The 144,179-nt window shown below is 42.1% G+C and overlaps 1 protein-coding gene across 2 annotated transcripts; it reads left to right on the top strand.

Moving 5' to 3' along the window:
- Positions 1–56,202: 56,202 nt before the first annotated feature.
- Positions 56,203–106,852, top strand: PROX1 (prospero homeobox 1). 2 transcript variants are annotated; one of them, XM_059994862.1, is made up of 5 exons: positions 56,204–56,390; positions 63,292–65,085; positions 72,054–72,159; positions 78,074–78,268; positions 102,883–106,852. In XM_059994862.1, the coding sequence occupies exons 1-5, from the start codon at positions 56,251–56,253 to the stop codon at positions 103,066–103,068; spliced, it is 2,421 nt and encodes an 806-aa protein (XP_059850845.1). In that variant the 5' UTR covers positions 56,204–56,250; the 3' UTR covers positions 103,069–106,852. The 2 variants fall into 2 exon arrangements, 1 of the variants encoding a protein (XP_059850845.1); XR_009516609.1 differs by lacking the exons at positions 72,054–72,159; positions 78,074–78,268; positions 102,883–106,852 and adding an exon at positions 70,917–71,936 and having other exon boundaries at positions 56,203–56,390; positions 63,292–66,392.
- Positions 106,853–144,179: the final 37,327 nt, after the last annotated feature.

Below are 144,179 nucleotides of genomic sequence, written 5' to 3'. Positions count from 1 at the left end.
GGCTTGGTAAAGTGGAAATACTCAAAGGGGGATTTCAGTTAGATTCTTTGGTTGCAAGTAGCAAACTTACTCAAGCCAGAAAAAGATGATGTCTTTTGTTTTGATATGGTTTTACTCCTCCAATTTGACCTCAAGAACATGTTGATTTTGTATTTGTAAATGTAAGCATTTTAATCAGAGTAGCACCAACATCAGAAATTTTCACTGAGAAGCAATTTTCTAGAGCAAACTCTATCGGTTCTGTGTATCTCTGGTTTTTAACAGTTTCATTATGATGTACTTAATTGTAGTTTTCTTTATATTTATCCTGCTTGGAGTTTGCTGAGCCTCCTGAATCTATGCTATGGGTTGATGTCTTTCGTCAGATTTTAGAAAGTACTTGACAGTTATCTCTTCAAATATTGCTGCTTCCCCATTGTCTCTCTCCTATCCTTCTGGAACCCCAATAACACATATATTAGAACATTTGACTATGTCACATATATCTCTTGTATTTTGTTCCGTTCTTTTGATTTTCTTTTTCTTTCTATGATTCCGTTTATCTGTTTTCTTTGCACATACTAATCCTATCTTCTGCTGCATCCAGTATGCTATTAAACCTACCCAATGGGTTCTTAATATCAGATGTAATATTTTTAGGTTATAGAATATCTGGTTGATTTCTTTATATAGATTCAAATTCTCAGTTGGTCCTCTCTACCTTTTCATCTCTTTTGTTATCATTTCCTCCGTTTTCTTCAACATGTTTATAATAGTTATTTTAAAGCTTTTGAACCAACTCCAACATTTGGATCACCTATGGGCTTGTTTCTATTGCTGGCTTTTTCTCTTGATTGTTAGTCATGTTTTTCTACTTCTTTACACACCTCATAATATTTTACTGTATAGTGAACATCACGTGTAAAGAGTCTTAGAGATTTGAAGTTTTTATTATTTTCCCCAAGCACACACTTTCCTCTAAAAGGAAGATGGAGAGAGGAACTGATTACCACCATCCAGTGAGGATTTGAGCTGACTTAGAGCTAGACTGAAGATTCATTTATAAACAATCCGCCTCTGTTTTCGAATATCTCAAGGACAGTGTTTGCCGTATGCCCTTCCATCTAGAGAGTTTCCCAAGCACTTGAAGCAGTGAGACAATTCACTCTACTTTCCTAGCCTAGCCTCGCAGGCTCTTGGGTAACCCCAGCACTCAGCAAATGTCCCTTGGGAAAGCTGGCTAAATAAAACATTTAGAGCTCTTCTAGAACCCAGCTTATCAGTTTCCTCTGCAGGTTTGTCTTCCCTAGTACAGTCCCAACATCTAAGCCAAGGCTGACTGACCCTCAGCCTGTGACCATATTTGCAACTGTCCCCAGGAAAGAAAACGGCCAATAATCTCAGCTAAACTTAAATGGGAACTTCCATCTGGAATTTTAATTCGTCTAATACTTTTGGCTTCCTAGTTCTCCAATGTCTTTAAAAATATAATTTTTGTAATGTATCCCATTTTTTCTAGTTGCTACAGTAGGAGCCAATAAGCTGCCACAATATACTACTCAAAATTAATTCCACAAATAATTTTTATATAGAATAGGAAAACGTTTCCCAGTATTCTTCTATTTTGTTATTTTATTGACATGATTTTTATCTAGTTCAATTTTTTCTATGCAGATTTGCAACCAAGGTTTGATTTATTGCTCAGTATTTTTGACCATATGAAATTACATCATTCGCTGCATCTGCCATTGTGAGTTTCATCTGTGACCATGGTTTCTACCAAGTTTAATTTTGCCCATTCAAATTTTGCAGCTTTAAACTTAGTCGAGAAGGCTCCATTCTTCAGTCAAGCTTTAGGCTCTAATATATTTTACCAAGTACAGTGTTAGATATTGTAATTTTTATTTTGTATTATTTTACCAGCAGTATCCATTGTAAACTCAATAAAAGACTGATGACATGCACTTAAGTCTTATTTAATCTCTAAGAAAATTGTGTGAAATTCTCAGATATTCCAGAATTTTTCAGCATCCTGAATTGGTCTATTGCATTTCTAACAAATTTCTTCTACAAGTCTTTAATCTATATAGTGCTTGGCGTTGGCACTGCAAAGAGCAAAATGATGAAATTGAAGTGGGCTTGTGATAGCAAGGTCAGCATGTGTTGTGTCATGGTTGGAACAGGAAGACCCTGGGGACTGAAACAGCTCTTAAGGACTTGGAGTTGACTCCATCTCAACTTGCTTTGCCCTTACTTCTCTCTATGCCTCTGCTCTTGCCTCCTTTCTCTACAAAAAGCTTCCTATGATTAATCACGATTGTTCTATTGCCTTATAACTTCAGCTCTCCTGGAGTCCTTTATGGCTGACCTGGTCCCTCTTTCTGTATTATGACCTCTCTGTTTAATCCCCTCACCTTTTTTGATATGATGTCTGGGTTCAAATTCCTGAGAGAAGGAATGTGACTAGCCCAGTGTGACTAGCTACAGGGATACAAGTTCAGGGTATCTTGCTCAGGAATCTCCAGTATTTCTCAGTGTGATCTGCAGATCACCTTCAGGTCTGAGAATCACTTTCTACATTCCACAGCCCTAGGTCTTTCCGCTGGGTTATACTTCCCTCAACCATAGGGAAACCAGGCAAGAGGCTGCCCGGTCTCCCTGCAGCCTTTCCCACCCTGGACCCCAGGAAATCATCCTGGTGCAGCTGAAAAAGCTCCAATGTCAGATGAGTCTGGGTTCAAACCCCAGTTCCATTGCCTATAAACTGATCCTGGGAGAGTTCCTAAATTCTGAGTCTTAATTTCCTTATCTTTAAAGTGAGAGAATTATATCTGTTTTACAGAAAGAAAGTACATGATGTACATAAAAAAGAGCTTGGCACAGAAAAAGTGCTCAGCAAATATTTGTTCCTTCTCTTCTGAGCGCAAGTCTGTGGTGTCATCTTCGTACACAGGGAGGATGGCACAGTAATAGTGTATGGCTGCAATCAAGCAAAACACATGAGATGAACTGGGGAAATAAATGAATGGATTTGCCAGCAAGAGACATTGTTATTTTATCTCCCTGCCAAGGCTGATTTTCCCAGAGATAATGCATTTCTTTGGATAATTCAGCAACCACTCAATCCAGATATAGTCTCTCAGGCAGGCAACATGTTTACAGTCAAAATGCTCACTTCCACTTCAACTTTCCAATCCCCTGCTGCTACTTTCTGCAAACTTAATTAATTAGTTGCAGCTAACATTTGTTCAATCTCATGCAGCAATGGGAGGCTGAAGGAAACGGGCTCTCATAAATTAAAAACATTTCAAAACATTGTCTTCTCCCAAGAAAACATTTCTTTTTTTTTTTTTAAATTAACACTCCATTTGGATAACTTCAAGGTTTCAAAAGAAAACAAACAAGGGAGTTCCAATTAATGTTGAGTGTCTTTTAACTATTTCACTGCCATTGATCTATGTTACCTAAGCAATGTCATCCCCTTAATAGATATGCAACAGCTCCTATACATATCTCCTTTGTGATATTTAGGTTATTATATCACATATGGTCCTGGTGTGAAAATGCCTGCCACACACTCCATCAGCCAGCAGATTAAGAGATGTCTAAACCCTAAGTGATAATGTTGCCTTAGAAAACTAAAAGCTTCAGTGCCATATTGAAGGCAATGATGTGTAGCAAGAGGGCACGGTAATATTTTATTTTTCTTATTGATTTGGTTGTTTCGCTACCAAGACATAATAACATTGCCTAAGATTAAATTATAGGAAGAGTGGCTAGGAAATGGCCCTGCAAGCAAACGTCACCTCATTCCAACAGATTAATCCAAGGGGTTCAGATTGGGACATTCTGATCTGTTGGCTTGGTTAAGAGCTACCCGTTGAGTATGTGTAATCTGTTGGGGAAAGTTCCTTCTAACTAACTGCACAGAGGTACTCTGTGCAGTTCTACACAAACGTATATTGCTGTTTTGTTGTTACTGTTGTTGTGAATAACAGTACAAAGAGCATTGAACCTGGAGCTGTGACCTGAGTCCTAATCACAGCTCTGCTCATAAAAGGATGGGGTTACTGCCTTGGGAGGACAAAACAAAGCACAGTCAGGGTGGTGAAAATGACATGGTATGAACAGTGATGGGTAGAAGACCCAGTATTTGGGGATGCGTCTACAAACTCTCTAAGGCTGCTAGAATGGCCACGACTGTGCCGAATTATCAGCTGATTTCTTTTTAGTTTACTGTAATGTATTTTCGTCTTTTCATTTGTGCTGATGATAATTCTAACATTCAAAAATATATCACAAACACAGTTTGAGGATCATTCCTTAAATCTTGGAAGTGTAAGAGAGCAAAGGGAAAAATTTTGAATGCAGAAACTTTTGAAATGTTTTTGAAAAGTTTTTGAAAACTTTTGAATGCAGAAACTAAACCCCCCAATCACTAACTCAGTACCTTCTGCTTAGAAATGTGAGGGTATGACCATTGTCAGAGATTCCTGTCAACAGTGATGTTGACTATGGGCACTAGAAAACTAATCAGAGCTACCATAACAATAGAAAAGCCTTGGTTTAACTTTGTGCAAATAACACCAATAGTTATTTATGTAAAAATAGCTCCACTTGTTCCTAACTATAATAGGCATGGCATTGGCATCATATTTAATATATCAGATTATTTTATTGTAATTTTATTGGATTTTGCTCAGTTTTAACAATGTCTAGCTCTTGTGTGTGTGTGTTCAAATACATATATATAGAGAGAGAGATATAACAAATCTCTCTATATATACACATATATAATATATATTCATTATATATTTTTATATATTATTCAAATATAGAGAGATAAAGATGTAGAGATATAATATCATCTCTCCGTCTCTCTCCATATATATGTGTGTGGGTGAGTGTAGCTGAACAAGAATACACACACACACACACACACACACAGAAAGAAAGAGAAAGAGATAGGCAGAGACAGAGAACAAATACATGATCACCCTTGTGCTGTCAACGGCCCTTCTCTTCACAAAAATAACCCAGATTTTGTTGGGGATGGTAATATGTCCAACTGAAAAACCAATATTTGCAGTATTGCTTGCAAACAGGAGTGGCTCTGTATCTAACGCTGACCAACAAAATAGAAGCAGATGGGCTTCCGTGGTGGCGCAGTGGTTGAGAGTCCGCCTGCCGATGCAGGGGACACGGGTTCGTGCCCCGGTCCGAGAAGATCCCACATGCCGCGGAGCGGCTGGGCGCGTGAGCCATGGCCGCTGAGCCTGCGCGTCCGGAGCCTGTGCTCTGCAGTGGGAGAGGCCATAGCACTGAGAGGCCCGCGTACCGCAAAAAAATAAATAAATAAACAAATAAAAATAGAAGCAGAACTTGTGGGCTTGGAGCTTCCAGGGAAGCAGGTTAAAAGTAGGGCTGATGAGGTTGGCAAGCCCGCTCGCCCCTTGCCTTCCCTCTTCTGTCTGCAGCTCAGATACTACACTTGATAAGGATCAGCCAGCTTGTGATTCTGAAATGACAAATCCATGCTAAGGATGGGCCAGTGGAAAGGGTGAGGGAGGCTGGGTCTTTGCACTTATCAAGATGTGCCAAACCAGCTTTGGATGACCCGTCTCCATACTTCTCATATATGAGAAAAATCAAACTCCTAATTTTTTACAGCCACTGTTTAGGAGCTTATGTTTTCGTAATTAAATACAATTCTTAACTGATGCGAGAGGAACATCAATCCTTACCCTGAAGGCATTTATAGTTTTACTGACAAAACAAGATAGGGATTCATGTTTGACCTGATTAAACAAGAATATAGACACGTATATGATTGAGTGCTTTACAAATAACACAAGCTTTAAATGCTCCAAGACTTCAAAAAAGAGAAGAGTATGCACTGGAGTTTCTGAAAAACATCTTCATGTGGAAAGGTCCTGAGCTGGCCCTAACACACAGAGAAATGCTAATAATTAGAGATTTAGGGAATGGGTTCCAGGCATGGAGAATAACAAGAATTTAGACACAAAGACCAAAAAAAAAAAAAAAAAAAAAATCATAGTTTGCTGACTGACTGGACCAGGAGGAGGGGCGCAGACTATGGGGTAGTCTGAAGAAGATGAATTTGAATAGGTAGCATGGGGCTGGGTGACAGCAGCCTTGAAAATCAGGCTGTGGAATCTGGATTTACAGGCAGTGTGTAGCTGTTACTCATCAATTTTTTCCCTGGCCTTTTGGCTACACACTAGTTCCATGTTTATAATTGCTTATAAGATAGTCCCACTGGACATCCCAATTGATCCCAAATATAACCTGTCTAAAAATAGCACTCATAATTTTCCTTCGTCAAGAGATCAGTGGTGTTATCAATCAGCCAGCCATCCAGGATAGAAATTCTGGAGTTATCTTTCACTTATTTTTCTTCTCCCAACCCCTATAACCAATGCCACCTTGTCTCATCCCTCCTTCTTTCCTTCAAAATGTCTTTCGAGATCATTTTTCTCTATCCATTTCTACTATCACCATCTGGGCTTTTCTTTTAACCCTGTCTCCTGAAAGAGCCCCTAACAAATCTCTCCCTCCTGACAGCCTCTCCCTGCTGTAGTCATCCTATAAATCACTGCCAGAAAAATCTTCCTAAATTACTACTTAAATCCTATTAGCCCACCCCCACCCTATACTTCAAAGCCTAAATTCCTCTGCTGAGCTCACAAGACCGTTCAGATTACCACTAAACCAATCTACCCTATTTCCCACTACGCCGGAACCTGCGAACAGTGCTGCTGTCATCTAGACCTCCTCAAAGGACCTACCCACTCTACACTCATTCCTATTTCCCACTCACTTAGAATGCCCATTGTTTTCCTTTTGGGTTGTCTAAGTACTAGTTATTCTTAAGACTCAGCAAACTAACCTCTTCCTCAAAGGTTATTTCAATCAACATTGATCTTCCGTTTTCTAAACTCCCACCCCATTTACAGTTTATAGCACATAATGCATTATTTCTAATGGTTCATGTGTTTCAAGTTTGCCAGACTGAGTTGTAAAAGAGTGTAAGATCTCTGGAAAGTTGAAACGTTTGCCATCAACTCACAGGGTTGAGGGACCCCTGTGCAATGCGTCTTTACTGTTCCCCCTATGGTAGTCTTCAGTCTCTGCCAGAGAAAATCCAACTGTATACTTTTCAATAGAGCAGATATTCAACAAATATCTGTTTAATTAATGACTTATAGAACTTTTCTAATACTATATTTGGCCAATAAAAACTCAATAAATACTTGCTGATCATTTGATGACAATTAACTGATTGAGGTTTACAAGTGATGACACCATGAACATATGCTTTAGAGAGATTAGTCATTCTTGTTTTCCGTATCCATGAATACTGACTCTGCCATGAGGGTTTTAGATACTAAAGCCAGTATAGTTTACATTAATTATAAAAACTAAAAGAAGTTCCATTGTTATGTAGAATTTATTATGGCTTAAGGACCACTGATTATAGTTTGGTTAATCCCCATTCGTGGACAAGTTTACCTTGAATTGCTGGACAACTAACTATACCATTGTTCAAAAGGCAGTAATTATTTCTAGCTGAAAACTGAGAGGTATGGAACTGAACCAGCTGTGCCCATCCAAAATTCCTAATGAGTTCTGAAAACCTACAATGTCCTTTTGAAGGGGAAAGTGTAGTTTCCCCTCCTAATTCAAAGGAAATAATTCCATTGGCAGGCACGAAGAGAGTACCTATTTAAAAGTGATTTTGAGGGACTTCCCTGGTGGTCCAGTGGTTAAGAATCCGCCTTCCAAGGCAGGGGATGCGGGTTCGATCCCTGGTCAGGGAACTAAGATCCCACATGCCGTGGGGCAACTAAGTCCACACGCTGCAACTACTGAGTCCGTGCGCTCTGGAGCCCATGGGCCACAACTAGAGGGAAGCCCAGGCGCCACACGAAGGATCCCGTGTGCCACAATGAAGATCCCACATGCCACAGCTAAGACCTGATGCAGCCAAATATAAATAAATAAATATTTTTTTAAAAAAGTGATTTTGAGCAAGAAGAATTGTATCCTTAAAGAAACAATTTATTATAAATAATTGATACCTTTGCTAATTTCTCAAAAACAGGAAAACCAAACTTTCAATCAATATATACATATTCTTGAAAATGTATTGTTACTAAGTCAACTACATTGCTTTGTTTTAGCAAGTCATATGATACTCAGAAAAAACCCCTAGATAATGTGTTTTTAAAATTTTCCTTTCATCTTGACATCACTAAATGATTGGGAGTATTCACCACTAAGTTCTTTAATGACAATATCCTTTCTCTTACAAATGGCTTTGAAGTCTTCTACGCCTATTGCAAGTATTTGGATACTTCCCCAGCAAGGGTGGGCAGGAAGCCAACACAAGCCACCAGGTGCCAATATTACACCTGACAAATTAGCCACACGACTGGAAAAGGGTGGGTCCATCCTCCTGTTAGAGGTTCATTTCCTCTCATTTTCCCACGAACAGGAAGTCATTGGAATGGGGAAAAAAGGCTTTCCTTAAGGACCCATATGACCAAAAGTCTGAACTTGTTAACTCCTTGTTAACAAAACAATTTGGAAGCAAGTTCAGACTTATCACAAGACTTTATTTACATTGACTTGTTTAACCCCACTTACGGCTTGGGTTCTAGGATGTTGTGATTTCGTTAATGCACAGAGTGTTCACGAAGCAGGTGAGAAGTGCCCTTGGATGTCACATGGAATAATTACAACTGACAGAGGAGGCAGATCTACCACAGCCCTTGCACAAAGCTCAGGAACCCAAAGATTGAAGAGGTCTTGACAAGATTTGACCAAGACCACAGGGAGCCAGAACCCTATTAAATTGACCCAAGTCAACAAGATTGATTTGAAGAATTTATTCAGAGTTGACTGAGATTCCATAAAATACTGCACTATGTTCATATAATATTCAATTCAGTTACACCCCATGAACTAATGACTTGTAACTGCCTCCTAGAGATCAGTTATTCAGCTTGATGAGTGTTAAATAAGGCATAATAAAAGGAATGTTCTCCAGCTGAAAAGTAATACAAAGAATAGAGATGTATACTTATACTCATCTTAGTACTATTCCAAGAGACAGTAATTATACAAGATAATGGCATGCATTTGTGATGCATAAATAATTTTTAACAATTTTTAAAATATATTTACATACAAATGTTTTTTTAAAAGCATTACCAAAATGACATAGCACAATGTATGATATTCTATAACTTGCTTCCTCCACCTAACAACATATTACCAACATCCATCCTTGACAGCCTATATATTCATTCATTTTAACTGATATATCCAATCAACTCCCTTACTTTTTGCCAATCTGATACGTAGAAGATGGCAACTCACGTTCTCTTATTGTACATTTCTTTTACCACTAATGAGATTGAGCATAGTTTTCAAATATTTCTTAGCCGTTTGCACTTTCTGCTAAGAATTGCTTATTTTATATCCTTAGCCCATTTTGAGTTATTTATATTTTTCTCATTAACTTGATGGATAGCAACTCTTTTTTCAATAATGTCTAATTCAAATATTTTGTCCCATTCTGCCATTTGTCTTAACTTTATGATTTTTTTAAATAAAATCAACTCTGTTAGCTTTTCTTAATGGCCTCTGGATTTCCCATTTTATTTACAAAGACCTTCTCACCCAAGAATATTTTTTTTTAAAGATTCATGCATATTTCCTTCCAATACTTGTATAGATTTGATTTTTATGTTTAGAGCTTTATTCCATCTGGAATTTACTTTTGTGTATGTTATGAGTCCAGATGGAGAGCCAGTTGTCCCAGTACCATTTCCTGAACAGTCTACTCTTTAGCTACAGATTGGAAATGCCTCCATAATATCTGTTAAATTCCCCTATATTCTTAGGTCTGTTTCTGGACTCTAATCTTTTTGGTTATTTTATTTCTCTATCATTAAACTTGTGTATTGCTTCAAATGAATACATAGTTTGTTTTGATAACTACTAGTGTAAGTCTCCACTCCTTCTAACTCCTTGTCTTTCATGGCCACTGTCATGCACTGCTCTTCCAGATGATTTATAGAATAAGCTGCTCAAACCCCATTAAAAATCCCGTTGGAAATGGGACTGCATTTCAATTTATGAAAAAACGGAGTGAAATTTTACATTTTAAATGCATCTGATTTAAAGCTCAAAGTTTCATAAAATAAAATTGAGTACAATACTTTTAAAGATTAAACCATTACAAATAAATGAGATGTTTTGTTATTATTCTTGTTATATCACGTCAAGAGCTTCAGGGAATAAATAGAAACACTTCCTTTGGACTGGCTACTCAAAAGCATGGTGTGTATTATGAGGACATAGAGATGTATGTGGCATGGCCCCTGTCCTTGGAAACTTACAACCAAGTTAACTAGATAAGACATATATACATATACATGTCAAGGAATATTGATATACACAATATACACGTTGATATAAGGCAGCTTATATTAAGAAGCAAATGAGTTACTATAGACAGTAAGAGTTTAAAGGCAGGAGCTTCACAGTAGGGAGAGTTTAGAGGCTCTCTCTTGCTCTTGCTTTCATTTTACAGACGAGAACGTTAAGACCTAGTCCGGTTAAGTCATCGAGCTAATTGGTAACAGAAAGCGTCAGGTCTGTTGATGCCTATTCCAGTGACTTGTCCACTGCAACAGGCTGTCACCCTTTTATACATTTATTTGTAGACTATTTTAGAATGGTCTAGAAATCTGTATCTGTGAAGCAGAAGAATCCCTTGGAAAACTCACATTTATAACTATGTCAATACCCACAAACTAGTTTCCCCAAATCAGTTAAAAATGAAAAGGTTGCATTCAAACCACTCTATTACAGGGCTTTCTTTTGATCGGTATGGCATCAAATAACAGATATTAATGATGTTTCACTTTTCAACCAGTGGTTTTGACATTAGAACACATAGCCCATGTCTAGGTAACAAAATACGAGAAATTTTTTTACCCCTATAGGCAATTCACCCCCTTCTCACATTTTAAAGCCCTCAGGTAACAAACCCTAAGACCCACAGGAATCTTTACACCTGTGGAGAAGAGATTTCTAAAACTCAACATCAAATCCACTTTTGATTTTCCCTTGAGTTTGTTTCTGTCAATGTTAGGCAGGTAACACATTTCAGCTTTTAAGCCATGAAGTGATCTTTTTTTAGAAAAAAAAAAGGCATTCACAGCTTTAATCTTATATTTCCATGCGTATTGAGTTAAATGTTGTAAAACTATCAATTCTGTCAAAACCTAGCAAAGAGAAAACAGGACACCATGCAATCTTAATGTCCAAACTGACTAGTGATTATCAGAAATTAAATGTGCAGGAATTCCAAATCTTTTTTGATCTGAGATGTCTAGATAACTTTTGTTTTTCCATAATTGTATGAGGTTTCTACATAGTATTTAAGAATCAATTATATTGCAATTGATGTAATTAACTCTAATAATCCATTAAAAGTCAGTAGGAGGGCTATTCAAGTCAATAGAAAAGAAGGAGTATATTATGAAGGTGTTATTAACCTATACAGAATTTTACCAGACATTTTCTTTTCTTACATAATAAATACACAGTGGTTAGGAAGGCTGTCATTATAATTTAATGTGAACAATAGTCCATCACTTCTTTTCCTGTGCAGTCCTTAACTAATTCCATGTACCCTGCACAAGTAAAATGAAACCTTTTCTAACCAGAGTACAGTCATATCAATCATCTATTACTCAATGATGAAAGAAGCACTTCTTTCCCAGCTGGGTGGAAGAAAATTGGGGATAAGCAGAAGTTTCAGGCCCACCTCTTCTTTCAGTTGACAAGTCTCTGTTGCTGATGGCTGTCTGTATATTGCAACTAATCAAAGAGTAAACAACCATCCAGAAAGTTCTGTTTAGAATATTCTAGCAACCACTAAATTGCTTATGCAAGTGTGACTACATGTTCCCTTGAGTGTCAAGTAGACTTTGGAGCATTCTGGACATTTTCAATTAAGTGAGAGGAAAACAACCCTCCTTCACAGTGTTCTCCATGTCCAGACTCCTTCCTCAGGCATCTTGTTTGACCCTCCCTAGCTGCAAACGTTCCAGACTTCTAACACGGCCAAACTGAACAGGGCTGGCCCGGTCATCCCTAGGACTTCAGGCCACACAGCAAATTCTAGGGGCTTAATCTGCTTCCCTTTCCTTCTCTGTTCCCAGTAAAATGAAGTTAGGAGAGCACAGTTCACCTGTCAGATGGTTCTCAGGTCACCAAACACACAGACTGTCCTTCTCTGAAAGGACACCTTACCTCTCACCAGGTACCCAGCTCTGCTTTTCCAATATGACAATGAACAAAAATACTGTAATATTTGCATGAAAGGACAGGTCATTATTAGTCTTTGCCACTTATCCTTCTACAGACTCCATTAGGAGTACAGACTGTGTTGCTTCCTCTGGCTTCACATCTGTGTCATGGTAACTGTCCCCAGCTGTGTGGACAGCAAGCCGTATCAAGAATAACATCCTCCACACAAATAACAGCAATGACCGCAAAGGTATAGAACTTCAGGGGTTGTGGGATAAAGAGCACAGCACCTGGAATCAGGAGACTTAGGATGAATGCAGGCTCTGCCACAGATTGACTATGCGAGCCAAAGACTCCTGGGGCTTCCCTGGTGGCTCAGTGGTTAAGAATCTGCCTGCCAATGCAGGGGACACAGGTTCGAGCCCTGCTCCGGGAAGATCCCACATGCCGCGGAGCAACTAAGCCCATGCGCCACAACTACTGAGCCTGCACTCTGGAGCCTGAGAGCCACAACTACTGAGCCCGTGAGCCACAACTACTGAGCCCGCACGCCTAGAGCCCGAGCTCTGCAACAAGAGAAGCCACCGCAATGATAAGCCTGCACACTGCAAGGAAGAGTAACCCCCGTTCGCCGCGACTAGAGAAAGCCCGCATGCAGCAGCTAAGACACAACGCAGCCAAAAATAAATAAATTTATAAAAAAAAAAAAAAAGACTGTCACTCCTCTGTCTCCTTATCTGTAGAGTGAGTGGCAAAAGAACCCACATCATAGATCTGTTATTAACGTAGCTCCATTACATCAGGATTGAACGAGACACACATGAGAAGTAAACTTTGTACATCAGAAAGCACGACGCAAATCTGAGATCATGTTTGTGTTTATAGAATTGTTCAAAGTCACCAAGAACTCTCAAAGCCAAGGAGAAAAAGGATAAAGCAATAATTCTCAAACTTTGGTTCACATGAGATTCATCTCAGGACTTATTTCAAAGTACATAGGCTTGTTTCCCAGATGATTCTGATTCAAACTGTAGGCTGAGAGACAGTGGGATAAGGAGTTGACTGAAAACGGATTCCCATTCATCCATCAGATATTTTAAGCACTAGGAAGCCTTAGAGGATACAAATAATTACAAGATATGGCTCAATGTCGAGCAACTTCAGCTCTCCATGTAGAAAGAAGACAAACATCCAGAAATAGTTAAAATACAAGCCTGTGTATATCAAAGCAGAAAAGGCAGCCCGTACATAAGACCTCTTCTAGTTTCTCTCTGGAGCCCTGACAGACAAATCTGTATTCCCCAGAAGAAAATTCTGGTTCTGTCTTAGTCCTCAAGTGTGCACTGCATGAACCTCGCTCCTAGGCTCTGAGAGTCCCCATGAGTCACAGAGTCTCTGACAGGAGTCAAGGAGAGAGTGTGGGTCCCATCCCCTTTCCTGGAAAGCCAGGCCTCACCGTGAAGTGGCATCTCTTACTCAAAGTGTTCATCTCAGAGATGGAACAAAGAACCCTTTTCATTCTGGAGAAGTCCTGTTTTATGTGGCGCAGGTAAAGATTGAACAAACCCACCAGAGACATGGGCAGTCACAGTGACTGGAATACGAGACTTCCCCTCTGAAGGTTTCACTTTGAATCTCCTCCCTAAGGCCAGTCCCGGAGAGAGTGTTTGGACACAGCAAAGCAGTGGCTTCAAAGTCACAGTGACTTTGTATGTGCCTGGGAGGAGATGGAGAATGTCACCTTCCTTTTTTCTGAAACTCCCATCATTACTTTGTACAGGTCCCAAGAACACAGAGAAAAGAGACCTGGTCCAGGAGTCAAGAGACCTGGGTTGTCATTCTGCCCCTGTCAGTAATGAGCTAGGGAACCATCTCTCTTTGGCCCCATCCTTTTCCAAAGAGGAAAATTGAGGAGACTGCCATCTACCCTAGCTACTTCAAAGGATTAACATGAGGGCTAGATGAAAAGCTTCTTTGAAAAGTAAAAAGTGTTACTGAAATATAAGAAATTAATATGAAAACCCCAAAGTTAAAAATGTCAATTCCTGAAGTATCCAATTTGATTATGAACCTTGTCCCCTCAAGTCACTCAAGTTCTCTCTGCCACTTTGCTTTGAAGGCACAGGCTGGTCCTCTGATAAGTCACCACCATTGATTACTTTGCCGATAAAGACTTGCAGGAGTAGAATGCTGGTCCTATTGAATTCTCTCTGCCTCTTGCAGGTGTGCTTTCCTCACTCCAAGTCTACAGAAGCTTGAAATGCCCCTGCTCTCCTACCCCCAGCCTCCACCTGACCACACAGACCCCGAGGGCCCCCAAGAACATCTGACCCCTGTCGCATTCATGTGACACCTTTGTTCAGCGCTAAACTCACTTGAGAGAGGAAAAAAATACCTCAACCAGGAAATACATCTTTTACTGCTATTTCATCCTCCCCTCACGTGGCGCTGGAATATCGCTTTAAAGAACATTTTTGTGGCCTTTCCAGTGCTTTTCCTTTAGGTCTGCAAACAGGAGTAGCCCGTCCAAGGGGAAACTACTCCCCAGCAGAGCAGTTCTTCAAAGGGGACTTCTTCAGGCAGGAAAAGGGAACGTCTGATACTGTAGCTGAATAAACAGACTCATCAAGCCCAGTGCCAGACTGGAAAACCAGGCCCTCTGAGTTGCAGCCCGTCAGCCATGCGCCTCATGTGCGCCTCGCTCTGGCTCTCCCCTTCCGTCTCTCTCGTTTTCTCTTCCATTCTGTCATCTTCTTCACCAAATGCCTTAATGTCCCCGGGTAGAGAGCTATTGTTTTTATGATTATTCATTGGCTGATCTAATAGGCGCTGCAAGTTTCCAAGGCTATTTTTGACTCACGAACTGTTCCATCATCTCTACCATGCAGCTCACTTTCTCTCTCAACATTCACGTATTCCCACAGTCACCAACCTTCCTCAGAAGGGAGCTCCTTCTAAAGGCAGGACAGATGATTCACACACTCAATGTTGTAAGCCCTTGATGGGCGGCTGACAGAATGCTAGAGCTTGGTGGACCCTCCAAAGGTCATTATTTTCAGGAAAAACTACAAGTTTACAGACTCAGAAAGATAACTGTCTACTCTGGGCTTTGAAAGAGTTCAGAATCTACACACCCATTTTACAACTCAGTTCAGTGTCTCACAGTCTTTTGTACTTCCAAATATCTGGATTTATACTGTATTTAGTTTTTTTCCACTTGAATAGCTGGTCATAAGTGAAATTCCAAACCAAGGTCACAGCAGGGTTTAGGCTTTAGAAATGGGAATTTGCTTTTCCATATTGGAAAATTGAAGACTTTTTTTTTTTTTTTTGTGGTATGCGGGCCTCTCACTGCTGTGGCCTCTCCCGTTGCGGAGCACAGGCTCCGGACGCGCAGGCTCAGCGGCCATGGCTCACGGGCCCAGCCGCCCCGCGGCATGTGGGATCTTCCCGGACCGGGGTACGAACCCGTGTCCCCTGCATTGGCAGGCGGACCCTCAACCACTGCACCATCAGGGGCCAGTAAATGTTATGGTTATTTGGATAATCTGGACAACTAACTAGTTTTAGTTATTACTTTGTATATTCATACATACTCACACGGACAGAGGCAATTCTATGTGGATTTCCCACAACACATTATCAGTCCTACTAGAATTTTTTTCAACCATCCAAAAATTAGGCAGTCTCACTCTGACTGCTTTGTCTTAATGTTTAAACCCTTTCTTAAATATTTATTTGAGAAAAAAAGTCTTTGGATGATAAATGTATTTGGAAAAAGTTTATAAAACTCTGTACTACCTAATTTAAAATGAAAGGTCAACTCTTTAATTTACCTAACTTCTAATTGGCTTCTGGCTCATTTATTATCACACTTCATGGCTGTACTATATAAAATGCCTCTTTAACTGGATTTATAAACATCAAGTTCCAACAAAAACAACAAAGAGTCCAAAAAATGAGAATGATTAAGTAAGTATTTGGTCAGTAAGGAGATCTGAGACCTAAAGCATTTTTGTTCCCATTGATAAGTTCTTAAGCTCAACCACTCAATCACATTCCACTTCCTTCTCATCAACATTTATGCATAGGATGTTATCTTCTAAAAGACAGTTGAGCTTCACACTATATATTTGTCCATTCTGAATACTTGTCAGTAATTACTATGGAGTAATCACAAGAACAATCCAGTTAACCTTGATGTCATTAATCACCACCACCAACGAAAGTCCAAATGAGCCTTGACTTAGCAAACTTATTTTAGTATTTGCCTGGCACTATGTTGTATCTACCTTTGGAGAAGGAGAAAACAATTCTAATTCAGTCACCCAGATGCTGTCTGACAAGTAATACCTGGAGAGTTAGAAATAACTTATCCACAAATAGATTTTTAAAATGATTTTTGCATAGGCACCATCATCAACTGCCTATCAGACCAAGAAGAATAGAAGTCAGTGACTATTTTTAACCGGTAGGCGTCTAAAACGCACCTCCTCTCCATTTGACTTGCATAGATTAGTTTCTCAGTTACGCAACCACTGGCGCAAACACCCCCTTAGACAGGCTGAAGGGACAAGGTGGGAGACATTCATTTCAGTTACCTTTGCCCAGGCTTTATTTGTTCTGCAGATAATAAACTTTGGACTTCTTTACCCAACCAGTCATTTGCACAAACAGTAAACACCCTCAAAACTTTCTGTTCCCATGGGACCCTTGAGAAAACAAAATGAAAAAAACAAAAAACATGATTAAAATCTACTTTCTTCGGTCAACATCCTAAAGTTGAGCAATTTCTCAACATCTTAAAAGGGACTGTCCTGCGTCAGGTTGAGAATTAGTTAACTACCTATTGATCAATTAACTGAAATCAGTAATAACTGGAGTCAGAATTCTGAGGTTGCAAACACTTGTTCTGCAACTATTTCCTGTTACTCCATGTAGCACTGTGAAGACCTTATCCACATTCATTCTTTGTAAGCAATGGTTTCTAACTTTTTAGAACATATCCCTCTATCAAAAAATTTTTGAGGCATATCCAATCTATGTATTTTACTTGTAAGTTACACATGTATTTCTGTATTGTGTGCCTCGAAAAATATACACATCAAATTTCAAGATGAAATTTAAAATTAAAATAAATAGAAGATTTAATATCTTCTTTCTGCACTCCAATGGATTATTTGGGATTCTACATAGGGTATGGATATCCTACTTCTGAACCCACTGCTTTAAGAATACAGTGACATACCGTTGTCCCAAACTCAATAAATACCTTGCCCTAATCAAAAGTTGTTTTCAAGAAAATATCTGCTAGTCATTATCATTTTATATGAATAAGGACCCGATATTATATTAACACTTCCAATAGGATTTATACCCTAAGTATATGCCTCATTATGAGACAAAAGCTTTATTCCAAGTTAATGTAATATCAGGAACATAGAAATAATTCATGATGTTTTCTAGTGGCCCTGAAATCAGACAAGTTGGGATGTCCCTTATCTAGCAAACAGGCAGCAGCAGCACAAAACTTTGTATATAAAAAGGTTTTAGGGACATCAGATCAGTTAGAAAAGAGAAGAGTAGGGGTGACATGATGGTTAGGAGATTTTTCCTGAGGCCAACCTCAAGTTTCTACTTAAATTTAGGTTCATTTAGGGAGTCTGAGTGGGAGGAATATTCAGGCCTTATAAAGAAAGAGATTGAGTACTCCAAGCCATGCTTGTGACTACCTCCCAACCAATAAAACAAAACCTGATAAACTCCCACAAGGCCAACATGGAAATTCAAAGTCTTGGTAGCCTCAAGTTGAGAATTAAGACTTCAATAATTCTAGAAAAAAAATTTTTTGCCCCAAATAATCAATCACAAGTACTTGCATAGTTCAAGCATTTATGTTTGTCATGGATTTATGAAAAGAATTTTCTCAGAGGAAAAGATGAGCAATAATCTAGATTATTTTCACCTTTATGAAGTTAAGGTGCTTTAAAAATCTGAATAATCCATTATAATATGTATTGATCCAATTCATCAGGTAATTATAAAATAATCTACTTGATATTAACCAATAAAAACAAAAGGAAAGTGGAGCATAGAGCATGTCAATAAGCTGTTGAGAGATGTCTCCTGTGTATGTATGTATGTATACACATACTACCCATATAATGTGTGTATGTATGTGTATATATATATATATATATGAATAGAGAAGCCCCTGCCAGTTTACCAACTATAACTGGGCAAATTAGATGCCTATGAAAATTTATAAAGTGATATATCTATCAGCAGGCACAAAATAACAACCTACCGCAAAACACATCATATAAGTATGTTCTGGCCGAATGAAGAATAGGTTATAATTAACATCTATCATGAATTTCCAGATAAAGTAGATACAGGCATTTCAGATAGATAAATAATTTGGCATGAGAAATGGAAAGAAATTTAATTTAGCAAATGATACCCAAGGGACACAAGATTCGCTAGTGTGAGAAAAGTATGCATATCGATGAAGGATAAACTATGAAGTTAAAGTGAATGGATTGATATAGGAGAGTCACTATATGACAAGCCAAAATTTAGTTTTGCTTGAACCAGTCTTGTCATTAAGGCCAAGTACATATTATTGTTTTTGTTTTACTTAAAATATCCCCTAGGATGTCTTTTCATGCTCTGTGAGTTAACATAGTATACAGACATAACCTAAGAAGGCCCAGTATGATAATAGTTTCATGACAGGGAACTTGACAAGTGTGCACAGGAATTCTGTGTGTTCTTGGACTTTTTCAGGCTTTGACCTTTGTCTCTGAAATGTCAAGGTATCTCTTGTGTCATCATGAGCCCCCTCCCCCGGCCCCTCATAGCTGTTACACTGAATGGACACAAACTGTGCCAAAAACAATAAGATCTGAGAATTGCTGAACAGCACTGATTCTTCTGTCAACATTCCTGTCCTGAAATCTCCTTTTACTTAACAAACCTAGATCACCTTCCTTTAATGGCATGAGAGAGAAGAAAACGAAGGCAAATAGTCCATTACTTCTCCCCAAAAGATAATTCTCAGGAGGGAAACTGAAAGATCTTCCTGTCTAGTTTAGCAGGTGTTGTCTTGGGTTCCCCTCTTGCTTTGTCATTGTCACCAGTTGCCCCAGCTGCACTAGATCAGAACTGCTCAAAAGAATAGAAGCTCATCAGGAGCAAAACCTGACTTCTCAGCTTCTCTTATATTCCCTATTATGAGTTTAAAAAGCTAGTTTCACAGGGCTTCCCTGGTGGCGCAGTGGTTGAGAGTCTGCCTGCCGATGCAGGGGACACGGGTTCGTGCCCCGGTCCGGGAAGATCCCACCTGCCGCGGAGCGGCTGGGCCCGTGAGCCATGGCCGCTGAGCCTGCGCGTCCGGAGCCTGTGCTCCACAACAGGAGAGGCCACAACAGTGAGAGGCCCACGTACCGCAAAAAAAAAAAAAAAAAAAAGCTACTTTCAGCCTCCATGCCCAGCAGGAACTCAACATGTTAAGCCACAGATGAATTTCCCAGTTTTGCTCAGGCCATGTTTTTAAAACTACAAGGATGAATCAGCTCATCAAGTTGGTTATCAAGTTATAGATTAGATAACCACAAATTTCATTCAGTTGGGCTACTGAGAAAGTCAAAATGACCAGACCACAAAGGATCACAATAGCTGTTTTGCCAGTTTCATAAACAAATATACTTGATTTTGAGATTCACTGTTCAGCAATTGATTATAAAGACCATCACATCACACTAAAGTTAATTAAGCTAGATTTTCACCTCCACAAGAGCAGAAGCAGTGTCTCATTTATTCAACACTTTTCCCCAGCATCCACCATAGGGCCTGTCAGATAGCAGGCGCCTGTGGTAGCTTGACATTAAGATGACCACCATCATCTTACAAGGCACAAGTCACTCCACTACTTTGAGGTGGAATCTACCCCTCCAGGTCCTGGAGTCTGGGTTGGCTGGAAACTGCTTTGACAAGCAGAAGAGAGAAGTGATCTGCATGACTTGTAAGGCTAGGTTGGAAGACGTTTTGCAACTTCTCCTTGGACTTTCTTAGAACACTCATGCTGGAGAAAGCTGGTCACAAGGTAAGAAGGTTGATTACCAAAAGACCAACAAGCTCTGAGGATGCCCAAGCTAGTCACGTAGACAGACAGAGAGACTCCTGAAGGGCACAATGATAGGCACAGAGTGAAGGAATCTTTAGGTAGCTCTAGCCTCAGCCACCATCTGCCTACAACTGTATGAGGGACTTAAGAAAGAACTGCCCAGCTGAGCCCATCAACATCAAAAACTATGTGTGATGATACTAAATTATTGCACTAAGTCACTAGGTTTTAGGGTAGCTTATTACACAGCAGTAGATAACTGGAACAGTGTTCAGTGTTTATTGAATAAATAAATTAATTGATAAAAGAAGTCACTAAGAATAAAGCGTTCCCAAATGAACCCAGTAAAATCCATTAAATAAATTTTTAAGGTGATGTCAACAGCAGTAAAGACTATCAGAAAATTGGACAACTCTGTGGATAATTAAGGCCAAGAGGAAATCTGCTACAGAATAGAGAAAGTAATTTTTTTGAGAGTGGAATTTTCCAGATTCACTAACCATCTTGACTGTATTCATTAGATGATTGCTCAATGCCCTACTTCCCTTTACACAAAGTAAACTCATGATTGTATTTCAGCCATGATTCTAGGTGCAATGTAGGAGAAAATACATTAACCAAGAAGGAACATGGGTAACCAAGGGAGATACACATTGTGAGGCCTGATTTTTCTATGAAGACTCTGAATCTTCTCTCTATTCTTTTAATTTTGTAAAACAGATTTTGGTCCAGGTACACTGTGTAAAACAACTAAATATAGCCAGAGATCAGGGTGGGTGGGAATGGAAAAGAGAGGCTAAATGCTGGGCACTAGCAGCTGTTACATCATCACATCCCCCATAATTGTGCTATTATGCACACAGCACTCTTCAGCTGGATACAGTCACCACTTGATAATGATAAAAAGATTAATTAGTGACATGATCCATATCTTTCATTTCTTTGATGATTGAAAGTAAGTCTGAGTCATTCTACCATTATTTTTACTATAGGCACAATAGTCTTACCCTTTTTTGGTGAGGAAAATAAATATCAAGAGGATGTCTTTAATCTTCCACAGAGCTTTTTTTTTTTTCATTTTCTCTTTTTTAAAATAAATTTATTTATTTATTTTTGTCTGTGAACTCTGTGCCTTTTCAGATGAAATCACACCAGGGTCTGGTCCTCTCTTTCCTGAGTATCCTTTTCTTGTGGCTGAACAGGTTCTTCCTAACACCCAAATCCACTCCATCTCCTTTTCAATTAGAATACTCCAAACCCTGCCCCAAGGTGAACTCATAAACTCCACATTCCCAAAGAGATCCCAACTCTGCCAGAGCATGAAGGTCGTGTTTGGAAGCTTCATATTTCTATATGAATAAAATACAGAAATTCATATTTCTATATGAATAAAATATAGAAGTACTTTGACTAACTCTACATGACCAACTTGATAATGCAGTTTAAAGCAAAAAATATGTACTTAACAGTCTCCATGGATCCAATAAACCAGACTATTGTCAAATCCCCCTCCTTTTGGCTGTGCAGACGGGTCCCAGAATTCAAGCTTAAGGTCACTTGATGAGCAAACAGCTCTTCATGTTCACTCTGAGCAGGCTAGGAAGGAAAATGGCTTAAGCTGGGGCAGAATCTAGGGCAGTCATTAGGGGAAATTTTCAGATTCTATGAACAGGAGACCTTGAAATCTAACTTCAACACAGGGAGACAACTTTCTTCTTTGCTATTGATCCTGTTCTCATTCCATTCAAATCAACTGAAAACAATTTATTTTATGGTTTTGTCTGGCACTGGGGTTAGAGAATGGATTAAGATCTGCCTTCAGGGAGCTTTCAAGAGAAAATGGGTTGTGGAGTAACGAACACCTGAATATCTTATGGGAAAAACAAGGAGCACTTGTAGCAGAAATTTTTTATTGAGACTCTCTAAGTACCATCTTTGTCCTTCTAAGTGTCCCTCTGTACCAAAAGGGTGGACAGCTTGGAAACTACATTTCCCAGCCTCCCTTGCCAGTAGGGTTCTTGGTCTAACCTGGCATTGAGAGATGCAATCACCAGAAGGTAGAAGTAAAAACCCATTTTCTCTATCAGTAGCTACAAGCAGGTGTGTGGGCACTGGCAGACAGAGGACCTGGGGCTTTGTGCCGGTTCCTGAGCATCCTCCCAAGAATCACCCCTTTCAGTGCTGCAGGCAACTGAGATCATCAGCATCAACTTGGCTTCGTGGTGATTTTTTTTTATTTAATTTAATTTATTTATTTTTATACAGCAGGTTCTTATTAGTTATCTATTTTATACATATTAGTGTGTACATGTCAATCCCAATCTCCCAGTTCATCACACCACACCCCCCCCCACGCCACTTTCCCCCCTTGGTGTCCATACATTTGTTTTCTACATCTGTGTCTCTACTTCTGCCTTGCAAACTGGTTCATCTGTACCATTTTTCTAGATTCCGTATATATGCATTAATATACGATATTTATTTTTCTCTTTCTGACTTACTTCACTCTTTATGACAGTCTCTGAGTACATCCACGTCTCTACAAATGACCCAGTTTCGTTCCTTTTTATGGCTGAGTAATATTCCATTGTATATATGTACCACAACTTATTTATCCATCATCTGTCGATGGGCATTTAGGTTGCTTCCATGACCTGGTTATTGTAAATAGTGCTGCAGTGAACACTGGGGTGCATGTGTCTTTTTGAACTATGGTTTTCTCTGGGTATATGCCCAGTAGTGGGATTGCTGGGTCATATGGTAATTTTAGTTTTAGTTTTATAAGGAACCTCCATACTGTTCTCCATAGTGGCTGTATCAATTTACATTCCCACCAACAGTGTAGGGTTCCCTTTTCTCCACACCCTCTCCAGCATTTGTTGTTTGTAGATTTTCTGATGATGCCCATTCTAACCGGTGTGAGGTGATACCTCATTGTAGTTTTGATCTGCATTTCTCTAATAATTAGTGATGTTGAGCAGCTTTTCATGTGTCTCTTGGCCATCTGCATGTCTTCTTTGGAGAAATACCTATTTAGGTCTTCTGCCCATTTTTGGACTGGGTTGTTTATTTTTTTAATATTGAGCTGCATGAGCTGTTTATATATTTTGGAGATTAGTCCTTTGTCTGTTGATTGCTTTGCAAATATTTTCTCCCATTCTGAGGGCTATCTTCTCGTCTTGTTTAGAGTTTCCTTCACAGTGCAAAAGATTTTAAGTTTCATTAAGTCCCATTTGTTTATTTTTGTTTTTATTTCCATTACTCTGGGAGGTGGGTCAAAAAAGAACTTGCTGTGATTTATGTCAAAGAGTGTTCTTCCTACATTTTCCTCAAAGACTTTTATAGTGTCCGGTCTTATATGTAGTTCTTTAATCCATTTTGAGTTTATTTTTGTTTATGGTGTTAGGGAGTGTTCTAATTTCATTCTTTTACATGTAGCTGTCAAGTTTTCCCAGCACCACTTATTGAAGAGACTGCCTTTTCTCCATTGTATATCCTTGCCTCCTTTGTCATAGATTAGTTGACCATAGATAGATGTGTGGGTTTATCTCGGGGCTTTCTATCCTGTTCCATTGATCTACATTTCTGTTTTTGTGCTAGTACCATACTGTCTTAATTGCTGTAGCTTTGTAGTATAGTCTGAAGTCAGGGAGTCTGCCTCCTCCAGCCCCGTTTTTTTCCCTCAAGATTGCTTTTGTTATTCGGGATCTTTTTTGTCTCCATACAAATTTGAAGTTTTGTTCTAGTTCTGTGAAAAATGTCATTGGTAATTTGACAGGGATTGCATTGAATCTGCAAATTGCTTTGGGTAATATAGTGATTTTCACAATATTGATTCTTCCAATCCAAGAACATGGTATATATACATCTGTTTCTATCATATTTAATTTCTTTCATCAGTGTCTTATAGTTTTCTGGATACAGGTCTTTTGTCTCCCTAGGTGGGCTAATTCCTAGTTATTTTATTCTTTTTGTTGCAATGGTAAATGGGAGTGTTTCCTTAATTTCTCTTTCACATTTTTCATCAGTAGTGTATAGGAATGCAAGAGATTTCTGGGCATTAATTTTGTATCCTGCAAATTTACCAAATTCATTGATCAGCTCTAGTAGTTTTCTGGTGGCATCTTTAGGATTCTCTATGTATATTATCATGTCACCTGCAAACAGTGACAGTTTTACTTCTTCTTTTCCAATTTGGATTCCTTTTATTTCTTTTTCTTCTCTGATTGCCGTGGCTAGGACTTCCAAAACTATGTTGAATAATAGTGGTGAGAGTGGACATCCTTGTCTTGTTCCTGATCTTAGAGAAAATGCTTTCAGTTTTTCACCATTGAGAATGATGTTTGCTGTGGGTTTGTCATATATGGCCTTTATTATGTTGAGGTAGGCTCCCTCTATGCCCACTTTCTGGAGAGTTTTTAATAATAAATGGGTGCTAAATTTTGTCAAAACTTTTTCTGCATCTATTGAGATGATCATATGGTTTTTCTCCTTCAATTTGTTAATATGGTGTATCACACTGATTGATTTGCATATATCGAAGAATCCTTGCATTCCTGGGATAAATCCCAGTTGATCATGGTGTATGATCCTTTTAATGCATTGTTGGATTCTGTTTGCTAGCCTTTTGTTGAGTATTTTTGCATCTATATTCATCAGTGATATTGGCCTGTAGTTTTCTTTTTTTGGAGTATCTTTGTCTGGTTTTGGTATCAGGGTGATGGTGGCCTCATAGAATGAGTTTGGAAGTGTTCCTTCCTCTGCAATTTTTTGGAAGAGTTTGAGAAGGATAGGTGTTAGCTCTTCTCTAAATATTTGATAGAATTCACCTGTGAAGCCATCTGGTCCTGGACTTTTGTTTGTTGGAAGATTTTTAATTACCACTTCAATTTCATTACTTGTGATTGGTCTATTCATATTTTCTATTTCTTCCTGGTTCAGTCTTGGAAGGTTATACCTTTTCTAAGAATTTGTCCATTTCTTCCAGGTTGTCCATTTTATTGGCATAGAGTTGCTTGTAGTAGTCTCTTAGGATGCTTTGTATTTCTGTGGTGTCCGTTTTAACTTCTCCTTTTTCATTTCTAATTTTATTGATTTGAGTCCTCTCCCTCTTTTTTTTTTTTTTTTTTTTTGATGAGTCTGGCTAAAGGTTTATAAATTTTATCTTCTTAAAGAGCCAGCTTTTAGTGTTATTGATCTTTGCTATTGTTTTCTTTGTTTTTATTTCATTTATTTCTGCTCTGATCTTTATGATTTCTTTCCTTCTACTAACTTTGAGTTTTGTTTGTTCTTCTTTCTCTAGTTCCTTTTAGGTGTAAGGTTAGATTGTTTATTTGAGATTTTTCTTGTTTCTTGAGGTAGGATTGTATTGCCATAAATTTCCCTCTTAGAACGGCTTTTGCTGCATCCCATAGGTTTTGGATAGTCGTGTTTCGTTGTCATTTGTCTCTAGGTATTTTTTGATTTCCTCTTTGATTTCTTCAGTGATCCCTTGGTTATTTAGTAGCGTATGGTTTAGCCTCCATGTGTTTATGTTTTTTACCTTTTTTCTCTGTAATTTATTTCTAATTTCATAGAATTGTGGTTGGAAAAGATGCTTGATATCATTTCAATTTTCTCAAATTTACTGAGGCATGATTTGTGACCCAAGCTGTGATCTATCCTGGAGAATGTCCCATGTGCACTTGAGAAGTAAGTGTAATCTGCTGTTTTGGGGTGGAATGTCCTATAAACGTCAATTAAATCTATCTGGTGTACTGTGTCATTTAAAGCTTGTGTCTCCTTATTAATTTTCTGTCTGGATGATGTGTCCATTGGTCTAAGTGAGGTGTTAAAGTCCCCCACTATTATTGTGTTGCTGTCGATTTCCTCTTTTAGAGCTGTTAGCAGTTGCCTTATGTATTGACGTGCTTCTATGTTGGGTGCCTATATATTTATAATCGTTATATCTTCTTGGATTGATCCCTTGATCATTATGTAGTGTCCTTCCTTGTCTCTTGTAACATTCTCTATTTTAAAGTCTATTTTATCTGATATGAGTATTGCTACTCCAGCTTTCTTTTGATTTCCATTTGCATGGAATATCTTTTTCCATCCCCTCGCTTTCAGTCTGTATATGTTCCTAGGTCTGAAGCGGGTCTCTTGTAGACAGCATATATATGGGCCTTGTTTTTGAATCCATTCAGCAAGCCTGTGTCTTTTGGTTGGAGCACTAAATCCATTCACATTTAAGGTGATTATCAATATGTAAGTTCCCATTACCACTTTCTTAATTGTTTTGGGTTTGTTTTTGTAGGTCCTTTTCTTCTCTTGTGTTTCCCACTTAGAGAAGTTCCTTTAGCATGTGTTGTACAGCTGGTTTGGTGGTGCTGAGTTCTCTGAGCTTTTGCTTATCTGTAAAGCTTTTGATTTCTCCATCAAATCTGAATGAGATCCTTGCTAGGTAGAGTAATCTTGGTTGTAGGCTCTTCCCTTTCATCACTGTAACTATTTTGTGTCACTCTCTTTTGGCTTGTACAGTTTCTGCTGAGAAAACAGCTGTTAAGTTTATGGGAGTTCCCTTGTATGTTATTTGTCATTTTTCCCTCGTTGCTTTTCATTTTTCTTTGTCTTTTATTTTTGTCAATTTGATTACTATGTGTCTTGGAGTGTTTCTCCTTGGGTTTATCCTGCCTGGGACTCTCTGTGCTTCCTGGACTTGGGTGGTTCTTTCCTTTCCCATGTTAGGGAAGGTTTCGACTGTAATCTCTTCAACTATTTTCTCAGGTCCTTTCTCTCTCTCTTCTCCTTCTGGGACCCCTATAATGCGAATGTTGGTGCGTTTAATGTTGTCCCAGAGTTCTCTTAGGCTATGTTCATTTAGTTTCATTCTGTTTTCTTTATTCTGTTCTGCAGCAGTGAATTCCACCATTCTGTCTTCCAGGTCACTTATCCGTTCTTCTGCCTCAGTTATTCTGCTATTGATTCCTTCTAGTGTATTTTTCACTTCAGTTATTGTATTATTGTATTGTTCATCTCTGTTTGTTTGTTCTTTAATTCTTCTAGGTGTTTGTTCTTTAATTCTTCTAGGTCTTTGTTAAACATTTCTTGCATCTTCTCGATCTTTGCCTCCATTCTTTTTCCGAGGTCCTGGATCATCTTCACTACCATTATTCTGAGTTCTTTTTCTGGAAGGTTGCCCATCTCCACTTCATTTAGCTATTTTTCTGGGATTTTATCTTTTCCTTCATCTGATACATAGTCCTCTGCCTTTTCATTTTGTTTATCTTTCTGTGAATGTGGATTTTGTTCCACAGGCTGCAGTATTGTAATTCTTCTTGCTTCTGCTGTCTGCCCTCTGGTGGATGAGGCTATCTAAGAGGCTTGTGTAAGTTTCCTGATGGGAGGGATTGGTTGTGCGTAGAGCTGGGTGTTGCTCTAGGGGGCAGAGCTCAGTAAAACTTTAATCTGTTTAATCTGCTTGTCTGCTGATGGGTGGGGCTGTGTTCCCTCCCTGTTGGTTGTTTGGCCTGAGGTGACCCAAGACTGGAGCCCAAAGGCTCTTTGGTTGGGCTAATGGCGGACTCTGGGAGGGCTCACACCAAGGAGTACTTCCCATGTCTGCTGCCAGTGTCCTTGTCCCTGTTGTGAGACACAGCTCACCACCGCTGCCCCCCCCCCAACAGGAGACCCTCCACCAGTAGCAGGTAAGTCTTGTTCAGTCACCTATTGGATCACTTCTCCTTCCTCCTGGGTCCTAATGTGCCCACTATTTTGTGTGTGCCCTCCAAGAGTGGAGTCTCTCTTTCCCCCAGTCCTGTCAAAGTCTTGCAATCAAATTCCACTAGCATTCAAAGTCTGATTCTCTGGGAATTCCTCCTCCTGTTGCTGGACCCCCAGGTTTGGAAGCCTGACGTGAGGCTCAGAACCTTCACTCCAGTGGGTGGACTTCTGTGGTATAATTATTCTCCAGTGGTTATGGGATTGGATTTTATTGTGATTGCACCCCTCCTACAGTCTCATTGCAGCTTCTTCTTTGTTTTTGGATGTGGGGTATCTTTTTTGGTGTGTTCCAGTGTCTTCCTGTCAATGACTGTTCAGCAGTTAGTTGTGATTCTGGTGCTTTCACAAGAGGGAGTAAGCACACGTCCTTCTACTCCACCATCTTGAACCCAAGGCATGATTTCTTCACTTGAGGTTTTTTTTTTGAAATTTAGTAACAACCCCCTTGACCTTTATTCCCCAGCTCTCCCAATGATCCTGTAAACCTCTAACTGCTTACATTGAATACCTTCCTGATGGGAATATTTCAATTTTTAGTCAGAATGGGAAAGGTATATTTCGGTAACAACCTCCAAACTCTGAATAGTACAGCAAAGTATTCCTGGGTATACATCCAAAAAACAAAAACAGTAATTTGAAAAAATACATGCACCCCAATGTTCATAGCAGCATTATTTACATTTGTCAAGCTATGGAAGCAACCTAAGTGTCCATCAGCAGATGAATGGATAAAGAAGATGTGGTATATACACACAATGAAATACTACTCAGCCATGAAACGAATGAAATTTTGCCATTTGCAGCAACATGGATGGACTTGGAGGGCCTTATGCTAAGTGAAATAAGTCAGACAGAGAAAGGCAAATACTGTATTATATCACAAGCTCGTGAATATAACAAAAAAGAAGCGGACTCACAGATATAGAGAACAAACTAGCGGTTACCAGTGGGGAGGGGGAGGGGCATTATAGGGGTAGGGGAGAGGGAGGCACAAACTGCTGGGTATAGGATAGTCTACAAGGATGTATTGTACAGCATGGCAATATAGCTAATATTTTGTAATAACTGTAAATGGAGTATAAACTTTAAAAATTGTTTTTAAATCTTTGCTAGCCCCCCCCAAATAAAGAATAACAGCAACATTGAATTATTAAGAAAAAATATTATTTCCTTTTCGGGATGTAGGCTGAGTGGCTCCTATCTTGTAGCTACACTATCTGAACACATGACCTCCAAGTCTCCTGAGGAAGAGGAGGAGAGAGCACAGAGAAAGCACACAGGTACTCTGAACTCCCTGGACCAAAAGTGGTACAGGACTCCTGCTGACATTCCATTACAGAGAACTGGTCCTGACACCCCAATTAAATTGCAGTGGAGAGGGCAGTATGATCTTCTTCTGTGTCCAGGGAGAAGAAATGGTTTGGTGAACACATTGCCTTATATCTTCCACAAGAGGCTTCTATTTTTCTGACTAAACTTGACTGTTCTGTTTGGTACAAGATGTGGTGTCCTGTAACAAAATCCTAAAATGTGTGGCATTGACTTTGTGGTCAAGTTGCTAGAAGCAGATATATTAGGCTCGATGGCTGGAGACCCATAACGTGCAGTGGAAAAACACTCGGCAAAACTGTTGCCTTTAGTAACTTGAGAGTCTGACCACACGACTCTTGTGCTTATAGGTGAAAAACAGCATGTGCTGGTTGTTATTGGCTGCTTTTGACAACATAAAAGAAGAAAAAGAGGATATCAGAAAATGATTAACTGGTTTTTAAGCAAAGAGGAAAAGTAAAAGTGACTACTTCTGGAGCTTCCTTCTGGTATCAGTTTCTATACGAGTCAAGGTAAGAAATGTTTACTGGTATAACAGACAATCCCCCAAAGCTCAGTGGCTTAACATATGAAAGTGTATTTCTCACTCCCCAAAAGTCTAATGTGAATATTTCTGGTTGGGCAGCTGTCCTGGGCTGCTCTCCTTCAAACAGTGAGTCAGGAATCAGATTCCTTCCATGTAATGGCTCTACATCTCCTGTATATGGATGACATTAAGATTTTCCTGGCATTATCCAGCCAGAGGATGGAGAGAGACAGAGAGAAGGAGAGAGACAGAGAGAGATAGACAGAGAGAATAGAGAAACTACATATGACCTTAACTGAGAACAAAAGTGACAACTATCTCTTCAATTCAGCTCATATTGCACTGATAAGAGCTCATCACATAGTCCCACATCCATGCAAGATAGGCTGGGAAATGTAGCCTCTGGCTGAAAAATTGCTTCCCAGAAACGACTCTGCATTGTGAAAGGGGAGGATAAATCTTGATTGGTCAGCTAGCCATCTCTGTTACAATAATATAAAGTTCTTTTCTTTTTTCTTTTCCTTTCTGCTATATAATTTCTTTCCCCCATTTTAATAATATAGCTTCCTCTTATTCTTTCCAACTTTTCTTCTTTTTTCCTTTGACATGCACTTTCTCTCTCTTGCCTCTTGTTTGATCTTACTCTCCTCTCTTATTTTACTGTTCGTGATCATTGTAGCAATTTCTATGTGTGAGGTCAAGAACAAAGACGGACTGTTATCAGAACTGAGAAAAGAAGTCATCTCAGTGCCTTTTCCTTCCAACTCAACCCCATCTTATCCTTACTGTTAGAAGTCATAGGCAGCAGAAGAGAGAGGTCAGAACAAATCTAAGAGGGCACACAAAATATTTGCAAGATTGTTGATGTTTTTTACACTTCCTTGTTCCATGTTCTTCAGTTTTTTCAGGTTTCATGCTGGCTTTGGGGCAAACGTTTCAAGGGTTCAGTTGTTTTCTCTTTATTCAATTATTAATAGAGACCCATAGACATCGAGGGCAAAAGTGAGTTAGACAGTTTTCAACTGTTCAATGACACAATTATAGTGTTTAGAGGGTTTTCCTTCACTCACAGATGCAACTTCTATACATTTTCAGTTTGAGGGAAGAAATAAATACATTTTTGAAAGTGCAAAATTTGAATATTCCATAATGTATAAATGCCACCTTCCTCCCTGAGAGGTAACCAGCACAAGTAACTTTTTCTTCCTCACAACCTACCTCACTCTGTGCTTTCTTCTGGGGGGTTTAGGATAGAGGAATAGGCTTTTGCTCCTATCACAATAGTTCCTATCCTTTGGAATAATCCTCAGTGTAGTGAGGTGGGATTGGCCTGCTCAGGATGTGAGTTTTCTAACTTGAATTGAAATCCACGTTGAGCGATACTCGACACTGTCAAATCTGTGTCATGATTTGGCAAAGAGTCCAGGTCAAGTCATGGCCTTACAGCATCTTTCTATTTCTGTGCTTGCCCTCTTTTCTGGTGGGGCAGCTGACATAAAGCAAGAGCCCTGGAGCCTTGACAAGTTTCTAGAAGCACTTTTGGGTAGAAGAGCCCTACCAGCATATTTGGAGCAGCAAAAATAATGACAAGATATAGCATGCTGTATAGTCTTGCCAGACACTGTGCAAGCATTGCCTCATTGAAGCCTCTCAAAAATGTTATGGGGTAGGTACTGTTATTATCATCCTTATTTTATAGATCAAGAAACTGAGGCTTAAGGAAATTGTCACTTGTTGAGAAGATATAGCTATGAAATGTTACTTCAAGAATTTCAACTTGGTCCTGTTTGACTGCAAAGTCTGTAGTGTAACCACTCTATTACTAGCCTATTTCCATAAAATTGACCCCAAGAGTTAGCATAATGATGATGGGAGTAGGGCAGTGTCCATCAGAAAATGGGAAAAAAGTGAAAATTCCCATGGAAAGTAATCATAACAACAACACTGATCAACATTTCTTGAGCACTTATCATATGTCAGGCACGGTTCTTAATCCTTTAAGAATGGATTAACTCATGGAATCTTAACAATAAATCTTAAGAGATAAGTATTATTTTTATTAGCATCTTAATTTTTTTTTTTTTTTTTTGCAAAAACTGAAGCTCAAAGGAATTAAGTTAAGGGATCATACAACTAGTAGTTAGCAGACTGTAGAGGAGTTGAAATAAGAACATAACGAACCTATTTGTCCTCCATGGAGATAGCAATGGGAAAACTGGAAGAATAACTTTCAGAAGTTCTCCAGCACAGCTTACTTTCTATGATTTGCTCACACAGTCAGAAACATCTGTAGGTAACAAGAATTCAAAGCCCTGGCCCAAACCCCTTCCTCAGAGTGAACGTAGGAAGTTTGGGATGACGCCTGCGTATCCTCAGAACAGTCCCTTAACCATTCCTCCCTCCCCAGACCAGGAGGGTTCCAGTGCCAAGGAGCTCTTCTGTCCTATTGAAAGCAAAGAATGGTTGCCTCTGAAATAAGTACAAAGAGCAAGCAAATTTAGTCAGTTTATGCAAAACACAAAATGGCATCTACCATCTGGAAAAATACACCAAAGCCGTGAGCCATCAAGGCTCTTTCAAGACTTTGGCATGTGAAATCAACATTTTTTTAAGTCTGAAAGGTCCACGTGAAAGGTCCCAGCTTCATTAAATGTAATTCCCTCTTCTCCCATTCCCGTGGCTGGCCATCCACTCTCACATCGTATATACTTCCAAGTTAAAAAAAAAAAAAAAAAAAAATATATATATATATATATATATATATATATGATATATGAAACATGTATATATAAAAAATAAATATTTATATTTTTTCCCTTCTCAATGTTGCAAAGACCTCTGAGAATACGGATTCGACAAAGATGGTTTTTAAAATGAAAATGATTTTTTAAACCCTTCATAATTACTTCCTTTTTTACATTTAAAATGGTTTAAACGAACAAACTTGCCGTTGTATTACCTATGTCTAGTTTGTCATTGACATTCCCGAGGCCCCGAAGGCATGAGTGGGCGCTGCTGCTGTCTTCGTGATCACAGGCTCCTGATACTGCCTCTCCCTGCACTCAGTGTGAGGAGTTCAAGACGGAAGAGAACAAGGAAGGCCGCCGAGGCTTTGCCATGGTGCCAGGCTGGGTAAGCAGGCCATCCAGGGAAAAATGTGCCCATCAGACAGGAGGTGAAATGGGACGTTGGCAATGCTTATTAAGGAGTTATGGTTAAATGGACGGTAACTGAGACCTGGAAAAATCACGGATGCCGTGTGAGGGGGAAGCCGCTCAAACCAAATGGACTGAAAAGAGACAGAATCACGGCTGAGGATGAAGATATCTATAGGCTTGAACTCGAGGAGATGGGAGCACGGTCAGAAAAAGCGAATCACACAAGAACATGGGGCCAACATATATGTAACAGTATCTAAAATGCAGTAAGTGATTCCCATGGGACAGCTGCTTCACAGGCATTAGCTCATTGTCACAACAACTCTGTAAGGGAGAAATTTTACATGTGAGAAAACTGGGGGCCAGAGAGGCTGGGTGACACTGCTGATGGCAGCGTCTAGATTTAAAGATGAGTAGTCTCATTTCAGAGTCTATCCCTGTAACCAGCCTGTTTTACCGCCTAGCATATAAATGGATAGTCTAGACTAGAAAGATCTATATCATGAGACTATCCATGTCCCCCTAATGGTAGAATAATAGGGGACTTTTATTTAATGTTTGCTCTCTATTTCCATATTCTCTATTTTATAATCAAAATGTTTTGAAGGATTACTGGGGAAAGAAGCTAAAAGTTGCTTAAGGAAGGAAAGAAGCTGAAACTTGGTTAATGAAGAAAACTTGGTTTTCTCGGGTGCAGAAGACCACACAAGTTCAGAAGCTGGAGTGATAGTCTGAGTGGCAGCCAGCGTCAGTCCTGGCGCTGGTCAGACCAGAGTTCATTGCTGTCTGTGACTGACTGGGATACACCTTCCATCTGCAACTTTTCAGTTCTCCCCAGGTCAACCCCCTTCCAAGGCTGAGGATACGATTCCAAAGGTTGGACATTTGGGAGTAGGGGAGGGATTGTGGGATTGTGGGGGGCAGGGATGATGGGCTGGGGAAAGTTCACATCTTCAGGACTAATCTGAGAAGAGCATCAGATTCTCCACTTCTTTTCGTCACACAATCTACCCATGTTTGTTTGATCCCTGACTCATTCAGTCACTCCCTGTCCCTGTTTAGATGTGCCTGGTGACGGGATATTTTTCAGTTGCATTAGAATGAATATGCTTTTGATCATTTCTTTATCTTTTAGATTTAGGGAGACATGCTGAAGTTTCCTGGACATTGGTGTGATGCGTGTAGCCTGTTCTAATGGAAAGAGACATAGCTTGGAGTCTGCCAGACCTCAATTAAAATCCTAGCTCTGACACTATCAGCTACAGATAATTTATTTAATCTCTTTTGTCCTCAGTTTCCTCATCTGTAAAATGCAAGATGCTAGATAGGTTTGGGTTGGCAAAATAAATAATAATTATTATATAATTTATAATAAGTAGCACCTATAAAATCATTAGATGCTATCCACACACAAATTCCAGCAGAAGACCCATTCCTGCCACTTCTGGGAAGTTGCCAAGTTGCTACAGAAATGATGTGACAATGGACTCCAACATATTATTGAAATGACATTCTCCAACTCCAGGGGCTGAAGAGCTTGCTGCTATCACAGAACCCCCTTTAGGCCAGTCTTTTGAGTGTCACTTACACCAGTTTGGAAGTAATCTGCTTGCTTGCCCTTCCAGCAAAGGATGTCATGATCAGCTAATGGAAAGTGACAAGAAGGGATATAATGAATAAGAGGGAGTTAAAGTTTGGGATAAAAAAAAAAAAAGAGCCTTGTTCTTTTGGGGAATGCACAATGCTAAGCATACCATGTTAAATCGTGCATGTCAAATAATGGACTAATTAAGAATCTTCATCTATTTTTTTCACATCTCATTTTTGTTGCCCTTTCAAAGATGTATTTTCAAATTAGCTCTTAGCTCTTTAAATAAGTACCAAGGGGAAAGAAAAAGAAAAAAGAAACCTTGGCTATCAGAGAAGCAGAAGATAAACGTAAAAAAAAATACACAGAGAGTGGAGATGGGGACTTTGTGGGAGACATCGGGAAGTTTTAGAATTGTAGCAGCAACTTCTGGAATAATGGAATTTAATAACATATAATAAACTATGATCCAGGAGAACTCTGATTCAATCCCACTAATTGTTCGAGCCAGTGAAATGAAGGCGAAGTTTATCGTGCCAACATGCTGCTACCGCCACAGAGCACCGCAGGGGACAGACCATTGTTCCCAGCTGCCTACCTCCTCACACCCAGAGGGCACATGGTCCCTGCCCTCCAAACACCAGGCTGAATCTCCAACGTTCAATGACAGTCCTCGTTCTAGGACTTTAAAGTCACAGAAATGTAATTTTTTGCAATCAACAAACTATTGTATTAAGGAAAGAACAGAGGGGTTACTAGATACAAAGCCTTCAATTAGGCTAGAAAGAATAATAACCAATATGCTTTCATGCTAATGTCAAGAAGTACAGAAACCTATAATAAATCTAATTGAGCACATGATCATAAGCACTGTTTTTCTACCTACATAGTTCTGTTATATTAAGGTAGACTCCAAATAGAGAAACACATTTTTTTTTCATTGTTACTGAAAAGGGTGGATTTTTTTTTTTTCTTTTTAATTTGGATCATTTTACCAATGTCAAAAAATGGGAAGGTATAATTAAGGAAAAAATGATTGTCTCTGTCCTTACTCATTGATTATTTCTAAGCATAAAAAAAGGAAGGAATGAAAGCAATTATCTGGATAATTCAGGTGTCCCCCCAAAAGAGTAGAGGTTTCTAATAAAAACATATTGGTTTTGCCTAAATTATTAAGATAATAGCCTTACTTTCCATGTTATTTTATGAGTGTGGACCTGTCTATTGATGAAAACTCTTTTGTTACTATTTAAAATGTTTTTTAGGTTTTTCTGACAATTAAGTATATAATTTTTTGGTACCTAAACTTTAATGTACCTCAAAAATAGCTGGTCTAAAATTCTACAGAGCATTTTGCAAAGCAGCTATTTAAATTACTAAACCTAAAAAAAGGTTAAGTGTTACCTTCCCTTTCCCAAAAAGGTCCATGAAATCTGGAATACATTTGGGGGCAGACGGGGGAGTGAAATACTTCTGTAAACTGATAGTCTAAAAACAGCAAAATTAGTATTGTGCCACAGTCATGAGCAGCTAATAAAGAGAACATGGTCAAAAGAGATTAAGGTTCAAATTAAGGTCAGAAAAGAGACTGATTGAGGAAAACTGCCATGTTCCGTTGCATGGCAGTTTAAGTGAGACAGTTTCCCCCCTGAATCAGTCTTAGGTTGAAAAATTACACTGTTGGGGTTAATAAAGAGGCCGGGCATTTGTTTGGACTGAGACTTCAATTAAAATGTTATTTGGGGCAGCCAGAGCTAATGTCTTGCTTAGAGGTAAACTGAACTGCCTTTTAAGAGGATGGAAATACAAAAAGAAGAAGACGAAGAAGAAGAAAAAAAGACCACCTAATCTGTCAAAGACCCTGAATAACTGGCAGAAAGAATTGTGTTTGCTGGACCTGTGCCCAACTCAGCAGTGAGCATTCTTAAGGGTTTTGTGACATCATCTGAGGCAGCTGAGGTTTTCTGAGTTTTTGATTGTTACACTGGGTGAGGAATCTAGTGTTCAGCTGAGGCTTCTTTGAGACAAAGAAAAAAATCTGGTTGGTGTAATATGCCAAGTTTTTTGTTGTTGTTGTTGTTTTCTAATGCCACAAAAGGGGGGGGGACCAAGAATTCTGGGTCTTAGTCTCATGACTCTATCCCAGAGACAAATATTGATGAATACATTTAATTGAATTTCTCAGTCCATACGAATTTGCCCACAGTGAAACAAAAACCACCAAAGTTGGCTTTCATTTCACTTCTTTAGGGTGAGTGGAAATCCACCCTGAATAAGCTCCTTCCCCTCCACAGAGATTCACTGAACATGTTTACTCTGGCCAGCATCGGGCATACCTTGGCCAGCAAGGCAGACACTTTCCCAGTGTTTATGGGAAGGGAGACAGTCAATAAGTGAAAAGATAAATAAATATACAATTACAAATTGATAAGACTGAAGGAAACAGAGTGAAAATGGGGAAACATTCTATTCCTCTTCAGTCTTTTTCTTAACCGATCCCACAAGCAGCAACTATTTGAAGACCTCATTATTAGTGCCTGGGGTAGTTGAGGAAGTTGGTTAATGCTAGATAGAAAATATGTGATTTTCTGTTGGGGCGTTGGGGATCTGGTTACGGAGATAAACAGTGATGCATAGAGAGAAGGGGGTGGGACAGTCAAAATTGCATGAATTAGAACCAAAATGAACTTAGAGTATGGATTTTTTTTTTTTTTTTTTCCTGACTGTGCCTCACGGCATGCAGGATCTTACTTCTCTGACCAGGGATCTAACCCGTGCCTCCTGCAGTGGAAGTGCGGAGTCCTAACCACTGGACCGCCAGGGAATTCCCCTAGAGTATGGATTTTGATTGGCATTTCTTGTCCAAAGAGTGGTACAAACAAAGCAATGGACTTCTATGGAAGTGCAGAACCAGAAAAGGCCCCCCGGGGCAGAGAGGAGTGAAGCCAGGTGACAGCACAAAAGAAAAGATGCGCTAGGGTCCAGAGATGAGGAAAGGAACCATTCCTGTTGCTCATTTCCTTTATGCTATTCAATTTTTTAAACCAAGTCTAGAGAATGGACCCAATTTGTCTGGATCTCAATCCACATTGATCTGCAAAAGTTCTTTCATTCAAACTGAAGAAGATAATTATGAGAGCATGAATTTCTCTCTCTCCCCAACACCAAAATGAAAACAAAACAAAGCTAACAGAAGATGCTTAATCTTTAGACGACTCTATAAGAAGTTCATCTTGGTTGAAAGAAAAGTGGCAGACAGTGCCTCAAGTCCGAGCCACACAGAGGCATAATGCAAAAGGGGAAGGTTTGGTACGTTGAAAATGAAATGCCAATAATGAGATCACTGCAGTGGGAACCAGTGTACCAGCGAGCTGAGCAGTAACACAACACCATGAGTGCTTCGTCTGTCCAAGTCGTGGCAGAAATCTGCCAGGCCCAGATTGACATCACTAGTCATTTAGAAGCCCATAGATCACAGAAAAAGTTCTCCTCCTCACTGAAAAGAGTTGATTATCAGTTTAAATAGAAACTGATTAGAACACCAATTCTTCAAAGCATAAATATTTCATTCACCAACCAGTTGCAATTTATCCCAGGGCAATTAAGAAGAAGGTATGCAAAGCTACAACACAAAAGGTGTGACTACAGTCAACTTGAACAGGGAATTAGGTTTGACATTGATACTGGATATGGGGCGAAAACACAGACTACACTGTCCCAGACATACTCAGGGACCGTGGGGGGGAAACATGCATAACTATACAACCCAGTTAGCCCTCTTCACTACCCTTCACCCCTTGAGTCTGCTTGAGCCAATATGATTCTCATTCAGCAAACATTTGTCGGATACTTTCTAGATGCTGGGTGCTGCGTTGGGTATTGGAAATTCTACCCTGGACAGGACAATCACATGCCCTTCCTTCTTTTTTTTTTTTTTTTAATTTTTATTGGAGTCTAGTGATTTACAATGTTGTGTTAGTCTCTGCTGTACAGCAAAGTGAATCTGTTATACATATACATCCACTCTTTTTTAGATTCTTTTCCCATGTAGCCCATTACACAGTATTGAGTTCCCTGTGCTATACAATAGGTCCTTATTAGTTATCTTTTTATATATAGTACTGTGTATGTGACAATCCCAATCTCCCAGTTTATCCCTAACCCCCCTTACCCCCTGATAACCATGAGGTTGTTTTCTACATCTGTAACTCTATTTGTTTTGTATATAAATTCATTTGTACCCTTTCTTTTGATTCCACAGATAAGTGATATAATAGGATATTTGTTTTTCTCTGTCTGACTTAGTTCACTCAGTATGACAGTCTCTAGGTTCATCCATGTTGCTGCAAATGGCATTATTTTATGGCTCAGTAATATTCCATTGTATATACGTACCACATCTTCTTTATCTATTCCTTTCAAAAAGATACATCACCCCAATGTTCACTGCAGCACTATTTACAATAGCCAGGACATGGAAGCAGCCTAAAAGCCCTTCCTTCTTAACCATCTCCAGCTTATCTTCAGTTCTATCTGTCCCCTTACCCGGCTTCACTTTTTCCCATAGTATTCATCACTACCAAACATTGTATCATACCTATATTTGTTTCTTATTCATTGCCTCACTTATTAAAATACAAGTGCCGTGGGCAGGCACTTTGACTGCCTTACTGCATGGTATCCCCAACATCTACGCCACATTAAGGGCTCCAAGAATATGTGTTGGATAAATAAGGCTTATGTTCAAATAACTCCATTTCAATTACGATAAGCAGAATAAAAGAAAACTATAGGTGTTGTGAGCATGTATCATTAGGAAATGAGGGAGGCGTTTCCTGAGCAAAGGACTTTTAATAACTAAAATCAGTAAATTAATAAAGTAAAGAGAGGAGTTTGTCTGGAGAAGGCGTTAGGGAGGGCCTTTCAAAGAGAGGCAGCAACACGTATAAAGGCGCTCCTGGTGCTGAAATGACAGGAAAAAGGCCAGTGACGTGGAGCCAAGGGGAGAGTTTCAGGAGATCAGGTGGGAGCTGTGGACGGGAGCCAGATGATGCCAAGTCTTGCAGGACACGCTCAGGATTTTGGACTTTATTGTGCAACACAGAGCGTTTTAGGCAGTGACAGGAACACAATTCCCAATTCAGGAATCTCTCTACTAAGCACCGAAGCGAGCGTCGTAGCCTGAGCATTCTGGAATCACCTGGGTGTACGAAACGGCTGAGCTACTTCAGCATGCGGAGAAGAGGGCGGTATGAAGACCTGGCCATATTTATCAAGGATATAGTAGAGGCTCCTCATTATAACAGGCAGTACGGGGAGGGTGGGAGCAGCAAAAAGATGGGTGCCTCGGTCCCTGAAGAGAATATAACCAAGCTACAGAAAGGCAATGTGCATTCATGGAAAACTTAAAGGGAACTGAGAACCCCCAAATGAACATGTGTGCCTGGGTCCTTCCGGCTCTGAGGCCAGCGCTGCCCCATGAGGCCTCTCCTGGTCCTGCCAGGCCTCCCCTGGGTTCCGTACTCCAGCAGTAAGAGGCCACCTCAGGCTCCCCCGGCACAGATGCAATGTGTCTCCTCCATGCCTTGCACAAGTTACCCGTCATTCTACCCCTCACTCCACCCTCACGGTGCCTCCTGACAGACTGCTGGGCTCCTGCCCAGGACCCAGCACTAAGATGTGACACGTGGTAGGTACCCAATAAATATTTGTCAGATCACCTTTAGAGAGTATGCTAAAATCTGTCACTCTTTTCATACCTTTCTAGCACACGCTTATTGCATGTCTACTTTGTGGCAGGCTCAGTGATGAGGCCTTTTCATGCATTCTCATTTAATCTTCACAGTAATCTCAAAAGTCAGATATTGTTATTATCCCCAATTTGCTGACAAGGAAACTAAGGCCCAGAGAGGTACAGGAACTTGCTTAAGATTTCTCTCACCATGTACCAGAGACATGAACTCACTTCCGTTCCTCTCCTAAGGCCCTGGTCTGATTCATTACTTGCTTACGCTCACCTCCTCCCTGAAGCCTTCCTTGATAGTCCAAACTGCCCTAAAGAAAAGCTTCAGGGCTCCTGAAGTATTTTCATAACTATCCTGCCTAATGTCTTCCCAACCACTGCGAATGCCTCTGATGGGTCTTCTTTATCCTGTTCAACCAACGTTGAACACAGTGTTTGGCACATGATAGGAGTGTGAATGAATATTTGTTGAAGAATAAATGGGTGGGAAAATAAGCCCTTTTAAGAAACTCATTAAGAAAACACAATATACACAAATTCTAACAGATAACTTGAAGAACGACCATCACGTTAACAAGAATTCTACATTTCCTATTCTTTCCTCCCTCCCCACCTACCACCATTTTCCTTTACATACTGGTTTCTCTGGTAAATTGAAAATCTGGTTCATTTTCAAATGAGAAACATTGTCCTGTTACACAAAAGGAGAAAAGGGAATCATGAAGACATTACATGACTACACATGAGTCATAAACTGAGAGGATGCCCAGCGGAGGAGCAGGCAGAAAAGGGAATTATTCACTGCCACCAGATTCTCCTTCACAAGCATCAAAAAAGCTATACCTCAGGCTTCCCTGGTGGCGCAGTGGTTGAGAGTCCGCCTGTCGATGCAGGGGACACGGGTTCGTGCCCCGGTCCGGGAAGATCCCACATGCCGCGGAGCGGCTGGGCCCGTGAGCCATGGCCGCTGAGCCTGCGCATCCAGAGCCTGTGCTCCGCAACGGGAGAGGCCACGGTGGTGAGAGGCCCGCGTACCGCAAAAAAAAACCCAAAACTATACCTCATTTAAAAGGGCAGAAAGATGAGTGATAACACTTTTTCAACTTGGAATATATCCCACAGAAATATTTAACCCAGACCCACAGAAGCTGAAATATTCCAAACCAACCACAATTCAGAAGTTGGGATCTCCCTGATGCGATCACTATACGAGAAACAGCATGTTTATTGTCTCATAAGAGACATGTCACCTAACAATTCATAAGAGGGGGTCTGAGGGAAATAACTCACCCATTGTGAAGTCAATGTTCAGATCAATATGCCTTGGGGACAAAAACATTGCTCATTGATGAAGATTGATTTTTCTTTTCCTTAAGAAGTTCTCGAGGGGTAAACAACATTTTTTTTCATAGTGAATGTAAATAAACATGCCACTGTCAAGGTCTACATTTTCCCATCATCATTAGTATGATACTCAAAAATTATTAGTGTAATTATGAGTGCCTTTCGACCTACCGAAAAATAGATGTCGGTTCCATTTTTTTTAAATCTCCTTTTAATATCCAAGCAACAGGACCACCACACAGACAGCTTGATGTATGTCTTCTGCTTTACTTAACACTCTTATTAGTGAGATGATTTTGATGTTTCAAAATAATCAAAAATTAGCATAAAAACTAAGAAAACTGGATCCTAGATTTGTTTACCTACAAACTGAATAATGACTACTTTTTTTAAAACTTCTCACGGTCTCTCTCTTACATTTCCTTCTCCCAATCCCCCAAATGATTACAACAACATTGCGTCTAGCCATTTACCAGCTGCCTTCCGAAAGAGAAGTTTTAATGGGCAAAGGAAAAGAAGGCTAAATTTAATTGTTTTATATTTAACGTGTTGTTTCAGGCTGGTGAATCTTTCAGATTTCTTTACAAGGCTACGGTAGATTATATTGCCTAATGCATAGATTGTCTTCTTAGGTGACATGTGTGCCAGAAAGAAAGCTTGCCTTCTACCCTTTTGAAACTCAAAGGTTGCCTAAGAAAGGACAGATGGATGATTTGGGGGGAAAAAGAATTGTCACTCAATTAATATTTGTGGAAAAGGGTGTCACGGATCACTGGCGGAATTTCTACCCATTGGCAACTCCCCCGAGCAGCCCAAGATTAACTGAGCACCCAGGCTACCAAGTTCTATGAGGAGAGGAGAATAATTGTGCCGACGATTTCAGAGGCCGAGCCAGGGAGGCAATAGAAGTGTAGCTCGATGAACCATCTTCTGTATGCAGGAATGACCACTGACACCCTGGGAGGCAAACAGGCCATTTTTATTGTTTTTCTCCTGTGATGGAGATGGATTCATTTCAAGCCACACTCCCACACCCTATTCCTCCCATGTCTAAAAGAACACATTTTTCAAGTGGCTTGAACGGATTAAATTAGGAACCAAGTTCATTGATTGACACACAATCATGACTTACAACTTAACTTTAGGAAAAATTCACACTACACTTAATACACTGATTTTTCTCATCTAATAGATTGACTACAAGCTTATGGTAGCACACTGAATGCTGTACAGAAGAACAACAAAGTAAAGCAAAAACAAAAAATAAAAAAATTTCCATTAAAAGGAAATGTAAGACCTAAACTCACCCTTCCTAAAAGTTTGCTTCTGTAAGAAATAAAAAGACCTGGATCCACCAGAAGTACCAAAATCAAATCTGTGTTAGTCTTTTAAAGTCCTACTTCTTTAAAATTCAAGAATTATCTGCATGCTTTGGTAGGGATGTGTGGTTGCTTATTACTCACAACATGTTTCTGCTTTGATCACAAATTGAGGAGGAGCTAACATTGAGAAACAAGGAACAGAAATATCTATAGACACTGAGAATAAACTACAGACTTAGATGAGCAAGGCTGGGGAGAGAAAATACGATCCTCTAGGATGAATAATGTAGTAACAATCAGAACACAGCTGGGATTTGATTCAAACTGACCTGGAACTGAATGGACCCCCAAGCTGTTCTGTACACAACACACACACACACACACACACACACACACACACACACATATTGAGATGTCTAAAAGTGAAATTTCAGAAAGTTATCCAAAGGAGTTAAACTAAGAAAAGGTTTCACTGGCAGACACAAGAATAACTTTACCCCTTGTATGGTGACCTGTGAGTGGAGTGAACAGTGGGCTAAACAGATCTTTCTATCAAAAGGTCCCACCTAACCCTCCCACTGCAGCAGGGTTCTGAAGGTGTCAGCAGGCTTTGGTTGACTGGACCATTAATGGAGCTTCGGTTAATTATTGACTGATTAGAGATTTGCCTTATCTTCCCATCAGGAGCTGGTTCGAGACTTAACGGTAAGCAATTTAGAGCCAGGGTGAACCTACCCACATGCCTTTTTCTTCTTTTCCTTTGGGTCACTTTAGCTTGTCCTTCCCCTTAATTCACGCTCGGGTCAGAATGGCCAGTCCTTCCCGTGCTTGGGAGTCCCCAAAAGGACTGCAGATGAGAGGGGCCAGGTTCATGGTGAGGCATGTCCAGAGACAGAGGCCTAGAACAGCACTGCCTTTTGCGAAACTTTGCTTATTGGCCTGGGGTCTCCCATGAAGTCCCTGGGAGAAAATCGATGTCTTTGTGTTTCTAAAAATGCTGGTGATGCCTGTGGGTAAGAATCAGCCCCCTGCCCCCAAAAAGCAGGCAGCCTCTGCTGAAGGCCTCTTGGCAAAGCTGGGGAATCAGCACAGGCAGCTTGGGCCCAGCTGCCCCAGATAAGAGGTGGCCCGTGTTAATGTACAGGCTTCCTCTGCACCTCAGCAGGGCCTTCCTTTTCTAAACAGTCTCCCTTTAATGTTGGCGAATGTTGTTTTTCCATTGACTCAACATCTCGCCTCTGGTGGTGAGCCAGTGGGGAAAGTTGGAGCGGGGGAGGGAGGAGGAAAGTGGGAGAGAGTGATGCCAAGGCAGAGGAGAGAGGGGCAGTGAGCCACGCTTCCAAACAAGCTGGACACCTGCTTTGGAAAGACAGTGACCAAGCCTAAAATTCTTTCTTCCTCACGATTTAGATCAGCTCTTTGTTCCCTGCATGTCTGTGATCTGCCCTGGCCCCTTCCCCACAATGTTGCCTCCTTCCCTTCGCCAGGAACTAATCCAGCATGGTAACTACCATGAGGGATTCCTACCTTTTCTCTGCCAATTTAACTGTCTTATCTGAAGGAAAGAAAGAATAAGAGAGTTATTGGAGTGTATTAAAGAGGAAAAAGAAATTCTAGGAAAAAAAATGAAACCATTGATGGGAGGAAAGCAAGAGAGAAAATGAAATTAGAGAGGAAAACAGGGAAGAGGAGAAAGGGGTAAGTGAGGGAAAAAAAGGATGGAAATGAAAGGCAAAAAGGAGAGAATAAAAGGATAAAGCAAAAAAGAAAGAAAGAGAAGAAAAGAAGAAGGAGTGCAGAAAAATGAAATCTGAAATGAGAGGTTTTCCCCAGAAGCTTGGTTTTTTAAGCCACAAGACAGACCCCAGGTTGAGGATGGAGAGCAGTCAGTCCCCTTTGGGGCTTCTCTGGGCAAGACAAGGTCAAGGGGCATCTTCAAAACTAAATCTTGATTAGAGCCAGCTAAATGTTTTGACTTGAAGGAGACATGCAGGATTAAAAAGCAAAATAGAGCAGCATGGGTAAGAAAGAAACAGGAAAAGAAAGAAAATTGAAAAAAGAAACAAAACTCACAGGAGACACAAAGGGAATGATAGAAAACACTTCTGAATCAGCTAGTCATCTACTAACAAGCTGCAAAGATTTCCAATGACAAGTTGTCACATTAGTTTAGTGAAACTGAAGCAGTACTTATCCCCTTTCCTGTGCTTAATCTCTCCCTGCGTGCCACAGAAACATGCTACCACGTTTAATAGGATTAGTTTCATTCACTTTCTCCCTCCACCCCTTTTATTTTTTACAATTCTATTTTCAGCAATACAGGGATCCTTGAATTCGACTTCCTGCGGTGCACAGCAAAACCTGGCATGCATGGGTTTTACTCTTTAAAGACTTTATTTGAATCTGAAAAATGTAATTTGACTATTTTGTACCCCCTCCCCCAAATGCATTACTTTGTCCTCCTGGAAATCTCCATAACGTGGAGGGTGGGGGAGGGAGTGTTGATGGTAAAAGGGTCAAGAGAGAACCTGGGCTATGAAGAAGCTGACAGAGCCCCATCCCTGCGGAGGCCGTGTGCCCTGGGAGGAACCGTTCCGGCTCTGAAGGCAGGCAAACCTGGGTTCCGATTCTGACGGCTACTTACCGGCTTTGTGGCCTTAAGCAGGTGGTGAAACCTTCCCTGTCCCTGTTTACTCATGCATACAGTACAGCAGGGATAACTCTCATCAGGGCTGTTGGAAGAACTGCACCTAATGTACTTATTTCTTCACTGCTCAGGTTCACTTTTTCTCATATTTTATTACGTTCCTGCAATCAATATGTCCTACAATCGATTGTGCATTTAAGGTCATTATGTTTCCCTTTTCTCCCAAAGGGCACATTTAAATGGATGGTGTGTCTTAGAGTCTATGGCATTTTAGAAGAAAATGGAAGTGCTGGACATAAAGCATCTGGCGCAGTTCTGAGGTAGGAAGTGCTCAGAAGATGCTAGAATTGTCTATCACTGCTCATCACTGTGCCTAGGCCCCTCCCTCCCATATTCTCGCAGAAAGACCACTTTGAAACATGGAGAGAAGGAGGTGTTGACACTTTTGTCCCTCACCCAGATTCCTCTAGACTCCTGCTCCGAATCGAGGTTTCAGAAACCTGGCTAAATCGAACACATCATAACTGTCCCTCCGTGTTGGATAAGAACCAAAATCGTCCAGTCCACTCGCTCTCTCAACAGGGTCACCAACTGCCACGCTCAGCAGTGTCTTGCAAACAGTAATTATCTGCTGAATGATTCTATCTTCTTTGAGCCCACTTTGGGTTCCGCAGCCCCTCCTGCCCTCTCTCCCCAGGCACCAGCCCCGAAGATTAGCATTGAGACCACCGAAGATTAGATGAACTCCGCCTGCCCCGGGAGGGAAAAGCATGGGGCTTCGGGGACCTGGGGGAGTGAGGGAGCCACCCTGGGGCCTAGGATGGGGATGAGGGGAGGTGGAGCTGGGAGGAAGGAGGAAGCTGGCTGCCCGGAGCCCGTGCGGGGGCGCTGGGGGGACCCACCCCCCTTCGGAGCCGGGGCGCGGGAAGCTGCGGGTGGGGGACGCACGGCGACACCCCTCCGGATCGGGAACGCGCACCAACAGCGCCGCGCACGGTGGGAGTCCGGGCTGCCCGCCCCCGAGAGGCAGCTGCCGGGAGGGGGGGCTGCCCGAGGCCTTCCGCCAACCTGGATCAGCGGGTGACCCAGAGCATTCCAGAGCCTCGCCAGACTGGCAGGAGGCGCCCTTCCCGCGAGCCGGAGCAAGGGTCCGATTTAGCCTCCAGCCTCGCCTTCGCTCCCGCCTCCCACTCCGTCCCTCAAACCACACTTCACAACCCTTCCGGCACCCCACCCCCCAGCCTCCTCGCCCACCCCCGACCTCCTGCACCCCCCATCCCCTCCAGTTATCCGCTTTGGCCCTCGCACTCCCAGCCCCACCTCTCCCCTGAACTCCACTCCCTCAGCCCCACTGCCAGCTACCCACCCCGCCCCTTACCTTGTGCAGGACACCTAGTCCACCCACCTCCACCTATAATCTCCCCTCACCCCTACCCGGCACCCTCCCACACGCTCCCTTCCCACGCCCCTTCTCCCACCCCCCCACCCCACCCTGCTCCTCCAGACCTTCCTCTCAGCCTCTGCCCCGGCCCTCCTCCCCTACAAGAATAGGCAAAAGTACTCCTTCCACCACGACCACCACCAGGAGGGGGCTTGGGGGTAAGGAACCAGAAGCTGATACCAGTCTCCCTACAGCCTGGCTCCGGATGTGTGTTTCTCTATGGTTGTTGAGGGCCTTTGTTTTGTCCCCTAGAGTCACAGACATATCCCTCTCTCACCCCCAGTAGTCACAGAGCAGGAATCTTCCACACTGGCCCAAAGATATACACAAACGCTGGAAGGACGGGCATCTAGGGATCAAGCTTGGGCTTTCCCTCATGCAGAGAGTAAAGGGTGCCCACTCCCAGCCCCTGGGCTCATTCAGCCTAGGGGCTGGGCCCTCGGATGCCCCAAGCTGGAAATCTCTTCCTTAACCCAGGAATAGGCAGTGATTACTAATCTCAAGCCTTCTGAGGATACCAGCAAAACACCTTCCTTGGGATGTTTCATTAGCCACTCACGGCCATCTCCAGTTCTAAAATTGTCAGCCTTCTTGATCTGTTCTCTGCTGGCTATGCCTATTCCATTCCTCTGGCTTTCTTCCCCTCACCCTGCTGCAGAGTCACAGCCAGCGATGGCCCCTTCCCGCCTATCTTTCTTTCCCTTCTATCTTTCTTTCCCTTCTCACAGCTGTCTTTGGCTGGGCTCTCCCTTAATGACCTTGGGGTGTGTTCCTACTCATTGAACATAATTTTAAGAAAGGTTGTATTTTACATGACATAGATTTGGGGGAGTTGTTCATTCACACATGTAAAAACATATGGTAGACGATATACATTTTAGTTTTACCTAGGAATGTTGCCCTTTGTTTGCCTTCTTGTTGTTCCCTCCTTGAATAGAACTTTTCGTCCTGTGGCTTTGTTGGTGAGACAGGCAGCTTCTGTAGGAAAGGTTTGCCATCTATAAAGCAGGGAAGGTGAAAGAAAGAAAGAAAGAAGGAAAGGAAGAAAGAAAGGAAGGAGGAAAGGAAGGAAGGAAGGAAAAGAGAGGGAGGGAGGGAGGAAGGAAGAAAGAAAGAACAAAAGAGAGAGAGAGAGAAAGAAAAAAAAGAAAGATTGATTTCACATCGGTAAATGCCTCCTGTCTGCCAGTGGGACTGATGGACAGTTCTAAGTCCAAGAGCACAGGGCCTAACTTCCAAACATACACCAATGCTATTTTTTATGGCTTAAAAGGTGAGAGGTGAGCATATAAAGTGTCCAAAGTAGCCAGTATGCATAAGCTAAAATGTGCATACACACAAATGACAGTCCACTTAGCTTCGCCAAAATATTGGATGGGAGAGGGCTCTGTGCAGGAGGAGTACAGGTCAGCGCAAGTGTGAAGAACACACATTTGTAGACCAAACAGTTTCCATTTTTATTGAACACCAGTCATGTGCTGAACGATATTACTTATGTAAAACTCTCTACAATTAGGAGTTGGATACTATTACCATTTAACAGATAAAAAGAACTGAGGCTCAGATAAAGTGACACACCCACGGTCACAGAGGCAGCGACTGGCTGAGCAGTGACTGGAAACACAGCATGACCCCCAGATTCCCACGTCCTCCTGCTGATTGCCTAGCTGGTGTGGGCCCAGAAATCCTTATTTTTGAACATCTTCCTTGGTGATTCCTGTTGACTAGCCCCGTCTTGGGGACCCCTGCTCCACCTCAAACCAGCCCGCTATATCCCTGTCACCAGCCTTGCCTCTGAGCAGCCTTCTCCGCGTTGGATAAAGCACTTAAACATATTTAAATAGCAATTTTGAAAAACTATGCAGCATATGGATTTTCCTTTTGATCTCAAAATGATGACAAACAGACACTTAGATACTTCATAAAAGAAATATTACCAGAAAAATTATAGAAATCTGGCTTTCAACTTTGTCTTGCTCTAATTTAAACAAAATGCAACTTTCCAGAGTCACTCTCTCTCCCCCCAAATAAATCCAAACTGGGAGCTTCCTTCTCTTTTTCCTTGCGTGCGCCTGGCCTACACCTATTTATTTCTAACTCACTGGCGTCCTGAATAAAAGCCTTGTAAGATGGGCAGTAGGGATTACTTAAATCCTACCATCAAAGCCCCTGAAAAGAGCATCTCCTCCGAATTCACACCCTTGACTTAAAAGACCGAAGAAAGGGAAGCTGGGAGTAACGGCCAAATATCCTTAGACCGAAGAAATAAAGGGGGTGAGCAGAAGGGGAGGTCTCCAGCCCTCCAAAGGTCCCCGCCCCTCTCTGGGTCCCCGGCGGTGGCCCCAACCTCGCAGGTTAAGCGCGTCCACCGTCTCGCCGCCGCCTCGGCCCCGCAGCAACAGGCTGGCGGCGGGGGCAGGGGCGGCCGCGGCGCCGCGCGGGCCCGGAGGCGTCGGACTTTCCCCGCTCCGCGGCGCGCTGGGAGCAGGTAGCTGCTCTCTGCGTCCGGCGTGTGCCCAGCTCGGGTCAGCGGGGCCGTGCGGAGGCCCCCGGGAAAGGCCCGGGCCGCGGGTTTGGCGCGGGGCGACCCACACTCCAAGGGGCACGCGGGAGGGAGGGGCGCGCCCTCCGCCCTCCGCCCTCAGCGCGGCGCCACGGCCGCCTCTTCTCGAGCGCGACGTCTCCGGGCCAGAGAGGCCGCGACACCTAGCGCGGGGCCGAGGCTAGGAAGGAAGGGCCGGGCGGGAGGAGGAGACCGGGAGGAAGCTGCAGGCGAGGAAGCCCCATTGCCGCCTTGGGGCCGGAGAGGAGACTCCCAGCGTTCCCTCCCGACCCGAAACTTTTCCAACACACGCAGGCGTGTGCCGCGCGAGTTTCGGCGGCCCCGAGTCGCCAGAGGGAAGGAGGCTCGTCAAACAAACCTGTCCCCGGGCACGCACGCGGAGGTACACAGGCACACGGGGAGGGCCTGGGCCTCCGGGGAAGCGCTGAGGGCGTGCAGGCAGCGGGCGCCCACCCGGCCCGAAAGGGGCTCCCCACGCGTGGGAACCAGTGCTTAAAATCCTGCCGAAGCTCGGAAATGTAGCGGTGCCCAGAGGCTCTGCGTAACTTTGCCCACTGCGCCCCCGCGTGCAGAGGCGTCCCCTCACACTCACACCCTCACCCCACCCCATGGCCCCCGGCTGCAGCTCGAGACTGCCCTTGTATTTCAGGGACAGGGAAAGAGATGCTGATCCGCGCCAAAGAGGGAGGGGTGTAAATGGCGCGAATCCCACTGCCTAGCACCCCCAGATTCGGAGGGAGAGCGCCCCGTTCTCCCCGAAAGCGTCCCCTTCACTTCGCTGTGCCCTTGGCTTCTTCACTACTGTGGACTGAAGAAGATAAAGCACAAGCGGATCGATGTGTATTTTTTTCTGAAATCACGACCTCTCCAAATCCTAGCCCTCAAAGAGCAGGGTAGGGTTGGAGAAAGTCAACTTATTTCGGGGCGGGGGGCGGGCAACGGCACCCCTCGGAAGGCGCGCGCTCGGCCTGGCGGGCGCCTCGCCGGGCTCAGCGCGGCCAGGCGGAGTGGCTGGATTATGTAAGTAACAGCCCTCCATGTGCTCACCACCATCTGTTAATATCTTGATATTGGAAAGTTCGGTGCCTGAGGCAGAGCCAGGGTTGGCGACGCAGAGCTCCCAGCCTACTCCTTTCTACTTCGGGGCAGGGAACGTACCTCTCTTTGATTGTTTTCGCCTTCTTCCATAAAATCAAGTAGTAGTGTGCCCCTTCAGTCACTGACAACCAACCCCCTCTAACCGCGGGAGTGTGTCTGTGGGAGAAGAGGGATTTTCTTCGAGGCCACTTTATTGTAAGGAATCCTTTCAATGAATTTTTATTTTTATGACGATTCTAGGCTCCTTTAGGCGTCGTGATGGGCCCTGATTTGGGGGTGGGGGCTTTAGTAATTAAAAAATTACTTTTTTCTGCCAACCCCCCTTACCCCAAATTCTTGTAAGGGTTATATTTCAGCTTCTTTGGAGTGATTCGCTTCTGTTTACTTTGAAAGCTGTTGGTTAAACAAACATCACTCGGGAGGCTTCTAAGCAGTGGGGTTCCCAGGAGAGAAACCGTGCAGCTGCTACTTGCTACTGATCTCGTGGCATTTCACTTTCCCCCCCATTCAGAACAAATCCAGGTTGGGCTTGGCGTCACACTGGGCATAGGGATTGAGAGAGAGAGAGAGAGGGAGAATACGGCAGGCAGTCAGTCTGCCTCTAGACAGCCTGAAGAAGGCCGGCCTGCACCCTAGAGCTGTTTTTTATTTCTTTCTCTTCCTCTTTTCAGGGTGGTGGTGGTGGTGAGTGGTGGATGGTGTTGTGTGTGTGTCCATGGCTGGATCTCCAGCATCCTTCTCCTGAAATAAACATCCACGTTTGTCTCTCAACTGGTCTAGTTGAAATTCCCAGAATTGGTTTGTTTAAGATCTGCTGACGGTTGTTTGTAAGGTTTTAAATTACTTATATGCAGTCTTCTCTCCTACCCCAACCTACTGGCTTTAAGAAAGAACCGGAGGGGTAAAATACACCGAGAAAATGTCAAGGCGAAGTGTGTTTAACCCAGAACCAGAGGCATAAGTGATAAGTGCAAGAGTTTGACTAAGAACGCACAGATCACCCTTCAGATAAATAAGTAAATGTAGCTTGCAGGGATAGGGTTTGTTGGAAGACCAGTCAGAACTTGTGTTAACTTTTAAGTTATTGGGGTTGTGTTGGCATTGGGGCGGAGAAAGGGACTGACCCTAGGCTTGGCCGCTGGTTTCAGAGATGGAGCTAATATCTAGGCGACTTCTTGTCTCCGGGGCTGACTGATCGCTTCTCGCCTATCAGAAAACAAACCGGGAGTAGCCCGAGATAGAGGGCTCGGGCCTCACGCCTTGCTCCAGGGCGGTGCGAGACCCGGGAGAGCGCCGCAGCTCTGGCAAGACGGGTTGCCAGGAGCCTGGCCTGTACGTCGCCTAGACATTAGGGGACAGGACCGGGCTCCGCGTACGCAGCTCGCGGAGCTGGGCTGTGGACCGAGCTCGCGCGTCCAGCGTCGCGCGCGCTATTTCAAAAAGCCGCTCTTGTGCCCAAATGCGGGCTGCGAACCTCCGCGCAGAGCTGGCAAGCCGCGAGCCTCCGTCGCCGAGGCTGGGGGTGGGGGAGCTTTCCTGTTTGCCAAGCGGGTTACCCCGACTAAGACTGGGGCCTGCCTTCCCCCGGGAGTGATAAAGGACTTACTGGGGCTCGCAGGGAACTTTTCCCGCCGCCACTTCCCGGGCGTAGTGTGTGCTAAACTGCACCCGAGCGCTAGGTGCAAGTGACATAAACTTGTGGGCTAAAGTTCAAGCCGTTTCCTTCCAGGGTCTGAACCTTTTCTCCCTCCCAGCTTCCTTTCTTCCCCCTTCTCCCCCTCCTCCTTCCCTGCCCTCCTCCCTTTTAAATGTCAAACTGAGCAGATGGTTTTAAGGTGTGGAGGGCATGTATCCTTTACTCCTGCCAGTTTATTTGTGGGCTGGCGCTCACATGTACATACTGGGATACTTAAGGAAAATAATAGGGCGAAGAAGAAGAAAGGAAGTAGCCTTGATTCATTCACAGAACCCACATTTCCCCGCTCAGTACACCCGCTTCCCTCGAAAGGACCCAACCAACAGAAGCATTATTCCGTCCTGTATGTAATGGGCACGTTGATAGATTCTGTCCCCAGCCTAAATTGTCCCTTCTCAGTTAGAACACTTAATACAGTAGCCGATCATTGGAAGTGTGAGTAGCGTGTTTGTGAGGGTCTGTGTTGTTTCCGTAATGGGGTGGGGGGGGGGAGTGTCAGGAGGCGGCAAAAGGGGAGAAATGAAGGCTGGAGATGCTCAAGCAAGTCTTTTTTTCTTATTCCCAACACCTAACCGGGCCGGCCTGATTTTTTTTTTTTTTTTCTTCTTCTTTGCAATGTTTGAGTCCCGTGCCAAAAGTTTCCTACAGGGTATGGACTCGAATATAGTACCATCACTATTCTTATTCAAAGATTTGACTTCACAGTTTGATGAATTTGAGGCTGAGATTGTAAGTGTCCTAGGAAAAGTGTGTGCGTGCGTGTGTTGCAGAAGATGGTGGTAATGATCGGCCAGTACACTTGTAACACACTTCACAAACACTCTGTTGTCACGACGCAACACGATTCAACCTTTGATCTGATTAAATTCGAGGGACACACGAAAAATACTTGTCCCCATCCTACCAAAAAATGAGTGTCTTATCGACTAGGTATGAATGTTTCTGCTTCGCAGCCCTTGCAAGTCCTAGCTTTTATAGGATCTTTAAGTCATAAGCGCATTTGCTTTATTAAAAGCCGTTTACTGTGCCCGGTGAAAGAGACATTCTAGCTGCGGCTGGGCTCTTGCGCTTTAGCATTAGCAACTTTCAAATCCCAAGAAGCCCTTTAAGAGCCACGTTATCTAAAGAAGTCTTGCTGGTTATTTTTCGTCCAAGAAATGTCAAACCAAAGTGAATTTTCTATGGTTTGACTTAGAAGCCCGAAATTTAAGCGTTTGAAATTTCTTGCCGAGTATACTTTAAAGTTTGTTACCCAGGGCTCAAAACTGTGTAAATCCTATTTGAAACCTCTCTCTTTAATCATTCTGGGGTGAGTGAGTTACTGAGCGTCATCGCGTGGTACTGTTTGTAACATTTTTTTTCCCCGTAAAGGTTGCTGTACCTACCATCCAAATAAAGTTGTTAGCGGTAACCAAGGACAAATATTCTTCCTAACAATTTTGACGGGAGATTGACTGGGATTCAGCCAATACTAGTCTTCTTATATCAGATGCAGCGGAGCCGGTGTGAAACCTCTGACACCTACTATTTTAATCCCAAACCTACCTGTATTTTATTGTCCGCCTCTCCTTTAAAAGGAAGCAAGGGTGACATGTATTCCTGATACTAGCTATGATCATTTAAAAAGTGGAATGTTTTGAGGATTCTCACTCCCTCCTCTTAGACCACCCCACCCCTAAAACCTCCACTTTTTCTCCAGTATACTTTTCTGTGCCTTCCTCCACCCCTGTCCGAGGAGCGCTCACTCGCTCTGTCGCTCAGCGAACTCGATCAGCTGTATCTGGGAAATGAAGGGGAAAAAAAAAAAAAAAAGAGAGAGACCTGCGTCCTGGAAGAGCGAGTGTGAGCTGAGCGGCGCTCGCGCGGTCGCCGGCTTTGCACAGCGCCCGCAGATGGCTCGCTCCGGCCCGGGCGCGGCGATCCGGTCGCCCCCAAGCAGTGGCTGCGCGCGGGTGAGGGGGGGTGGGGGCGGGGATGGAGGCGGGGGAGGGGAGCGCGGGGCCCCTCTCCCCTCCTCTCCTCCCAGCCCCTCACCCCCACCCCTTTTATATTTTTTTTCCTCCCAAGTTCTCTTGCCTCGCTATCCCCCCTTGAATCCGAAGGCGCCTCGCGATTGGGTGCTGGGGCCGGGTACGTCAGTCAGACTGTGACGTGCAGTCTTCCTGTTTCCTTCAGCTGTGTCTTAAAGTAAATCTTGTTGTGGAGCGGAGCCCTCAGCTGAGGGAGCGCTCTGAAATAATACACCATTGCAGCCGGGGAAAGCAGAGCGGCGCAAAAGAGCTCTCGCCGGGTCCGCCTGCTCCCTCTCCGCTTCGCTCCTCTTCTCTCCTCTCCTCTCTCCCCTCTTCTACTCTCTTCTCTTCTCTTCTCTCTTCTCCTATTCTCCTCTCTCCTCCTCTCGCGTCTTCTCTTCCTCTCTCTCCTCTCTTCTTGTCTTCCCTCCTCTCCTCTCCCTGCCCACCCTCTCCTCTCTCTCCCCTCATTCTCCCCGTCGGCCCGCTCGCGCGCTCCCGCACGGACTCACCGTCCCTTGTCCAATTATCATATTCATCACCCGCAAGATCTCACCGTGCGTGTGCGCGCGCGTGTTTTCCTCTCTCCGCCTGCAAAAAAGGCTCGGTCCCACTGCTCTCTGCACCGAGTAAGTATCTTCTCCCCCTCGCGAGTCCCCTCCCCTTTTCCAGAATCACTTGTACCGGCTTGTTCTTGAATGAGAAGAAAAGAAAAGAGACTCCCATTACTCATACTCGTGTAAACATCTTTCCACCCTCCCCAGGAGAAAATGGTGTTCTTTAAATGAATCATAATAAAATAGTGTCTAAACAGTTTCTAAGCAGAAGCCTCAGTGGAACTCAGCGCTCCGCCTCTCCCAGTTCCTACGAGTAAGTGATCCGCTTGGCTTTTCTTTCTTTCTCTTTCCTGCTGGTGGCTGGGGGGTGGTGTTGGCGAGAGGGGGGAGGCTGATAGTGCTGGACTTGTCGCTGATCTTGTCACCTTTTGTGTACTGTTTCTGGAGGGGGAGGAGGCTTTTCCTTCCTTTCCTTCTTTCTCTTGCCCTCTCTTCCCAGGAGAGAGGACCGCGAGGGGGACCGGGTCGCTTTTTGTTCGTCTGGATCCCCGCTCTCCTCCCAGCCTCATCCTTCCCATCTCCCCCGGTGAAAACTCCTGGGCTAGTCCCCACGTCCTTGCTCTTTGTCTTGTTTATTATAGCTGCCTTTCTTCCAGGAGCTTCCAATTTGCTTGTCATTTGCATACCTTTCACTTCTCCTTTTTAACCCCAGCAGAGGGCCAGGGAGTAGGGAGGAAGGGAGAGGGAGGTGTGTGTGGGGGGGCGCTCTGTTACTTTCCTCTCAAAACGCTGTCGAAGCCGAAATGTTGAAATCAGGGTTGGAGCAATGGAGAGATGGTCCTGGGAAACGAGCACGGCGCCCCTCCCCTGTGCTCCCAGGACCCAGGGCTAGGTCAAGTTGAGTAGGGTAAGGTGGCACCGGGAGCCTCAGGGGTCCTGTGGTGGGAGGACTGGGGCTCAAGCGCGGCGGGAGGATGGAAGGATCGAGGTCCGGGTGGGGGTAGAGGATGTTCCCGGGCAGCGGATGTGCTCGCAGTCACCACTGGCAGTCGACGTGGTTGGGCTGCTTCGATCTGATCTTGGTTCGTCTGGGTGGTACCTGCAATTTTGCCCCACTCCGGAGGGCTGGAGAGGGAGGAGTGAAGAGGTGAGAGTGATTGTTACTGGGAAGAATAGTGAGGGGGCGAGAAGAGCTGCTATCTTGCCTGAACCGGCAAGGAGGGGGACGACGGGGGCAAGCTGGGGGGAGACATTACCCAAAGCCCAGGTTAGCAAATTGTTGGTTCTTCTGCTGTGCCAGCCACTTACTCCTCCTGCTAAAACTGAACGTAGGTGGAGGGTATGGATTGGAGGGGCGAGGTGAGGGGGGCGGGGGGCGGGAGGGAGGCAAAGGGGGAGTAGCTTTGGAGAGAGACTCACAGGTCTCCCGCCACTTCTCAGCTTTTTTTCGGAAGTTGAGAGTCCTCCAGGCTGGCCGACAGAAGACCTGGGAGGAGGGGTTGAGCGACAGTCTCAAATAGCCCAAGGAGGCAGGCTGGAGTGTGAAACTTCTGTTCTTGGCAATCCAGAACCCACTCCGCCTGGGGGAAGGCTGGGAACTCACCTGCTTGTTTTTATTTTTCCCAGAAGGTCTGTGTTGTCTCCTTGAGCTTATAATAACAGTGCAAGCACAGGGTGGCCTGCTCTCAAAGTCAAGGCTACAAGTCTCTTCTCTTGTTCTCCCCCCCACCCCTTCTCTCCCATCTATAACCTCCTTTACAAAAAAAAAAAAAAAAAAAATTATAATAATGTCCTTTCCTGGATTAGGTAGACAAAGGTCTGTTAGCCGAGAGCTGCGCCATGGGCAGGGCCTGACAGGTGTGTTATGTCAAGAAAGACAGGTGCAAATTTCCTCTGTGTCTGTGTGTGTCTGTACAGTTCCAGACCTCAGGGTGTGCTCCAGGGTTGCGGAGGTTTATGGGTTTATGGTTGCCTTGGTTAATAGGATTGTCCGGGCTCATGGGAACTGCGCTGTTGTTATGTTTTGAGCCCTGCCATGTGAGTTCTTTGGTTGGGGGTGGAGGACAAGTTGGTATGTGTTTGTTTATTTTTCTTAAGGATGTTGGCAGGCTGCTGCTGAGGCTGTGTCTCGGGCTCCTGTCTGCCAGGCAGCTGAAAGTACCCCCACTTCAGGCAGCAGGTGGAGGGAGATTGACTTTCCCTTCGCTTCCCTCTGGTTTACGCCTATTTCCCAGGTCTTTGGGGGCATTCGGGGGAGGGGGAGTAGTGAGAGCGTCTTGTGTGTGTGTGTGTGTGTGTGTGTGTGTGTGTGTGCGCGCGCTTTGGACATCCATGGATGGTGTGTGTACCTGCCAAGAATACCAAAGTCAGTTTGAAAGTGTTACTGTTTTTAAAGCTTATGTTCTTTAGCGCGCTTTCTCCCTGCCCAGAAGGAATAGGTATGTGCATAAACTCTTGCAGGTCGTATGTTAAATACTCTCGTAAAGTAGAATGAGCCTGTCATTGTACCAGACATGTGCCAGATGTCCTAGTTATTACTTTGATGGAGAAGGAAAATCTCAAGTATGTGAGAGGTAACTGTGCTTTTCTATTTGATGCAAGATGTAGGCAGTCAGTCCTCTGAAGTTTCTTGCAAGAACTTCTGAGCATTATCAAAATGAAATGGGCTGTGGGTGGTGAAGAAGAAAAAGGGGAGTAATTTGGTTAACCTGTCCATGTGCTACAACATGGACCTGTTTCTGCAATAGTAAAATAGATGAAAGTAAGGACTGTGGCTTCATGTGTGAGGGAAGCGATTGAGAATTCAGGGTAAGCACAGTATATGGATTCTCAAAATCGGACCTTTTAATTTTTTTTTCTTTAAACAGGCTGCTTCTTGAGTTGCATAGAAATAGATCAGATGGTGAATGGTTTTTGTTGGTTGGTTTGGTGGCTTGGGTGATCATCCTTGTTTCATGAAAATGAGACAGTATGTGTCATTTTATTCTTTTGACTTAAACATCCAAGTTCCTCCTAATACTTTCTTTGGATGCTTTTGAAGTTCTTTCATCACTAAAATGTCATCTGTGGATATGTCATTTGCTTTATTTTTAATAAGGGTTATCTGTGCTTGGCACTTATTGATATTTTTATATGTCCATTGTGCAGAATTCTATTTAGGTTAATCACCAAGACCTTGTGGGGAAAAAGTCATGCATACCTAACATGCATCTTTGTTCTCACTTTATTCATTCCCTCGCATCTTTCCTCTATAAGTAGCACTTACAATCTTAAAACATAACCTAGCTGCCAGGCGTACTCTTTATTTGTTCAAAATGAAATAGGCCTTTTTTCATGAATTTCTTAGAGGCATTGTTTTGCATTTGCAACTGTAAATATAAGGAATATTTAGGTTCAAGATTAACAAAAGATTATAAAATGTTACCGATTTTATAATATGAAGATGGATTGTGCATGATATATTATTACTGGGTTCTAATTAAGTATCTGTATAAACTGGAAAGGACATATACATAAGGAATTTCTAAAACCTTATTGCCTGGTGTATTCGAAAGCTTCAAAGGACATTTAGAGTATTTCAATTCTCTTCAGAAAAAAAATAAATGTAAGTGTTTCTTCTTGAAGTTATTTCTCACTATTTACTAATTTGGTGACTTATTACTTTTTAATATTTTAGGCATGTCTCAGAAAATACTCTGTGTTCATCTTGCAGGTGAAAAATGTATGAAATTTTTGATAGAATGGAGGAATTTAAGATAAAATGGTTCTGATTTGAGATCTCTATTATCATAGGAAAATTTAAACCTGATATAAGATTTTGACAATACAATGTTAGTTAATTTAAGTATTAACTAATGTCAAGTGGGTTCCTCACAATAAACATCAAAGACTTTCTTAGCCTGATAGTGAGCAGAAACATCTCCAAAGGAAAAGTTGCTAATTAGCAGAAATGAACTCTTAAATACAGTGAAGGGGACAGCTTGGTAAAGGGCAGGGGTGGGGGAGTACCTAAATCAAATCATCTGATTGCCCCCCTTGAATTACTGATTTCCAGATGGATTTACAAGGTTCTTTGCTAGTGTTCTTCCACTTGCAGTTTCATAAGCGGCTTGACCCAAGTAGATCAGAGGCCCACTCAAAGGTTGTTTTCTAAAAGAAGTAAAGTGTAGGCTTGAGCAATTTCTTCAAATCATTTTATCAACAAAGACAGATAGTCTAAATCATCCAAGCAGGAAACCATGCCAACCTTACCCTTCCCCTTCTCATGAAAGATTTGACTGAACTATCTGAGTAATAATCAGAGTGATCACTTCTTTGTCTAGAATCTGGACTCCAGATCGAGGCATAAAAGTTGCATCCCCTTCCCCAAATAACTTCTTTATTAAAGCAGAACACTTCAGCACTTTCTACTTCACACTGCAGTGTTCCTTTGAAATGCTTCCCTGAAAATTCTTTTCTACTAACGTTGTCATCAGCTTCCTTAGGATTCTCCATGTTAAATTATCTGACGTTCTCCAGATAATTCAGATTTTAATGAAGAATCTTTTGGAGTAGTTAAAATCTGACTTGATCCTAGTTGAACGTTCTTACCTTTTTCTGGGAGGAATCTGCTAATGTTAAGATACCCTTCGTATAGGAATTATTAAAGTGTTTATGTAGTTAGATGCCAAGTGGTACGACACAATATTTAATAATAAAAATATTCTATGTAGATTTTCATATTAATTACAGAGGAGTTTACAGGGATAGAATATGTGTATCCAATCGATAATACATTTGGGTTCAAATGCTACGTCAGTATTTTTCTGCATACTTGCTGATACTGATGTTCACCAGTGCTGATCAAAAGGTTCATATCGCTGGGTTAAACTCAAAATTAATATAAAAATTAAAACATAATAAGAATCAGTAATAATTGTAGTTGAAACATATGGCTTAGTACATATATTGAGAAATAAAGGAATTTTTAAAAATCTTAATGGACAGGATGATATCAGTGATAAATTAATTGCATAGCAGTCTCTAAATTCTGAATTGGGAAATCATGGAAGCACCTTTGAAAGTGTTTTCAAGTGATTTAATTTACATTATAGTCATTTAACAATGCATTTTCTTATGTGGTAAAATATTCATATATATATATATATGTATGTATATATATCTTGTTTGTGAAACATGATGCTAATAAAGTACTACAGTCCACCAGTTATAATTATTTAATCTTGCCTTCATGGGTTATAATCCCAATGTGTATGACTACTATACCTTTATTTCTGAGTTTAGGTCAAAGCTATACATAGAGATCTATTTATTCACGCCTACTAATATAATGCCTTGTCTTGCTGGATTATATAATTTTTCCTAGTTTTCTCATTTGTTTTGCCCTGATTGTTATGTGTCAGCTGTACATTTTACAATAAGACCCCCAAATATTTAAATGTTCTTAGTCCCAAACAGAAACAAATCATTATTTAATCCAAGAATGCTGACCAGTTGAGAGAAAATTGCAAAAATCAGTTTCGTTCGGTGAATTTGAAGGAAGTTACAGGATATTTTCTTCTTAAAAGACCCAACAAGCACGTTTAATTAACATGTATTCTCCACTGAAGATGAGAATGTGATTTCTTTCCACCTTAGGAAGAGCACAGCCTTCCCCTTGGCTCAGGCATGAGGTAGGGATGCAGCTGTTGATACCTAGGCTAGATGAGAGGAAGTGCAGTTGACGCAGAGGTAAATGGCAGCTGGGAAGGGAAGGATGGCTGGGGATGACCTTGTGCTCATCTCTTACACCAGCGTGTTGTTTCTGAGCCTCTGTTGCGGAGATGCTCTTCCTGTAGCAAGGATGGGTAGGGGGAAAACCCAGATTGGATGTTAAGAGGAACAGGGGAAGAAAATACTGCAGAAAGTTTGTTCAACATTTTGATTGGTGATCTATGTGCTTTTCAGGTGATATTAAAGAGAAAATGATTTGCACCCAAAAAGACAAGAGGTAAAATTTTTAAAGAATGGCAATAAACTCTATTTTTGAAAAGCTGATCTACACACACAAAGTCCTCCTCGCAAAGACATCCCACCTCAATATGCAAGTCTTTCTGAGCTTTAAAATAATTCATCTTTTCTCTTGTTTGTCTCCGTCTCCCCTTTTTTCTTTCTCTCACCTGACAGCTGCACCTGATTTATCAGATCTAACATGTTAGTGAAATATTTGCCATTGCATTTTTGTATTCCTGAAACCAATTTCATTTATTAATGTGTGAGGGGTCACAATCATCTTGAATTCAGTTTTGAACCCTATACATGGAAGTTATCAAGATCTGTTTCCATTCCAAGTTCAGGAAATTTTATCCTGAGGCACACAAAAAAGTATTTTACCCTCAAGCATCCAAAAAAACATACAAAAAAGCATCATGTTGCTTTCTTGACACTCTGATACAGCCTTTATTTAAATGTATTATCTTCATATAAAAACTGAGAACAAGGGCTACATGATGAAATCTTTGTCGCTTAAAAAAATACACATTGCCATCTAAGCATTGAGCATTTTCTTGATTTTTGCAGGTTATTTCATGCTGAAATTATGCCTATTTGCATGGATAGTCATTCTTTAAAACTAGCCACAGATGCAGTCCTAGGGAGCACGTAGATGTTTTTACAGGTGAACCGAAAGAGATGGGAGCTGTTCCAAACACTCTGCACGCTGCCTTTGGCAATAGACCCTGTTATTGTGAAGATGTGCTCTGTTAAGCAAACGTGAAGTTTAATATTAGATAAACCCTGTGTGAAAAAAATTTTTCATTTTCTTCATAAAACGTTCATTGTAAGCAAAAAGATGCGACATCTTAACATTTATACAAAATTTGGGGTTAGCATCGCTGGTTAACGTCACAAAAAATGTCATGCAAGTGCCTTTTTATATTGTGTTCCCAAGAAACAATGGAAGTTCATATACAGAGACGGTATTTCCCTTTCTCACATATTTAATTGATGTTATTTTCTTTCTTCTTTATATATCTTCCTTCAGTCTTTTTTTCCGCCTGTGTTTTTCTCATCCTTTAATTTGGCACAAGAAATAAGATTCACAAATGGTGTATGTTAAAGAGCTTCTTTAGGCGTTTGAAGTATTATTTTGGCAGATTATAGAAAAAAAAACTAGCACTGAAGATGTATTTATCCTTGCCTAACTCAATTTATTGTTCCACAGATTGATTTCTAAAATGTGACAATGTCCTTCTTCTGCACTGAGTCCAACTTTATAATAATTGAAGTCATCAAAAACGACATCATGAAAATTTTTAAATATTCTCATACTTACATTAAAATCCAGCAACAGATACCGTCTTCAAATGTGATTTTAGTAATAAAAAGCACATATCTGTGCTAAATAAGCAGACTTGTAGAATGAGTATTTGTGCACTTATTTCCATGCTAAATTGGCCATTTATGTTGGAAAGATGCTGGTGGGAGTGTTCTCCTCCCCATTTCACGTATGACAAAAATGTTTTAAAATTCAGTAATAAAGGGTGTGTGTGTGAAATATTTGCATTTTTAGAGTCATTTTTCCCCTTAATTGTGTTAAAGCCACAATAATTTTATCGCAGAAATGGAATTTTTCATCCAAATTTCACGCATCCTCAAAATGTAACCTTATTTCTTAAGTATAGACCACTTTTATCTTCTTTTGTAATATGAATCTCAGTGCCCAAAATTTAATCAATTGGTTGTCAGAGGCTGTGTTCTTATAATCTACTGTTTCTTCTGAAGATAAACAGTATCATTTTAGGCATTTGTGAAAGAGAATCATATTACTGGTGCTTAAGCAGTTTTTGCTTTTTTTTTTTTTTTTTTTAATCTTAATCCATCTTAAACCAGTGGAGCAGAAATATTTAAAAATGTTTCATTTCAAGCAGAGTGCATAATAAATTGCAATAATTGTAATGTGCCATAAATCCCAGAGCCTATGCATTTTGCATTTGATTCAGGATTGAGGTCAGGAAATTTGGAGAAATTTAAAGAAAATGATTCATCAGTCCTTTTGTTCTGTTGGCCAGGGTCCCAGGATTCTTGAGCTGTGCCCAGCTGACGAGCTTTTCAAGATGGCACAATAACTGTCCAGTGATGCCTGACCATGACAGCACAGCCCTCTTAAGCCGGCAAACCAAGAGGAGAAGAGTTGACATTGGAGTGAAAAGGACGGTAGGGACAGCATCTGCATTTTTTGCTAAGGCAAGAGCGACGTTTTTTAGTGCCATGAATCCCCAAGGTTCCGAGCAGGATGTTGAGTATTCAGTGGTGCAGCATGCAGATGGGGAAAAGTCAAATGTACTCCGCAAGCTGCTGAAGAGGGCGAACTCATATGAAGATGCCATGATGCCTTTTCCAGGAGCAACCATAATTTCCCAGCTGTTGAAAAATAACATGAACAAAAATGGTGGCACGGAGCCCAGTTTCCAAGCCAGCGGTCTCTCTAGTACAGGCTCCGAAGTACATCAGGAGGATATATGCAGCAACTCTTCAAGAGACAGCCCCCCAGAGTGTCTTTCCCCTTTTGGCAGGCCTACTATGAGCCAGTTTGATATGGATCGCTTATGTGACGAGCACCTGAGAGCAAAGCGCGCCCGGGTTGAGAATATAATCCGGGGTATGAGCCATTCCCCCAGTGTGGCATTACGGGGCAATGAAAATGAAAGAGATATGGCCCCGCAGTCTGTGAGTCCCCGAGAAAGTTACCGAGAAAACAAACGCAAGCAGAAGCTGCCCCAGCAGCAGCAACAGAGTTTCCAGCAGCTGGTTTCAGCCCGCAAAGAACAGAAGCGAGAGGAGCGCCGACAGCTGAAACAGCAGCTGGAGGACATGCAGAAACAGCTGCGCCAGCTGCAGGAAAAGTTCTACCAGATCTATGACAGCACTGATTCTGAAAATGATGAAGATGGTAACCTGTCTGAAGACAGCATGCGCTCGGAGATCCTGGATGCCAGGGCCCAGGACTCCGTGGGGAGGTCAGACAATGAGATGTGCGAGCTGGACCCGGGGCAGTTCATCGACCGAGCCCGGGCCCTGATCCGGGAGCAGGAAATGGCCGAAAACAAGCCGAAGCGAGAAGGCAACAACAAAGAAAGAGACCACGGGCCAAACTCCTTACAACCCGAAGGCAAACATTTGGCCGAGACCTTGAAACAAGAACTGAACACTGCCATGTCGCAAGTTGTGGACACTGTGGTCAAAGTCTTCTCCGCCAAACCCTCTCGCCAGGTTCCTCAGGTCTTTCCGCCGCTCCAGATCCCCCAGGCCAGATTTGCAGTCAACGGGGAGAACCACAATTTCCACACCGCCAACCAGCGCCTGCAGTGCTTTGGCGATGTCATCATTCCGAACCCCCTGGACACCTTTGGCAATGTGCAGATGCCCAGTTCCACAGACCAGACAGAAGCACTGCCCCTGGTGGTCCGCAAAAACTCATCTGACCAGTCTGCCTCCGGCCCCCCTGCCGGCGGTCACCACCAGCCCCTGCACCAGTCGCCTCTGTCGGCCACCGCAGGCTTTACCACGTCCACCTTCCGCCACCCCTTTCCCCTCCCCTTGATGGCCTACCCGTTTCAGAGTCCATTAGGTGCTCCCTCCGGCTCCTTCTCGGGAAAAGACAGAGCCTCTCCTGAATCCTTAGACTTAACTAGGGAGACCACGAGTCTGAGGACCAAGATGTCATCCCACCACCTGAGCCACCATCCTTGTTCACCAGCACATCCACCCAGCACCGCAGAAGGGCTCTCCTTGTCTCTCATCAAATCCGAGTGTGGCGATCTTCAAGACATGTCCGAAATCTCACCTTATTCGGGAAGTGCAATATCCTTTCATTTGCCCCCCAAGGAAAACAAGCCCAAACCAAAAAGGCTTCCCAGAAGGTCAGGTTTACACATTGTTTAGAATGATGTAGATGACTATCTTCTTAAGAATGCAGTCTTTCCTCTTCTTCCGAGTAATAGGCTTTTATCAGCAGGCGTGAGGCACTTCTGGTTGCACAAAAGCTTCACAGGAAACCAACATTTTTGTAACTTTCACAAGTTGTTAATTGCCCTAAAGTGGTAGTATTTAATTTGTGCTTTTGCAGCAGGGTTTTTTCTGCTGTTTCTTCCGGTATTATCTTCTAATCCTTTTTTTTTTCCCCCAAGAGTAGATTTAGAGGTGGAAAAAAAAAATCTCATTGTAATATTGAATTCTATCAGGTTTTATTTTAATGTAAGTTTCATAGCAGAATAAAGAGAGAAAAATCAGTTTTCAGATCCCTAAGAGTCCATAAGAAGAATTCTCCCCTTAGTTAATCTATAAGGCTCCTGGTCTGTTTAAAGAAGGCCTGATTAAATCTTATGAGGAACAGTCTACTGATGGGAGGCTGCAGTGGGAGAAAGATGATTGTGGATAGGGAGTTAGAGACTCTCCTTATTCTTCAAGTGAGGTGTGTTCTTTTGTTTGTTTGTTTGTTTTAAAGGAAATATACAGGTACTGATTTATTCAGACGGTATCCATCTCTCTCCCGTTCACCCAAGGTCTGTTCTTTGGGTCTGGTGCAGCTGCCTCTATGCATGATTAACCTCTGTTCAGCCATACACAGAAATCTTTTGTCCTAACATACACAAAGCAAATTATTTTGGAAAGCGAGAGAGCACAATTAAATATAAAACTCAGCCGTATTCGACTTTAAAAATGCCTCTTTTATGTCTCTTTTATATTTTGAACCTGACTTTTATGTAGAGATGCCAGTTACATTTTTTGATTAGACCTGTCCTGAACTCTAGCTATTTTTAACTCACGATTTTTTTCTCTGTAAATTGATCCTTTCAGTAAATTTTTTAAAATCTTGTGGTGGTTGATGTTTTGGGGGAGTAGAATAGTAGCATTGGGGGGCAACTAGAGACATTTCTTTTCTATAAATTGCCAGATGGATATGAAATTTAGCAATTAAGTTGGCTGTTGCTAAATTAAGGGTTTTGAGCAATCGTCTTGATGACTAGAGATTGACATTTTCATATCTAACCCTACTCCAGAGGCTGCCGTGTAAGTGCAAAGTCCCAGCTATGGTGGAAATGTGTTTTCCTTGATATGAAGTTCATCTCCTTCCAGCCAGCTCAGGATAACAGTGAAGATTTCTGATAAGGTGAATGGGAGCCACAAGTATGAGACACACTTGGGTAGTTAAGCACATTGTCTCTTTCCATAGAGAGGAAGAGGAGAATGACGTCTTGAGAGAAAGATTTGAGGACTTAAGATGTAAATAGAAATCGAGTGTTGGTTTGGTTGCTGATTTAACTTCTGACTTTCAGAGCTCTAAAGTTTAATCCACCAGTCATGAATCAAAGCTGTGCCAGGCACCATGCCTTACACATCATAGGCAGGCAATAAACATTGGTCCAATTGGACTATAGCTGTTGGTGATGAGAAAGGCAAAGTACATAGACACAGACCTTGAACGTTTTTTTTTTTACCCTCTGCAGGAGAGCACCTTCTGGGGTTCATACCAGGCTCATGTCCAGGGCTAGACCCCATTGCTCCTCAGAGATCCCTTACTTCATTTTGAAGCCAGTGGTAGTGATGGTGGGTTGTTTCTCTCTCTCTCACTTGTGCGCGTGTGTGCGCACACACACAGGAAAGGGACGTGCCCATTTGGATGAATATTTGAAGCCAGGTTTCAAAGTCTTATAAGGCCATACTAAACTCTTTAACTCAAGATTCCAGTTTCTGGTTTTGTTTTTTTTTTTTTTTTTAGACTTGTCACCGTATCCAGATAATTATGCCTGTGCTTTTTTTTTTTTAATAAGTTGGGTCTTCTAAGAAAAAAATCTTTAGATCGCTCTAAGTGTCGACTATGCTCACTGTCTCACCCTCTCTAAATCCCCTGAGGAATTTTGAGGATTTGAATAGAAAGAACTTCCTTTTCTTTCTATACATATCAAAGACTTTAAAGAGAATTTAGTTGCTTCTTCTTCAGAGGAATAACTTCACCTCTGTCTTACCATAGAAGATTCTGCTCAACAGCAACGGTTTGGAAACACCTGTATTCATATGAAATGTTAGTTGCTTACACCTGGAGTTGTGTATTTTGTGTAGCTAAATAATTTTGGCCTCTTGCTGCAGTGAATGATTACATTTCCCATATGCCGGCCTTCCAGCCTCTGTTTCTTTCTCTTTTCCCTTCTATGATCTCGCCCTTTTAGCCGTTTATCTCTTTGCTGTATTATTTCTCAGGAAGAAGATAGGCAAGCATCCTTTTCTAGAGTTCACACAGTTCTGAAGCCAGTGAGGATCTGAGTGTTTGCTGAGAGGTTGGGTCTGCTTTTCTCCTGTCTCCATCCTTGTATGGCGATGAGTTCTCCCCTTGACTTACCTGATGGTGTCTAGGCAAAATTCTCAAGCTTTTAGTTTAAAGAAACCTCTGGGAACCAGAGATTCTGGTTATCTTACTGAAGTAAGATAACAGCAAGTCATCTTACTTCAGTTTAGGTAGACAAGGCCATATGTGAACCTGTTCTGCGGTTACTCTTAGAAAAGATCAATAGAAATGAGGAGAAATGGGATGAAATGGTACCTTCATGACTGTCATTATTGTTTTTATTTTTAGTCCATGGCTTTCCAAACTGTAATGAATAATTGAATTCTTAAGGAACAATTCTTTCCCACCGCAAAAGACATCATCTGTTTCCCTGAACAAAGTAGCCAAGATAAGAACTATTAAGAACACCAGCTTATCGGATAAATCCATTCTGAGTTCAGCACATTAGGCATATATGTTGTACGTAATAGAGCACACTACCTTGTTACCCCTTCTAATAGAAAGGAACTAATGAATGTTTGTGCATGGTAAACTGAATGTCAGTGAACCTGCACCAGAAGGTCACATCTTGGATATAAAAACTGTGTTCAGTATCTTTGCAAATGAATCTATTTAATCAAATATTGAATTTTATTCAAATTCCAAAAGAAACAGCCAGCCAGTTGTTTTTCCTCCTGATGTTCCTTGTCATTCATCCTCTTTGCATCCCAAGAAAAATAGCCTTGTTCGGGCCTCAAACATTTGCATGCACCCAATTAGAGCACAAGAGCGGTGTTCTAAGCACTTAAGACATGCAAGGGAAGAAACTGAACCTCTTCTCCGTGACAGTCAGCTTTCCCTGTTTGACTTTTAGGGAGAAGGTTAAAAAACACGTGAAGTTCAAAAAGGAAAATGATTTAATAATTTGAAACTAAAATCCATCTAGAAAACCTGAGTTAAAAATGAATTTCTAAAATGGGAATTAATCCATAGAAGTTGATGTTTTACATCTTTGGAAGTGGTGCGGGGCCATAGGAATTCTGTTAGGTGTATTAGCTGTAGCGAAACATGTATATTAAAGATTGGAAGACTCTGGATTCCCCTTCCCCCTCCCCCCAATTATGGACTAAGTAAATTAAAAATATATATATCCATAAACTACACATCCCACCGATTATGTTAAACTCCTTTGTGGAGCAACAACTTGCTCTGTCCCTTTAATTAAATGTGAGGGTTGAGATCTTTTCTCCCCTTTTAAGGATTCTAAGGGAGGAAAACTAGAAACATAGCAAATCAGAGCCTAAGGAGCAAGCTAAAATTCTCCGGGTTTCAAAGCGCTTTAGAAATTGTAAGCAAGTGGTCCCGATCCATTTGGTTGGAACTGCAGCATGTAAAACCTCTAGTCACAATTCAGGGTTCAGTTGGAAAAAAAAGAGTTTTCTTCCTGCAGCCTTCACAACCTATTATTCTCCCATTTGCCTTTTTGCTGCCTCTGCTGCTTCTCCCGCGGCTGCTGTTTAGGTGAAGTTATATTGTGCTTGGTAAACAGACAACACTTAAATTCTCAGGTTGTTTGCACACCATTTTAGGTTCAGCTGCAGTACCCTACTTCTCTTATCTTTTATATTCCCGAGCAGATGTCTTTCATTAATTTATGGATTTATCATCGTTTTTTTTTCTTTTTCTTTTCTTTTCCTTTCTTTTTCTTTTCTTTTCTTTTTTTTTTTTTTTTTACACCTGGCAGCTGTCTCAAGTTTCAGCAGTTATTGTCTATTTTGCATTATACATAGAATTGAATGTCATCTGTCTTCACAAAGCTATGGCTAAGAGAATTGAGGCAAAGCCACATGAGCTGCCGGGACAGATCTTGTTTGCGTTCCATCCCCCCTCACCCCACCCCCCCCCTTTACCTCCTTAATATTTATTTGTGCTCATTTTCTTTCCTGGCCTTGAATGGAGCTTAGCTCGTGTTCAGTACAGCTGTATGTTTACTGAATCTATTCCATCATGAGTCATTGTGCGTGTGTAAGTATCCTGGAAACAGCTAGTGCTTTCTTGGAAGAACAGTTGCTTTTCAGCACAAGCACTTAAAAGGGAAATTAACCAATTGGTCAGTTCAGATTTATTTTGAAGAGAAAAAAAAAGGATTATCTAACTGTTGGCTTTTAAATCTTTCATTAGCTATTTTTAATAGTTTATTAGAAACATATATTTTATGGGAATTTTATCTTAATTACACGATGAGCAAGAAATAAAGATGTATTCTGTGTTTCATTTCCACTGATTGATTCCAAGTATTTCCAACAGGAAGCATTTTAAAGCAAAAAAACGTACTTGAGAAATTCAAATTAGGATGATTTTTTTCATGAAATAAAAAGCCTTTAAATCCCAACCAAAATACGATGGATACTTTGCTCTGTCTTTTTAGATAAAAAAAGACGAAAACATCTTAGCATAATTTAAAGACACTGAAAGCTTCAGGAAGTTTTGGTGGCTCAGTAACTATCTGAGAACCACAGCAAAACAATTCATTTTGTATGAGACCAAATTTGAAAAGGTTTGGAACTTTTCCCTGCTAATAATTAATTGTACTAGGTTGTTTGGACGTAGCCTTCTGAAAGAACAGATTAGAACCCAGATCTGAGGATGTTTGTCAAAGTTTGGACTTGCCTAAAACTCTTATCACGAGGCAATAGGAGACAGCTTGCAACTATTATTTCACTTATCCATTTGGACAGATGGTCCTGAAGTGTGCCGGGCTCCTTTAGTCCCCTCTCTCAGTCTAATGGAGGTTACTGGAGGGCCTTTCAGCCCTCTCCTTGGCACAAGAAGTATGTCAGTCATAAATTATCGTCTTTGTAATCATTAAGGATCTCAAACAAAAACACAAGTTCAGTTAAACTGCTTTGGCTTACAGATAAAACATCAAAATTTCTTTCTTCAGTGTTTATTTACAGTGAAAACAAAAGGCTCAATATTTAACCTTTCAATTTACAAACTAAGGTGATCTTTTTCAAATTGCGTGATATTAACGGGAATGCTAATTGATCAAATTCTCAGCAGAATATTTGGTCAAACCCCCTGTTATAAGTAGTCAAGAACTTATCAGTATTAACTCGATTATGCTTCTCTAGGAACTTTCTGGTTTCCCTGTGTTCCTAAGCTTGGTCATGCCGTACTTGATGATGGTAATTTAGAAACTTTCACCTTTCCTAAATATCTGTGTTTATTTGACCTTGCTTCATACGGTGTGAAATTTTTGTTGGGTTTGTCAGCCAAGTGTGTGTGTTTGCTTACGTGTGCGTGTGTGTGTGTGCGCACACCCACACGTACATATTTTCTTTTCTTTTTTTTCCCCTTATTTTTTCCCAGACTCTCTTTTAAGAGAAAATCCTTAGAGAAGCTTCTAGGAAGGACCCTTAATTGACCTTGTGGGGGACCACATTGATTTTCTCCACGTGCATCTTCATTTCTGATAAATTATAAAGCCATTAATTTGCTGAGGAAATGGCAGGGCCAGGCTGCGGCACAGATGTGACCAGAGCCATCCCAGCTCCGAGTCTGCTGAGGAGTGCCAAGAATCTGGGGGAGAATCAGGAAGCCTGGATGGTTATGCTTAGCCTCACATTCTCTTGGGAACTGTTTTAGTTGCTGCTGTTTACAGATCTAAAAGGTAATGATGTTTCCAGATAAATAGACCTTCTTATTTTGGGTAAGTGGCCATTTATTGATCTGCTAACCCACATTTATTGATTTGTTAGCTCCAACCACTGTGCCACTCTCAAAGGAGTTAACTATAAATCCAGGAGAGGCAAATCGTATTTGGTTTTGGATCGTTGCTCTAACAAAAGCGACCCCCCCTCCCCGTTCTCTCGGTGCCCAAACTACCCCTCCCCAGTTTTAGCTGTTATTGAAAAGGAAACAATTAAAAGGATATAATAATAAGACAGGAAGAAAGTGAGTCAAGATGCTCCGTTATATGAGCGCTGGAAGGTGAAATGTGAAGCTTGCCTGACAGTGTTCAGAATAATGCATTTTATATTTTCGTGTACATTAGTATAATAACTGGATGTCATCTGCAGAGAGCGGAGAGAACAAACAGAACTGTAATTGTGAAGAAGGAAAAAACTCTCACGATAAAGAGTTGTGCAGTACCTGTTGGGTGCATTTGTCTCCTTAGCAACAAGTGAACGTATAGATAGCGTAAGGACTTCAAATAGGGGGAATGTTTTGCCATCCTCACCACGAAGTCTCCAGGATTCCGCAACTAAATTGTGCATCTTCGCCATTATATTTGGCAAATTCTGACCGGCAGTGGTCATTGTGAGCAGGCAGCAGCAAGTTAGTGGTGGATTCCATGGCCAGCGCCATTTATCTTCCAGAATGCCTATGGCTGCTGGGTGGTGGCCCTCCAGATTCCTGGGGGGGGAGGGGGGGGGCGGGGGAAGGGAGGGATGGTAGGTGCTTGTGTTTCAAGAAATTGTTTCCTTAACCAATTGCATCCTACATGCAGGAAGGATTGTCACCCAATCACTTGAAAAAAGCAAAGCTCATGTTCTTTTACACCCGTTATCCCAGCTCCAACATGCTGAAAACCTACTTCTCTGATGTAAAGGTAAGGACATATTTCATTATTAATGTTTTCAATTTCTGTGCATGAGGTAGTGATTTGAACTCTTGGAAGTTAATGGAGATGAGTGTGGAGTTGGTTGGTGAATACACCTACGTTGTAATTGATTTAATGCATTTGTCCTTTGGTCTAAGGCTTTGCCAAGCGAAGAGGAGGCTCCTTGTGTGTTAAGACGAAAGGACTGGGCGCACAGGTTTTCATTCTAGTCCGGGAAACTTAACCTCCGTCTTTCTGTGTCTTAACTCCTGGGAAGAAATTTCAGTTGGTCCTGGAGGGATGTGCTTTAGAGAATTTTATTTTCCTCCCCTCAGCCACAGTAAACTGTTTCTGTTTTTGTTTCTGTTAGTTTCCCCATATTTGTGCTTAGGAAAGCAAACACTAGCACCTCTTTTTCCCCCTGTCGAAAGGAGCGTACATTGAAATTCTCTCTGCAGTAGCTGCTTAAAAACAAAAGTGATGATTGTCTCTTATTTACAACTTAATTTGTTGTTGATGTAGAGTACACTGAGCATAAGGAGAATGAATAAAGTGACAGATTCAGGACACATTATTCAAATGAGGATATGAAAGCTGTCGGCCTACAGCTGCAGCCTCCCTCATTCTACAGAATATGGGGACCTCCTGGTTCTGTGTGTGTGTGTGTGTGTGTGTGTGTCTGTGTGTGTGTGTGTATGCGTCTGTGTCTATGTGTGGGTTTTAAGTAATTGTTTGCAACAACTTGATGTTGTGTTAATCATCTGTAACTTTTTAAAACATAGATTGGGTTTTGATGATGATAATGACACACATGGTATCATTATCCAACGAACTCGATAAACATTACATTAGCCGAGATTAGTTTATTAAGGCTGGGTGCTCTTCCCCCCACCCTCTCCTGCCCACCCCCGTGTGTACAAGTTCTTATTTCTGCCACGGAGAACCCACAAGCTGCCAAAATGTGCTCCTTCCTCCGCGACTCCCCTCTCTCTGCAGTGGGTTTTGTGCCCAATGTCTGAGTCGTTTCATTGGCCCCTTTCGCAGGCCGACCCATTTCAGTCTTGCCTTCACTGGTGTTTTACTTGGCCTTGTAAGAAAAGTTCTGTTTTCCCTCCTGTTTGCTTTTAAATCGTGTAGCAACTTCAGCCTTTTATCTCTCTCCTTCCCTGGCTGAGCTCCTTAAGGAAGGCATGTTTCCCCCTCCTTCAGTGCCAGCAAACTGGGCAGGATGGGAAGGCAGAGAGAGGCAGTTACTTAAACAGCTGGATAAGAATCACTAAGCCCAAGAAAGGTCGAGTGCCACAGTAGACCAGGACAGGGTTGGGACCTTGTGGGGGACCATCTGAAACTGACAAACTGAAGGGCATTTGTCGATTGGTTGAGGACCAACCAGCTTCTAGAGCCTAGTTCTTCTTCCAGGGCATCCTCCCAACCCTTTAGTTCTAGGAGGGGGACATTGAGGAGAGGGAGAAAATTGTTATTGTGTGTGTGTGTGTGTGTGTGTGTGTGTGTGTGTGTGTGTGTGTGTTTAGATGTCCATGTTGCCTCCTTCATTCCTCTTGGCGCTGTGATCTGCAGTGTTGTGATATAATGATAACAACACCTTATATTATCTATAATACAATATCCTTTCATTCAGAAGGCCAAAGAGCTTTACAAACTGCATACATAGGGATCACTCATCTACCACTGACATGCAGACACCTAGAGGGTGGAAAGTAGCAGCCATTCTGAGCCAGCAACGCTATCCAACGGTAGATGTAAATATTAGAAGCATTCATGCTTTTGCACACGTGTGGCGGGGGGAAGGGCAAGGGTGGGGGAGATTGTGGATTTGTAGCTTTAGAAATACCGGGCACTGTAAACGACCAAGAAATTGTTCCCATTCCTTTAGAACACATCTAGTAATTCAGCTTTGCAAATAATCACTCACTTTATGTAAATAACAATTAAATACCTGGGTGACCATTTCATTTAAAAAAGCATTAATATTCAGATTATAGATTCCATCCATATTCTATCCATACTGGGAAAGAAGGCTGTTAGTTAGAATGTACGTGAGTCTGGTTAACTCCCAATTATCCACTCTAATGGAGGGGAAACAGTAGGGCATATAAGGCAAAGCAGAAAGTCACCGAAGGTCATTCCTCTTTTATTTTTGGAATGAATTATACATTTTTAACTTTCCTAATTGTGTTTTTTCTTTGGCTAGTAATAAATGAATTTATATTCCCTGAGCTTACACGAATGATAGTGGAAAGTCATGCATAGAAAGGGAAGGATAGTCCAGACAAGGTGTTCCAGAAACTTTCTAGGAAGCAATGGCAGAGCGTTCTTGGATTTCTTTAATATTAAGGAAAATCCAGAATTTGAATATTGACAGTGCATATACTCATGCATATGTATGTGTGTTTTATATATATATATATATATATATATATATATATATATAGTGTGTTTGTATGTGTATATATATATATATATACACACATATCTCTATCTAGATATATAAATGTGAATACTTATTTGCAAGGCTGAAATAACTATATAGATATACGATCCAAAATTTTATTTCAGTCCAGATTCAAGAAACCACAGAATTGAGAAATCCCTAGAAATTGGAGAAGAGACCTTAGGGTTTTATCAGAAATGAAACCCTGCGTCATATATCTTGAAAAGGACATATTCTTGTGACTCTGGACCAAGTAATACTTGTCGCAATGATACAAGCGTATACTTGTTTGTGGCCACATACATGAAGAGAAAATTCCTAATTCTAGCAAAATGTCGCTTTCTGAATCACAGAGTCACTTCATTTCAAATAGTGATCAGAAGTTCGTTTTGCAAGTAAAAAAACCAAGAGACTCACACGAGTGGAAAATATTTTGTTTCATGAATAAGGTGTAGCCTAGGTGTCCATCCAAGACACAGTTGGGAGGTAGCGCTAGACTGAGTTAATCTCCAACCAGCTCCTGGTAGGTGAGCCCCACCAGAGCGATCCTCCCTCCCTTGTATTTTTCCTTAGGAAGGGAGACAGTGCTTCACTCTCCACTCTGGGAAGGAAGTGAAGGTTTTTAAATTACCTTGGGAAAAAAAAAAGAGGTAGGAGGAAATCCTATACAATTCAGAGACGTTGGCTTGGTGAGAAAAATTCTTCTATGGTGATGATATACATGAAGGACGAAACCAGGGCCGTCTTAGTTGAACTCCCAGAGTAAGAATCTAAACAAAGTTCCGTGTTCTCACAGAGAGTCCAGCTTAATTCCCTCATCCCAACATTCAGCCGGACAAAAAGCTCAGCTCATGGGCCTTCAGCTCCTTTGAGAAGGGCAAGGGGGCATGTGGGAGACGGAGGCCGAGGATCCATGGGCCTCCACCGTCTTCCCGGGCACTCCTGGGTGCTGATTTTAAGGTACAAACTAATAACTCTTAGACCACTAAGTACAACAGATTCAGTGCCATTTTAGCTTTGAAGAACAGACGCTCACGGCTTTTCAAGCCGGCGGTGTTAAATGATGTATCTCATTCCCTCCACCCCTTGAGTCAACTGCTGTCCGGCCAGATTAAGGTGTCAGATTGATTTGTTTTATACATCTTTTGACCATGCTCATTGAATATTTAGGAAGTTTCTCCAGCCCATATTGAGGCTGAGATGTCCCGTGGGAAGCATTAATCAAAGTCACAGAGACTCGTACACTGTGGAAACACAGCCTCTTTATTGTAGCGATCAGTTTTTGCAGTAACACATTAACACGACAGAGCTTGCCTTGATAGAACAATTGATCCTTTTCTGGGAAGCCACTACAGAATGGGGGACATTAACTCTTTCAAGTTACACACTTTTTCTCCCCCAAGGTGACTCTCTGGAAAAGAGGGGGCCGGCCTCTGCTGGTGTGGCCAGCAGCCCAAACCGAACGAATTTCAGTAAATTTCAGTTACCTCCCCGTGGAGCAAACCCTGCTCTTCAAGCTGTTGTGCTGGTCATTTTCCTTGTCTCATGTTTGGGGAGTCTGTTGTTTTTGCCCATTCTTCCTCTCTGGTATTTCCATTCTCTAACAATAAGCTTTAAATCTCCCTTTATGTCCCATTCCTAAATAATGGCGAGTGCACTTACTTTTTTGTCCTTCCCCATTAGGTCATTCATGACCATTCTAGAAAAAAAATACCCTTCTATTTTTTTCCTCTACAGTACTCTTGTCCATATGAGACAATGTCTTGTAACAATACAGAAGCCTAATCTCCATGTCAAAGCAATTTTCATTCCCCAGTGCACAGCCTGCTATCATTTTGTAATGTTTTGTTTCTTATTCTAAAAGAATTAAAAAGGAACAGTAAGCCGTCACGGGGGCCTGTAGTCCTTATCTCAGTGTCTGGAAATTTGGACAGTGTATTTTACTGCTGAGATAAAATGGAAAGAACTCCAAGTTCAGCAAATCGTAATGGGTTTAAGTTCTATTGAAATCGGCAACCAGAAGATCAGATAACGGGGGTCCTTCAGTTGTCTTTTTAATCGGGTTCCCCGCAAGGCTGAATAGAGACAGAGCAGACACACAGAGTGAAAATATAATTCTTGGATAGGTTAAGTACATGTTTGAACTCTAGCAAGCAGAAGCGATTTGCTGATGACTTAATCATTTTCTGGTCAATTATCTGTAAGGGCCCTTGCAACTCCATGGCAATTATGATGCAAGTTGGCCTTTTGGGAGAAACACCAGTCTCCCTGCTTCTGTTTCCTTGTTACTTCCATTCTCTGCCATAAATTTTCATTCATTTATTATCTTTGCTGGTATAGAAACAACTTTCTGTGTAGTAATTACAGCCCCGATACACACTTTAGCTGTCATCTTGCTGGAGTCTGGATGTTCTCATGGCCAGTGTTTGATAAGTGGTCTTTGTTGATTTTTGATGAATGTCCATCTTTTTCTGGGGGCCCAGGGAAGGGAATGCCTGTGATGACAAAAGGCAGGGGGTTGTCTGTCAGCCTGCCTGATATAAAGCTATGGATTTATTGGTTTTGACTTGGCAAGTTGAGATGCATCTGTCCTTTTCGTGCACAGAGGACTGTCAATAAGAATGGTATCACTTGCATGAATCCAGGAAGACATCTTCATTTAAAAGGTCACTGGGAAACCTTGGTAAACAAAGTTGTAAAGCCTGATCATGTTGTTGTAACTTGGCATTTAAAACACTGTAATAAGATTCTGTCTATGCTGTCTGTGGACTGTGTCTTAAGCACACCTCCCAAACTGCATAGACTCCAGTGGGAAGGGGGCATGGGTCCTCTCCAGTGCTGGCTGTAGGAAGCGTATGAACAGGTACGGAGGTTTGACCAGACAGCACCAGCCGTGGGTACCGGGTGCACACATTAAGTGGAATCATAGCCGACAGCCACGGGGATCACCCATTACCCAAAACTAAGCGAGTGCCAGATTCCTCCCCTTTTGTGTGAAAGCCATTTGCCAGCATTGAATGAGATTGTCATGTGGTGACACAAATTCTCTTTAAAAAATAAATCACGCTCGTGGTGAAGTCACGTGACTCACCAGCTCTGGTACTTGAATATGACGACTTCCCAGGATTCTGTGGCTTGAACGAATGTCCACAAGAAGTATACAAATGCAGTTTGTTCTACCGAAAGATGAAGGACAACGTTTCAAATAAGACATTCAGCTTAAGGAAAATCAGATTTAGAACATGAGGTTTCCATTTGAGATGTGGAGGGTCGTGACGCAGTTTCCATCGTTAGTTGGTTTTATAATATCCCGTAAGTATATCATTGCTCTTGCCACCATTTTGGTGGAATTAAAAACATACCTTTCCAAGTAAGGAAGGGAGGGGAACTTTAAAAATTCTTCAAATGCTTAAAGAATGAATGAAGAAAAATGGCAATGTTCTTATCCTTTTCAACATTTAAATTTAACAGTTCAACAGATGCATTACCTCTCAGCTCATCAAGTGGTTTAGCAATTTCCGTGAGTTTTACTACATTCAGATGGAGAAGTACGCGCGTCAAGCCATCAACGATGGGGTCACCAGTACCGAAGAGCTGTCTATAACCAGAGACTGTGAGCTGTACAGGGCTCTGAACATGCACTACAATAAAGCAAATGACTTTGAGGTAGGAACTCATCTTTGTTTTTCGGTCATCTCCCTTTTTTAAAAAAAAAATTATTTTCTTTAGAAATGCCCCAAATCTGTCTTTTTTTTTTTTTTTTTTTTTTTTTTTGCTTTGGTATCTCACACAAGCATCCCCCAGTAGGGTAAGAGGTCGAGTGGCAATGAAGAGCCCCCCCATGGGTCCCGTCAGAGTCCTGGGAGCTGACCCACTTCCGTTTCCTTTCTCATCCCCTGCCTCTGCTGCTTGCTTGGAAGACCCATGTGGCCACACAAGAGGGAACTGGCGAATCCAAAGAAACGGCAGCAAGGAACACACACAGAGTGATTCCCTTTCCAGAGAAGAGGTCCCTCCCCCAATAGGCCTTTTTCACATTTAGATTCTGGCGTGTGGATTGAGTTGACATATGCTGCGTTCAGTGGTAGCTTCAAAAGTTGTTTTCTTAAAAAGTCTAGAAAGATGATGGGGAAGTGATTCCATGGTTTCAAACTTTCATGAGCATTCATTTCCTTTCTGGAAGAAACGGTGTGAGAATTTCCCAAGTACCTATGATAAGAGACCCATGGACATCTCTGTTCGCTTGTTTGCTTCTGGTTTTGTTCTTCTGGGAGGACACCCTTGTGTGTTCATTTTGCACACGTGCAGCTTCACGGGCTTGCTGCCCTTCCTTCATACGGTCTTATACATACTTGCATGTGTCTGCAACCTGCATATTCCAGGCACATATGAAGCAGTGCAGATGGTTCCCAGAAAGCCGTATCTATGCAACTATAAGAGATGTGTGGCTATGAGTAAGGCATTTCTTTACTGGCTGATGTGGTGCCTCAGCGTTTTTCATTGAACGGGATGACTTTCCATGAGACAACACCAGCGAATCTCCCAGTACCCACAAAAGCATTTCGCTGAGCCCTGCTGACTGGGGCAATGATGGCTGGAAGTGGGAATGTGGGAAGGGTTCTGCAGGCTGAACCTCTGATGATGAGAATGGACAGGCTGTGGCTTGACAAAGGTGGTCCTTCTCTTGTAGTACCTTGAGGAGGAGAATTTTTCCCCCACATCTGCTCGTGCGCGGACCTTATGTTAATATTCTTGCTTTCCTTACGCAGATAGGTACCCCCAAATGCCCGCAAAGTTCTCAGTGTCAAAGGAGAAAGGGGCGGGCTTCCCTGGTGGCGCAGTGGTTGAGAGTCCGCCTGCCCATGCAGGGGACACGGGTTCGTGCCCCGGTCCGGGAGGATCCCACGTGCCGCGGAGCGGCTGGGCCCGTGAGCCATGGCCGCTGAGCCTGCGCATCCGGAGCCTGTGCTCCGCAACAGGAGAGGCCACAACAGTGAGAGGCCCACGTACCGCAAAAAAAAAAAAAAGGAGAAAGGGGCACCTCGGTCTGGCCTTGTCAATACCGACCTGAACCCCACTGTCCCCCGCTGCTTGCCCATTCCTCTGGGGACCCTTCTCCCAGTGGTCTTAGCAGATCAGTTTTTGTGGCTTATGAAGAACTGAATGGGGAAGTTTAGCAGCGGGAAAGTCATGGTTTTTCCTTGAAAGTTGGAGTGTTTATACTGCAAGCCACCAATTTCTCTTTGCTATCCAATACCAATGTATTTTTCTTGCCAAATGGGTTATAAGCAAAGTTTTTCTTTGGCCAAACACATTAAAAGTGAGGCTCCTTCTTGTACTTACTGCTTCAGTATTTTAAAGTCTCTGTTGGAACAGAGCACTGGTTTACTGTTTCGACAGAACACTCTAAGCTGAAGATTGTGACAATGGCTAAACTTTTTTTTTTTTTTTTTTTTTTTTTGGCCACACTTTGTGGCATGTAGGATCTTAGTTCCCTGACCAGGGATCGAACCCGTTTCTCCTGCATGATGACGATGGCTAAACATTTTAAAGAAATCTTATTAAAAGCTTCACTTCTCCCCACCCCCTCTCTGATAAGTCTTTTGCTGTCAACTTTGAGCTAAGAGAATTCAGCAGTGTGCTAGTGAACTAATTGCAGTTTATTATGATAAATATTCGTTTGGCGGCGTGCGTCAAGCTTCATAAAAGAATTGCCCGAGATCCACGGGATGGTTTGTGCATTTTTGCTGAGTGACATACTCAAGAGAACAAATCCTGACAGTGCCCATTAGGATTTTTTAGGGTCGTGTAAACCTTACCTGGTTGGTTTTAATCCCCTACTCAGCGCAAGGGCCAAAATGACACAAACGGGATGGCTGGAATCAAGAGATACCCAACAAGCTGCTCCGTTTAGCATCATCTAAATCCTCCTTTAATATGATTACCATCTGATATTCCTCTCTTTGTGAATCATATCCACTTCCAGCCAGGCCACCTCTCCTTTATCTGCAGTGTCTATTTTAAGACTGCTTCAGTGCAAAGAGTATGGGGCCCAGGGAGCAATTTTGTCACTTCTCATGTGACTTCAGACAAGTTATTGGACTATTCTGGGCCCTATTCCTCCTTCGGTAAAAACTAGGCTCTTTCCGGAAATGTGCTAAGAACAAAGCAGGAGCTGGATTCTGCCCTGCCCCCTCCACTTACCCACACATATGCACATACACACCCCTACCACCACATATGATCCTAATATCATGAAGTAGTTTTTAATTTAGCCTCTCAGTTTGGGGCACTTACTAATAAAATCTTCAGATAAGATGATCCTTCTTTTCTGTGCCTTTGTGCATGGAGGTCAGTGCTTAAGTGAGATGCTTAAAAAGCCGCTGGTCCAATTGCGGTGAGCAGGGGCTACTCTTCGTTGCAGTGCGCGGGCTTCTCATAGCGGTGGTTTCTGTTGTTGCGGAGCGGGGGCTGTAGGCACGCGGACTTCAGTAGTTGTGGCTCGTGGGCTCAGTAGTTGTGGCTAAAAAAAGCCTGCGCGTAGCAACGAAGACCCAACACAGCCAAAAATAAATAAATAAATTTGTAAAAAAAAAAAAAAAAAGCCACTGGTCTTATCATTGTTGCTCTTCCAGTGTGGACCGTGGCTGTGAGCCAGAAGTAGACCCAGCACCTCTATCTGATACCTTAGCTGCTATTGCATGCACTGCTTGACTTTTGCATCTAAGTTTCTCCCCTGAAGAGCAAGTCAAGTGCATCTGCAGTCTAAAATGAGCAAGTGAAGAAGATGGCAAAGTAGAGAACTGTACACCTGGTTTATTCTTAAATTTTTAACCAGATATGGGGCCTAGTAGAGAGACGGAAGTTATGCCTACATGATGCCCAAAGATCCAGTCAATTTAAAGGAATATATTAAACCAACCATTAGCTGGCCAAATAATAAAACGTCTTCTTGATTGCATTTTAAAATTCCTCAATCAGTTAATCAGTGGTTTGTAGCAATGATAAAATAGCTCACATTTATTGACTGTTTAGTATGTTCTGGGCACTCTTCTAAGTGGTCTACCCATATTAATTAATTTAATGTGAGTCCTAATGATATGGATATTAATACCAGAAATACTTCAGCTTGCCTAAAGCTTTATACTGTTTCTAAAGCAGTTCTAAGTGGGTGGGAACAGGGGAGCCAGGGAGAGAGAGCGGGGGTGAGGCTAACGCTTTTCTGTCCTTTGCTACCTTCTCCTTCCTTCTTTCCCTCCTCCTCCTCCCCTTGCCTTTTCTCAGCTTTCTGCTCCACCTCTGCCTCTGTCATAAGCTTGCTGGCGGCACCTCTGTCACTGCTAAGCGCCACCCCCCTCCAGCCCCTGCTGCTGATGGCTCTCAAGGCTGGAGTGGCTGCTGACCCCTGGCCTGCGGGAAAATAAAGCAGATGGGGAAGGTTTATCACTAGTGCAGAGGGAGTGGCTCGCATCTCCCTGCTCTTCTAGACCCTGCGCATTTCCTGTCTTGTATGAGTCAGAACCTTCTAAGTGACAGGAGAGCCTGTTCTGCCTTTTGTATCAGTTTACACAATTGCCAAGATTCTTGGCACGGCATTCAGACTTGGGGTGGTGAGAGCTTGAGAAGTCCCAGGGGATGTGGAAGAAGACACTGAAGGGGGAGGGTAGGGGGGGGATGAACCACGCTTTCAGCTTGTGCTCAAGGGAAGAAAGTTGGCTACAGGACAGGGGTCGGGCATCTCCCTCCCAACACGAGTCCGTGAAGGTGTTCAGACAGGCACGTTCAGTGACAGGCCGCATTTTTTTTTTTTTTTTTTTTGCGGTACGTGGGCCTCTCACTGCTGTGGCCTCTCCCGTTGCAGAGCACAGGCTCCGGACGCGCAGGCTCAGTGGCCATGGCTCACGGGCCCAGCCGCTCCGCGGCATGTGGGATCTTCCCGGACCGGGGCACGAACCCGTGTCCCCTGCATCGGCAGGCAGACTCTCAACCACTGCGCCACCAGGGAAGTCCAGGCCTCATTTTTAACTCCCGCTTTTCACGTTAAATGAGATGGGTAACAATACGTTCGTCGTTCCAGGTGTTATGGTATATATTGCCATGCTTCATTCTCACTTCATTTTGAAGAGCTTCCAAAATTGATTTTTATAGGGAGGGAAATGAGGTTTGGGATTCCTTCCCAGTTTTTAAATCACACTGATACTTCTGACTTCAGGGGCATAGGAGTTGAATTTTATTACTTCTGTTTCCCTCACAACTGTGGCAGGGAAAGAAGGCAATGAGCGCTGTCAGTTTCCAAGGCAGGTTGACACGTTTTTGCAGAGAACTCGACTAAGGCAACCGATCTGTGTAAGTCACAAAGGTTAAACGCACTGCTCAGGGAGCCGGAAGACAGCCACCCTAGGTTGACTGAGGTAGGCTGGCCGCTGGGAAAGGCAGGATGACCCAGAGCTTGGGGTCTGGGATGGCCTGCATGGAGGTTGGGAAGAGAATGTCGCAGACCCCTTCTTCTGGGCTGACCCTTCTGACCGCAGGGGCATGTGCTTTGGACTGTATTGCTTTTCTGTTTCCCTCACAACTGGGGCAGGAAAGAAGGCAAGGCTTGCAATCAATTTCCAAGACTTCCCTGAGCACTCCTTCTCCTTTTCTCCATTCCCATGAGCTAGCTCTTCCCCCGCGGTGGTCAGCCAGGTGTCCCCCGTGGGCCATTAGTGGCTAGCCAATTAACTGCGGGCAGGGTCCAAACTCGCAGGAGGAGTGACTAACTTCCCTTGCCCTCAATAAAGACCCAGGGCTTTGGATGGAAGGCTTAGAAACAAATAGAAAAGAGAACTTGATTCATTGATTAGTGGGCTTGTAACTGTCATTTCCTAAGATACTAATAACTCACGGGGCAGACGCTCCATCGTGGAGCCAGTGGTTTGACTTATTTCTAGGTGTCACATGACAGGCAAGAAGGGTACTTCTGCAGGCCTCTCTCTGTGTCTTCTCACTCTCCTCTTAGAAAGAGAAAATGAAAAGGCAGCACTCCTCACATCCCCCCACGCACACACCCACCCAAACGCACGACACTTAAACACATAGAGAGCATCCACTCCCTCCACCAGGCTCACCCCCATTCCCAGCCCACTCCCGCTTTCCACACGACGCACGTTTAAGAAGATTTAATATATTTGGAAGTCCTTCATTCGCCCTGTCCCCTCTTTAAAGAAAAATGAGGACAGGTGGATTTAGGAAGCGCTTCCCTCTGCTCCAAATAGATACTTAAATATGAGTGATCATTTGGAAAACTGGCACAGGAGGGAAACCCTTTTACTGCCCTTGCAGTCTTTTGGCCTCAAAGCCGAGGTGTCATTTAAACGATCACACAACGCACTCTTGGTGGGTGGCAGGAGGAAAAGAAACCTTTGCCGTTTCCTTCCCTGCCAGTCCCCCCATTGACAAGCCAAATTGATCTTTTAAGAGACTAAATGAATGTTCTCTAAATATATGTACACACATGGCTATCTGGAAACATATTCCTCGTACAGAATGATTGCCTGAAATTTGAAGGAGGGAGCCGTAAAGACGCCAGGCTGGGTGGGGAAGGGGGGGGGGAGGTGGCAGGGGTAGGGGAGGGCACAGGGAGAACTGCGTGCCCGAAGCTTCATTTTTGCACCGCCGTCCATCTGGGATTCAAGGTGTTGATCAGTATAATGAAGCAGGCCCATTGATTTATCATCTATTTGGTAATGTCGTTGCATTTTTAGCGCCCTGTGTCTTTTTTGTCATCGGGTTACATTCAAGCACAGGAAGATCAACGTTCAAACCTCCTTACTCAACAGCTTTATTAGTTATAGCATTCCATGACCTTTCTCAACATTCTTAAAGAAAAAGATACAGTGTAATGTCGCTTTACTTTGCTTATTGTCCTTTGTTGGGGGGAACAAAGCATTTTCTACAGTGGCTATAGCACATAATTATACAACTTTCAATGGCAGTGTCTTGGTATCAAAGTTCAGAGGAGCCTTTAGAAAAAAAAAAAAAAGATGTTTTGTGGCAGCCTAGGGAGGGTCTCATCTTTCCTTCAGAAAATAGTTCAAGGCTCTTCTGTCAAGCTTCCCTACTTAGAGCTTTTTCTCCTCCTGCTTCATAAAGTTTAAAGCAGATTCAGTGGAGTTCTATGATCTATTTCCTTTGAAAGATTGTTCCTCGGCACAGAGAGGCCCTTTGACTTCAAGAGTTCACAGATTCATGTCTTTAGGTATCATATGTCTGACCTTATCAGTTACTCCATTTAATGTCAGAGAAAAAGTCTCAACTCTTTGTGTTTGTCTGTTTTGCCTCTGTGAAATGATTTGGTGAAAAGACCATCCTTTTTAACACACCACTGAGAGGCCGTTTCTGCTGCAACCTACCCTGTGGCTTTTCTCTCTTTAAAAAAAAAAAAATTGTCCTTGTGTTTTGTGTATGGATGAGTTCACAGTGAGAATAGAATTATACAAGGGCAGGCGCACACACAAAAAAATCTTTTGCTTTCCTCCCACACCTCCCCCCGCCCAGTGATCTATTGGCTCTCTTGGTGGCTGTACCCCAACAGGCAAAGCCATTTAGCAAACACAGAGGTGGCAGCCGCGTCCACTGCTGGGACAGCATTGGGTTTTTCCCTTGCTTCGACCTACCCCTAAGGCCTTCATAATTAATTGTCCTTCAGAGATGAGGAAAGTTCAGAGACAGTGTGTGGCATGATGGCCATTGTCTGACGTTCAGTTCTCCTCGCCTCGCCTCTTTCTCTGTGCCCCACAAAGGGTTATCAATAGGAGAAAGGGAGCCCGTTCTCTGCTGAGAGCCGCCGGTGGTGGTTGGAGCTTTCAGTGGGTCGGTATCATTGTGTTCGGCCCATCCTGGATTAAATGTCTGCAGGTCTAACCACCTCTTGAAAAGCAGCCTGTTTATTTCGCCTAGATTAAACAAACTCATTTAGCGAACCCCAGGCTTGTTCAAAAGTTGGTGATCCCTTTTCACGTGGCAGATAACATTTTAAATCACATTTCCTCACCCCATCCCACCCCGGCCCCGCCCCCAGGATTTTATTGCACTTTTAACTGTTGGGTTCTTTATCAGCCATAGGGCAGAAAATGAAATGATCGTTCACTCACTTCTCTTAACCACTTCAGTGTACACTTGCCAGAATGAATGTTTTTGCAAACATTCTTCTGATGAAGCGTAGGACTTTGGTTCTTGAAAGTAGATTATCCTCGTTTTAAAATATTGTTTCACCTTCAACGATTGCCTCAAGCCAGTCTTCAGTGCTATTTGGTAACAGGACGTAAAACAAATACAACCTGTTCCCCGCCCCCCCTCCCTACCCCTGCCCTTTTGGCTGAGACACCAAATAAAGATGCACTATGGAGACAGCTATTTGCAAAGTAAAGGGAAAAGAGAGCGATTAATGATGATTATACTACTGTTCCTGTTAAATAGAGTGAAGCCAAGAAAACAAATAGAATCGTTCTTCCTAGGAGCAGTTGAACCAGCACGTTAGAGAGGTTTAAGATCGCTTCCCTGTAGTGTTCACAGAGACCTCAAGGCAGAAGGAAACCGTATTTAAAGAGCATTTCTGTGTCCCTGAGAGCAGTGTCTTCTGGAGAAAGGGGCCTACAGGATGGGCAGAATCTATTCTGTCCCTGTTGTTCTTTGAAGACACTCTCACAACAGACCCTTTGCTATTGAAAGAGAACCTGGATCTGGAAGTTGACACAACTACTAGAGTCATACCAAAAAGAGGATCATAAAAAATTAAAGTTATTCTTATGAATCTTTCATTAGAAGTAATGAAAAGGGACAGTAGTGTAGTCTAAGTCCTTTGTGTTGCCAGCCCTTCTTCCGGCCTCTGGGCTATTGTTCTTTCAGCTCCTCAAACAGACTTTTCACTTTCAAACTGACAAAAGTCACTTAAAAGCCAGACAGCTGTACTAACACACCCACCTTACGAAGCTGGAGCCAGGGCAGGTGCCGAGGCCAGCTGAGAGACCTTGTTTAAAATGGGCAGGGGCAGCTCCCTCCTGCCTTCCTGTTGTTTTCGTGCTCTGCTTTGAGGTGGACCATTTATTGCTACTGTGCGATCCTCCCTCCAGGCGCCCCCAAATATTTCTTGCATTTTCTTTGCAGCAGGAAACCTTGACACTCATGCTAATGTTTGTCCCTCGGGTTGGGTTGAATGGCTAGGGTCAGGTTCGTGGAAGGTGGAGCACAGAACTTAGCAGAATCACAAGGAGTTTTACACTCTTTCCTTCCGTTTCTCCCCTTCCTCCTCTTTTTCCAGCCTTTTCCAACCAGTCTGAATCTCTCGTAAGCTTTTCAGATTTCTGTGGCCTCTTCAGGAGTAGCTGGGATTGGATAAAACACAGCCACCAGTGGTGGGGACAAGCCTCACCTTAGGATGTGAGATACAGCTAGAGAGAGGTAGGCAGGTAGTCCTGCCCGCGTCCCAGGCCTCAGGGCGCAGCCGCCATGGGCCCCGGCGAGTCCTCCCCGTGTGTGTATTACAGCCCCCCTGCTCCCCTGTCACCTTGTGTACAGTCTGGTCTGTGACACTGATGGTGATTATGTCATTATTTTGCTCTGGGGGCCCTGGCACATCTGCAGAGCCCAAGCACATCTTCTTTGTTGCGCTGGCAATCGTCCTGCACCACAAATGCTTCATTAGCCCTGCTGGCGGCCTCCTTGCCAGACGCGAGTGCCCAAATCCAGGCTTCTTTCTGCTCCGTTCTTTTGTGCAGCTGATGATCGTGTATTCATCTTCCTGGTTCTTCCCCATTTTCCTCGACTTCTGAACTCCAGATGTCCCAGTGTTCTTGCCCAGAGCCCTTGAAAGTGCACAACGCGAAACAAGGCAACTCTTTACCCCTTAACCCATCCTCACCCCTTCCCACCTTCCTACTTTTCTCCTCCCCAGACGAGTAGTGATTCTGAATATCTCCCCAACAGGAGGACTAACGTTTTCAAACTTGCAGTTTGAAAAGATACCACGGGATTGCTCCCAACTTACAGTGGCACTTACGGTTAGAATGAGGACTTATTAGGCATTTGCTTGGAGATGGGTGCCTTTCTCCTGCAGCCCCTTCCCTCTCCTCGGCTCTTTTATTTCCTCCTGCACATTGCCACGTTTTACCAATCTTCAGCAAGCAGTCTAAAATGTGAGTACAGAAAATATTCTTCATGCCTCGCTGAGCATGTTATAGTCATCTGAAGGTTCTTTTTCTCTGCATGGCATCTTCGTCTGCACTCTACCCCCTCCCAAAATCCCCTGCCCCCTCCTCCTGCTGTCATAACCTTTTTTTTTTTAATTTATTTATTTTTGGCTGCCTTTGGCTCCCCAACAATGACCTATTATTAGATATTGAAAGTGACGAACACGTGGCTGTTTTGGAAACGAGCTAAAACATTTCTCTCGAGTTTTATTCTATATGTTTAGAATACATACAGCACAGCTTTTCTTAAGGTGTGCTGATTTCTACATTAACTGCAGGAAATTTTAGAGCTTAATATCTTGGGCTGTGATGGGTACTACATAATCGGTATGTTTAATTTCCCCTTAAATGTGAGTTAATTGATCTGTGTTAGCAGCTTCTCCAATAGAGAGTTTAACCAGTTCTGTCCCCCCACCACTGCAACATAAGATGTTTCCAACGTCTCTCTGTTTGAGTAAAATGTAGATTTTAATTTGAAGGTCTACTGAAAGGAGTAAGTTCATATTTTTTATAGGAAGCATGGTCAGATCACTGTCCTGAATTCTAATTCGGAATCCGAGGACAAAGACCCTGGCAAGGATTAAAGAAAACCCCCTCTGAGGAGTGAGCTGCTGTTTTGTACTGGGTTTCTGAGCTTACCAGTCATTGACCCCTGTTCTGAATATTAGGAACAAGCTAGGTAACAGAGTGAGGACAGAGGTGGCCAGATCAGTAGGCCAGCAGCCCTGGGCAGGGAGCATGTCGGGAGAGGCGGGTACCTGTCACTGATTGCATCATTTTCGAAAGACTCAGGATGTCCCCAGAACATTGCTAACCTGCCATTTTTAGATCATTATGGTTTTATCAGCCCTGGGTTTATTAAAACCTTTTTAAAAATGTAACTCCATTCTCAGAATACACCACTTCTCAAGGTAGTCATTCTCTAAATGTCTTACCTGCTGTGAAAATAGTATCTTCTTTGTATGGCTGTTAAAGTGATTTCCCTGGAACTCCAAAGGGATATCCCTTGTTAGAATATCCTGGGATTTGTGAACAGGACTGTGGCCATATTCTCCATTTCCTCTCTGATTTTAGAGACTTTGATCATTACTCCCTCTTAATCTTCATTTCTCCAGATTAAGGAGCTCTAATCCTTTTTAAAAGTCTAATCTCATACAGTAAGTGGGTTGCGTCTGATCATTTTAGCAGCCCTTCTGTAATGCTCTTCCGGCAGGACCATGTTTTCCTGAGGGACAGTTACAATTACAGGACAACAGGGCAGAATTCCAGTGGGCAGCCACATCACGGTTTTATACCTCACATACACCTCCAGTGCGGCTTTTCTGATCGCCCCCAAAGTTCATCCTCAGAGGCTGGATTTCTTGACTAGCGTCTCAGTAGCACTTACTGGTTCAAATGATCCTATGAGACCAATTTATGAGACCCTTGGCAAGTATTCTTGCAAATCTGATTGCTCTACGGAACATATCCAGCCAAATAAAAATTGCACAGATCCACCCTGCTGTGCAGATGTTTGCAGTGTTTTTGTAGGTAACGTATTGGAGTGTTTGACATCATGAAGACACAGCCTTAACCTTGGGCTTGAGTCTACAAAAATGACAACTAAGGCAAGAAAGCTCTGATCTCTGTATTATTCTCAAGCAGGAAACAAAATGTTCACTTACAAGTAGGTATAATTTTATATAAAAACATCACCTTGAGATCTTAAAAGGGACTTCCTTTGGGGGAGTCTTTCCAATGTCAGTGGTCCTGGACTAATAATAGCGTAGAACTTAAGAGCATGGTTTCTGGAACCAGTCCCTGGGATCAAATCCCAGCGCTGACGCTTTCTAGCAGTGAAACCTTGGCAAGTGTCTTACCCTCTCTGTGCCTGCCTCAGTGTCCTCATCTGTAAAATGGGGGAAATGATAGTGCCTACCTCACAGAGCTGTTGTGAGAATTAAAGGAACGTCCATGAATATGTTAGCACGAAGTCAGCGCTATATAAGCATTTGCTTTCATTCATTTGTCAAGCCAAAGAGAAGTTCCCTTGTCGCCACTGTCAGTAACCCAACTCTTGCATCATTTCCTGCTGACCCTAAACAGGAAAACAAACAAACAGAAGAGCAAACAGGGAGTTCCCGTTAGAATTGGGACAAAGAGTCAGTGCAAAAGTGGTTTTGAAAAGAGAAAGTGATTCCTCCTGCCCCAAGGTTGGCTATAAAGATGACAGCAGCCCGGAACAGCTCCGGGCTTCTGGAGTCATGGGTTCCAGATGAGAAGGGCAGCCACGAGATGACAGGGTAGCGTGGAAGGAGCCCCAGATGGGAGGGTCTGCCCCTGGCAGCACCTGCCTCTGTGGGCTCCACTTCGTTCACCTGTAAAGTGATAAGATTCAAAACAGAGCTTTGTTCTAGCTCTGAAATTCTGCGATTCTAGAACAGAAGACATTATGCCTTCTCTACATAAGTCTCGTGCAGGATGCAAAGCCTTAAGCAGTGACTGTGGAGGCCCTGGGAATACAGATGGCAACCAGGTGGGGCCACTTCCACCCTTGGGGTGCTGCTGTGTCTTAATTATCTTAGTAAAAATCTCCAGGGTGCCCAGTTTAGTGTTCTCCCAAGGCCCTCTTTGCAGATCTTTTAACAGTGCCCTTGGAGATGTGGCAACTCCCTTGCTGGGATTATAGAGGCGAATTTTTCAAATTCATAGACAATTTATTGGCATTATATCTGCTGCTCACTTTGTTGTGGTGGCTAGGGCAGCCAAACAGTGAGGTCATTCATCCGAGAAGCCCTCATGCCTGTGGGTTTTCTAGGAGACGATATGGACCTGAACAAACTAACAGAGAGCCTGTATACCTGTCCCCACACACGTTCCACCGGGGCCACAACTCAGCCCAGACAATCGGCCTGTGTAATACGTATTAACTTCTGTAGAATATACAACATCTCCCCTCTTTCAAGACAGAATTAATTGTTTTGGATGTTATAACGACCGTCACTACTAGGTTTGGTTGGTAGTTTTTGTAAAAGCAACATCATCCTTCCCTTTAAGCATGTCTCAAATGATAGTAGTCAATCGGGAATGTCTTTTCCACTGGGATTTTGTATGTACAGCATTGTGTTTGGGAGCTATCCAATCCTCACACAGGTCACCTGGATATGTTTTTTTCTATCTTTCTTAACGGTAATTGTACCCAACCTCTGTTTTTTTTTTTTAAGGCTACCTTAACGGTGGAAAATAAAATCTGGTACTAAAAATGACTTTTAGTAAAAGGTAATATATTCCCTGAGAACAGATATGGGGGTTTGAGTAGGGGTGAAGGAAGAGGCATGATCAGAAGCAGAAGTCGGCTGTGCTCTCAAGGCCACTGTACTTCCTTTAATACAGAGAGTATTTTTCAAAGATTTATCATCTTTTTTTTTTTTTTTGGCTGTGCTGCACAGCTTGCGGGATCTTAGTTCCCCAACCGGGGATTGAACCCGTGCCCTCAGCAGCGAAAGCGTGGAGTCCTAACCACTGGACTGCCAGGGAATTCCCAGAGATTCATCATCTTAAATGACCTGAAGGTGTACCAAATAATTTGTATGTAGACTCCTGACCCTGCCTTTCAGCAGGGCCAGTCCCAGGTCTCGACAGCATCCTAAGTCTTCCCACCGCAGACATAACCTCCAGACCCATGAGGTGTCGGTAGCGTTCTAGAGGACTTCCAAAGGCTCCCGGGGCCCTTCTGGAATCTGTTTCTCTGACTTTCCGAGCTATTTACCTTTCTTGAAAAAGGAATGTCAAAGCCCTTCACAAAACTCTTAGGTTGCTTTTGAAATACGGCTCATGCTTAGTTTTGCAAAGGGTAAGCCTGGAGGAGAAACCCATAGAGTTCCCTAGGACACAAAGCAGAATTTTTCTGACTTTTTTGCCTTTCATCCCAGTCCCTTCCCAAAACAACCCAGGTATTATTGGGGCTGCATCAGCTGTTGTCAGCAGAGAGGCGGCATCTCCCGTGACCCGGCGTTCTCCGAAGCTCTGTTCATCTAGCATCCGTATCTCCCAGTGCCTTCTTTGGTGCTTACTCTGAGCAATGCTATTCTCATTGTCCTGCCTCAACCCCACTTCCTAGCAATCTCTCCCTAGGCTTCTCTCTCACATTGCTCCACCCACATGAATAAAGGGCACACGCTAGTTCTGATGTTAGCCTGGGCAAAGCGGAATTATGAAGGTAAACCTCTGCATTAAACAATCACGGAATGCATTCTCCAACGAAACAGGAGTAACTGCGGCTTATCCGTGCCCCAGCTTCCTTCGTGCAATATTGGAGAGGTGATGCCATGTTGTTTTTGAATAATCTCCCATCCAAGAAGGGCAGCAAGCTTGGCCCTATTTATCCTACTGCCTCACCCAGTAATGGTAGCAAAAGTTAAACTTCAAGCACTATGAGCCTGTCTTGAACTCAGACGCGGTTGGCACATAATTCATGGGGTTGACTTGAAGGGAAGTTAGTTAAGGCTGCAGAGTGACTGGTATACTGCTTATTTTCCCCTCGAAGCTGATTCATTACCTGTGTCACGAAGGAGGGATAGATTCCTCCATGTAGTTCGTTTGAATATTTGCTGGCAGGAAAGCTCCTAACGAAAAGCTCGCTGTCAAAGCAGGGCAAGACTGAGGTCCACCTGGTTCTTCGCATCTCTCTGTGTGGTCCATTAATTATTCCTGTAGACACGGCCAGCCTTACACGCATCTGAGGAGTGGCGTGACAATGTAGGTTGAATTCGGGTATGTTGATCCCAGCTACCCTTGCAAGAACTACTAGTGTGCTGACACAGGATTAGAGAAGAATGAAAGAGCATTAGGCCTTCAGAAAAGTGGTTAGCTCTTAAGTGTGGCTGAGAGCAGGGCTTGGCACACTCTGGCCTACAGGCCAGCTCTGGCACTGAATCTGTTTTTTATGACCCTTGTTAAGAAAGGTTTTTATATTTGTAAAGCAATGTGAAAAAGATGAATATGCAGCAGAGACCAAATGTAGTCCACAAAGCCTATGTATTTACTGTCCAGCCCTTTGTAGAAAAAGTTTGCCGACCCCTGGCAGAGGCTTTTTCTCTCTTTGGTAGAACGTGAACTCTCTGAGATCCTTTCTAGTTCTGAAGTTCCAAAACTACGCTTCTTTGATGCAGTAGTCTCGGTCCCATCTTATCCGAACAGCCTACCAGATGTGTCCTTCCAGCAGAGAGCTCACCCTTGTTTTTAAGATGGGAGAGTATCTTTATAGTCTCTTGGGGGTGGAGGGATGGGAGAAAATATGAGATTTTAGCGTTTGATGCCTTTTCTATGATTTTGTTTTTGTTTTATTTTGACTGATGCTCATTTAAACTTGGAGTCATGTGTTGAGACGTGTTTGGGAGAGAAGGAAAATTTAACTCATGACAACGAATAACATGACAACTATTGTATTTCCTAATACATACAACACCAAGACCTCCAAGCATGAGCAAGCAAACTAGCCACTTTAGGCGTATTTGGTGAACCAGATTTCAGCGGCACAAAATAATTTTGACAGCCTCATAGAGTTTATTATAAAGACATTCGTCATTCCATTCCCAGCAAGCTAGTACTTCCTTTTCTGGGGCTGTGGGAGACATGGTTATTTATCTTGGTATCTATAGGCAAAGTTGCCAGTGGGATGTTTACACAGTTTAAAATGTATACACGAATTATTAACAGGTAGCATCGATGTGAAGGCAGTCTTTTTTATTACCTAAAGTCACAGTTTTTCCAAATGCTCAATCCCAGCACATTTTATCAATGTGTATGTTATCAACATCTGAAACATATAGGAATTTTATTGTGAATTCTGTAATTTGGGAATACCCACTCTTAAAAGGTAAAAGGTTCAAATTCAGATGAGGAAACAAAGAAACTCCTCAGGGCAGCCTTGGCCCTTCCTTCGCGCTGTTGAGAGAAGTCCACGTGAGGGGTGATGGCCAAGCCCATACGGCCACACCGCAGACCAGAGTCCACTGCCTGGCATCCTTTGCCATGGCGCTCCACTGTCCAGTCAAGGTAGATCCTTAACCTCCCTCCTTGCAGTTCCCGTGTGACCCTTCGTTCTTTTTATTACATTCCCTCCAACGGACTGTTTGCACCATGTCCTAGCCGGGCGCCACTTTGCCGGCATTTATAAGAGCTGGTGTGGCATCGGGATGGCGGGCAATTTCACTTGGAAGTGTATCCCCACAAGCTCAGTGCAGGTCCCTGCTGTAGCCACAAGACAAGAGACAGGCTTTCCTTTTGCCACTTTTCCTAATTATCCCTGCAGTTCTTGCAGGCTGGCCGAGAGAAACCTTGAGGCTGTTGCATGGATCTCGCCCACTCAGGGTCCTTCCCCGGCCCTTCCCCAGGTCGGCCTCCCCGCCCCCAGCTCCTCCCTCGCATATTAATATGACACTGCATGGTGCTCACAGAAAGGAGCAGCTTCCACCAGCTGAAACCTCTGATCCCAAACCCACTAGAGAGTTTGGCTTTTGGAGTTTGGCAAGAAAGCCTGTTGCCCATCAGGTCAGCATGAATAAAGATTTCTTTCTTCCTTTCTTTTTTTAAAATCAAGCATCAACCGACACTGCCCCCAGAGCTCTTTTTCTCAAGACAATTTAACCCCTTCTCCCAAGTACATTTATTTTCTATTCTGAATGTGCGCATTATTTTGTTTTTTCTCTTTTCCTGTGAGACAACCAAGAAATCTACCCTATGTAAAATTTGAAAGCCAGATCAATTCTAAACCGTCTTATCACTTTTAAAGTATGTTTATCCAGCTTTGTAGGAAGAATGAGCAGACTGTTTGAAGGCCACATACTTTTCAAACCTTGGTTGCAACACGTTTGCCCCGTTTTGAAACTGTCTTTATCAGGCCGAGAAAACGAAAATCTATTTGACAAAGTGGCACTCTGGCCAGTTTATCTTGCAATATGGCTTTAGTTCACTGAGTCTATTGATTTCCTTAAATTAATGTTTACAGAATGCTACTGAATTTTGCTCAACAGAACATTGTTCTTTTGAAGGTTTACAAAAAATTGATACAGACTGTTACTGCCATGTGTTCCTTTGCTTAGACGGAGGAAACATGGCGGGGGGGGGTTGGTTCTTTTTTCGTTGTTTTGTTTTAAGGATAGCCTTGAACTCTAGCCACTTCCTATAAGCATTTAGCCTTCACATATTTAAGTAGCAAAACATGTAAGTAGGAGGTGAGCCCACTCATAGGCCTAAAATTGTGTGGGCATCACACTGACCTAATCCTGTAAGGTCCCTGAAAGCTGAAGCCACCTGGAGCATCGGAGTCAGAGAGACTTTAGTCTGAAGCCCGGCTGTGGCTGCAGATTCTTCCTCGGCCTCATTCGGTGTAGCGTCTGCAAGCAGTTTTGTAGCCAGCGCTCCCTGAATAATTCCAGTCCTTTGAAACAGAGGTGCGAGCATCCTATTAAATTTTAAACGCCATGTAGCCATTTGGTAGGAACTCTTAAATATAACACCTTGCTCTTTGACTGTGGTGCTCAGTGCCGAATACACAAAACCTAGTCTCTAGAGTTGATTTTAAAATTGGCCTTTCCAGGGAAGCTTATGTGGCCGTTCAGCCCCTGACAGGATTCTGGTCACACTCATGAAATGACTGAAATAAAACTTGGGAAACACAAAGCAACTTTTCTCAGTGTGTTCACTCGGCCAATAAAATCAGCCACGTGAACCTCCTCAAAGCATCTCTCAAGACACTGCTTTGCATACACTTAATAATCACAGTGAACTGGCTCCTAGGAAGTGGATGGACTCCTCCTTAAGGTTCTAACCACCACCTTACATTTGGATACTATTTGGATACATTTGGATACAAAGCCCATTCGTGCCTGTTTTCCCATCCAATCCTTCCCCATAATGAGAGGGCACTGGAACACAATCTCACCATCCCCTGCACCCTTTCTGCCCTTCTGAAGGGCCAGCTAGTCCCCGGCTGTACACGCAGGATAAATGCGTGTGTGACTGCTAAGGGAGACCCCCTAGTCGCAGCATCTTGTCACCATCTTTCATAGCTCCGCGATTCCCCTCTTCCACCTCTGGCAGGAGAATTCAGTGAGAGTGAGACAGTGGAGAGGAACAGCAATAACGTATCTGTCCTTCCCTTTTTGTCTGATAATCTCAATGAGGAGTTACTGAAGCATCTGAGTTTATCCATTTAAGTCCACTCTGTCTGCAGTCTAAGTCCCCAGTTTGTGCCACTGCCGTCAGGAGATATGTCTCTCCTTGATCAATATTTACTTAACAAACATCAGGGATGGGAGAGTTTGTTTAGAGGAATCACGTGCACACTAGGGTGAATGAATGCTCGGGAAAGTACTTCAACTTTGTCTCCTTTCCTAGGATCTTGATGTCTGTGTGTGTGCACATGCACGCAGCCGCGTACAGATGCCCTTTTTCTTTTTAACTTCTCCAAAGACACTTAGAAGTTGTCTAGAAAAATGCCTCACTGTATATGGTTATGGTTAGCACATTATCTATCCCTTAAGAGAACTCACGACGTCAATTCAGTTGCAAAAATCCTGGCCCCAAGTTTGCTTTTCCTTTTGTGCTCCAGTACAGGTTAAACATTTTGGAAACGCTCTTAGGATGAATTAGATGCACAAGCATCTTCCTCTGACCCCTTTCAGATGAGTAGAAGGGAAGAAAATGCAGATGGAAACAATAAAAGCGATTTGATAGGGCAACTCTAACTATATACTACTGATGGCATGACATCTTTTTTTAGAAAGCCCAAGGAGAAAAGTAGCTCTCGAGATTTTCAAAGCCTCTTACCCAGTTTTCGGAATCAGACGTGTTTAACTCTAATAATAAATACAAACACCACAGTGTTGAAGTTTAGAGATCGCTGTTCTTTCAACTTCACTCAAACAATTGCTTGAAGGCTCAAGTCAGTGCCTTCAATGCAGTTGACTTGGAGGCATCTGGGTCTAGTTTGAGGGGTTTTGTTTCTGTGTGGGTAGAGGCCGGGGCGGGGGACTGTGGGAGTTATTTATTTATTTGATTTTGTGAATCGGAGTTGTAAAAGCCATCTGAAATATTCATGCAGAATTGTCTGAGAAGCCCGTTTCTGTTTTATTTACTGCACAGTAGACCAGCCACAGCGGATTAGTTCTACAATACCCGTAACAAAAGCCCAACAGCTGATGCATGTGATGTTAGGAGGTGACAAAACAGTTAAAGTATGCTGCTGGCTACAGGCAAGCAGTCAGCAGATGCAGACAAAAGGGTTTGTGACAAGAATAACTCTCTCTCCAAGGCGAGCAGTGAAGAGTATCCAAAATACCAGTACCCTTTTCTCCTTGACATGGTCTTCTTACAGTCAGCATTTTATTGCCCTTTTATAGTATTTTTTTTTTAAATGGAGGAGGATGAAGAAAGAAAACCCACACGCAAACTAATTCACCAAAATACTAGCCAGGATTTTACTTTCCCATCAGTTAGCCACTTCTGCCCATATATATGTCTCCTTTTCCATTTCCCCACTGAAGTCTGAAAAAGAAAAATAGTTTAAAAGATGAACCTAAAAGATGATCTCTCTTGATAAGATCGTAATCTACTGATTGATTCGCTTGATAAGCCCTTTGAGCCATTGGTTATCGGGGAGGGGCCAGGGAGAGAGGTCAATGCCTGGTTTGTTTTCTGTCCATTTCAGCAAAGATCATTCCACTGATGAAATTCGGCCAGTGGACCAGTTTTTAAAGGGGATGGAGGATGGAAAGGTATCCACGGGGAGCTGTGAAAGGGGCAGGGTTTAGGTCCCCTGCGAGAGGCTGATGGATGAGCCTACGGATGTTTCCGAGGTGTGAAAAATCAGCTTCTCTATCTCCAGAAAATAGGAGAGGCTGTCTTCTTTTTAACCTTTGTAATTCCCCTTCTATTCTCTGTGACATTCATTCATCTGCCAAGAGCGTTTGGCAAGGTTTGGGCCAGTGAGCACACTTCCAGTGACCGCTAACCTTGGTATGTCCTGACACTTATGATGAGTGTCTGCAGGACACAGAAAGCAGGCAGCCTGCTATGTCAGGCTTTTATTATGTACTGCAGAGGCTAGGGACAGTCAGTTTAATAAAACAAATCATCCTTGAAGGTAAAGCAACTGGGAAGAGGAGGAGGAAGACGGGGGGCAAACGTGTCTTTGCCACTCATTCTGATTAAAAAAAAAAAAAAGAACAGCAAAGCAACCACTCACCCAACACACGGTGCGTGCGCGCGCGCGCCTGTGGGTGCGCGCGCCTTGCGCGCACATATGGGCAACTCGGGCACGGGCTGGGCTGACAGACTGGAAAACATCCTCCCATTTCTCCCGTTTTATCTAAGCCCACGGGGCCCTCATGTGCTCTGAGGAGACTCAAGTGCAAACAATTGTGGTGAAATGGGAGGATGCTGATAGCCAACCCCCTTGAAATATATGAGTGCATTCAAGTACCTCCCCGCAGTGATATTCTCCTCCAAATATCAGAGCAAGGAGAGGCAAGACCATTTGGGGTGAGGTTCCTATATTGGGATGCCTTTTATCAAAGCAAAGTTTCCACTCTCCTCTCCTGAAGAACACTCAGCACTCCCACAATAGCCTCAGAGTCCCAGCCAGAGACTTTGGAAGCCTTTTGTTTTTCCCCTGTGGCATGTCCAAAGGCACGGCCTTCCCTCCCCCTCCCAGCGGCCTGCATTGTCTTGCATTCCAGGGACTTGATTGACTGTTGCCACCTGATGCTGAGGAGATAACTCTAGGGTTCATTCTGCAGATTGTTGGGTTCTATTAAAAGAAACCTAGATAAGGGATTACTTGTCACTAAGGGATTTTCTGCAGATGTTTATTAGTGATTGGAAATCCATTAGGTGTGAAGAGGTACTGAAAAAATATGGGCAACACCATTCTCATAACCCTGAATTCGAAGATACCCCCCCAAAAACATCAGAAAGGACTCCCCCGCCCCTTACTCTGTTAAATGGAGTTGGGGAAACTTTTCTGGCAGAGAGGTAAGGGTCTCTTTTTCGTGGGTGATAGTTCTACCTGTGGATGGGATTCCTTGGCACTCAGCTCAGTTGCTACACATCAGTTTACCTCTCTGGAGCCACCAAAGAAAGATTAATTGCTCTAGTAGTAGAGGATCTCATTATAACTTTCTTTTACCTAGCCCAATCCATTGCATGAGTATTGCCTCAAAGTAAGCAAGAAATTAGCAAACCATTTGCAAAGAATTCATCCCTTCCCAAACATAAACCAATAACCGTAGTCTCCTCTTGGGAATCTTTTGTGTCATTTGCACTTATTTTGAAGTTACTAGCTCTTCCGTGGTTTTTCTAAACCACAGATCCACAGCTTGTCAAGGTTTTGATGCCTCTTCTAAGTAGGACATTGCATTAAAAAGGAACCGGCATGGTTTAATGGAAAGACACCTGGATAAGTTGTTTCACGTGAGTCTCTTCATCTCGTAATTTCTTCATCTCATAGAATCTGTTTCTTCATCTATAAAATGAGTTCTGAGATCTATTTCAAGTCTTTAAATTCTGTTTTCGATCCTTACTTTAAAATTCCTTTTTTGTTTCAGTATTTAGGGAGAAGGTAAGTGTGACTCTAGCGCAGTGTAGAACAAAGCAGAAGGCAGGGTCTCATTATGAACGGTTTATCAAAGATGATGCGAAAGAACTCTGTGAAGCATTGTGAGGGATACGCAGAATAGAAGCCAGGACTTCCTCTCTAAAGACATCTTATGGTACATTCATTGCATCTAGAAATAAGTAGGTGAAAAGGTAAATAACATCAAGACACAAATACAAAAGATGTTAAAGGACAGCCCAAGATTACTGCCAAAAGAAATGCATGTTTAAAACAGGATAAGACGCACTAAAATCCAGTAACCAGCATGGTGAATGATAAGGAATAACAGGGTGGAGGCTGCACGCGCCTCCAAAGAAATTACTTTGAGTTGCTCTCAGGCAAACCCTAGAACTACGCTTCTTCCCTCCTCCAGGGCTGATGCCGTTCTGGACGCACCTCCCTCCTCTGACTGTCTTAAACATCAGCCCTGCTCCCTTGGTCCCTGGCTCCCCAGATCTCTTGGGGGGTCCTTGGAGTGGGTGGGACTTCATCTGGAGCCGCTGCCATACCCTCTGTCCCTGCAGCTCTCCGCCAGGCCAGGCCGCATCCCCGAGTGTTCAAGGAACATAGATCTTCATCGTGGATCTGTTGCTAATGGGCAGGAAAACCACTCTGATGATGTTTCTGTAGCATTTGACTAACAGCTCCCAAACCTAGTAGTTAGAGTGGGTAGTTGCACTGCATAACTGTTCTCCAGCCAGAATCCCTCTCTCAGTAATGCCCATTTGATAAAATGTGAAGGATCATCTTTGGGGAAGAGGGAGGAGTACTCAAAAGGGCTGCCTAATGACTTTTTTTTTTTTTTTTTTTGCGGTACGCGGGCCTCTCACTGCTGTGGCCTCTCCCATTGTGGAGCACAGGCTCCGGACGCGCAGACTCAGCGGCCATGGCTCATGGGCCCAGCCGCTCCGCGGCATGTGGGATCCTCCCGGACCGGGGCACGAACCCGTGTCCCCTGCATCGGCAGGCGGACTCTCAACCACTGCGCCACCAGGGAAGGCCCTTTTTTAAAATTTCTTTTTATTTATTTATTTTTTGACTTTTTATTTAGTATAAGGTGACTAGGAGGGGTGATTGCTCTTCCAGGCCCTTCCCATCCCACAAATACTCATGTATGTGCAGGAGGTTGGGGAGAAAATCATCAAAGTTCAGTTGAAAATACAGATGAATTCTCAGCAGGGAATGGCCTTTGGGGTATATGGGTTTGCACATCCATGGGGGACAAGGTGATGTTTCCATGATTTTCCAGGCAGTGGTGGGGACTGTGTCCTAAGAAACTAGCCAATATCTTTGGGAGGGGCTTCTCAAACTTCTCACTTGTTCTAGATTCTGATCAGCCCCAGATGGGGGTCCTTTTTTTCTGGGGTGTTATTAGGTTTCCTTCAAAGGACAAGTGACTTGCCGTGGGATGCACTGAACTTCTTTGTCCAACTCCAAATATGTAAGACAGGGATATCTGGTACCTTTTTCGTTTTCTTTAACAGTTGCTATCATTATAAAAAGGTCCACTGCACAAATTGAGAAAAGACATGGAGAAAGGGATCAACTGTGTTCAAAATGACAATCCCTCCCTTTTACTTTGGCGAGGGCAAGTGTGAACGAAGGTGAAAATATACACCTCTTGTGTATGTGTAGACAGATCTGTCTACACCTATAACTGCAGTGCAGTTTACTTCCTCGTACGTCTGCACTTACCGTAAAAATAAAACATTATTCATGTATAAGTACCCCACTAAAAGAAATCCACAGAGTGTCAGTGTGTGTTTGGAAAATTATGAGTACATGGAATGATTCTGTGAATCCATTTCCTTGTTGTGGGGAAAGACAGGCCATGCTTTACCGTGTAACTTACAAAGAATACTGAATAAGTACATCAATAGCTATTCCTTTCCCTAGACAAGAGGTTAGACTATTAAATAAACCACTATTAATAAATAATTAATAAACAAACACAAAAAACACCCACATATATACTCACTGCTCTGGGAGAAAAGGATTAACAGATAGGGATTCTGAAAAGAATATTTGAAGAATGTTTATCTTAGAGTACAATGACTTTGAACGATTCCCTTAATCTCTCTGAGCCTCCATTTCCTCACTGTAAAATGGGGTTAATAATCACAGAGATGGGGGAATCGAATGACATAATTCACATTCAGTACATAACACAGTGCCTGACACATAATAAGCAGTCCAAAAATGTGGGGTTTTATTATTGCTGTCAGCTGCATAAATCACTCTCTCATGGAGCAATTCTAATCTCAAGGTAAAGTATTTTCCAATGTAGGATCTTAAGATTCAGTCCAAATTTTGTATTTTGGGATTCAGTGTTAGTATCATTATCTTACTCTTTTTTTGTACATAGAGGACAGGCATACCTCAGAGATATTGCAGGTTCCGTTCCAGACTACCGCAAAAAAGCAAATGTCGCAATAAAGCGAGTCACGTAAATATTTTGACTTTCCAGTGCATATAAAAGTTATGTTTATGCTATATTGTAGTCTATCAAGTGTGCAATAGCATTATGTCTTAAAAAGTACATACCTTAATTAAAAATACTTAATTGCTAAAAATGCTAACCGTTATCTGAGCCTTGAGTTGCATCTTTTCGCAATAGTAACATCAAAGAGCACTGATCACAGATAACCATGACAAATATAATATTAATGAAAAAGTTTGAAATATTTTGAGAATTACCAAAACGTGACACAGAGACATGAAGTGAGCAGATACTATTAGAAAAATGGCGCCGATAGACTTGCTCCACACAGGGCTGCCACAAACCTGCAATTTGTAAAAAACGCACTATGTGTGAAGCACAATAAAGTGAAGCAAAGCGCAATAAAGCAAGGTATGCCTGTACTTTATAGTGCAGATTATTTTAATATACAGTTTAACATCTGGGTCAACAATCCTCTGATACAAGCAGGAAACTAAGATTTTTGCTATCTTCATCTATAGTGTGGGCTTAGTTTAGTTTATATCAAAGGCCAATTATTATTCTACTGTTGAGAACACATTTTGTTTTCATAATGGAAATATGATTCAAATTCTGAACGATTAGGTGGCGACTTGCTTCTGGAATACACCTATTTAATGAAGTGAGGAATCCCAACCGTATGTCGCCTTTCTTCTACTCAGATATTCACAGTGGAATCCCAGTTTTTCAGTAGTCCTGCATGTATCCTTTGCACAAGTCTTTTTCTAAAACTCTATAAAGCTGTCAACCCCACATTACAATGCTACTATATATAACGACTTTACATAAGAGAATAGAGGCCGGCCATTTTTAGAAAATGCAGGTGCCATGTAAGCCCCTTTCTGAAAGAAAGAACTTAGCTCAATTTCCTTTGAAGAACTGGAGACTTGAAACTGAAAACTTTATTAATGCCATTGTCTCCTTGTATCAGCAGGTTCCAGAGAGATTCCTGGAAGTTGCGCAGATCACATTACGGGAGTTTTTCAATGCCATTATCGCAGGCAAAGATGTTGATCCTTCCTGGAAGAAGGCTATATACAAGGTCATCTGCAAGCTGGATAGTGAAGTCCCTGAGATTTTCAAATCCCCAAACTGCCTACAAGAGCTGCTTCATGAGTAGAAATGTCAACAACTCTTTTCGAATGTATGAATAGTAGCAGTCCCCTTTGGATGTCCAAGTTATCCGTGTCTAGATTTTGATTTCATATATATGTGTATGGGAGGCATGGATGTGTTACAAAATCAGCTGGTAATCCCTCCTCATCATCTTTCTCTCATTTCCTTCTGTTTTCCATCGCAAGGGGATGGTTCTTTTCCTTCCGCCTTTAGTTTACTTTTGCCCAAGGCCCTTAACATTTGGAGACTTAAAATAGGGTTAATTTTCAGGGAAAAAGAATGTTGACGTGTGTAAAGTCTCTATGAGCAAGGAAGGGCATTTTTAAAAGATGCTTCTGCTGGATTGATGGTTTATTGCTCATGGCGGTTGGCAGAGGGAGACCCGTGACACAGCACTACTCTGTAGTCAGTGATGTGTCTCTTGTTTTTACTGCTGAGAAGGTCAGAAAACTCAATGGAACCACTTGATAAACTTAAATATTTTGTTTGGTTTGAACTCAGTAAGTCGCTTTTTATTACACATTTAAAAATAATGCCAGTGGCAGATGAACAACTCACTTTTCACAAGTACCCCAAAAGGTCAAATTTTAAAAAGAACATAATCACTAACCGTCAAGTCTTTCCTAAGAGAAATGGCAAACGCCACAAGCTAGTACCATTTTCTTTGGAGGCAAAGCAGGTTTGTACAAAACTGACTCTTTCAAAATGAGACTGGAAATTCATGTGATTTCTAGTCACCTCTCGAAATTTTGCAATAGGTTCTTCTTGGAAATAAGTAAGTATCTATCGTTCTTCATACAGAAAAACCCCTATAACGTGTTATCATTTTCTATTTATCTTGCTTCAGATACTAAAAGGCACATAAGTTTCAAATTTATTCTTTGCTCAACTTTGTTTATGTGGTTTAAAAGCATTATCATTTCTGTTTAATATTTAACACTTCTTTTTTCAAAAAACACTATTTTCTGAATTCCTTTCTATGGTAAGGAATAAAGGACATCCCAACTTGACCATAAAATTCCTGCTAGAAGTTTGTTAACAGCTGCTAGCTGACTCGATCTTCCCCTCCTGAGAGGAGTACATATGAGAATGACCTATTTTCCTATACATTTCCACTCTACCCTGATGGATATTCAAAGTGGTGACGGTCTAATTTTTAAGTGTTTCTTCATTTTAGGTACAGCGTTTTAAAGAAATTGATACAGTCTCTTCTAATTCAGAAGCTAGTAATTGACCAAAACGTGAAGAGTGTATAGAATAGGAGAGTTTGGGAGTTAACCCAAAAGACACAATTTCAGCACACATAAGAAAGCTAGCTGCTATTTCATGCTTTCTTCAATGGTTCTCCTCTTTTTTCTTTTTCTTTTTTTTTTTCCAGTTTTTCAAAGGTGTACAAAGTCCCGTACTTGCTTTTAAAAAGCCGTGTGGCGTTCACACTTGTTTTCTTAGATGGGTTTTGTGTGCAGATGCAGTAAGAATTCCTTTTTTATTCTAATAGTGTTTTCCAGAACCCTCCCTCCCCTTTGGTAACTTGATCTACATCTCCTAAAGTGACAAAGTAAAAAAAAAAAAACAAAAAAAACTGGTATTTAGATCGTATACAACATAAATATCGTTTTTTCCTTGATTTTTATAAAAATTACATTTGACTTTGGAGACTGCAGGTTGACCCATGTAACTAGGTGACCCAATCGCTGTAATTTAACATCATTTATAAATTCTGCTGATGGACAGGAATGTATGAAGGCAATTATTGTCAGCACAAAGCCTTAAAACCTGCTGACTTTAAGTTAAACGGCGCGGTCCTGTGATGCCTGCGTCATTCAGGAGACGTGGCCTCTTGCGGTGTGGACAGAGTGCAGTGGCCCGGGCTGGAACACCCTGGGCCTCACTCTGCACCCACAGCCAAACACATCGCCCAGCTCGCAGGCTCCTACAGAGCCATGAGAGCCAATTTGTTCTTGTTCCGGCTTGTTTGGAAAAAAAAAAAAAGTGTTTGGATAATCATCACCTTGGAATAAAATGAAACCCCCCCCCCAAAAAAAAATCCAATCAGCACAAAGTAGGGAAGCAATCTCAACTTGTGGTCACACTCTTTCGCCTTGCTTCACGCCCAAGAGTATGACATTCATTGTTCACATCAGCACAGAACTGGGTCTTTGCTGTTCCCGTGTAATTCACATCACCATTGTGTTGCCATTTGCAAGGTAAAAGGCAAAACCGTAATGTCTTCACCTATAAAGATAGATTGCTAGTATCTTCCTGACCTGGGGCAAATTCAGTATTGATTCCTGACGTATTTGAATTTTTAGTATTATTCTCCCCTGCCTTTCTAATTGAAATAGACAAATTAAGCAAAAACGTGTGTTCACTACCAAATGTTGATGCACTTATCTACAATAATATCCTCTCAATGTTCACTGAGGCATGGAAATTGTTTCAGAGTAGAAATTGCAGAGTGAGGAGAAACTCACCTCATTGTCCTGGAAACAGAACTCAATCGTTTTGCTTTTAGGTGATTCTTTTCTCTTTCACCATCATAAAATCTTGTGCCTCCCAGTGCATTGGAAAATGACAAAAGCCTATCTCTCAAAACTCCTGTTTAACAAGTTTTCTTTAAAACACCATCTTTCCAATCTTAGCTCAACTCTCACCAAGTAAAAATTGGCGACTTGGGAGAAAGTTCACTTTCTCTGGTGGGAGGGTGAAGGACTAGGGACAGTTTACATAGGGAAACAAAGTCTAAAGTCCATGTTGAAATACCACATTTCCACTTATTTTCTGCTAACCCTAAATTATTTTTGCATCTACACTTGAGGTTATAGTCTGTGCCTAGACCTAAATGCACCAGCGGGGGGATTTTTAAAAATCCTTCAAAATTCCAGTTTTTTCCCACAAGTACAATTGTTCTTGTGCCTTCTGTGGCTTTCGATTTCATCTTTTTGACTTTATTTCCAATTACTACAGCTGCAATAAACACTAGATTTTTTTTCTGGCTGTTTGACATAACGTTGATAGCTATGCATATTTTGTGTCTTTTTAAAACAAAGCAGGAGAATACGTTTTTGAAGAAGAGAATTTTTAGAACAGTTTGATACCGCAAATTATTTTTTCCTCAATTGTTTGAGCAGCATTCGAGTTTTGAAAATTCTTGTAGAAGCCAATTTTTTGTAACTGTGGTGCAAATCTTGTGTTTTCTTAGCCTAATGAAAAGTAGTATAGAAGCAATATTTCATACCATGTGCTATATATGTGTGTGCAGATGTGTGAACATAAAAACACATACACACATATACACACATGTAAAAATATACATATATATATGCGTGTGAAGTGGAAAGCTTACCTTTTCCTATCTAGATTTAAGGACCTATTTTAGGCATTTGTTATGTTTTGTGAAAAGAATGTTCTATTTGCAACAACAAAACATTTAATTCTTACTGTATCTCTGGCTGTTTAATGAGGACATTTCACTTTAAATGGTAAAACAACGTGGAAGATGGTAGAATGTAGTCATTATTTAAGGAAATGTTCACCCACATATTCCTGAAGTTTGCTTTGTGCCTCCAAGTATTATTTCATTAAAGTGTTTTATGTTTGCAGAATCTTTGTTGCTGTGCTAGGGATGTGGGTGAATATCATTTAAAAAAATTTTAAAAACAACAAAAAAAAGCAAAACAAAAACACTAAAGCAAGAGGGGAACTTTTATAAAGCAATGTAAATATTTAACCTCATGGCTGTTGTTACGTAAGACATGAGATTTTAATAAATAACTACATTCTCACAACATCTGTTGAATTTATTAGGAACACTTCAGTGACTGTATAGACAGTTGAAAGCATTCTTGAAAATCCTGCTCTCTACTTTTAAAAGATAACAGTCTCTTTCATCAGATGTCAAGGGCAAGGGTAATGCAGTTTCTGTAAATTTATGAAATTTCTTTTCTATGTACATGAAGACATTTAGTACGTAACCTCCCTCCCCCCCCCCACACACATACATGCATACACATACAGGTTAATATTAAGTCATAAAGCGAAAGATCTGGGGGCTTTAAAAATAAGATGTCCCCCAGAAGCAATCATAAATTCATCAAAGAAAAAGTGGTTTACAGACTCCCCTGAAAGAAGCAGTGTACATGTGAGGACAGAGCAGAATCTCTTTGCCATGTATATTATAGAATCTTCATTGGTGTGAATAGTACAAATGTTTCGTTCTGGTACAAACTCTGTGTTTGCAAATTACAAGAAGCATTGTTTTCAAAAAGCTCCCCTTAAAAGAACGTAACTGGTTTCTGTGAGTAAAGCAGTTACTGTATTGCACTTACATGTGATGTTGAAGGAAATGCAGTTTTGTTTTCTGTAGATCTGTTGGTTGTAAACCATCCATAAGACTAAAGCTAAAATGCTCATATTCAGAGCTGGGATCAAAACTGGTATTTAACCTTTGCATCTTCTTATAATCATCCTTCTAAGAATATAACGGAATCTGGAAGCATCTGGACTTTGAGTCTTTTCAACTGAGCCCTCTCTCAAACCTGACACCCCCGAAAATGCACAGACATGAACAGAAAAGGCAAACAGACTGGCCCGCTTTTGTGAAAATGGCTTCATTCTTTATTTTTAAAATATTCAGATATTCTCCATAGGTGGGAAAAGCAGTTTAAAATTGTATATTACCACTTCAAAATTAGAATTAGAAAAGCAAATGTATTTGGGGTTGGTCTCAGCAATACCCAGAAAAATCAAAGGTCCTGGCTTCCCCCAATATTGTCCCAGCCATTTCTCATATGTATATAGTATAAACCGTGACAAAACACTGCCTTTATATTATTTAGCAATATGTTGTAAATAGCATTATTAAGCTCTTTTTTTTTGTAATAAAGACCCTTTGATTTGAATATAGTACAATAACTGAACTGATAAAGTCAATTTTTGATTTTTTTTTTTAGCTAGAGGCAATTTCAATTGTGGATTTTTGTTGTTGTCTATTGTTCTGAAGACTTTGCATAATTTATTGGTTTAATTTATCCTAATTTATTTGATGAAGGTGTACAATTTTGTATTACCAAGGATGTACTGTAATATTAATTGATATGATAAAAAAACAATGAGACTCCCTGTCCATATTAAAAAGTAAATAAAAAGGTGCAGTAGACAATTGATTTTAAAGTAAAAGTAAAAAGTTTAGTTTGGCAGCTACTAAATTTTAAAACAGGAAAAAAAAAAATAGTTGTGGGGGGAAGGGTGGGAAGGGGGTTTTTCTTTGTGTGTTTAAGCTTTTGTATACTCTCCAAACTTTTACCTTTTGCTTTGTACCACTTAAAGGATACAGTAGTCCAATTGCCTTGTGTGCCTTCCATCTTCTCTTAAACTGAATGTATGTGCAGTATATATGCAAGCTTGTGCAAAATAAAATATACATTACAAGCTCAGTGCCGTTTGATTTTTTTTTAAACATGTGACATTTAATTTTTGGACCTGTGTCCAGCTGTAGGACAGCAGGCTCGTTGTGACTGTAATATCAGTGATGGAGTTTTCCTTTCTCTCCCCACACTTGGCGCTTTATTTTATTTATTTATTTACTTTTGGCCACGCAGCTTGCAGGATCTTAGTTCCCCAACCAGGGATTGAACCCGTGCCCTTGGCAGTGAAAGCACAGAGTCCTAACCACTGAACCGCCAGGGAATTCCCTGGAGTTTTCTTTTTATTGCAATTCTTAATTACGTTGATACAAACCTAGGATCGATGCATGCAACTCCTAGAAATGATCTTTTTTATTTCAGACGTTTGTAGTAAATGGCTAGATTTCTGTCTGAAAACTCTTCTCACAGATTTAACTTTAGCCCTCAAAATTTAAAAACAACAAACATTTTGGTTCCAAACAATGTTGTGAGCTAAATTCAGTTCAACGATTGCTAATGTCTCACGATTTGAAGAACAAGGAAAGATGTTCCCCAAAATCACAGAATGGTAAATATATTATTTGAAATATGGGGAGTGAGAGCATGTATTGTTTCTACTTGGTTGAACTCAGAACTAAGTCCTAATGTAAATTCAAAACCTTTCTAAAGTGTTCCTTTAACATGACTGGCAGCGTGTTTCATACTAAGAACATTGGTTGTATGGCTTTTGAAATTTTTCTTTATCTCTTTTGCTTTGGGTTTAAAATCATGTCTCCTTTATCTTCCAATCAGGAGCATGAAGAATCAGCAGAAATCATTGACCCTATTAAATGTCATTCACAGCGGCACCTCCCTTTCCGTCTGCCATATTATTGTTCAGTGAGTCTTCATCTCTCAGATGGCTTCATTTGCTTTTCCCCTCAATGATGAAAACTTGGTATTTTGACCCTGTTGTCATGAGGGTGCTTAGAACCAATGCAATCTCGAAACTATTAAGCGCTAACAGTACTTTTCCACTTTCAGCTCTTTTCTATCAACGGCACAAACTTAAATTCCAGTCTTCCTAACTAAATTGTGCAAAAGAGCATGCCTGTGTCCCTCTAGGCCAAAATATTTATTCCCTGATGGGAGAAAAAAGGGAATTCCCCCCAACTCCCTTCTACCTGCTCTTGAAAGGGAGAAGGCATTTGTGGTAATGTAATGACTCCCATCTTCTGATACTTATTTAACACCAATCTGCTTTAAATCAGATTGGATAATCCAGGGAGAGACTAAATCACTAAGAAGTTACAGCAGGTGGTACTGTTTTCTGAGAGGAGGTTTATTTAAAATGTTAGCTTCAAATCATTGCTTTTGTGACTAATTATCTGACGGTACTAGTCCAGAATAATATATACCGTCCTTCTTAACATTGATCTGAACTCTGATCACAAAACTTTTGCCACATATGTCTGTCTTGATGCCTGGCAGTACCCTTGCTATACTTGAAGGGATAAGTTTCACCAACTAATAGTAAAGAAAAGGTTAATTTTATTCATCGGTACCTCCATTTATCATCATAAATGATTTACACGTTTTTCTTAAAGACTAACAGCTAAAGATCATCACATTTTTACAATTAATTTATTCACACATGCTAAGGTGAGGGATAGATGTCCCTGAATACAAGTCATAGGAAAACATCAAATATTTACTGTGTGTTACCAACTTCTGGGGTCTATGAACACTCTCGAAGGCATAAAATACAAGGGAGGTATTTATAAAGGAAAAGAGCTCATACAATTTTAGAAAACAGCTGATATGATATCTAAGCAAAATGGTGAAAGATTACTAAAGAGATAAATTGTGCCACACATGTCCCCCACGCCCCACAAGCAATATAACCCTTTGGAGGGAGGGTCAATACTGTGGAGGAAAAAACCTAAGGGGTAACCTTTCTAACTAAAGGAAAATAAAGAGAGCACTGCCTTGGGTGTCAGAAGACCTTCCTCCAATCAATTCATTTCTAAAAACCTTTATGTGGCCTCCCTGGGACCCCAGGGCATGACACGTAACCCTTGAGTGTCCAGGAGACTCAAAAGAATTATAAAAGGCTAAAGGATTCTTAGAATCAGTGCAGCCACCATATTGACTTTCTCCGAAGGATTTCTACACGCCAAAAGAAAAAAAAAAAGTTTGTCAAGATGTTTTCGCTTCTCATAAGAAAGGGAATTTAAGTTGCAGGGCGAGACAAGGGCAAAATTCTGAAGTTGGCCAAGTGTGACTTTGGATCTGTTTCTCTCTGTTCATGATCTATCCTCCCTTCAGTAAGTGCCTCTGCCCCCTGCCAAGCATTTAATGCTCTCGTGTGGCCCCAGCCCTTCCTCTGTGCATGGGGACTGAGGCATCTACTGAAGGTAACATGAAGAAATCACTGACTTGGTGTGTTCCTCTTCCAGTGGTATAGGCATTAAAAAATACATGGTGCATTTTATGTTTTCATATTAGGGCCAAGGACGCCTGAGTGATTAGGGGCTGGAGGCCTTCCCCACCAAACACAAGCCCAGGCCCTTTGAGCCGTATCACTCATGGCTACACCTTGCCTGAATGCAGTGTCATCTGTCTGGGCACCCTTCCTCTCTCTCTGCAGGATTTGTTTCCTGCCCGTTTTCATAGAGTCCTTCCGAATGTCTCCAAAATCATTCAGAAGGAGGGACCCTTCTCCACCACTGGACATTGGTTTATTTTTCTGGTTAGACAGGAAAATAACTAGTGCTGAAGAAATTTTAAAGAGAATATAACTCAGTGACTTTTGTTCCCGAGATCTCTAGGGTAATGTGTATTATCTCAGGGGCCACCAAATTGGGACCTCTTTTAACCAAAGGAGCTTTATTTTTATATTGGGGTGCAATAAAATGTTCATTTTTAAAAAAGGGTGTTCCCTGTTTAAAATAACAATGATCTCACCAGGTATAATAGAACAAATCTCTAAGTATGAATGTGAGTATTAAATTCAATAAGTAAGTTCTGTCAAACTTTCATTTAAAGAAAGGAGTTCCACGAACTTATGGTTACCAGAGGGGAAGGGTGGGGAGGAGGGATAGATTGGGAATTTAGGATTGACATGTACACACTGCTGTATTTAAAATAGATAACCAACAAGGACCCACTGTATAGCACAGGGAACACTGCTCAGTATTCTGTAGTAACCTAAATGGGAAAAGAATTTGAAAAAGAATAGATACATGTATGTGTATAACTGAATCACTTCGCTGTACACATGAAACTACCACAACATTGTTAATCAACTATACTCCAATATAAAATAAAGATCTTAAAAATATATGCTTACTGATAAAGTCAATCAATGAAAAAACAAACAAAAACACAAAATAATAAACGTGGGATCAACCCAATTTTCCACTTACAGATGAATTGATTAAAAAAATGTGGTATATACATACAATGGAATATTATTCAGCCTTAAAAAGGAAGAAAATTCTGACAGAAGTTGTAACATGGAAGCATCTTGAGGACATCATGCTAAGTCCAATAGGCCAGTCACAAAAAGACAAATGCTGTGTGATTCCACTTATATGAGGTTCTAAAAGCAGTCAAATTCAAAGAGTCAGAAAATAGGATGGTGGTTGCCAGGGGATAAGAGAAGGGAATGGGGAGCTATTGTTTAAGGGGTATGGGGTTTCAAATGGGGAAGATGAAAAAGTTCCAGAGATGGATAATGGTGATGGTTGCAGAACCATGTGAATGTACTTATTGCCACTGAATTGTACACTTAAGAATGGCTAAAAACATAACTTTTATTTTATGTATATTTTACAATATAACAATAAACATTTTTTTAAAAAGGTAAAACAAAATAAGGAAAGGAGTGCTCTGCTAAACAACAACACAATACTCATTGGGTAGAGTAAGAGATCTTTAAGGATGAATGTGAAAATTAAAATAGTACCTTCTATGAGTTCTAGCAAACCTTCAAAAAAAAGAGATCATTTTTATACTATAGAAACAGCACAGAGCCTGCCTGACACGTGGGTTTTTTTGCCGAATCACCATTAGTTCCCTTTCTTCTCCCCCAGCCGGTGGCTTTTGTCATCTTGCCGTATTTTTTCCAATTGTGATCTAAGAACTACACCCAGACCCATGGCAGCTTCCCAGGACATTCACATTTTGAAGAACACAGACGTTCTCCAGGAACTGAAAGTTTCTTCCCATGCCTCCTGTTTCCTGGGGCCCTTGCCCTCAGCCTCAGGCCTATAGCTGCTGTATGTAGCCCCACCTCCAGCCAGCCATGCTTGGGTAGGCCCCAGAATAGGAGTGGAGCAGCTTAGAAAGATTAAGGTGCCGCAACAAGCTGAAACAATCACAAGGGTTGCCTCTACCCTGGCAAAGGGGAGGGTATTATTTGCAAAGCCCCCTGATGGGTGGCCCAGGTGCTAGCTAGACAGGCTCAGGAGATAGTTTGGCAGCCACCCTGGAAAAAATGCCTGTGTCTCTGCAAATAAATCTGCTGGTGGAGAAAGCACTGGGTTTTCCCCAGTGCTTGTGCAAACAGTACTCTGTGCTTTGCTGGTATCGGAAATTCCTTGGTGTGAGCAGCTCTAGACCATGAAAATCGGAGCTATGGATTTCTTGTCATTGTTGTTACCCTTGACCTGTTGGGAAATAATTTCAAAAATCGATAGTCCTATTTCCAATTATTCACAACATGAAAATTGTTGGTAACCAGAAGAAACATTTTCTCTAAATCCCTGTTCACTGCTCAGCAACTGACAGTGAGCAAGAGAGTCTTGAAGTCTGACACGGAGGAAGGTTAATGATCATGAACCCAAGCATGGTGTGGGCATGTGCCTCTGAGTATGGGTATCTGCATTCTAGAAAAAATTATGAATAATATATAGATTACCAACTATTATTTATATCTTTTCCCCACTCAATAGCCAAGAATTTGTAGAATCAACATTATGGTTAGATATGTGAAAAATCTCAGTGAGATGGATGCATCTCTAAGCAAAATGAAGGTATCAAAATTTACACTAGAAGTAAAAAGTTTTAATAGAACCGAGATCCTAAAAGAAATGGAAAAAGCTGTCCAAAAAACAATACAAAAACAAATATAATCTCCTCTCCTCCAAAGGCACCCGGCCTCATAGGTTTATGGGTGAATTTTATTCAATATTTAAAAATATTGGATAAACAGTTCAGATACCTACATCTATACATATATATATATATATATATATATATATCTCCCAATTTTTTTATGAAGTTCACACTTATTAATACAATTGCAAAACTCCTAAGTAAATTCCAATCCACCAGTAGAGTAAAAATAAAATACTATACTATACTATAAACAAGCAGGGCTTGTAATGAAACTGAGATGAAGGAAGACCCAGATTTACTGATTTTCTGGGTGAAAAGCAGGAAAAAGTTTACTGATACGCTGATTTGTTTTTTCTACCTTCTAATGACAATGGAGACAAATATATCTTATTGGGGCTGTCAGCTAATTTTTTCTGTTATTAGGGCCAAGTAGCCTTTGCTCTTTCAGCCACTTCAGTTTGCCAGGTTGCCTAATTTAGAGGCCGTGTCTCATTTTAATATGTCTTTTTGGAACTCCGAGTCTTTAAAAGAGTCAGATTCATCTAGTAGAGCTTTAAGGATTTCCCTCAATAATTTTTTTTAAAAAGAATAAAAAAAGGAAAAGAAATCCAGAAAAGTAATGCTAATTAAAGATAGGCTATTTCTTCTACATAAAAGGAATCATGACTTTTTCATTTTCTGGAATATTGACCTAAAATTAGAGCCTATTTGTTTATAGTATGAGAGGAAAGGATAAGATACCAGGCTCTAAAGAAGTATTGACTTGGCCAGCACTGACCCCAGGCCATCTGGTGAAGCTTATGAGAGTTTCCATTGCTTAGAACTTTGGAGAGGGACGTGGCAATATACTTAATTTTTTTAAACGTGCATGTTTTTGCCTCATCAGCTCCACATCTAGCAATCAACCTTATGGAAATAACTGAGTGCATAAGCAGACAGGAATCACAAAAGCACATATTCAGTTAGGTTAAAATGTGTGATTTTCTTTTTTTCTATAACTCAACTTAATCTCTTCCTCAAGCTCCTTTTTTGTCTGATGGTAGCAAATAATCTAGTCACTTTCAGATGTGCTCAACCTTTTCAGACGAAGTTCCATCCCTTTCTGCTGCTTTCCCTTAGGATGGCATCTAAACTCTTGGGTATTAGCAAGGAGAAGGAGGCTTCTGGTTCTTGGCTGGTGTTTAATAGTGCCAGGTCCTCTGATCCTTGAGCAAGGAGCCCTGAGACTTCTGATTCCAAGGTGTCATCAGGCCACCAGTCTTTGTTTGCTAACATGGCTATTACTGCATTGAGCTTCCGGCCTGCAGGGTTCCTACCACTTTCCACGAAGGCATCTTCAGGCCTTCACTGGCTCACTTTCTTCCCCATTATATTTCCGTCAGGGCTCTGGACACAGGGATGTTGGACTCTTTTCTCAAGTCACTCTGAGGTCTATGCTCTCTGCCCCTGGCACTCATAAAGTCTGTAGGTACCCTATGGAGCCACACTACGTTGGCCCATGGCATTTCTGCATGGCTACTATATTCTAGGTGCCAGGCAGCACATAGATACAAATCCCTTCTTTCTTACTCCAAACGTACTTGGCTGCTCTGTCACCTCCACCCAAACCCCAGGCTCAGCCCAGGACAGAAGGTGCAGGGCCCCTTTGTAGGGAAAGGGTCTGATTAAGTGCCTCTTGTCTTAGCCATTTTGTCCCCTAGACTAGGAAAACTTCTTCCAACCAGTGAAGGTGGGCCAGGCTGGCTCCTCATCTGTTATCACTCTGTTCTTTGTTGAGGATGAGGCTTTACGCCTTGATTCCTTTGACTTAATTTTTGAGACTAAAAGCACTCTTTTCTATCACAAAAAAGTTAGGCTCTGGCAAATTAAAAGCCTTTACTGTCAAGACTATTGTCTCAACACTGAGTTTTAAGACTCTATTTTAAAATTCAAAAGTCAAAACCTTGATTCTTTGTTCTCTGCATTTGCTCCATGAGTCCCTTCTAGAAGCAGTGCTTGCCCGTGACTGAATGAGGACAAGTCACAGATACTGGTTTGCAGCTGGGAGGACCTCAGTTAATATGTCTAAATTTTATGTGACAGGTTCAGAAATACGCATTGCAGGATTGTATGTAATAATAGAAAATGGTAGACAAACTAAATATCCATCACAAGCTGAATTGTTAAAGTGAATTGTGTTACTTTATGCCTCTTTCAGCTGAACTTGACTTGGGTAGAACTGACCCCAAGAATAACCATTTCCCTAATATGTCATCACAGCCACACAAAAATTGTATCTGGCTTCTCCAAAGCTTTATTTGTGCTTTCAGTGGTAAGATTTGTATTTTGATTCCATGGCCTATGGAATATTACGCAGCCACGAAAAATCTGAGGATGAGCGATAGCTATATAGTGAAATGGAAAGTTTCCACAATACGTTCTTGAGTTTTACAAGTAAATGTGAGAATACGTCATATAACATGACTCCACTTTGGTGTTGTTTTTCAGCTGATATATCTATCTATATCTACAAAGTTCACGTACGCTTGTGTACAGGCACACACACGTGTGTGCACACACACACATACACACACCACCACCATAGTAAATGCTACTTTTGAGGAGTAGAAATGGGCAAGGAAGCGTTTAGGTGAGGGGGTAATTGTCACATTTACTTTATAGATTTCTGTAATGTTGGAGTTTCTTTTTAGTGAGCAAGCACAACTTTTGTTTGTAAGGGGCCTACCTACCAAGACAAAAGCAAAGAGGGAAAGTGCGCCCTTCACTTCAGAGGGGAATCAAGGTCCTGCCCTGGATGGATGCATCCCCTGTCTTGTCTTGCTCTCCAGTGGGCAGTCTGCACTACCCAGCTGGCCTCAGGTGTCACGGACTCCTGAAGAAAGTAGGAGGCACAGAGCCTGATGGACCTGCCTCGGAAGCTTAATCCATGACTTGTTAGGCTTTTAGTCTTTTTGAATCACCATTCTTTCTTTCACAAAATAACACCTACCTCTCAAACTGAGGAGTAAATGAGACGTGTTGTGTGAATTGCCTGGTATAGAAGGTGCTCCTAAACAGTAGGAGGAGGAGAAATTCAGGTAGGAAGACGTACTGCTAACCCTGGGAGCCATGATTGTCCCCACAGGGCGGTTATTGACACGGTAATGCACCATTGGTGGCCTATTCCTCTTTCTTTTTTTCCCTCAACTTAGCAGCCCAGATCCACCCTAATTGAGCATCTGGAAAAGGAAACAAGCAGGGTACACACACAGGAGTGAGCTCTGCACTGTCCTCAAAACTAGCTCTCTCCAGGTGGTGTGTAGGTGTGGGTGTTATGGATGGGAGGGAGGCGTCAAATACACCCAAAGCATATGCTGTGTTTTGCTTGGGTCAGTGTGATAATGGGTTTGCAGTTCCCTACCACGTATGAGGAAGAAGTAAGGAAAGAGACAGGGGAACTTTATTTACGAAGACCAGAGTTTAGGGTGAGTGATCAGAAAAGATATTAACTGGGGCTTCCCTGGTGGCGCAGTGGTTGAGAGTCCGCCTGCCGATGCAGGGGACACGGGTTCGTGCCCCGGTCCGGGAACGCGGAGCGGCTGGGCCCGTGAGCCATGGGCGCTGAGCCTGCACGTCCGGAGCCTATGCTCCGCAACGGCAGAGGCCACAACAGTGAGAGGCCCGCGTACCGCAAAAAAAAAAAAAAGAAAAGATATTAACTTATGAAACAGACGGCACCAAATCATACTATAAGTCTGGGTACAGGGTAAGAGAGGGCAACAGAGAGGATGGTAAACAATGCCCATTCAGACGTCAAAACTTGCTCTGGACTTAGTGAGATGTGACGCTTACACTTCCAGGAAATGGAGACTAGGGCAGAGCGTGTATGGAGGCAGAGCGTGTATGGAGGCAGAGCTGGAAGGCAGAGGAAATACAGGCCACCCACATCCCCACCTGCCCTGACCTCTCACCCTAAAGCCTCAGGAAAGGGAAAATCAATAGGCTCCCGAAGTGCAGGAGCCCGGGGTCTAGGGCTGGAATCTGACCCATGCAGAGTGTTTACTGATCTAAAGACGGATAGGTTCAAATGAGCTCATCTTTATCTTGAGAGGAAATTAGGGAGCCCAGACCCAGACAAAGCCACATTTTATTCAATGAAAATTTAACACCACCAGCACCACTGCCGCCACCACCTCTTACCCCACAATGTACACAATATCACACAAGACATCTACCCTAGTAACCTCATTTCTGAAGTTCAGTTCTGGAAGATCAACAAATAGGGAACTATGAGCTTACAGAAAACCAGAAAAGTGATTCCAGAATATTTTACTTTCACCCTTCTTGCTGATCTGTATCCTCTTTTTCCCCCCACAGTTTGCAAATATTGACTAAGTTCAAGGGCAGTGGTAGAAGGTCTAACTTCAGAGTTAGCATGAGGTGAAATACTTAAGATGGTGCAATCCTGTCCTAATGAAGAGCATATCAGATCCCAAGTTTGGTTATGGACAGTTCTTGTCCCCTGCCCCAGTTGATATTTGTTTTATCAAGTCAGAGACTATTTTTGTCATCATTGTTAATCTCCCTCTTGCCAGATCTGTTTTGGCCGAGGGCATGCACTTGAGGTATGTTAGAAGAATGGAGTGCAGTATTGTGGGAAAGAATTATCACTAATTCTGTCTGCCTACAGCTTCCTCAGCCCTGTTCATCTGATCTTAACACACTAAGCAAACTTGTAGATGGAAAGTCCTACAAGTCCATGACCTGGTTCCAAGAAGTAGACTTTTTTTTTTTTTTTTTGCGGTACGCGGGCCTCTCACTGTTGCGGCCTCTCCCGTTGCGGAGCACAGGCTCAGACACGCAGGCTCAGTGGCCATGGCTCACGGGCCCAGCCGCTCCGCGGCATGTGGGATCTTCCCGGACCGGGGCACGAACCCGTGTCCCCTGCATCGGCAGGCAGACTCTGAACCACTGCGCCACCAGGGAAGCCCTAAGAAGTAGATTTTGAAGCTGAAAGAGCAAGAGAGCAGCATTCCCATGATGACTTTAGGTCCTCATTCTGTTGGAAATTTTTTGATTTGCCCATGGGGAGAGCTTGATAGAATATTTTGCCAATAAAGAAACACACTGCTAAATGGAAAGCTCCAACTCATTTAAACTCCTCTTTGGCTTCAATATTACACAAATCTTGTCTTAAGAATTCCTGGAGACGTGGCCTAAGTCTAGTAGTTCTAACTGGAACTCAGAATGAACTGGCACTTCTGACCCATGGGTTTTGGAGTTAGATAGACCCTGGCTCAAATCTTAATTTCTCTGAGCCTCAGTTTCTTCCTATGTGAAAATAATCATAACAGTGCTCTCCCTGCAAGATAGCCATGAGGATTAAATGTGGTATTATATCTGAAAGCATTTAACACAGTGCCTGTTGCTTAAAATGGGATTAATACATTTTAGTCTCCTTCCTTCCGCTCAGCTCCTCCAGCTGCTGGTGTATCCCCTTTCTCTGCTGCATACATTTGACATAGTGGAATCAGGCCAATGACACTTGAGGGGATACCATCCTGATAAGAGTGAATAGAGAAAAGGAAAGGTTAAACAATGTTCAGAACAGCAATGTTCACTTTTAAATGATCTGAGTGTAAACTGAGTGAGTTCCACTGACATTTTGAAAGAATGCAAATATATAAGTAAACTTGTAGTTGTGCTTTCTAGACCTGGACACTGCCAACAAAAAAATCTCCATGTGGAGACCTTTGGGGAGATTTTTAATCTACACACCATAGAGGCCACTGTATTCTGTTGATATTATTAATGATGTAACTTGGTTACCGAGTAAATGAAATGATAAATCTCCTGGATAGTTTGCTCCAAGGAGAGGTAATATTCTTTCAGACTCATACAGCCTTAGCTGCTATGTTCTACCTAGAGTTCCAACACTATCTCTTGTTTGAAGTTATCACATGTAAAAATTGTAGTAGATTATGTAACCCTTGGCCACTTCCTCTCCTAGCATTCTTGGAATGGCTGGAATCCACCAAACTATATCCTCTTTTTGGGCCTCCCGAGTTCCCCCAGGTGTCTCAAAGCAAACTTGCCTCCTACCCTTTAGATAAATAGCTATATGCAAAGTAGATGGTCAAATGTGTATTTTGTATAAGCCAGTCTTCAAAGGTTCTGACAGCAATAATGACTTCCATATGCAATACAATCAATTCTCCAATGTACACAATCTGGCCAGAGGGAAGATTGATACGAACAATGGAGCATTGAAAACGTATTTATGTTTGATTCTGGAGTGATAACCCATCAGCCTTGAGAGGAAGTCACACAGTAACCCCTGAATCTGGCCTCTGTTTCTCCACTTTTGGTAATTCCCAATATCACCAGAGCTAGACTGGAGGAAGGAATGGGAAGAGACCATAGAGGACACTCAATAAATATGTGGCCAATTAGCATATATTTCAATTTATTTTTCTATATGTTAAACAATGAACAGCTAGAAGAAAAAAAATGGAAATAAAGTAACACTAAACCTATAAAATATTAGGAATAAGGCTAAAAATGGTGCTGTAAAGACATAAAGAAGACCTAAAAAAATTCAGTCAGACAATAATGATAGCAGTAATAATGATGATAACAGTAACTAACATTTATTATGTTCTTATAATGTGGCAGGAATTATCTACATGATTTCTTTAATCTCAGAAATTTTATGAGGTATTTATACTATTATCCTCATTTATAAAAAAAGGAAACTGGGGCACATAAAGGTAAGGTAACTTTTTGAATAGAAAGATCCAAATTCATAAATTTTTATTTTGTCTAATTTGCTCAATAACTTTATAAATTAATGCAATCAATTTACTCTATAAGCTAATGCAGTCCCAATTAAATTTAGGGGACTGTTAATGGAACTTGATAAACAATTTTAAAGTTCACCTAAAAAAGGAAATGCTAGCAAAACAGAAAGCCGAGAAAGGGTTGAAAAATAATTTTAAAAAAATCAATTTTAAAAACTATTAAAATTATATTAAGGTTTAGTACGGTTGTTAGATACACTCAAGGACTTACCACAGAGCCAAGGACATAGAGGACAGTCAAAAATATTTCGAAAAGTAATGCATATTTCTACCTATCTTTTCTATGGCTTGCCCCAATAGATAAAGAAACAAAATTTAAAGTTACTGTAATTAAATACTATGTTATTAACACCAGGATTGACAACAATGGTTTAAGAAAGCAGATTAGAAAATCCTGAAACAGATATATAGGAAACATAGGAATTTGGTCTCTAGTAAAGATTACTTTCAATCAGGAGGAAAAAATAAACTATTCAACAAATAGCATTGGGATAATTTGCTAATGATATGGATAAAACAAAGTTAGATTTCCATCTCACAACATATGTAAAAATAAATTATTGATAGACAAAAGTTTGAAAATATATATTCACACACATAGGCATGTGCACAAACACATGTACACACACACATAACACATGCATGAATATTCTGGAAAACTAATTTTACCATCTTACAGTTTGGAAGGTATTTTAAGCAACACAGAAGCCATAAAGAAGTAAAATAAAAGATATGGCTACATAAAAAGCACATATATATATACGTACATATATATGTATGTATGTATATATATATATATATATCACTCAGCCATAAAAAAGAATAAAACTTTGCCATTTGCAGCAACATGGAAGGACTTGGAGGGCATTATGTGAAGTGAAATAAGTCAGACAGAGAAAGACAAATACTGTATGATATCATATGTAGATCTAAAAAATACAACAAACTAGTGAATATAACAAAAACAGAAGCAGACTCACAGATACGGAGAACAAACTAGTGGTTACCAGCAGTGAGAGAGAAGGGGGAGGGGCAATAAAGGGACAGGGGATTAAAAAAAGGGGTTATTATGGGTTTATATGAAATCATGTATGTGAAACTTTTGAAAATTGTAGAATTTAAAGACTCTTTCATTCAATTTAAAAAAATTAAAAATTACATCTCAGGAATAATAACCAAAAAATCATGGAAAAAGAGAAAGTAAACATGGAGAAAATACATAGTAGATACATATAAACTATTAGCCTTACTATAAAAGCATCTATAAATCAATTAAAAAATTGTGCCACTCAATGGTAAAATGGTCAAAGGACACGAATTGTCAGAATACCAGAGAAGAAATGAAAGAGGCTAATGAATATCTGAAAATATGATTAACTTCTCCAGCAATCAGAGAAATACAAATTAGAAAATAATACCATTTTTGTCAATTTGATTAGAAAAAATGAAAAATATTGATATCATCCAGTTTGGACAAGTGCATGGGGAAATGGGCACTCTCAGACATTATTGCAGCATTATAAATAGCCTTTTTAAGGGACAAATTGACAGTAATTGTCAAAATTTAATATGATCTAGTAATTCTACATCTAAGAACTGGAAATGTTCACAAAATACATTGAAAGTACAAGAATCTTCATTAAAGCATTGTTTTCAACTGCAAAAAATAAAATCTCTCAGTAGATGAATGACTGAATAAATTATTTTAATTTTTTTAAATAAATTATTTTATATCTTTTTTTTTTTTTTTTTTTTTTTTTCAGTACGCGGGCCTCTCACTGCCATGGCCTCTCCTGCCGCGGAGCACAGGCTCCGGACGCACAGGCCCAGCGGCCATGGCCCACGGGCCCAGCCGCTCCGCGGCATGCGGGATCCTCCTGGACCGGGGCACAAACCCGCATCCCCTGCATCGGCAGGCAGACTCCCAACCACTGCGCCACCAGGGAAGCCCCTATATTATATCTTTATATGGGATACTATAGAGTGATTTTTTTTTAATGATGTAGATCTTTATATATCAACACAGAAAAATATCCAAGACAAATTACTAACTAAAAATGTCTAGGAGCAGAATAATGTAGTACTATATTCTGTTGATTCTAAAAACCATTTCATTCACATTTCAACACTTCTGACATTGTGAGGCATCATGCAATCAACAGTGTCTAATAATTGTAATAGGTGGCATTTTTCTCTTCTTAGTAAAACATAAAATTATGGCATGCTTTACAATTGATGCAGCTTAGACTTGATGAAATACAGTAAATCATATGATCCCACTTATATTTAAAATTATATTTATTTATGTATTTAATAGAATGAGTAATTGAGAACTTAATTGATGCCTTTCTTGTGTACCCGGCTTTAACGGAAATGAAGAGGTGGGAGGAGGAGAAGAGGGAGGAATAGAATTTTCTTCCTTTCCCTTTAAGCGTCATCTGGTCTTTATGTTCTTGAATTTGGCTCACTCATTCCAGGGGACTTTACGTGCCTTTAACCATCAGATCTATGGGTTGATAGCACTATCTTTGAGAAAAAAAGGATGGAGGTGTTTGTGCCTCGAGGGGAAGAGAGGGATGTAGACCAACTCCATGCCCTGGTGACTGGAGGAGATGGGAAATTAGGGTTTGGGTGAAGAGGTGAGAAAGTCACTTCCCTGAAGTGAAAGGATGGGTGGAATTGCTACAGAGGTGCCTGTGGAGAACAGAGTGCTAAGCATACAGTGCCGATGGCAGAAGCAAAGATGTCTGCAACCAAGCTTGTCATAGTGGCAGAGATGCCCCATCAGACCCACTTGCCTTAGTAGCCTTTAGCGTTATAAGCAGGAAGCACTGGGTACAGAAACATAATTGATTGAAGACCCAAGGCCCATCCTCAATCTTACTGGATAAGCCTTTGATCAACCTCAAGGGACACAGAGTTCTCTCAGGTAATCAAGTTTAGATGCCCAGCCAGCTCTGCTGCATGGGCGCTGGGGCACATTATAAAAGAAAATGTCTTACTTACTGCTTCATTCTGAATGTTCTGGACCAATTTGCACCAGAGAAAGACAGATTAGATAGATAGATTGGTAGATAGATAGATAGACAGACAGACAGATAGATATAGATGATAGATAGATACATAGATACATAGATAGATACATAGATGATTAGATAGATACAATAGATATAGATAAATGATAGATAAAAGAGATACTTGGGATTAGAGAGAAAAATTGAGTATCTTTAATTTTTCATTAAATAATCTTTTTATTATTTGAATGTTTACAAGCTTAATTGCCTCTATAATTTTAAAACAATTTTTAAAAGAAGAAATTTTACTTTAAAAAAATGTGATAAGATGCAGATAAGTAGCTCTGTCTTAATGTATACATTTGCTTATTTAACACATACACATTGAGCGCATCTTATGTGCCCAGCACTCAGCATGGTCCAGGGGAGGTCTTGGACAAGACGAGGCTACCCCCAGGGAGCTCACAGTCTACAAGATGGCAAACATCCCTGAAGTAAAGCACTTAAGTTGTGTGTGCCCCCTCATCCTGTAGTAAAATCATAAGCCTCCTGCTGGTTGCTGCCCAGAGTCATCCGGCAGCAAGTGTGGCTTCCCCAGCTCAGAACTTGAATTGGTGCATCCTGAAGGTCTTGAGGCTATAGTTTTGCCTGAACTCTGTGCAGTGGCCCCCCCACATGGCCTGCGGTGAGCTGCTGTCTGGGAATTAGTCCCGTAACTTCTCAAACAACTGCTGAGCGTTGTCGGAGAAGAGTCATTTCACTCCGGGGGCAGAGCATCTCTGAGGTCACAGCCACGCTAAGCTTCAGGGCATCCTTCTTTTTCATCCTTTCCATAAACATGTGTCCTAGGCTTCGCTGAAACAGCGATGAGTAAAGCAGACGTGGTTCTTATCCTGACAGAGGCTATACTCTAGTGGGGGAGAGAAGTAGGTCCTGAGTTTGGAGAAAATAGGGAGCATTTGAAAGCCTGAGGGAAGACTCTGGAGCCTCCCTAGCTCTGGAGCCAGGGAGCCAAAGAGAGGATGTTTCCAGGAGAGGATGTTGTGATGGCGAGGATGCTCTATTACACTGGAGGAGGAAAAACACTCAGCTGTTAGGTTTTTATTTTTTTATTTTATTTATTTATTTTTTTTGCGGTACACGGGCCTGTTACTGTTGTGGCCTCTCCCGTTGCGGAGCACAGACTCCAGACGCGCAGACCCAGCGGCCACGGCTCACGGGCCCAGCTGCTCCGTGGCACGTGGGATCCTCCTGGACTGGGGCACGAACCCGTGTCCCCTGCATCGGCAGGCGGACTCTTAACCACTGCGCCACCAGGGAAGCCCAGGTTTTTATTTTATTTTTGCTTCACCCGACAGATAAAAGTGATTTATATTTAAGGAGAGAGAAAAAAAAGAGCCACACTTGATTGATCTGCTCCATCCCAGATTATGGCATCCTTCCCGCAAAATCGTCTTCTCCTAAGTAAGTGGTGTCATCAGCCACCCATCTGCTGGCCCAAACCGAGAACCCGGAAGTCATTCCGTCTTTCTTCTCTCAATTCCCACATGTAATCAACCATTATTTGGCTGTCAATTCACATTCCTCATGTCACTCAAATCCATTCTCTTCTCCCTACACACAGGTCTCAACTCTGATCTCTGCTTCTACAATGGCAAGAAGTAAACAATATCAGGATTAGCATGTTTACCTCCAGTATTTCCACCCCAACATGAATTCATTCTCTTGTACTCTATCCAGAGTGATTTTTCTAAAGTATTAACCTGTCCCTCTATTCAAAATCTGGAGTTTTACCATTGCCCCAGAATAAAGTTCAAACTCCTTAGTGTGGCTCTGAACACCCCTTAGGATCTGTCCCTGGTTACTTCCTTACCATTCTCCACTCCTGCTATCATGAATGCTTCTTTTGTGCTGGTCCTTTTTCTTCCAATCTCATGGCCATCCTCCACACTACTGTTATAAGCAATCAATCTTTCTATATCACATCTCTGGTATTTCCCAGATTAAGACTAATCTGAGGCTCCCCTTCACTTCAGGATTATAGCCAATCCCCTTAGCATGGCAGATAAGACCCCTCAGGATATTACCCCTACCTCTTCCTTCCACTGTATTTCCCACTACTTTCTCCCTTCCCTCTAATTCTTGCCCTTTATGCCCCTATAATATTGACTTGCTTGTACTGTATTGTAGTTCCCCAAACATCCCCTGTCATTTAATGTCTCAGTACATTTGCACAGATGTTCCCACTGCCTAAATGTTTTTCTTTTCTTATTTGTTGCTTGAACTCTTTGTTACTTCCTAAAACACTATTCAGATGTTGAATATGAAAACCTAGAATACAATATTAATCCAAACTATCAACAAGCATAAGAATAAAGACTCCAATGTGCACTGATTCAAAAGCTTATTTTCCATATAGTCTTTCTGAAAAATTTACCTGAGCTATATTCCAACAGAATGAAGCTAAAACCCAAAAAAGAGGAAGATGTGGAATAAAGAAAAAGTAGAACAAACTGAGTTATATAGAAGACAGGTTGACAGCTGTGCAACAAGCTTAGAGTACAATTAGTTCAAATTAGAGCAGGAACTCCATAGTTGCAAGGAAGATGTCTTTAGAAAAGTTAAAAAGATTCTACACAGTGGGCAGAATGAGTAAGTAGCTTGAAAATATTTGTGAAATCATAATGAAATTCTGTTTGGTCTCATAACAAGGAAAAAAGAAAACAACCGAGGGAAACTCCAAGACAATCAAAAAATAAATGAAACAAAAATACAAGAAAGTGAAATTAAAAGAAAATAAAACAGTATGATCTTAAGCAATTGATAAATTATGTGAAGAGAATGCATTTTGGAAAAATATATACCATGCCCACACTAACTCAAAGAAAGCTGGTATAGTGACACTAAAATCAGACCAAAAGAGGCTGATAAAAGGGACAAAAGAGGATTTTTAAGAAGAGAATACTTTTGAATGTACTCTAGATGCATTCTCTCTCGAGTGATAAAGAGTCCATGCCAGAAAGAAGGTAAGCGTGATGAGGGCAGGCAATTTGATTTGTATAATGCTAACAAATAAAACAGTGCCTGTGATGCGGCAGAGAGTCAATAACTATTTAGTAAATGAATGATTTGAATGCATAAAGAAGGAAATGTACTCTTGGCACTCAGAGTGGCTTAGCAATGCCCAACACTTATATGCTTTCATAGTATAAATGCTGTTTACTGTTTGTTACCACTGAGGATCAGCTTACGGACCTAACAGAGAGAACTAAAAGGTGGTTGCAGAGAAGAATGTAAAGGTTATCAAAGTTGGTAAAGTAAAAGCAAGGGCATGATTGGCCAAAATTAGGAGGTGGAGAGAAGGAGGAAGTGGGGATATTAATACCCTCAACTAGGGAGTCAAAAAACACAGTCTAAAGATGATAGAACTAGAATTAGAGATTTAAAGATGATATTTAAGGTTACAAAGGTAAACAGTAGTAGGATAGGGTCACCCAAGAACTGTTATCAGACTTCTCTCCAGTTGCGTACAGCACCTAAGTGATCTTATCCAGCCTCGTGGCTTGAAAGACCATCTATACACTGCCAGCTCCCAAACGTGTGGTTCCAGCTGGATAATCTCTCAGACTCTTACATCCAAGTGTCTATCAAACATTTCCTCTTAGAAGTCCACTAAAGATTTCAAGCTTAACATGCCCAGTCTAAAGCCCAATAGTGCATTTAAAGAAATTCTCTCTTGAAACAATAAAGTGATTAAAAGCACTTCAAATCTTTACACAGTCTCTGGATGAAATGCTACAAGACAAAGTGAAATGTTAAAGCTCAACGAACATATAAAAATTTCTCTTTCTCCATCTCTGCTCCTTCTAAAACCTCCCACATGTCAGCATCAGCTCCCTGACACTCACTCTCAACTCCTTCTTTTCACTCCCAACCTCCCCAGATTCTTGTGTAAACATTTTTCCACCCTCCCCAGTCTCTTACAGTGTTTTACTCTGTGAATGGTAATAATAACAAATGCTTAGATAGAATTACAACATCTCAGGCACTGTTCCAGCTACTTTACATATATCAACTCATTAAATCTTCACAATCACAAAAGACAGATACTACTATTATACCCTATACATGAAGATATAGATATTGAAAGAAATGATTTGCCCAAGGTCACCCAGCTAGTAAGTGGAAAAATTGAGATTTAAACCTCGTCTGTCTGGCTCCAGAGCCTGTGCTCTTAACTGCTACGTTATCTAGTTTATGAAACACTCAGGTTTCTTTCTTTCATATTCTCTATCATATGCGCATTACTTTGATTTTCCACAACAAAGGAGAGCCTGAGAGCTGCCTCTACAAGCAATAATTATTCCACGTTAGAAACCAGAAGAAAGTAGGAAAATTGCAAACACTGAAAATAAAAATTTCCCCCAAAAAATAGTAATAATTTTTGCCCCAATAGAAATAGGAAGAATAAAATGCATGGATGAAAATGTGTTACTGAAAACTGTGGGAATGTGCAAACTGGAAGTCCTGAATTTCTCTGGACTAAAGGACCCCAAGATGTGTTGCCTTGGAGGACCACAACATGCAACTGCCATCATCCACTTGCAAGTTCCCTCAAGTACAACTACACATGCTGGAAATGTAAACTGGTGCAGCCACTAGGGAAAACAGCATGGAGGTTCCTCAAAAAACTAAAAAAATGGAATTACTATATGATCCAGCAATCCCACTCCTGGGCATATATCCAGCACTATTCACAATAGCCAAGACATGGAAACAACCTAAATGTCCATCAACAGATGAATGGATAAAGAAGATGTGGTATATATAGACAATGGAATATTACTCAGCCATAAAAAAAGAATGAAATAATACCATTTGCAGCAACATGGATGGACCTAGAGATTATCATACTAGATGAAGTATGTCAGACAGAGAGGGACAAATACCATATGATATCACTTATATGTGGAATCTAAAATATGACACAAATGAACATATCTATGAAACAGAAACAGACTCACAGATGTAGAGAACAAACTTGTGGTTGCCAAGGGGGAGGAAATGTGGGGGAGGGAAGGATTAGGAGTTTGGGATTAGCAGACGCAAACAATTATATACAGAATGGGTAAACAACAAGGTCCTACTGTATAGCACAGGGAACTATATTCAATATCCTGTAATAAACCATAATAGAAAAGAATATGAAAAAGTATATATATATATATATATATATATATATATATATATACACACACACACATACATATAACTGAATCAGTTTGCTGTACAGCAGAAATTAACACAACATTGTAAATCAACTACACTTCAATAAAATAAATTTTAAAAAGAAAGGAATTATACCTGCTACATCCTAACCCCTCCAGGTCCTTTAGTCTTCAGACATGGCTGCACTGTCTTTATATTCTATGGGGTTGGCAATATTTGGGCAGTCCCTTAGATTCCTGTCCCTTGTGTACATGTCTTGAACAGTCCCCTTACTTTGTGTGTGGGCAGAACCTATGTATATGATGAGCTATCACTCCCATGATTAAGCTCCATTATATGGCAAAGATGAAGGTACTTTGCAGATGTAATTATGGTCCTTAAGCAGTTGACTTTGAGTTAATCAAAAGAGAGTTATCCTGGATGTGCCTGGACTAATTAGGTGAGCTCTTAAAAGAGATTTCCCTGCTGGCCTTGAAATGCCATGTTTTGAACTATCTATATAGGGACCCACCTGGCAAGGACCTGATGGCAGCTTCCAAGAGCTGAAAATGGTCCCTAGTCACCAGCCAACAAGAGAGTAATGCCTTTAGTACTGTGACCACAGGGACCTGAATTCTGCCAACAACTGGAGAGCTTGAATGAGACTCTAAAGCCTTGCACAAGATCACAGTCCTACCCCACACTTTGATTTCAGCCTGAGACCCTGAGCAGAGGACCCAGCTAGCCCATACCAAGACTCCTGCCATATGAAAACTCTTGAGATAATACATTTGTCTTACTAAACTTTTTCTAATCATTGAAAATGATTTTTTTCAATGTGTAACTACATGTGATTTTTATCTATCACTTTACAAGGCTTTATAAATAAATCAGTTCCCAAATCATAAAACAATTTCAATCATAAAATATGTAAATCACCAGACATGCATTTCACCAAGGCTGCCAAATGCAGTTGACTTTTCTTAACTCTCAAATAATAAGAAACATCCAACTCTAACAATGCTTCTCTGACTTTCTCTTTCTCCACTATGGCAAGTTATGGTGGTTTTCTCTGGGCAGCCGAATTTGCGGAGTGTCTTCCAAAGACCACAAGTGAATACAGAGGATCGTTCTGCTGCCTCTCTCTATTACTTAGTCTCCAAGTCTCTAACACTTCTGATTTCCAGAGGATGAAGCTGTTTCAATGCACTGTTCTCGGCTTTTGGTTCCAGGGGTACTATGAATTCTTAAGTGGTTTCTGGAGTTCTCTTAAAGGCTTTTGGACCGTGTAATATTGCTAAGTCGGTGTTTTTGTGGAAGAACAAAGCCTGAGGCTTCCTCTTCCACCATCCTGATGACATCATCATCATCATGAGTATTTTTTAACTTCATTTATTTGTTCCACAGACTTTAATAAGTGTCTTCTACATGCTAGTTCTAGACTAAGTGCTGGTAAGTACGAGGCTCAAGAAATCCAAAACTTGAATCCAAATCTATCTAACTGAAAAGCCCTGCTTGTTGTCTGCACTATGCCATGTTGTGGCCCACTGTACCACTAAATTTGGGGTGGTTTGTTACCCAGTCATAGAAAACGAATTCACACTGCAGTGTCAATGATGGTGTCCAGTAGGTGGTGTGGGCACCAGACCAGTTGCTCTTGTGAAAGACTGCTGGAGCCTAAGGTATTATAGCTCCAGGGTCATCGGCCCAGGAGGCAGCAAAGGTGGCTGTTGGGAAAATCCTGTCTGGACATGCTCAGGGTGCTACGTTTCTCTGAAGGAGGGCTTGGCACCCAGGGACATAGCCAGGGGATGGGTTAGGTTTCTCAAGCACTTTGCAGAAATGACAGCGAAGAGGGAGAAATTCAAGCGTGTAGTAGGATCTTCATATGTTACCGAACCGAAAAGGCAATGGATTGGATGGAAGCTGGGAAAAAAAGGAATAAATCACAGTTTTTAAAAATTGCCCCTTCACTCCACAACCATGCAAGGTGGATGTCATTACTCCTTATAACAGATAAGTTAACTGAGCATCAGAAGGGTTAAGAAATCTACCTCTGTTCTCCCAGGTGTTTGGGTTTGGGGGAGCATAGTTTGCTCTGAATACAAAGCCTATCTGTTCTTGAATATTTTCTGGATACGTGTTAGAAGTATCCTGCTCTAATAATGTTTATGTCCTTGTGCCACTTTTACTATTGATACAATAGAATATTACTTTCAGTTTAAAAAAATTGCCTTATACATTATTGGTCTGAACTCTAGATAGGACAGACCTGGGTTCAAACCCTTCAAACCACTCTTATTCTGTGCTCTTGACAAGTTACCTGAACGTCAGGGTCACTGGCTCTTTCAGGTACTTCCATCACCAGGTTGTTGTGAGAATCAAGAGAACATGTGTATATACCCTAGTTCAAAGTAAAGTGCACAGTTGACACCCAATAAGGGGTAGCTATTACTACATGATAATAAAATATTGCAACACATATTGGTTTTCTACGTCTGCAGAACAAATTACCGCACTTTTTGTGGCCTAAAGCAACATAGATTCATCATCTCATAGTTTCTATGGGCAGGAATTCAGGCATGGACTAGCTGGGTGCTGTCACCTTAATGGGGGCAGTTTACCCCAAAAGCAGGACACACGAATCAGGGCCATTTGGGAAAAGTATTTATATCTCCTTTCTTCAGAGATAGTCCAGCCAAGGTGATTGAAATATGTGCCTTGGAGATTCTGACCCTCAGTGTAGGAGTGATGATGGTTTGCTGGGGAGAAAGGACCAAGAACAGGGGACAGAGCCTGAGCCAGGGCCAAACACCCCTCCCGCCTCTCTGCTCTGGATCTGGAGCTGTGTCTTCCTATTTAAAGGAACTCTTTAATCGAATAGCATTGATTCGTCGCAGAGAGATACTATTTCTGCTCATCAAGTTCACTGTTATTTGAATTTCTCAAGGGTTAACATAGCCTCTTCCAGAGCTGGTTTCCCTGCCTATGTGAACATTCACAAGTGGTCTCTGTACCTCCTACACACTTGCACAGTTTTACTTAAAGTTTCTTCTTATAAGGTCTGGGGAATGGGTAACACTCAGTGGCATATTCAGAGAGAAGATCCATCAGCCTGGTTTTGCATCAGCAATGTCCCCTCCATTATGACTGCAGTAACTATGGCAGCCACCACAAAGATAACTCACCAATCCTGATTGGCTGGTTAGTCAGTCACCTCCCTTCCCACTACCCTGCAGTGCGCATGGCCTGAACCGACAGCCCCAACTTGCCAGCCTCTGTACTTTACCCTCTCATATTCACATCGTCAACCCCGGAGCTCACAACCCTGAGACTCCGGGAGAAAGAAGACCTGATTATTCCTCTCTCATGGGTAATCTCATTAGTCTGATGAATGATAGGATTTGAGAGCAAACCCAGGACTTGTGAATCCTTGCCTAGCCCGCCTTCTGTGACCACTGCCTTCCATTTTCCTCCTCACTCTGGGTACTCTGTTAATGTCTCACAGTTCAATAAACTGATATTCCAACCACAGGAATCTCCCATGCACTGCAGAGATTCTAGATGGAGGTGATTGGAGAAGGTCTCCTTTCCATCCTTCCTCTGCAATGAGGGCCAGCTTCATAGGCATGAGACCTGTGTGGTCACTCGGGGTCCCACACTTAGGGAGAGTCCCACGTTTGCTTTACTGCCCTGCTGGTACCGTCTTGATGTTCTTAATAACTTGTGAACAAAGGGCCACACATTTGGACTGAGCTCTGCAAATTATGTCACCAGTCCTGTGTGCAGTCAAGATACAGAGGGCTTTAGCATACATTTGCAACTTGGAGAGATCATCTGAATCCCTTGTTTTCATTCGCTAATCTAACTCCAGGCATTTATGATAACTCAACGTCCTATCAGCTGTTTTTTAAATTTTTACTTTTTATTGGAGTATAGTTGATCAACAACGTTGCGTTAGTTTCAGGTATAGAGCAAAGTGATTCAGTTACACATATATGTGATCAGCTTTACCCTCACTAAAACCAGGTTGATTTCTTTAACCAGTTAACCAATAAAGATAAGCAAAAAGAAGAGGTCTTCGTAGGAGCAGCGTGTGAAACATCACAGGATGGCCCTCCCCCCTAGGTGGGTACCTGCAAATTCCCCCCTGTGCCCCCCTCCACCTCCATCCTGGTCCCATCCAGAGTGGCTCTCTATCCACCCCATCCCCACTGGAGTCCCTCGATATCTCCTCCTGTTCGTCTTGGCACGATGGTTCTTTCCCTCATCTCCTATCGCACATCTGTGTTTGTTAAATACTATTTGGCCCACGGTAAGCTCTTCAAAACAAGAGACTTGGATTGCAGGGGCTGGGCAGTGGGCTTGCAAGCCATGCAGGGATGAGGCTGTGCTACCCTTACCTTCCTCTCCCCCCCCCCACCACACCGACATGGTAACACAGAACTGGGCACCACGGTGCTGAGAAAGAAAAGTAATAGATCCAGATAAAGCTTTGGAAACGGAGCCTGGTAACTTACCGAGACTTAAAAGCTTGGATTCTGAAGGAGTCTGGAATGGAAGCTGTTGAATCCACATTCTTCTTCTCCAAGTGTGTCTGTTTCCTGGCACTACACTCAGGACCTCCACTGAAAAGGTTCTATCATTGACCAGGATCTGACAGCACCACAATCTCTAAATCACTGATCCCCATAAGTCCCTAATTTGAAAAAGCGAAACAACCATTTGGAAGACGTACCTCTCTAGCCAGGGCTTCTGCTGGTCTCACATCATTTAACAAGCCCAGCTTCTGATACCACAACACTTTTCTCGGACCTACATGGAAGGAGAGTGGACTTCTGATTGAGAATTCCCAAGGTACAGGGCGATTTCTCCTTTCAGTGCAAGACACCACACTCTCCCATTCTCAGCCCTTTCTAATCCAGCATTCTATGTGATCTTCTCTGCACTTCTGAGACATCAGAGAGGCCGACGTTATCCCCATTTTACAGAAGGGACAGCTGAGTCTCACCAATGCTCAGACTGTGCTAGCGGCCACCTCAGCGTGTGTTTGAAGCTGTAACCTGGCTTCTGTTTAAAGGTCGAGTTCTCATTGCAAAGCATGAACGATGAAGTCTTTTTCCTTAGACGACGGGAACTTTGGCAGCCGCTTCCTATTTTCCCCTAACTTTGGGCACGAGCCTGCCTTGGACGAGGCTATGCATTCTCTGATCGACACCATGGTTGTGAAAGACGTGATGGTGAGGTGGGACAATTTGCCGGAGGGAGAGAGGAGTTTTTAAGGCTGGAGTAAAAGAGGCTGGAAAGGGAGGCGGGGCGTGGAAGAGCAGAGAGAGGCCCTGATTGCAAGAAAAGGGGAAAATTATCCCAATTCTAGCACTGCTGGAAAATGGGAAAGTTATTGCTGCACAAAGACCCTCTCGAAGCGCCTGCCTTCCAAAATTTCTACTGCACTCTCTGCAGTTACTTGTGTATGGCAGAAGCAGCATCTTTGTATTATATGAACAGTCTGCTTCATAATCAAATACCATCTGTCGCTACATCTGAACTTGTTTTCAACATCTGTGCGTTCTGGTCTTAACAAAGCTTTAAAAACTAATTCAAAAACTTTCACAGATCACTGACTAAATATGTACATTGACCATCTTTCCACGTTGGTGTGTGATGTTTCTTCTATAGGTGCCTCCCTCTGCCTGGGAAGAGTGAAGACATATACACTTGGAGACTTCATTAAGCTTATTTCCTAATGGCCTTGGGTAGCCAAGTGCAAGAGGGGGACACTTGTTTCTGCACCGAGAGGACCCATCATATTCTTTCTTGGTGCCAATATGGTCCCTTTCTGCCAATGAGAAACCTGTAAGTTGATCAGCTACCATACCCCAATTACTCAAAATGACACTACAGATAAAACGGCAACCAAGGGGAGAATCAACTGTATAGCTTCTACGCAGCTAAAGTGTGTTTGAACAAATGGTGAAGTAAAAGCATGAGAGCTCCCAGGAGGATAAGGACGCTGTTACTTTGCACATGCTTCAGAAATGTGAAGTACATCTTTACAGAACTTTTGGCCAACCCCCTGGCAGATGTTGACCAGTTTTGCTTATGTATACATCAGTTGCAGAACACTAAAACAGAGATTGGAAATTTTAATTTAGTCAAGGCAGTTGGGCTAAAATGATGGCTTTTGTTGAAACCATTAAATAGAGCTGCCTAATGAAGTACAGTGCCGGGCTGGCAAACAGAGCCCTTATGAGAGTCAGCTACTTTCGAGCAGGAGAGAGGGAAGGCAGTGGCTGCTCGGGTCTCAGAGGGCAGGCAGCATGGCATCCTCGGACAGAGAGAAAGGCTTGGGGTGTAGGGGCAGAGAGGAATGGAAGGCTAGGAGCCATGAGCAGAGGGGCATCTGTGCGCAACACTGACCCTGGTGGCATTTTAACAGCGCATGCGTGTGTGTGCCTGTGCATGAGTGTGTGTAGCTTGTGTGTGTGTGTGTAATGGGGCAAGTGGAGGTTTTATTTTGGAAACATTCTTTTAAGTTTCAGCTGCCAATTTGCAAGGGGCCAGGAGGGAAGTGTGGTGCAGTGAGCAGGTGCACAGCCCCTTGAAGGTGATTTGGGTGAGTTTGGAACAGAGAGATGGGAGAGTGGTGGCAAAGTTGTAAGGCTGGGGAACTCGTGGGAGGGGTGGAAGGCTGCGAGATTAATGAATCCGGTGATTGATTCCGCTGCTTCAGTACACTTGCCCTTCCCACGGCTGCTTGACGGCAAGTAGCCATTAGGTGTGCCCGAGCTATTCTTCCTTTCCCACTCAGGGTCAGGAGAGGCAGAGCAAAGATAACCTCAGTATTGATAGAAACCCACTTTAGCGTGATGGGGCTGACGGATCACTATTTAGAGGACTGGACATTGACTTCTTACACAGTGATGAATATATTCAAGGCACCAGACTGTGCATAGTTTTCAATTGTTTTCCTGTTTTAGTGGGAATTTTTACCATGTGACCACTTAATACTCTAGTAGTCATGCATGTTTTAAAAGAACAAACAATACTATATTTTAGTGAAGATGACTATTATTATTATAGTGATACCTCACACAGTGAGGTATAATTATTTACAGCATATAAATAAGTGAAATTGTCTTCAGTAAATACCTATTATTGGCCAGGTTTTACAGGAAATAGGAGAATCAGTCCTTGTTCATCTTGTAGAGAATAGCATGAAACAGCAGTGTATTCTCATCAAACATTTTACTTTGAAAACCACCAAAGGAATCAGTGGATAGTTGCTGGAAATGATTGTCCAAGATTAAGCAGTGTATTTTTTTTTTCAAGCTGGCTCAGATGTATAGACATAGCCTAAGTACAAAACCAACCAACAAGCAAAAACACATACACACAAAAACATGTTACTGCTCTTTAGTCTTTCGGATGTGTATATATCGTGTCGCCGTTGCATTTTTGTCAGGGAGAGGATCAGACTCCTACTTCTTCAAGTGACACCAGCCAAAGCTCAGGATTAATCCCTGAGAGTTCTGTGTTCCAGAACATCTTCCCAACCTCTCAGGGATGGGGACACTTTATGACCCCCAGCACCCTGTAACATAAATTCTTTACACAGGTGACACAATGGACACAGTGAGCATTCTAACATGCACTTTTAGCTCCAATTAACTCTAGATCTTTCATAATTATAGAGATATATTAATCCCACCCAGTGAAATATGCAAAAGTCCGTTCTATTGGGTTAAGGAATATTCATGTTCCACTCAGGTAATTACTGAAATAAGTTTGGCTTTTTAAAAAACAGATTTACTGACAGCCTCGGGGGGACAACCAAGAGAGTTCTGAGTGGGACAGGGAAACCAGCATGGAATTAAATAGTTCCTAAAATATTTCTATTCTAGCTCTCAAAAATGGATTCTTCCCTCCCTACCCCGCAAGTGATTGTGATTTGCCTGTAATGTTTTCCCCACTGCTTCAGTTCAATATCCAGATTTATCTCCAAATGAACAAATTTCCAGGAGGTTGGGAGAAGGGGAAGAAGGAGAATTCCAATTAGATACTGCATATTTTATGTATCCACTAAAGAGAGAACAGCAGATGCAATTTTGAAAGCCAAATTATTTGCAGGGGGGTGAGAAGAAAAATCAGAACTCAGTTGACACTGATGATCACCCTGATGTACAGTTTTCAGTTCATTTCTTTTTCCTAGGATGTAGTGTCAGTAAATGGCACTGCTCTTAAAGGTTTGCCAATATGACTGTGAGAACTCTCCATCCTTTCTACTCGGGCTTTGCTATAACTTGGCAATTTGTAAGCACATTGGGCTGAAGCATGGTATACACATTGTCGGTCCAGATGCAATTTTCTGTTGCAATTACCAAAAATGAAATCAAAGAAGCTTCTTGGGATTTTAGTTGACAGGGAAACTTAGTGAAAGAGGAATATTTGTATTGCTGTTTTCTTGCTCCACATTTTTTAATCCTTGATTTTGTTCAGCTTTATTTTGGGTTATCCTTATCTTAGAAAAACTAAAGTTTAAACACATATTTAAAAATCAAGGCAGCTTCCATTATAGAATACATCTTTGTGATGGCACAAATGTGGTTTAAATATGGTTTTGCTGCTAGAAGTTGAGGGTAGCACATGTATGCTTTTCTCAGCTGCTGCAAAACTCTCTTCATTGCTGTGCTGATTTCCTCCAAGTTTCATGGAATTCTCTGAGCACCCTACATTTTAGTCTGTGTTGGTTCACTGGCGGACCGGGACCACATCTAAGCAAACCATTGTGTATGAGGCCTCATATTATGTCACCCCTTTGGCCACATCAACGTGTAGCTCTTGACTGAAGAGTCACATTTCTTTAACTAGTGACTTAAATTTTTCAGCTGAATCCTATGATTCTTATGACCTTGTAAATTTGAAGACACATATTTAAGTCATGCCTAAAAAGTATGACTGAAATACGAAGGGAGGGATCGCTAGAACCATCGATAGCTGTGTGAAAACTCTTGGATTCAGAGAAGGATAAATGTTCATTGACTTCAACGGAGTAGACCATGTCATAGAAATGGAGTTGATCCTCAAAGACAAAACTCTAGCTTGATCGCTAAGTTGGTTGTTCTCAAACTAAAGATGAAAAACTCCAGGAAATGGATAGAAGCTGACTTCTGAGGAAGCAGCACACGGTGAGTATTGGCTGGATGAACAAGGGGCCCCAAGAAATGGACTGTGAAATGAGGTCAGGCTCACTACCACCAGCGCTTCTCCCAAGAGGAGAGCTGTCATTTTCACAGATGTGTCATCTGCTTAAGAGAAAGAATCAGGGTCCTGCTTGAATCCCAGGAAGACTTTAGAGTCACAAGGATGCTTCCATCAGGGACTTACCAATTCTTCATAGTCTCACCATCTTCTCCTTTCTCCATTTTATTCTTCCAAAATGGAAAAGAAAAGAAGAAAGGAAAAGGAAAACAGAGGATTGAAGGAAGAAAGAAAGGGAGAGAGGGAAGAAGGGAAGGAGGGAAGGAAAAGAAAGAAAACCCAGCAACTCCTATGCATATTCAGGAACTTCCATTTGATTTCCCACTTCAAAGATGGCTCCTCCCATCACCTTGTTCTCTGACGTGCTGAGCTATGAGGCATTTGAGGAGTAACAGCAAGAGAAAAACCTTGGCATTGCTGACAAGGCACACTGTAGCATCTGGGGTGCTCCTTGGAGACCTGTGGCCAGGCTAACCTGGCCTCACTCTGCTGAGCTTGCAGAACCTAGAGGATGAGGTCACATTTGGCCATGACTATAAATAGACATCGGTGACAACTAAAACCAAAAGGGAGCTTTGCCTCTGATTCACAGGCTAACATCTCTGAACAAAAGAATTGGGCATCCATCGTTACCTAGAAATCTCAAGAAGAGCAAAACACTCTGGAAAGTAATATTTGTCCCCTTCCTTTTTTGCTTCCCTTGAAATCCTTTGATCTGAGAAAGATAGCCCTTGGATTCCAATATCAAGATGAGGAAGGATTCTGAGGAATTCCCTATTGCCTGGGATTCCCTAAGAAAAAGTATCCAACCATTGCCTTATGGCAAATGGAATCATGACACATTTGGAAGCTGCACAATGACTTTCTCACAGGAGCAACCTTATAGAATACATTACCTATTCACAGTGAGACCTAACATGGCAGCCTGCATCCCCCTTCCTGCCCTCGGTGTTATGTTACACATAACTCGTTGTCTCCCCAGAGCCCACCCTTAGCCAACAACTTAGTAGATCTGAACAAGAGTAAAATAGCCTCCCTCGTTTCCAGCACAGCCTGTAAGAACCAGGGTCCAGCCATCTGCAGCACCTGTTCATAGACAACTCAGTGGAGGTATTTGTCTTCCAAATCACAGAGAGAATTCACACGGGGAGCCAAGGTTCTTCCAGTTTATGGAGTGGTGGGATCGGCTGTCTGGGAGTCAGCCGTGCACTTCCCCAAAAGCATAAGCTGCTGCTGCTCTCTGACACTCTGAACCCCCCTGCAGCTGAACAGCAGGGTCGACTTGCATTGGCCAGAAAACAGGAGCCCGAGCCCCGAGTTCTAACATGAATAACAGTATCCGAGCAAAGTCTACTCCATCAGAAAACGCAAGTAAGACTCTAAAAAACTACCATCTGGACGAGGGAAACGTGTCGTCTCTCAGACTCTGCACAGCATCAGTGTTTTTCTTTTCACAAATTTAGCACTCTGCCCCCTCCTCCCTGCCGCCTTGCCCCTCTTCCCTCACTACCCTCTCCACAGCTCTGTCATTTGAGAAGCCCTGTCTTCACTTTTCTCTGTATTTAACTTTTCATATCATTCGCAGGACGTATCACATATTTGTTGTGATTTATTCAATACCCATCCCTCCTCTGACTTTGGAGAAGGCTATCACATTCCCCTCCTGCTCTGGGGGAAACTGCCTAGCCCACAGGGTGTGATTTTTGTCATAATCCATGTGCTTCAACAGCCAGGAGAGACTGTCTCAAGATTCTGCCTGTCCCCGAAGCCACCTTCCACCCATTATCTGCCCACTCGGGTTTAATTCTAAGGAGAAGGCAGGGTATGCCTGGGCTGAGCACCATGTGATGTGACTTTGTTGAGAATAAGAAACTCACTTTTTTCTTCTCATTTATTCCCTAGGGATGAAGATATTTGGATTTGCTAAAACGTGTAAAACTGTATTTAAAATTTGCCCTAACATGCTGGGGACACAAGTGTCAGAAAATGAAACTCTGCCATTTGCTTTTTAAAAAACATGTATAACCATTTTTTTATTGAAGTAGAGTTAATTTAAAAGGTTGTGGTAGCTTCACGTGTACAGCAAAGTGATTCAGTTTATATATCTATATCTATCTATCTATCGATTCTTTTTCAGATTCTTTTCCATTACAGGTTATTACAAGACATTGAATATAGCTCCCTGTGCTATGCAGTAGGTCCTTGTTGTTTATCTGTTTTATACATAGTAGTGTGTATATGTTAACCCCAAACTCCTAATGTATCCCTCCCCCACCCCGCTAGCCCCTCTGATAGCCATAAGTTTGTTTTCTGTGTCTGAGTTTATTTCTGTTTTGTAAATAAGTCCATTTATATCATTTTTCTTTAGAGTTCACATGTAAGTGATAGCATATGATGTTTGTCTTTCTCTGTCTGACTTCACTTAATATGATAATGTCTAGGTCCATCCATGTTGCTGCAAATTCTGCCATTTGCTTTTAATCATGACGGGTATTGGCACCATCTCCCAAATGGCAAAATATTCATATTTAGAGTGAGTAAGGGAGAGAGAGAGACAAAGACAGGGACAAAGAGAGGGCGCGATGGAGAGACAGAGAAATGAAAATGAAAAACAAACAAACCACTGAGGTAGGTCAGTTGCTTATTGAGATCATTCTCAGTAAGAGATCTTAAGGAACCAAAAGGGAAAAGGAAACCGTCATCTGGATGTTGGCAAATTTTGATGAGCGTCAGTCATGTGCAAAGTTCTACTGGGGAAACCGAAGAGAGTAAGGCTCGGTCTGTCCCCTGTAAAAGACCTAGATGATGCCCTTACAAGCTAGCATAGAAACTAGGGATCACAAGCCTTTTCTGTTACAGGTATCACTTTCCTCCTAGCTCGTTATTATATAGGCACATATTTTAGCCCTCTTACTGGAAGGTAAACTGCTTGAAGGCAAAATCCATCATCACCTTAACCTCAATGGTAGGGACCAACAGGAAGTCGATTCCCAATGAATTTAAATGAATGAATGGTCACCTGGAATGGACAATCTCATCAGGCAGTCAGGCAACTCTGCGATCCTGTGGAGGAGAGGCCAGAGGGAGAACACTCAGGAATTCCATCCACTACTGTTTCTGCACCCCCTCTGTGGGCAGCTATAAAATGAATGGCATGCCACCACAGTCCCCTGATGGCTGCATACATAAAACAGTACTTTCGGCTAAGGCAACACCATGATGTAAAAACTAAAGGCTTTTGCATCTAGTTGGCATTCCATAACTGTGGGTTCCGCATCTTCAGATTCAACCAGCTGGGGATGAAAAATATTCAGAAAAAAAATCCAGAAATTTCCAAAAAGCAAAACTTGAATTTCCCACACTGGCAACTATTTACATATCATTTACATTGTGTTTAAAATGATTTACACAGTATTTACATTGTATAAGATATTCAAAGTAATCTAGATATGAGTTAAAGCATGTGCATAGGCTGAGTGTAAATACCGTCCCATTTTATATAAGGGACTTGAGCAGCCATAGATTTTGGTATCCTCAGGGGTCCTGGAAATAATCCCTCAGGATAGCATTTGACCCAGATGCATCCCCAGCCCTCCTGTTACTGGTCTCCAGTTTGGCATCTCTGGGGCGTGTATTCCTCAGCCATGCTCCTTTCTGCCGAGTCATCAGAAACGGAATCTCAGTATCTCAAGGTTTCCTTCTGCCCTTCCTGCTTAGAGTCACACCACTTCATTTCTCCAGAAACGTTGTCAATCCACACGGGGTATCCAAAAATCAACCCCGCTACTGACTCTGATTTTGGGCAAGTCACTCAACCAGTCAAGGTCTCCATCTTCCCCTTCTCCAAAATGAGAATAATACTGGCCACCCCTCCTACTTCCACCTCAGGATTTTGTGCCGCTCAAGTGAGGCAAAATTATATGAACGTGGAGCAAAACTGTAGAATGTTTTCCAGATGCAAGGTGTGACTCTTATCCTGGGCTGTCCAAGGACTTATTCTGGGAAATTGGGATTTTCCCTTGACATTCGTGCGTCTTTGTTTTGCCCACCTATCAAGGCAGAAATTTGCTTTGAGATCTTGAGCAAAAGATACTGTCGTACTACAAATTACCATGATCTAATTAGGCCTCCCTCCATAAATCTGTCATTTGCAAGCCATTCAGGCCTGTTCAGCCCAGCCCTTGATTTAAACTGCTCCAGGAGTCTAGCCGAAGATATGTCCAGGACAGAATCCAACACAATATTCTGGTCTCCTCCCACTGCTCCCTCGAGAATGGGTTGCTCACCAGTTTTGGCCACAATAACAGTTATGTAGAAGAGAGATTCATTATAGTTTGGGCATAGATCTTAACCAGTGCCCATGCAACCTCGTGACAACATTATTTAGCATTCAGATTGGATGTGAGCTCTTACTGGGAAAAGAATATTGCTGAAGATTAGCATTGCTGGGCCCTTGAAGCAAAGAGAGACAGATAGGAAAGATGCATATTTTCTCAGCTGAATTGACAGATGTATGCAGCTTCTCCTAAGTGTGATGGATACTTTGCAATGACATATAAAGCAGAACTATGGTTTTTTTTTTAAATTGCTGGTGCTGGCCAAATCAAATAATGTCCATTCCTGGTTGTTCTGGCTGAAGGAGATAAAAAACGGGGTATGGAAAATTCAAAGCAAGGGGCAATCCAAAACTCATTTATACTGGGCTTTAGAATGTGTGTTTATACTTATCTGATGATGGGTGTCTCTGCGGTTCTGGGAATTCATACGTACCAATGTAGTGTCCTCCCCTGGAAAATCTAGGAAGCAGAAAAACTCCCCATCTTTCCTCTTCTTACCTCCTTCCCCACTACTGATATTTCTGCTTTGCTAACCTTGCCCCACCATCCACAAACACACCCCTACACTTCCACCTTAACATCCTTCAGCACCTCATTCCAGGCTATTTGGGTTTCAAGGTAATGCTCTATGTGCAAAGCAAACAGAAAACGGTGGAATATCAACAAAGCTTTATTAAACAGCTAATGGACTTACACTCCCCGGAGGAGCCGATGCTGGGCCGCTGGGCTGGGAGAGCCCGACACCACGCACGCACACAGCGGGATGTGTCTCTTACAGCTTTCTTTTCCAAGTTGGAACCGGGAAGGACACAGAATAATCATGTATAACAGATGAAGATGGCATTTGGGGATGACAAGGGTGAGGTAGGAAGTGGTAGAGTCAGAGTCCCAGGAGACAATCAGGTGATTCAGTCAGGGGCTGGGAGAGGAATTAGCATTTCGTACAGCTGTAAAGGGGCAGGGGGATAAGATGTCAGAGACCCTGGAAATACTGAGGGGCCACACTGGGCTTTGCCTCCACACCCCTGGAGGGTTTTCTAGGCAAGTCCTTTGTTCTAATGAGCAAAGGCCAACATGAAGATCCCAGTGTTTATCTAAGGGCTGAGGGATGAGGTGATTAGGGAGGAGGAGGGCAGGAGAAACGAAGCAGAAGGATCAGAGGAAAGAAGAGGGAGAGGAATCAACCAGTAAAGGACCGTTTTAGCGTCCCCTTTCACGGGGGCTCAGATTAATGGGGGAGGCGAGCACCCACACACATCAAGGAGAACGCAGGACCAAGGTTTTTAAGCAGAGCTTCGCAGGAAGGAAAGTCTGAGGAAACGTGAGCAGGGGCTCGAAACCTTACTAAGGAAAGGGGTCAATGAATGTTTTCAAAATAAAAAAGGCTGAGAAGAGAACAGTGAACGGGGTGGCACCGGAGGTCAACCGGCACATTCAAGTGTTTTATTGTTGCTATCAAAAAGATGCCTGGAAAGGAAAAGGAGGAAGGGAAAATGCTTTTAAGTTTTAAATTCCTTTTTTCTTCCCTCAAAAAGAGGCATGTGAGCAATGGAGCTGAGTGTTATTTTTGTCTATTTTGGGAGACGATGCTGGTGTCATTGGACTCTAACCAGCCAGGGAGAGGAGAGGCAAGCAGCCGAGTCCAAGCCTGGATTTCTGAGGCTGAAAGTGGCGGTGATCTGTGTGCACGGAAGCCGGGCACAACTGCAACCAGGGTGTGTGCAAGGGAGAGCTCGTGGGCCTCAACCCCTGGGGGATATGATCAAGACGCAGGCAGAGCTGCCATTTTTATGGCTGTGCCCTTTAGCTCTCTCCAGTCTCCAGAGGGGAAAAAAATTCTGGGGGAAAAAAAAACCCTTCCTGAAGGACCGCTCTGGACTCAATGCCAACCTGAGACAGCTGCTGATGGGGAACAACAACATCAAGGACCTACTGTCCCTTCCTGCCC

This window comes from Delphinus delphis, chromosome 1 (assembly GCF_949987515.2).
Source record: "Delphinus delphis chromosome 1, mDelDel1.2, whole genome shotgun sequence".
NCBI lineage: Eukaryota > Metazoa > Chordata > Mammalia > Artiodactyla > Delphinidae > Delphinus > Delphinus delphis.
The sequence above is the reverse complement of the archived record's forward strand: the minus strand, read 5'-3'. Positions and strand labels throughout refer to the sequence as shown.

Excerpts from the sequence above, each read along its gene's own strand:
- PROX1 (XM_059994862.1), top strand. The coding sequence starts at position 56,251 with ATGTTCCCGGGCAGCGGATGTGCTCGCAGTCACCACTGGCAGTCGACG. Across the intron at positions 56,391-63,291 it reads GGAGAGGGAGGAGTGAAGAG|GGTCCCAGGATTCTTGAGCT; the intron begins GTGAGAGTGATT and ends TCTGTTGGCCAG. Across the intron at positions 72,160-78,073 it reads CCTACTTCTCTGATGTAAAG|TTCAACAGATGCATTACCTC; the intron begins GTAAGGACATAT and ends TAAATTTAACAG.